Genomic DNA, 121,896 nt, shown 5'->3' on the forward strand with positions numbered 1-121,896 from the left:
TAGCCCTGGTCTATAAGGAGGATCTGGAATGCTGCTATAACATAAAAGCTGGAAGCTTAGACAACGGATCAGAAAGGCACCAATTCGAATTTCACCAATGCCAGAGAGTCAGTCAACAGTCTTAGGCAAGCCAAGTCCCTCATTCTCAGCTCTTCCCTCCCCACCTGCAATATGGAGCCGACATTAACAGATCTGTACTTTATGAAAAACATCAAATACATGTTGTTGCTTTGATGGGAACTGATGCTACTTCAATAACATAAAAGCCCTGCTGGATCAGACCAAAGGCCCATCTAGTCCACCATTCTGTTCTTACAGTGACCAACCAGATGCTCAGGTGGGAAGCCAGCAGCAGAAGCACTCTCTCTGCACCTGTCCTTCCCAGAAATGATATGCAGAGGCATGCTACCTCCAGCAGCAGAGACAGAACACAGCCATCATGCCCAGTAGCATTCTTCCACTCACCAGCAACTAATATTCAGAAGTACACTGCCTCCAACAATGGTCTTATCCTCCATGAATTTGCCTAACCCTCTTTTAAAGGCATCCAAGTCAGTGGTCATCATGACCTCTTCTGGGAGGAAATTCCCAAGTTTAACTAGGTACTTTCCTTTGGTCTGCCCTAAACCTTCCGCACAGGACAGATTTAAAGACAGATTTAAAGATGCCTTGCCTGTCCGCTCAACTTTGATATAAACATATCTTAGAAAACCACCACAATTTCCTGGTACCTCCTCCTTAAACAGAAGCATGACCCTGTAAAAAGTTACCCCTGAAGTGGCTGCTCAGGAAAATGGAAGGGTGTGGGGAAACATGCAGTTAACAGACTGGAGCAAGAAATATTCTTTAACCATTGCCTCAGATCTGTTCAATGTTTTGCCTGGTTTAGTAACTTCCCAATCCCACTCAATTACACCTTCATTTAAGAGGTTCAAGTCAACTTGACTTTCATTCTCCAGCAGCTACTAACAAGATCTGTTCAATTACAGTTTGACAGCACAGCATCCAACACAGACAGAGTTCTCCCATGAATTTGAACAGTACACAAACACCAAATGCAAGGCAGCAGAGAGGGATAAGAAGAGAAATGTCATGCCTGCTCCTTGCTGTTGTACACCAACGATGATGTGTTAAATACTAATTGTGTGCTGTCAGGCAGGCAAAAAGCAGCTGCATTCAGAGAAATAATCCTGCCAGCGGGATGAATCAAGCAAAAAAACACTCTCTGCCTTTCAAATTAGCAAGGGCTGTAAATCCTTCCCAAGGCATGTATCAGTCATTGATTTCTTATCTGGCAAGGAAGCAGATCTCAATTCAAGAAAGGCACCCAGGATTGGGGGCGGGTGGGCAGGAGAGAGATTGGGGAGATGAACCATGCTTTTCAAAAAGAGACACCACCACAAACTTCCCATCCTGCCAATGAGCTCACTTAGGAAACTCTGCTTTCCCCCATTTGGGGGAATAGCTAAGCTAAGACCTACACAGGTACAGAAAGTAACAGGCAGGAGCAAGCATCTCACCTGCCTGTGTTCCAAAGAAATTGTCAAGTGCTACCCATCTGTTTTCATTTTCTTTATTTAAAAAAAAACAAAACAGGCTTTTGAGCTACATTCCCAGCACCTGCCATCAAGCACAGACGCTGAACACATACCAACACAGTTTATGCTGTGAAACTCAGATGATGGTGAGACTTCAAAATAAATAAATAGAAAGACTGATTCTCCTACCTAATGTGGTTTTTCTTTTGGAAAAGTCACAACCCAACTGAACATTCCCCCCGTCCCTTAAAAACATGCCCCACTACCCACCAAACTCTTCTGCCAGATTTGAGGTGCTCTGACTGCCCTTTCCAAGTCTAGGAAGAAGTGAAGGGCCTAGACTGATGGAACACTACGAGAGCCCCCAGCCCAGTCAGGACTTTCCTTCCTTGTCCCACCAAGAGTGGAAGGAAGCAGACTGGGAAACTCATCTCTGGGAAGCGAGTGTCTCTCGCAAAACACTCACCAGGAGGTCAGTGTCACACCTTGCAAACTCACAGAGTGAAAAGGGTAAGGAAACAATGATGGTTCAACAGATACATTTGGCTGTTCTTGACGAGGCGGGACGGCATTATTAGTGCAAAACCTGATCAACTTCACAAAGGCAAGTCATCTGTGTGTCCCCAAAAGTCATCTTTTAAGCCTCACCCCCAAACACACACCACCAGTTCAGATGTCTTTACTCACAGTTTGGCCTTCTCCCTCTGTCTGGGTCCCAGACTCTTCTCTGCCCAAGGAAGCCATTCCATTCCTTGCCTCCTCCTCCTCCTCCTCTTCTTCTTCTCCACCTCCTCTTCCTTTCATTCCAATGCTTCCTCCATCGTTCCCCAGCTTCAATCTCTTCCCCTCGGGTTGTGGATCCTCCACTTCCTCTCGCCTCATCTTGCCATCTCTGACTCTCTGTTTCACTGCCTCCTCCAAGCTGCTAGCAGGATTGGACATTTTAGAAAAAGAACAAGGAAGGAAGGAAGGTTCTGCACTTTACTATTATTTTTTCAGTATTATTTTGGCCTAGCGAAGCTGCCTCTTTGGGGGAAGATTTGGGGCTTCTGAGAGCTGCCAGCCTCGCTCTCTCCGATATGCACAGGCTTCTTTTAAAAATTTAGCTGGTGTTTCAGTGCCTTTGCAAAGCTTGTCACTTCCATTTCTTTAGCTCCCTCTGCTGCTGGCTAGAGTGATTCCTTCGGCAGCGGTGTCTGCACAAGGCAGGGCACAAACTTTAATATCTCTCTCCCAAACACACATGCAATAACCTTTCAGATATTGATCATTTCCCCCAACAATGATTACTTTGACTAAATCCTCAGTTTCAGTGTTTATACATTTCTGGTTCTATCAAAATAGAGTTCTGTTTGTTTTTATAATTAAAAAAAAATCCTTGTCAAATCGGGCAGTTTAGATCCCATTACTGATCACCTAACTATGCCAGAACTCAAGCATTGGAATTTTTTGTACACCCAAGTGCTGTGGGATTTAGTGAATTGTCTGGCTGCTGGTGGAGCTAGGGAAATGTTCAGTTTAAGAAAATGCATGTTTCTAGTCCTAATTGTGAAGCAACTGTTTCCTTCCCTATTACCCACCAGAGACAGAAAGGCTCATTGGGGAGGTGGTTTCTCAGGGTGAGTCAGGCATCCTTGGTTCGTCTGAAAAACCCAAGACTGCACTGCTCTCTTTTTTTAAAGGAACTAATTCATGACCGAATGAGAGAGGTTTCTGAAGTCTCCCCCTTAAGAATCTGGAGATCCCGAATCTTCCAACATTCAGCTTTATTGGATGTCCATGAGTTCCAGTCTTGTGAGATACCTTGTCTATTATTCTCCTTTGGAAAGCCCATTCATGAGATCTTTCTCTTGGAAACAGCTTGCCAGCATCTACAGCTAGCAGTTATCGAGGGGTAGTAGTAGCAGTTGATGGTAATGGCACTGAGGAGAGAAGCCAGCCTCTCCCAACCTGGTGGCTTGGAGTTGTCTTGTATTACACCTCTATCACACCCTGACACACAACACAACTGTGATGATGGGAGTTGTACCTCAGGCTCTAAAATATGGAGCTCCCAAAATTCTTTTGGGGAAGCCATGACTGTTTAAAGTGGCATCATAGTGCTTTAATTGTCTGGTGTGAATGTGGCCTCGGAAGACTTCAGCATCTGAACAAGGAGACCTCCCCAGTCTAACTCTAACCACTATCCTGCACTGTCTCTTGGTAGATCATAATAGCACATTTCACCAGTGATGAGAATAGGACATAGCATAGCAGTGGTACACACTATGATGGCATTCGTGGAGAGAGAGAGGGAGAGGGGGAGGGGGAGAGAGAGAGCACTTGTCAGAACAGGCTTGTACAGGCTTACATTGGCCCTTTGTAAGCTGGAATTTCACTGGTCCTGTCTGGGCAGAACTTCAGGGCAAACGTCCAGGGACCCCCCTCAGAAGAATAAGCATGAGACCCCAGCATCTAAAGATATAGGAGAGAGACTATAAGATCTTTAAGTCAAAGTCAGCAATTGCCTAACTACACCACTGCAAGTGCTACAGTGCCCCCACCTCCTAAAAAAATGTATTGCTTTTGTAGTAAGAATTCTTTGATACACCAATACAGAGAAATACAGTAACTGTGATTCCCCGTGTTGCCTGTGAAGGGATGACTTTCAACCTACATTGATACCTGGGAGTAAGATCTATTGAACTCAATGGGACTTTATTTTCAATGGGCATGAGTAAGATTGCACTGGAAAACCAGGACATCTGCACTGTAGATATAGCCTGCAAAATACATGCTTTTACCGAGTCAGACTATTGGTCCATCCAGCTCAGTACTGTCTTCACTGACTGTCAGCAACTCTCCAGTGTTTCAAAGCAGAGGTCTCTCCCAGCCGTGCTTGGAGATGTTGGGGGTTGAACCTGGGACCTTCTGCCTGCAAAGCAGATGCTCTACCACTGAGCTATGGGCGAAGTTTCCTCATGTCAATGCCAATGTTATATATACAGCAGCAATGCACTGTCTGGGGTGCTGAGATGTCCTCAGCAAAGGTATAATGTTACTGGTTCTAAAATACAGCTTTAACAAAAGTCAACCTTTGCATCCTTGGACATCCATCCCAAGGTAAGGTGCCAAGTGACTAACCTGCCCTGCTGTTGCACCTTTCATGGCAGCTTTCTGCAGGTAAATCAGATGGAGATTCTTTTTCTGTGGCTGAATGGTGACCCTTGTCCTAAAGCACAGAAGCACATTCAGCAGCTTAGAAAGGCGCAGCCACCGGGGCCAGTTGGAAAGTTGGCAACCCTAAACCCCAAAGAACCAACAAAGTCACAAGAGATGAGTTCTGCTGATTAATCTAATCTGCTGCTTTTACACCTGATTGTCCAAAGGGGGAATCGATTATCCAGATGAGTTCACAGAAATGAAAAATTCGTTTCCAGGTTTTCATTTTACTTATATTACCTCCCGCACTTAAGCTCTGCAATGCATGGTCCTAATTACTTCTTAAAAGCCAGTAAATATTTCATTAGCTCTTATTGGATTACTTTATGTTCCATGGTCTACAAGGGCAGAGATGCCAGCCATAGTGAATGGAAACCCAGGCAAAAATGTGTAGGAAACCCCTCTATATTAACACTCATTTGTACTGCACTTATTAAGGTCTGCCTATGCTACAGACTTCAAAGTGGTTCAATGGTCATTCCTTCTCCCCTTGGCAGCCCTGGGAAATGCGTCTCTTCTCTGGAGGGATCTAAGGATGTTCAACACAGAATTGTAGCTCTGTCAGGAGAAGGGGGGGTTCTCCTAAACTTTAAAAAACTACAGTGGTATTTTAAAGTATCTTAAATGTATAGTGTGAATGTTTCTCGAGTCTTGTTAGAACTGTCAAGAAGTGTCAAGACCCCTGTATCCAGCAGGGATCTGGACAGAGTTGGAGGCTGCTGGGGCACCGAATGAGGAGCTGGATCTGGGTCAGGGCTCAGAGCTGACTGCAGAAGATAAGGAGACCACTCTGCCTGAGGCAGTTGGACAAGGGCTCCTGGAGGGGCCTCCCAGACCACCGGAGCCTATAGGACGGGGGTCAGCAAACTTTTTCAGCAGGGAGCCGGTCCACTGTCCCTCAGACCTTATTTTGAGGGGGGGGGGATATGAATGAATTCCTATGCCCCACAAATAACCCAGAGATGCATTTTAAATAGAAGGACACATTCTACTCATGTAAAAACATACCAATTCCCAGACCGTCCCCGGGCCGGATTTTAAAGGCGATTGGGCCGCATTCGGCCCCCAGGTCTTAGTTTGGGAACCCCTACTATAGGGCCAAAGCCTGAACCCTCACAGACACCTTCCACTGAGCCTGAGGAAGCAAATGCCTCCCACTACACATCACCAATCCATGAGAGCAGCAAGAGGGAGGCTCTGGAATTAAGGAGGTGTGGCCCGTCTTAAGGCTGAGGGTTGGCTCTTCAGAGAACTCTAAAGTTCTCTCAGAGGGGTGGAGCCTGGAGGAGGTGGTGGGGAGACACATAGGCATAAAAGATCTCAGTCTCCTCCCAACCATTGTTGGAGCAAATACCACTGTAGTTGGAGCAAATTGATCACTCGGCACTTTGAGTGGTCCAGTAACTTTCATCCAGTCTTGCTGTTTTCCCCGTGAGTTCTGCCATCAGGCCAAAACATGGTAAGAAGCAAGGCCCACTGACACGTTCTTTCTCTTCTGTGTTTGATTTTTGTTCTGTTACTAGTATGGAAAAGAAGTGAGCAGTTCTTGCTGTGGATGCGCAACAATTCATCATACTATGAGTTGGAGTGAGTTGGGTGAGTTAGAGAGTAGGAGGGAAGGGTGCAAAGCCACCTAGTGAGAGTCCCCCAACAAAGAGTGGGACCTTCCTCATGTGCAAGACCGAGAGGAGGAATAAATGGACTGCCCCAGGCAAAAGATAAGTTGGGAAATGTTGCCAAGACAATTTTGTTGTTCAGTCAGTCGAATGTCCTGTTTTCCTTATGCATGTTCTTGCTAATATTGAAAATTCTAATTGTTTTCCTCCTTGCAGCTTAGCTTTGTTTGCTTCGTAATGGATCTGTTGGGTGGTTTATTATTTACTGGACCTCTTTTATGGATTTTGTACCGTTCTGTATATTTTACTTTTTCCTGTGTCTTTTTATTATTACTGAAGAGGTAACAGGGTTTCGTGAGCAGGAAAAGGCTATGGCAGAGAGCAGTTCAGAATCAGAGGCAGAGGCGGAGAAAGGAGAGGAGAGGCAGAGATGAGGTAGGCTGTGACTGGCAGCTCCCCTCCCTCTTGGCCTCCCTGAACTCAAAGAGATATGCAGGGGGCAGAGCAAAAACAGGCAAGATGACTGAGACTCAAGTTACTTGGGAAGGAACCAGGTGAGGAGAACCAGGTAAGGTAACTGTGGGAAGGCGGGAATCTTTGGTCCTGGCAACTGCCTCACAGGAACAAGATATACCAGGAAGAACTGCTGTGCTCACTAGGCCTGCCCTCCTGAGATGTTTTTTCTTTCTTTCTTTCTTTGAATAAAAGCAGTAAACTTCACTGGCACCGTGGGAGTTATTGCTGACCTGCTCCTGATAACCCCCGTGAAACGAGTGCAAAGCAACTGGGCATCTCTTCCTCTTCCCCACAGTTATGTGCTGTAAAATGAAAAGTGTTATAAAGCATCGCTGCACCACACACAGTGCTTCAGTTGTGAACAGTGAGCAAAGAAGTTTGATGGAAATGGAGAAACTCAGAATGACATCACACCAAAAATGAAACACAAGAATATAAGGAGAGCCCTGCTCAGTTGCAGAGCATCAGCTTTGCATGCAAAGGGTACCAGCTTCAATCCCCAGCACCTCCAAGTAGGACTGAGCTGAAATCCTGCTTTTGGCTACAAGACTTGGCATTAGGACTGAAATCTACCACTAGAGATTGACAGATCTCAGTTTTGGTTTATCTCAGTTTTTCTAATTGCAAATATTACATTTAATTCATCCCATTTCTGCATCAGTTTTCATGTATGCATGTATGTATAAACACAGACATGTGTAGTTGTTTTTGCATACATTTCTCTAAACAAATAAACTTTTGCAAGTAATTTCACTAATATAATGTCCTTTTTTTGTATGTTGCGTTCACCACCATATGCATTTTTGTGTATATGCGGTTTTGTATGATTTTTTTTTTAAGAACTGCATTGCAAAATTCAGAGAAGTGAGAATTTTGAAGTACAGTTACATATCAGTTCACATTGGTTTGCGGAGTGCAAATTTGGGAAGTGGCCACTAAAAGGCAAAGTGAACAATTTTCTCCTCCAATCCCCTACCCACCATGATCTGCTAAGTCCCTCTTCTGGCTTGCAAACAATTTCTCTGCAGCCAGAACCCTACAAATCCAACCCAAACCAGTCAGTGGTTGCTTGTTTATTTTCTCCCCTTCGGTTTCACTTTCTTGGTCTGTTCTCCTAACCATATGCCTGCCGCATTCCTCTATCTTGCCATCTGCGTCTACCACCTCCAAATAATGTACTGGCTGTTCCAGATCTCCAGTTTCATTCATCATTAGATTTCATGCTAGGAACAAACTTCAAAGCTTGTGTCAGCAACAGCTGCCGTGCATTGAAATCAACTTATCTGTATTGCTAAGGAACTTGTCTGAAGGAAATCCTTGCCAAGCTCTTTCTTGGTCTACCTGCCACAGTTTCTGCAGCAAAGCAGAACAGAACAAAACAAAAAAGCCAAACCAAACAGGACCAGTTTCCAGTTTTAGAATCCTTTGAAGAGTCTTTACAATGCACCTCCCTCTAGTGATTTTACATGGCTGGAATGTGTCCTTAAACTATGGTGCTTCCTCTTGCTTGCCCAGACAGAGGATGGAGAGTGGGGTGTGTGGCCACACCCACTTTGGCCACACCCACATTGGTATGCATCCTGCAGAAAGTTGCTCGCAAGAGAATATGGTCTTGGAGCTGCAAAAGGTTCCCCATGCCTGCTTTACAAACAAGGCGAAGATAAAAGGCTCATTTAAATGCCCTGCTCTTTCTTTTCCATTTCCTGCTTTTGGTTTTGTAATGGGTAAGTATTTATCAGTTAATGTCCTCACTGGTCAGTCTGCTTTTGCCAGCAAGCAGAGTTTGATTTGAATAAAACAGCCTAATGCTCCTTATGAAATGGCAACTGAAAGCATGCCTGCTTATTTTGGGTAGCAGGTAGGAACAGCCACATGGAATTTCAGGATGGAGAGATGAAAGGGATGGGGAAGGAATTTCAAATCACCAGGGGTCAGGTTTTAGGAAAAAGAAGGTGTTTGTGCTCAAGTTATTAATCAGCACTAGTTTCTGCAGGTCACTTAAGGGTTGGGACGGGGTGGGGGAGGGTTTTGCACAGATATACTTTGGAAAGTGCTTTGACTACAAAGAAGACAGCCCTCCCACCCCACCCCCAGGAGAGACTGCATCTTCCGCAAGACTAACATTTCAATTTAGATTGAGAGGAATGGGTTTAGGTTACCAATGACAGTTTGCACCAGAAAGAGTATAGCTAGCACCTACATTTTGGAACTTTCTATCTCTTGATACTAGGCAGGTGCCTTCACCAAACTTCTCAGTGCCTGCTGAAAAACTATATTTCGGCAGGCCTGCCCACACATGTGCATTCAATGTGTATTTTAGTATGTGCATTATAATGCATTTTTTTATATAAAAAAAACTGGTTTAATTCCAAAAAAATAGGTGAACTTTTTTTAAAAAATCTGATTATATTAGTAATTTTAATGTGCAATCAATGTTATGTAAACCTCTTGGAGATTTTGAAGATTTTGTGGCATATGAATCCTAATAAATAAAAATAGGGTTTTTAAAAAAGCTAAAGAGGGAAAGTGAAGCTATGTATGCATGAATTCAAGGCAGCAATCTGAATATTCAGCACATTTGTTCAAGACAATGAATAATCAAGAACACTGAGCAAGCTTTAGCATTTCACAGAACTTTTCCTTAGGCTTTGATATCAGAAAACAAGCAGAAGGATGAGAGGGAAGAAGCTGCTCAATCTGTAGTCTGTTACAGTCTTCAGATACTAATCCGGGAAGTTCTGCAAACAAGCAAAGCAATCTTAACTTTGTCCATTCAGAAGTCAGTCCTACTGAGCTTTCTCCCAGATATGCAGTGTTAGGATTCCAGCCTAATTGGATACTGGCAAGTTGTCCCAAGGCATGCTGGGAGAAAAAAAAGCAATAGTTCAAGCCAGTGATGGACAGTGCAAGAACCAAAGATGAGTAGTACCTCTTCCTTCCTTCCGTCCTTCCTTCCGTCCTTCCTTCCTCACTCTCACACACACACCTTTCTTCTTGCACCCCTTTTCTCTGCTTCTCCTTTTCCCATTTAACTTCTCCTTGCCATTCACTTGAAATTGGGATGAGGTCCTGGGTGGCTGTCAGTTGCCCACCTATGCTGAAAGATTTTGCTATATCTGCAATTCATTGCTACATTGGTTGAATCAGAGTTGCTTCTTAAAATCAGTTTGTGAATGAAAAATGGCTGGCAGAGTTTTAACTGCAGTTTAGCCCCTCCATCCAAAGGATGTGAACTCCAGAGAGTTGTCATGTTGCCTTAGACAGGCCTGACAAGCCTGCATGATGGAATAAGAGCTAACAGAGCCAGATCTGAATGGGACTTGCCGGGTGGGGAATTTGCATCCATCTGATTTCCTAAAGCGCCATGCAGGGTTAAGGATGAGGGGGATTGAAGCAAAGCTCCTTCAGGAGAAAAAAAAAAGCATATGGCTTTCAAGTGGAAATGGGGGCCTTTTGGATTGCTATTTTGAGAAAGCCGTTCTCTGGAAGTGCTCCCAAAATGTCACACTTTCTCAGCGTCTAACAGAAGGAGCCGGCTGTACCCATAAACGCAGCATCCTCGAGGCAGCAGGGAGGACCAACGATGTCAGGCAGGGAGCCGGCCTGTGCACTGCCTACTTCACAGGGTTGTTGTGAGGATACAAGGAGGGAAGAGGAGGGGGAGAGAACCACGTATGAAAAAGGTGGTCATCCTGCAGCCCTGTGGCACAGCAGCCAAAACCTTCTGCAAGTGGATCATCCAAACTGCTGGGGAAAGGGAGCTGTCCGTCCCCTGGATGAGGAGGAAGATGGGGAGAGGGAGGGAATACGAGGTTCAGCATGGGAAAAGATGCCCACCTCTGGGCATGAGTGTCTTTGTAGTACAGAAAGCACTTGGGGAGAGTGAAAAGCAGCTCTAGTAAGGGCTGTGGCCCGGGCAAAGTCTTGAGAGCCAAGCAGGGAGGCCTGGAGGGTCACATTTGGCCCTGGGACTGAGGCTCCCCAGCCCTGTATTAATTAAAACATCTATTTATTATCAGCTGCCTTCTGAACTCATCCTCTGACTCACCACCCTCCTTAGCAGTGTTTTGGTCCATAAAAATAAGCACTCCCTTGCTTAGCTTGAAATCCCCCTGGCCTGCTGAAGTGTGTAACTTGAATGCTTGAGTGGTCCAATTGCTCCAGCCCCATGATGCACATGATCATCCAGCATCTACCCAAAAAACCCACATCTTTCCACTTCCTGATGGTGCGGTTTGTCGCTGACAGATGGCTCCTTCCCATGTGGGTGTTTGCATCCCTATTTTAAAACTCTCTGGCAGGGGCAGGGCAGAGAGAGCCTGTATCTCCTGACTTGCGCTTGGCTCTCTCTCTTTGGCGATCACTCGTAGCCGAGTAAGATTGTCTTCCATAAACACAGTTTTAACAATGGGTCCGTAAGTGACTGTGGAGGCCAATTCTGGATCCACACATCCTTCCACAGTGGGGACATTGGTTTCCAGGCGGGAGTTGATCATGGTGTGGATTTGCCAAGCGTGCCTTCCTCTTAGCACGTTTCTCCCTTGCGTCCTGAGATTGAGTTTCTTCAAAGCCCACGACACCTTTGGTAAAGGCTGTTCTCCAACTGGAGCGCTCGCAGGCCAGTGTTTCCCAGTTGTCAGTGTTTATACTACATTTTTTAAGATTTGCCTTAAGACAGTCTTTAAACCTCTTTTGTTGACCACCAGCATTACGCTTTCCATTTTAAAGTTCGGAATGGAGTAGTTGCTTTGGAAGACGATCATCAGGCATCCGCACAACATGACCAGTCCAACGAAGTTGATGTTGAAGAATCATTGCTTCAACCCTTGTGATCTTTGCTTCTTCCAGTACACTGATATTAGTTTGCCTGTCTTTCCAAGTGATGTGTAAACTTTTTCGGAGACACCGTTGATGGAATCTTGGCACTGCACCCAGGGCAGGAGGAGGGGGTAACAGTGTGGGGCAGTGGCTGGTGTGTTGGCCTTAGAACAGGGACATGTGCGCCTCAGTCCCTGCCTGCTATAAAACTCAATGGTTGACCTTGTGCCAAGGTTTGGGAAAGTTTTGTCCCCTGAAGGTCTCATTCCCTCTGCTGTGATCTGTCAGGGCTGCATGCTGGCAGTGAGCAGAGCTAAGGCCAAAATGTGGACAGCCTGCCACCATTTGTCTGTGTCGTCTGTCTGTCTGTCTGTCTGTCCCTGTCCCCCCCCTCTCTCTCTCTCACACACACACACACACACATTTTCTGACACTTCTCCATCCCGCTTTCTATTTCTGACACTGCTTATTCTCTCTGCTTGCAAAGGAGTTCCACCCTCCTTCCAATGTACTATCCATTTCAGCTTCCCACCTCCCAGAAAAGCCCTTTCTTTTATTTAAGCCTTCCACTTATCTGCATAAAATTAGGCTGGGGGGCAACCTAAAGACCAGAGGTTCTTCAGCCCATGAGGTTCTTCAGCCCAGAGATTCTTCAGCCCCTCAAGCGTCCTAAAGACCAGAGGTTCTTCAGCCCATGAGGTTCTTCAGCCCAGAGGTTCTTCAGCCCCTCAATCGACCTAAAGATCAGAGGTTCTTCAGCACATGAGGTTCTTCAGCCCAGAGGTTCTTCAGCCCCTCAATCGACCTAAAGACCAGAGGTTCTTCAGCACATGAGGTTCTTCAGCCCAGAGGTTCTTCAGTCCCTCAAGCGACCTAAAGACCAGAGATTCTTCAGCACATGAACACACACACAAGCAAAGGATTATGCACTGGTTCTGGCTGGATCCTGAACTGAGCCCATTGGGGTTGGCGAGCGATTTGACCAGAGCAGGTTGAAGCAGTTTCAGATTACCCCAGAGTGATGTGGGGCTGTCAGGGTAGGGGGTGGTTTGACAACAAGAGAGGGGAAAGGAGCATAGCTGTCAACTTTCGGATTTGAAAATAAGGGATCAGCAGCAGCCTCACCTGTCCCGGGGATAGTCTATGGTATATCTAACAATCCAAGATAGCAGCGGGAAACGGCACTGGAATAAGGGAATTCCCAGCAAACAAAGGGAAGGCTAACAGCTGTGGCTTGGAATAAGGGAATTTCCTGCAAAAAAAAAAAAGGGAGGTTTGACTGCTTTGGAAAGGAGGCACATGCATCTTCTTTCCCCTCCTAACTGCATGTTTATTCATCAGGGACAAATATCAGAGAATTAGAACTGTCCCTAGTAGATTCTGACTGTCGAAGTGTTTGATCAGCAGTCTTGCAGAGTTCCTGTTTAAAACCCAAGCCTGCTGTGAAAAACACTCATTTCAAAGTTCCCTCAATCCTGGAGGTGAAAGAATAAGAAAGTCTATGCATTTGGTTCCAGGACTTCCAAGTCCTACACCAATCCTGGAGGCAAAAAAAAAATGCTTGAGATAAACAATCTCTACAAAATTTGCATGCAATTTGAATATAATCCATGACTCCCAAGACTAATAAATGAATTGGGATTTAGGTCGCTACCAGTGTGCCTGCTTCCTGCATGTCCCAGCATGGTGCTTGGCTCAAAATAGTTATCTAGTTGTGCTTTTCCAATGCGAATTTTAAAATGCATACTTAGAAACATTTTTATTAGAAAATATGCCTTTAGGAATGGAAGAGATAAATAAGTTTTGAAATGCATATTTCCATACAGCCATCTTTGTAATAAATTGCGGGTGATTTTAGGATAGACATTTCGGTTTCTCATTCTCCTAATCATCAGCTTGCTGCACTTCCAGTCGTCAACTTTGAGATTTTTAATTTTGAAAACCCGCATAAAAATCACCAGCATTTGTGTGCATGTCACACACACACACACACACACACACACACACACACACACACAAAGAATATCATGCATTGTTATACACCATTTTCATTAATATGTGCCTTTTTATACACTCTTTCCCCTAACATGCACATTTTTTCACTGGAGAACTGCCTCACAATATTTGGTGACCTTCACATTTTGAAGGAAAGCTGTGTTTTGGTTCACACGTTGTTCAGGGACTGCAGATTGCCAGGCCAAATTCCTCCCCCTTCCCTAAATACGTGTGAAAGTGACACAGGCCAGAAATCGACTGATTCATCCACACCTCCTCTCTGCATGGGAATATGCAGAGCACAGTTAGCATTTGGCTTCATAGAATCTACGTGCCAAGATGAGCCCAGCTCAAGTGAAGAATCAGAGTCTGTCTTGGATGCTGTGTTGGAGGCTCCCAGCCCAGCAGCTACAAGATGGTGTGTGTTTTATGTTAAATTAGTTCCGTCGAGTTCCGCAGCCGTGATGTGCCCTCAAACCACAGGTGTTCCTAAATCAATGAGTCCATGACAATTATAAATTGCTTTTCATAAGCAGTAAGCAAACAGAACCACAAGAAAGCCTGGCCAAAAAAAAAAATGGCTTCAGTGAAGCGATACTTCGGCTCCGCAGTGTTCTGCTGCCCCAGCTCTTTCCAAAGTGCTTACTTTCTTATTTCAAGGAAAGCCTCTTTGTTTCCATTTTCTGGTTCTGTGTGACTTGCTGATTCGGAGAGTGCAGGAGGGAAGTTTCTTCTCTAGGAGCTGACTTTTCCCTCCCCATCCCCCTTGGAAAAGTTGGCAGTGTGCTACAAACTGCAGCATCTGAGAAATGTGTGAAGGAACCGATTCAGGAGCCATGGTTCAGCTGCTCCGGTATTCTCAGTATGTGTGCAGCAGATATCAGGCTGAGATCTTCCATGTGGGTTACCAACAAGGAGCAGTGGGCCAAATGGCAGGGGGGGGGGTGGATTAAGTTTCCAGTCCCAATGTGATGCTGTGCCACAAATGTCTTGCTTAGATCAGGAAGTGTGGTAAATCAAAAAGTCTTCTTTAAAGGATCAGGGGCTTGAATTGAGGAAGTTGCTGTTGCAACTTGTCAAATGTTTATTAGTTAGACCAGTAAACTTGGGCAGTCAGGAGGCCGTCAAGTGATGGAGAAATGTTTTATACAAAATAAAATCACACATCACCCTTCCAACGATGAGGTTAAGTTCAACTCCATACCCCAGTGGAAATTCTAAAGTGTTCTGTGAATGAGATAGTACCTCTTCCAAGCATGAGGGGCTGAGCAGCTAAACATTGCTCAGGCCATAATGGAGGCACACTTTCCCTTTGTGGAAGTGGCCAGTTGCCAGGCAACAGCTCCCATGGAAACCCTCTGGGGTGAGCGAGTTGGCCCAGCCCATGATGGAAGCAAGTCTTCCCAGTTGCCAAGATTGAAGGAAACGTCTTGGCTTCCTTCTTGTGATAAACCCACTTTTCCAATACTCAGTTGTAAAGAACTCTTTTTGTCTTTAATTTCCTTTCTACTCTGGAGATGGAAGAGTGGATGTTCATCAGAGTTAATGCCAATCTTTTGATTGTAGTTCCCTTGGCTGTTATAACCATGTGAGTCAAATGAAATGGTGAAGAGATTTATTCTCCGAAAGGGGAGCCAGAAACATTTGCTTAAGTTGACTTTGATAATGTGAAGCTGGTATTTAGGGTCATCATTCTTGGTGATCTCCTTTTAATATAGAAACATTTATCATATATATTTTAAAATCCATCTTACTTGGTATTTATATTACACGTTTGGGCAAGATGGGTGGTTTTGTATAAAAGAAACCATTTTATGCAATGGTGCAACAATTATTGTAATAGAGGGTCCCAGGGTTTGATCATAAGGCACACAAGACTACCATCTTGCTGAAGGTAAGCATAGCCCTTTCTGCACTATAAATTCAAAGCAGTATCATACCACTTTAAAACAGTCCTCCAAAGAATCCTGGGAACTACAGTTTAAGGGTGCTGAGAATTGTCAGGAGATCCCTACTCTTCTCACTGAGCTACAGTCCCCAGAGTGGTTTAACAATCAATCCCTCTTTCCCAGAGAACAAGTCAGACAAATTCCTTTCTAAAGAAGCCCCACCCCCAAGTAACTTCATTAACCCCTGAGTGGTTATTGGCTGCTGGACCTATCAAATATCCATATGATTGGCCTATCATGACACACCCTGAACTCTGAATACAGCCCAAAGGCTGAGCAGTGAAGCTAAGCAATACTGTAATGATCTTTTGGCACCCCCTCAGTAGAGATAGTCACTTGATTTACAGCCTGTTTAACTAGTAGTAACGGCATCAATTTGCAGATGCGTTTTGGTTAATAAACAAAAACACCCAGAGTATAATTGGGCTGAAGGGAGTTCTCTGAAAAAAGCAATTAAAAGGACAGAGCAACAGTAATAATGTGCCTGATTGATGCCTATGGGGAAGAACGCAGCATTCCATAAATCTATGGATGATGCAAACATCTAGGGGGAGGGAAAAGAGGCATTCTAGAGGGTTTTGAGCTTGGATATGATTAGGAGAATGAATGTGTGCCAATCAACAGGGAATTTAACTGAAAATTCTAGAGTTAAGCTGAAATTTCTCAGTTGTTTTTTGTTTTGTTTTGTTTTGTGTTTTTGGAGGGGGGAATATATTGAGGTTTTTCTTTTTCTCCCCACAAAGGAATGCTTGCAGAATTTTCTGCAAATATTCTCCATTTTTGACATGGCAGCCCCCGTTTTCACCACCCACCCACAATGCCCCAGAATGGCGCTAGGGCCAGGACCACTGTTGAAAGTGCAGAATGCTGGCCAGGCCACACAGTGACTGATATTGCTCTTACTGGAGACAGCAGCAGCAAAGAACTTCTCTTAGGTATAGTACAAACTGTGTTCCTGTTCCTGCAAGTCCCACTTTAAGGAGCTATGGGTGAATTTCTCCTCCCACTGGATAAATTTGGCAGAACACGTGCAAACACTGCCCACCAAATTTTGTTGTTGTTGTTGTTTAGTCGTTTAGTCGTGTCCGACTCTTTGTGACCCCATGGACCATAGCACGCCAAATTTATGTGCCTGCAAAGAGGGTGGAAAATTCTGAGGGGCCCATTTGCACACAGATCTAGAAACTTCACTAGCAGAGTGATGGGGTACAGCAAGCATGCCAGAAACCCAAGACACAGCTTGGCCAGAGGTGCAAAGAAATGAACCCCAGACAGTAGTGCATTTGCACTTACTGAAATCATGTCTATTATGCGATGTTTGGCTTCTGATCTGCAGTAATTAGGAATGTTTCCAAGGTGATATATTTGAAGCCAGAGAGAAGTGAGAAGCTGGGAGTCTCCCTATGAGGAGATGGCCAGGCAGAGTGAAAACACTTTGAATCTTCTCACACTGCCTGCTTGGAGCCTCCTACAGAAAGACACACTTCCCTGGGAGGAAACCCATTTCTGAGTAAGTATATTTCCGAGAGTGATGTAAAACACATTCAGTGCCACTGGTAAGGGAGCAAAGAACCAGAGATGGAATGCAAAGCATAAGGTTTCCGATGTCTAAAAGCAGCCAGATATACCATAATCTGGAGTTGGGGAAGCTCCCCATAGAGGACATGTTACACTGCCAGGCTCTGAACCCAGGATTGGTGGTCCAATAATAATAATAATAATAATAATTTATTATTTATACCCCGCCCATCTGGCCGGGTTCCCCCAGCCACTCTGGGCGGCTTCCAAAAAAAAACAGAAATTCTAAAATACAGAAATCCATCAAACATTAAAAGCTTCCCTAAACAGGGCTGCCTTGAGATGCCTTCTAAAGGTCTGGTAATTGTTCTCTTTGGCCTCTAGTGGGAGGGCATTCCACAGGGTGGGTGCCACTACCGAGAAGGCCCTCTGCCTGGTTCCCTGTAACTTGGCTTCTCGTAATGAGGGAACCGCCAGAAGGCCCTCGGAGCTGGACCTCAGTGTCCGGGCAGAACGATGGGGGTGGAGACGCTCCTTCAGGTATACCGGACCGAGGCCGTTTAGGGCTTTAAAGGTCAACACCAACACTTTGAATTGTGCTCGGAAACGTACTGGGAGCCAATGTAGGTCTTTTAGGACCGGTGTTATGTCCTCTTTCAATTAAATAGTCTGAAAAATCTGATCAGATCCCACCTGAGGGATTGTGTCCAGTTCTAGGCACCAATATTTATGAACAATATTGACAAGCTAGAACATGTGCAGATGAAGGTGACCAAGATGATCAAGGCAAGGGTCTGGAAACCAAGACTTATGAGGAACTTTTGAGAGAGAGTTGAAGACTGAGGGGGTGATATGGTAGCCATCTTCAAGTATCTAAAGGGCTGTCATTGAATCATAGAATTGCCAAGCTGGAAGGAACCAAAAGGACCATCCAGTACAACCTCTGCAATGCAGGAATAACAGCTAAAGAATCCCAGACAGTTGCCCATCCAATCTCTGTTTGAGAACCTCCAAAGGAGAGTCCACCGCCTTCCAATGTACTTCATTGTTTATATATTTACAATGGAACCTCGGTTTATGAACACCTCGGTTTATGAATTTTCGGTTTATGAACGCCATGGACCCATCTGGAACGGATTAATTCATTTTCCATTACTTTCAATGGGAAAGTTTGCTTCAGTTTATGAATGCTTCAGTTTATGAACAGACTTCCGGAACCAATTACACCCATGCTTCAGTTTATGAACGCTTCAGTTTAAGTACTCCACGGACCCGTCTGGAACGGATTAATCCACTTTCCATTACTTTCAATGGGAAAGTTCGCTTCAGTTTATGAACGCTTACTCCGCAGACCGTCTGGAACAGATTAATTCACTTTCCATTACTTTCAATGGGAAAGTTCGCTTCAGTTTATGAACCCTTCAGTTTATGAACAGACTTCCGGAACCAATTGTGTTCATAAACCGAGGTACCACTGTATTAAATTTCTATACCACCCTTTATCCAAGGATCACAGGGTGGTTTACAATATAAAAACACAAAAATGCATACCAGAGTAACAAACAAAAGCAATAACCCCTTCTCTCACCCCCCCACAGAGTTTAAAAGACCATAGTTTGTTTAATTAGCCAAAGGTAGTCAGTTCTAAAGGTAAAGGTACCCCTGTCCATTCAGTCCAGTCGCAGACAACTCTGGGGTTGCGGCGCTCATCTTGCTCTATAGACCGAGGGAGCCAGCATTTGTCCGCAGACAGCTTCTGGGTCATGTGGCCAGCATGACTAAGCCGCTTCTGGCGAACCAGAACAGCGCATGGAAATGCCATTTACCTTTCCACCTATTTATCTACTTGCACTTTGATGTGCTTTTGAACTGCTAGGTTGGCAGGAGCAGGGACCGAGCAATGGGAGCTCACATCGTCATGGAGATTCGAACCACCGACCTTCCAATCGGCAAACCCTAGGCTCTGTGGTTTAGACCACAGTGCCACCCGTGTTCAATTCTACTATTGAACAATTCTTACCATGAGAAAGTTCCCAGAGTAGTTTAACAGTCAATCCTGCTTCATGGGGAACTGCATGAATTGCAGCCTTGTGAGAAGAATAGGAATCTCCTAACAACTCTCAGCACCCTTAACATACTACAGTTCCCAGAATTCTTTGCAGAAACCATGACTGGTGTGTTGCAAAGTCCCTCATGTGTTTAGAGGTGGAGAGAAGTCAGGACCTGCAGCCACACACCGTTGTTGGAGATTCATTCCCCGTGTTTGCATTCATGGGATTGTTGTCTATCACATGACAGTGTATGTTTACATTCCACAGAGTGGGAAGTGACAAAGACAGGATGTTTGTGTTACTGTGTTTCCGGAAGTGGGACTATTGTCCTTTGTTCTTTTTTCTCTTTGCTGCCTGATGCTGGAGAGAGAGGGAGCCATGTTGCAGTGCTCCATGTGTGTTTATATGTAAATAAAAATAGATTAGCCAAATGCTGAGTTCCTGAGGTCTGTTACAGAACTGCGCAAACTCTGTGGATCCATAAGTGTGCTGATGTCAGTTGGCATCAGTTGTTGTAATGTTTGGGCTGGAGAAAGCTTTTGAAGCTCCCAAACGATCGACCAGGAGGGAGGGAACATGCCAGTTGGGCATGTGTCTCTACCAGGGTCCTACTTGTGTGTAATAGATCCTAACAACCCTCCCCTGACACCCACACATTTGGTGCATGCGAGAAGGGGTCCTACACAGCAGCAGTCAAAAGTTTGGAAACATTTGGACCTCTGCTTAGGGGAAAGACCACAGTGGAGACAATACTGAACAAGATGGATCAACGGGAGGCAAAGGGGTAGAGTGTCTGCTTTGCATTCGCAAGGTCCCAGGTTCAATCCTTGGCATCTCCAAGTAAGACTGGGAATGTCACCTCCCTGAACCCTGGAGAGTTGCTGCCAGTCAGTGTGGGCAATATTGAACTAGATGAACCAATGATCAGTTCAAGGCAGTGCCCTATGTTCCTATAGATGGAACAAATAAATAAGCTCACCAGTTGGTTTTGCCCTGTCCAGCCAATTGCTTCCAAAGCACAAATTGTTTGCACATTATCCCACCCTACCTCCAAAAGTGCAAATCTTAAAATAAGTACAAGGTCTCATTGCTTGAGCGCCCACAGCAGCAAACAGCTTTTGTCACTGGTGATTTGTCAAGTAAAGGTGAAGCGCACATAATGCTAATGGTTGTCAGAAGGATTCTAATTAACTCACCGGGTAACCTTGGGCAAAACACACACTTTCTCAGTCTACCCTAACTACCTGGCTTGGCCTTAGCTACCGGTCTGTTCCAGAACCGCAGACCTCTTGGTCCCCACTTTGCTTGTTCCATCACCTGCCCTGTGCAGCAGACATCATAATGGTTAAGGACAGTAAGAAAGTCTGAGGCATAGCGGACTGACCTAGGTCAGGAGTCGCCAGCTGGCCACCTCTGGGCAACCACCAGTCCCTCTTAAAGTGCCTGCAAAGAGTATCAGTAAATATCCTGATCCACAATGCGTGAGATAGGGGGAAATGCCCACACCGTTCTGTGTTCTGTCTTTTTTAGATATAGCGGTCATTGTGTGCTGTGCCACACACCCTGCAGCTTCCATTTTATGGCTGGCGCTCACATTTTCCCAAACTACCAAATGCGTACCCGATAGCTCAAAAAGTTGGCAGCTACCAAGTCAACTACTCGGGAGCAGTCTGAGACGTTTCGGCACCTGAGGCAAAGTGTTCCACAAACTCTGCAAGGGCTTCTCAATGAGCCTTCCCCCCCCCCCCCAGGCAGAGGGGGCAGGAGAGACCTTTTCCATACTGCCCCTTCTGCAGCCCCACTTAGAATATGTACAAATCACACATACACACTGATTATACAGCCAGTTAATGGGGTGGGGGAACTGGAGGCAGCCGTTTTCAGCTCCAGTCCTACAACAGTTTCTGCTCACGGTACATCCCAATTTTAGAGTCTACACTGTTGCCCCCCTCTCTGCCAGCTAGCTCGCACTTCCCGCATGGTGCTGTTATTGCATTCTTTTTATATTGCACGCATGATATGAAATACGGTTGCTCCCCACCCCCATCCCCATGAAGCATTATCCAGATCACCTTAGCAGAGCTGGGAAAGGGGGGGGGAGGGTTGCCGAGTTTTTGAACCGTACATTTCTTCGCACTGCAGGTGCCCATCAATGCCACCAAACAGACGATTTCCCTCCTCCTAGCCCTTACAAATCTTTAAACACATCAACAGGGGGAGAAAGCTCTCTGCTCTCCCCATGCAATGCCATAAACTCAGCGTGCAGTCATCAAAACTCATTAAAGAGTCACCTTTGGAGAAAGGTGGGTGGAGGAGGGGGGAGCGATACCTATTAACAGCAAGAGCAATGTTCTGCTTGTGGTTTTTGTTCACAGATAACCATCTGGCCCTCGGGTCCTTATTCGGGTCAATTTCATGGTCAGACCCAATGAAGGCCTTCTATTATCTTCACAGCATGGTGCCCTATCAAGTTGACAACATCTAGAAAGATTTCCCATGCTGAAGAAGGAGTCAAGCTGAATTAAAGGCGTCGGCAGAGAGAGGGAGGGGGGAGGGAGAGAGAGGGAGGGAGAGAGGGAAAGAGTTGCATGCCCAGGGCCTGTGGTGCAGTGGTTAGGACTTGGGAGACCAGGGTGAAAATTCCTATTCACTGTCACTTGCAAGGTTGTTGTGAGGATAAACTGGGGAGGAGAAAGAACCACGCACACCATGTTGGGCTCCTTGGAAGAAAGATGTAATATAAAATGTAATAAATACACTCCAGAGGCTGACATTTGCAAGGGCACCAAAGACTGGGAAAGGATCCGACGCTCCACAAAAGCCACTATGGCGATTTTGTTGTGCACCCAAGAAAAACAGAGGTAGCAGGATATGATTTGAGGGTTGTGTACCTTATCTCTTGATGCTTAAGGGAAACAACCGAAGGGAAACAGTCCTGCTTAAGGACCCCCAGCATTGTGGCACCAACACTACCCTTTTTTACCTTATTTCCCATCCAAAAACACGTTTCATCCATGATGGAACTCAAACAGCGTGTGGAGGAGTCCTATGTGATCTCCCATCCAAGAACTGACCAGACTCAGATCTGCTCAGCTTTGGCAGACTTGTCATGTCATGTGCCTTCAAACCATGGAGCCCAGAGCTTCCTGCTGAAACAAGGAGAGTGGGTGCTCTCAAATATTGGAATTCAAAATATTTTCAATTCAAATATTGAATTTCAAAATATGGAATTCAATATTTTGGCCAATTCTGCCTTTTATCTTGCTTTGTAATCTAGTTTCTTGTCCTTTTACTATAAAGCTAAACTGGAAAATGCTTATACTCACAAAATATAGTGGTAAAGCAGCTGGCACATTTGCACAGCTAAGCAGAGTCTGGAATGGTTTCAAATTGGATGGGGAACCACGTCTTGAGATTCCTGCATTGCAGAGGGTTGGACTAGATGATGCACAGGGTCCCTTCCAACTCTATGATTCTAAGATGGTCAGGTGAACTCATCTGGACCTTCACTAGTGAGAGAGTGGTGCTGTTCTCCCTCTTTTTGCAATACTTGAACTTTGGGGGGGGGGTGTGTGGCTGGTTATACACATGGATGAACAGCAAGGAAATGGCCCTATCAAAAATGGCAGTACTGTGTATTTAAGCCCTCTCTGTCCTGTGTTTCAGAGGGAGCCAATGAAATGGATCAGTGGTCCAGAAGGACATGATGTCAAATAAGGCTGACCTGCTAGATCAGGGTGGGAAATCTGTGGCAAAGTTAACTAGGGGCTGATGGGAGTTGGAGTCCAACAGCATCAGGAAGATTAGAGGCTGCCAACTCCTGTAATATACATTACAGTAGGCAGTGGAGGCTTGTCTATCAGGGCAAATAGGACACTGTCCCAGCAACTTCAGTCTGCCTCAGCCAACCTTCTTCCTTACAATGAGTCTAGGGGGTGGCTCTGCCCGTCATAGGTTTATATCACCACCTACTGTTGGTCTCCCTGCCTTTCGCACCTATAAGTCCTAAGCAGGACCAGCCACCACTGATAGAGTGGAGCTGGATTCATTTCATGCAACATCTAATTTTCCCCACAACTCAACCTATCTCAGGGTTATTGTTGGGATCAAATGGGATAATGTACCCGGTGTATGGTGTCATGAGTGCCTTGCACCAAGGGCAGGCTAAAAATAATACTATCAGGCCCAAACTGTCCCCCTTCCCACAGTCCCCACACCCTCCCAGTGCCCTCAACCTAAGAAAGTGCTTGCTTTCTTGGAGGAGAGCAGTATTGCAAGAGGAATGCCTATGCCTCGAATCTTTGCATGCAAGAAAATATAATACCAGAAATAAATCTGCCAGATGTTCTCTCCCATTTATTTTTATTCTTGCCACATGGGGAGACATTAAAGTTGTCATAAATAAAAGTTACAAGCAATTGTGGAGGAGATGGGAAGAGGTTTGTCAAATTCATTAGCACTTTTAGAGGGGTCTCCCCCTCCTCCCTTCCCAGATTCAAACAATAGGATGTTGACACAATATTTTTTAACTACCCTGGGTATGAAATGCAAACTTTAGTATGAAATCTTCAGCAGTTCGTGAGCACATACGAAAGTCCTCTTGGATCAAAGGAGAAGTCTACCTAGGCAGCATTTACATGGGTTTATTCTAGTTCCCTAACTCTTTGTGGTTCTTGTTGTTTAGTCGTTTCGTCGTGTCCGACTCTTCGTGACCCCATGGACTAGAGCACGCCAGGCACTCCTGTCTTGCACTGCCTCCCGCAGTTTGGTCAAACTCATGTTCATGTTCCCTAACTCTTATATTCCATATTATTCCACTAATGGAATACAGTGCATGTTTAGTGCTCATTTCTGTGTTATTTCATTACAAGAAAAAAGCAGTTTGCATCCCCCTTAACCCAGGAAATTGTGGGAGTAAAGTGATTAAATCTGAGGAGGTATAACAGCATACAGTTCTTTACATGGGGAAACAGAAGCAGGCACGTGAGGAAAGGGTGGAGGGAGTAGGTAAGTTGTCCAGTGATGTTGTTTGTTGTTGTTGTGCCACACCACACCCACCCGTGTGAATGAAATTTAGCACAACATACCAGTATATTGCTCAAAAAGCCACCGTTACATATACAACAGGTACTGCAGTGTGAAAGGAACATTATAAAGCTAGCACTTCTGTTCCATTTTATAATCAGGAAAACTGAGGCAATCTTCCCCACATGTGAATTCGCCATAAAATGAAGCTGCGGGGCTCAGGTTCCCTACCTGTGCTCTTGAGCACAAATTGTTCTCTCGCCCTCTGCTGATTGATTACCCCACCTACAGGATACAGTTATGTAACGCCAATTAATGCTGATCGGATTTAAAAAGCAATAGCCTCTTACACACCTTGGAAAGCTGACTACTTAACATTTATCTGGCCATAAATTGGGGGGGGGGGTATTGTCAACTGTTTCAGTCAGCGACATTTCAGATAACACAAGGTTGACTCGTGTGCCAGATAATGATATTGCTGTTCAGCAATGTTAAGGAAGAGCTATAAACTACTCCGCAGCCAATATCTGCTGGGCAAAGTCAGGGGACTGGTCTTTGGCAGAAGCTGAAGACAGTCTGGGAGAAGAGCTTGCAGGGTGGAGCCAGCGGGGTGTGGGTGTTTGCTTGCTTGCTGGCTTGCTTGCTGGCTTGCTTGCTTGCTTGCTTGTAAGGAGCTGTCCTATTCAGACCTATCATATGCCTGGTAGCAGCTGGCAGCATTTCCTTGGCCCCAGTTGGGGCCCTTACCAATGCCTGCCCTGGACAGACTAAGGGCCACATTATCTCATGGGCAACCTTGCAAGGGCCACATGCTAGAGGAAGGTGTAGCCAGAGAAAAAAATGGATGGAGTACAGTGGTACCTCGGTTTATGAACACAATTGGTTCCAGAAGTCTGTTCATAAACTGAAGCGTTCGTAAACTGAAGCGAACTTTCCCATTGAAAGTAATGGAAAGTGGATGAATCCGTTCCAGACGGGTCCGCGGAGGACTCAACCTGAAGCGTACTTAACCCGAAGCATGGGTGTAATTGGTTCCGGAAGACTGTTCATAAACTGAAGCATTCATAAACTGAAGCGAACTTTCCCATTGAAAGTAATGGAAAGTGAATTAATCCGTTCCAGATGGGTCCGCAGCGTTCGTAAACCGAAAATTCGTAAACCGAGGTGTTCATAAACCGAGGTTCCACTGTAATTGATGAGACCTTTAGACAAGGAGTGGGAGAACCTCATGCCCCCTCTCTCTGGCCCACATACCTCTCCCTAGCCATATAACTCTCCCCAGCCATACCCCTCACTGGTCCTCCTCATTCCCCTCAAGAGTTTCCAATTGGCCAGAACATGTGTCCTTGGACTCTGATATTGCCTCTTACTTGCCTGCATCAGCTTTTTCCAATCTTTGGCCCCCAGCTGTTGTTAGACTCAGGCGCATAGGAAGAGGGGGGCGATGGGAGCGCGCCGCCCTGGGCAGTGCGTTCCCGATAGGGTGCCATTGTGGCTGTCCCCGCCCCCCAGAACACGCACCATGCCCCTGTGGGCGGCGTGCCACACCCCTGCGGGCAGCGTGCTCCGCCTCGGGACATGCACCAGCCCCGCCCCGGGACCGGAGCATGAAGCTCTGCCACTGGTTAGACTACAACTCCCATCATCCCTGACCACTGGGCCTGCTGGCTAGTGATGATGGAAGTTGTAGTCCAACAACAGCTGGGGACCCAAGACTAGGAAAGGCTGGACGAGATGGAGGATAGAGAAGGGTGTGCGAGTGTGCATGTAGACAGAAGCAAAGCTTCACGCTCCGCCACCAGGGGAGGAGAGCAGGCGCGCTGCTCCCAGTGACGTGGCGCACATTTTGGGGGCAGGGCGCGCCGTGCGCAGTGACATGGCACGTGTTTTGGGATGGGGCGTGCCGTGCACAGTGACATGGTGTGCGTTGTAGGGCGGGGCGCGCGTTTGGGGGGCAGGGCGGGCAGCAGCAATGGCGCCCCTGGGATCGCATCGCTCGGGGCACACCGCCCCTATCTTCCTACACCCCTGCATGTAGAAACTCGTCAACTGTAATATTTGCTCTGCCCACTTTTGCCTCTGACCCTGCCCACCACTGGCATGTGGCCCTCAAAAGATCGCCAGAAGAGAATGCAGCACTCTGACCAAAAAAGGTTCCCCACACCTGCTGGATACAATAGGCTACATTCCAGTCACACAAAAGTCAGATTTCTACATCCACACATACCCATCTTGGAAGCCTTTATTCAGGCAAGCAAGAGGTCATGGTTAACAATACAAAGAAGGAGCAGAGGAGCAGGAGCAGTGAGGAGTGTGGCCTGGAGAAAGCCCCAAGGGCCAGATAGAGAGGCCCAGAAGGTTGCATTTCACTCCCGAGCCTGAGGTAAGAATCCACCCCACTTTGAACAAGCAACAGGCCCTTGAGCTGCCGTCTTGTGGTGCCTAAGAATAAGGCTTCATCAGAGGCAATGTGGAAAATTGCAACTGTGGTTGTCTGCTGCTGCTGCTGCTGCTGCTGCTGCTGCTGCTGCTGCTGCTGCTGCCGCTACTGCTGCCGCCGCCACCAGATAAACCTGCTTAGGGGACCACTCCTGTTAGGCCAGTTTGATGCAGGCAGCATCAAGCTTGGAGCTGGTCATGTGGCACGTATAGGGCCTGTGCATGTTGCTTACGATCTTCTTGGATGTTCCATGCAAAATGAGAGCAGTGGCAGTCTTGAGGTGCTGGCTCCTTTGCCAGTCTTGGGAGGGGGCAGCATGTCCCCACCAGCCATACAACTGTGGAGTTAGAAGGAACCACAAGGGTCATTTAGCCCCCTGCAATGCAGGAATCTTGACCACATCCATCCCTGCATGCGCTCAAACCACCCACCTTCTGGTTAAGAGCAAAACGCACCAACGCATTGTGCCGCAGAGCCTTATGGTATAAGGGAGGTGGCCCTCAGTGTAGCCAGTGAGTTGTACAGGAGCCAGACAGGTGGGTGGATACCTACAACCACCTTTGTTAGAAGCCAGTGGCATTGCTGTCTGACATAAGCTGCAGAATCTGACCCCTGTAACAAATCAGGCACATTCCTAAGGCTACAAAGGCAAGACTCAAGACTGGAATCTTAGAGACCAGCTGGTTGGGCGTCCACCATACAAAATCCACGGTGACAACCAGGTCAGCCTGTAATAAGGCATTCAGTAAAAGGCAGCAGTGGTGTCGCAACAGGGGGGGGCGGTGCACTCCCGGTGCCATGTCTCCGGGGGTGACAAGGCGGTGCCCCACCGCGGCGGCGCAAGCAGCCACCACGCTGCCACAGCCGCATGTGGAGGATCTTCCGTTCACGGCTGCAGCTGCGAGCAGAGGATCCCGGCACCGCGCCGCCAGCAAACCGCTACGTAGCGCGCTTGTGCGGTGTTGCTATGTATGATACATGCATTGTATGTAGCGGCATCGCACATGCACGCTACATAGCGGCGCCCCGGTCCTAGGTGCTTGTCATGTTTGCCGCTCCGGGTTCCCGAGCAGCTTCCTCCACCACTGAAAGGCAGTTAATAGAAATGTTTGGAAGAAAGACATTGTTGACCTGGGGCTGAAGTGGGTAACAGGACCTGCTGACCGAACCAGCAGGAAGAGGGGCAAGGCTGCAGGGAGAACAGCATTAGGGGGTGGGGTATTGGATTGGGTCTATTGGTGTCTTTGCATACCCTCCAACATTTCTCCCATGAAAATAGGGACATCCCATCCCATAATGATAAATTTACTATTTATACTCCACACATCTTATTGGGTTGCCCCAGCAACATATATAAAAACATAATTGTCAGGGGATTCTTGCGACTACTCTAGAGTAACGACGCTCCGCATGCTTGTCTTTAAACAGTCTTTATTGGTGCAATCTATTTACAGTGAAACTGGTGTGTAAAAGCATGTCTGCTCAGTCCGATGCAGAATCCGGCACTGGACTGCCGCTGGACCTCCTCCAACATAAGAGTCTCGGGACAGCAAATCTCTTTCCCCTCCTTCTCCTGCGTAATTCTGGAACCGGAGGGGAAAAGGGTCTACGCTCCATGTTTTCCTTCTCCCCCCTTTCCCCCCTCTCTCTCTTCCTCCTTCCTGTGTAGCAGGGGCTCTCCCTTGCTGCCAGAGCCCTGGCCCTTTCTCTCCCCTTCTTGACTGGACTCCTGAGCGTCCTCGCTGCTATTGCTGCTTGTGGAGGAGCTGCTTCTGATGAGGGGAAGGGGGTCCCTATATTCTCTTCCCCTAACAATAATAAAACATGAAACATTTTTTTAAAAAAATAACCTTTCCTATACAGAACTGCCTTCAGACAGCTCGGGGGTTGGATAACTCCATAAACTGCAACATTTCTCCAGTGAAAATAGGGACATCCTAAGGAAAAGCGGGACATTCCAGGATCATATCAGAAACATGGACTGCTTCTCTAAATCAGGGACATCCCCAGAAAATAGGGAAACTTGGAAGGCCTCTGTTTACACCACGCTGGTCTCTTCCCCACCACTGCCATAAGCCAGCGTTTCTCAACCGCTGTTCCGCGGCACACTAGTGTGCCGCGACGTGCGGGTTAGTGTGGGATATTGGCGGCCGCCAGGCACGTGACAATGCAAATCGCCCTTCTCATCGCCGCACGTCGCGGCAAAATTTAGACAAACTAAACTAAAATTTAGACAAACTTAAAGAAGCTGGCTGGATGAGCTCAACCTGAAACTTGCTGAGCAAAGGATTGTGCTGGCAGAGAAATCAGCGGCTTGTGAAGCCTTATTACAGGAGATTGCAACCAACACAGCAATTGGCAAGTGTTTCTTACAGTCATAATTATATAGTCAATATAGGGCGGCACAGAGTTAAATTTTTTAACTTTTTTAATGGTGGTGTGCCTCGTGATTTTTTTCATGGAACAAGTGTGCCTTGGCCCAAAAAAGGTTGAGAAACACTGCCATAAGCTGCAGAAATTCACCTGCCAGGAGGTCAGGAAAGTACCCACACCCCACACCCTACACCCACCGGTGGGTAACTTGAACTCCCCTTCCCTGGCAGAATATTTACTTCTGGCACAGAAGAGGTTTCATTTTGCCTGGGGCTGTTTGCATCCCTGGGAGTGAGGAGTGCTCTTTGAATATCCTGGTACCATTCTCACCACTATAATCCCGACCAGAAACATCAAGCACGGAGCAGACATCGAACAGGCATTATTAGCCTGGAGATGAAGGCACATGCTAGCAACTTCAATTTTTAAGCAATATCATTAAAGACAGAGCAGTGAATAAAACATGACGCAGTAATGATGATCATTGTGCATGTCAACTCTGCGGAGGAGGTAATAATTACTGGGGGGTGGGAAGCTAAACCCGCTTTCCCCCCGCTCCCTGATTTCTTAGGCTCATTAAGAAATGAGCTAATGCTACAAAGGGAATTTCCTCCAGTGGGTGTGCTTTGTTTTCAGTTAAGGGTCCTCCCTTTACAGGAATTTCACAGCACAGACTAGTTAACAGGGCCAATTCAATGCCGTGCCAATGCCTTTATCTATTGCTTTCAATGGAGTTTGGTAAAGATTATTACCATCATTATTATTAAATTTGTATTCTGCCCTTCATCTATAGATTTCAGAGCGGTTGCAACCATGTGCAGAATGAAATAATCTGATAAGACTGCTGGCTGGAAGGATAAAATAAACTTAAAGTTCATTACTTGTGTAGAGACTCAATCTCAGGGTTGTGGGTTCGAGTCTCACATTGGGCAAAAGATTCCTGCATTGCAGGGGGTTGGACTAGGTGATCCTCGTGGTGCCTTCCAACTCTGCAATTCAATGATTTTATGAAGTCATTTTGTGCATAGGTAAAGGTAAAGGGGCCCCTGACCATCAGGTCCAGTCGTGTCCGACTCTGGAGTTGCGGCGCTCATCTCGCTCTATAGGCCGAGGGAGCCGGCGTTTGTCCGCAGACAGCTTCCGGGTCATGTGGCCAGCATGACAAAGCTGGTTCTGGTGAACCAGAGCAGCGCATGGAAACGCCATTTACCTTCCCGCCAGAGCGGTCCCTACTTATCTACTTGCACTTTGATGTGCTTTCGAACTGCTAAATGGGCAGGAGCTGGGACCGAGCAACAGGAGCTCACCCCGTTGCAGGGATTCGAACCGCCGACCTTCTGATCAGCAAGCCCTAGACTCTGTGGTTTAACCCACAGCGCCACCTGGGTCCCTCTCATTTTGTGCATAGGTTTTAACAAATGGCCCAGAGGAAAGTTAACACTAGCATATGACAGCTCATACCAATACCATACCAAACTTGGAGAAGGTGCAGGAAGGAAGTAAAATATGAAAGTAAGTGCCAACCAGCAGCTGCTAAAAGAGGAGTCAGTGAAGAGAGGTTGCCTTCCTATCACTTCCCCCCCCCCCAACACACACACACTGGTTCAAGTAACTTTTTGCAAGCACCATTGCTTTACTCCTGACAGCTTTTTAAGCACCCAAGGGAAGTCCCAGAACAATTTACAGGGACAGTAGGGTACAAAAAAACCACATTAAAATAAAATGTGTTTCAAACGTGTTCATCCACAAAAATTTCTCGGCAACATAAAGTAACCACACACACCCCACCCAAGAATGATCACCATCAATCAGGGATGTGGAACTTCAGACCCAGGGGGAAGTTGTATTCCCGGGGGGGGGGGGAGTTATATACCAACAACTTATAGAGGGCACTGCATTGGCTACTTCTAGCCTGGAGGTTTATCATCCAAGGTGCCTGGTAAACATATAATTAAAGGCCAAGGTCTACCCTGCCCCAAAATTTCACGACTCACAAAACAAATCCCCCAAATTAAGGTGTAGGTGAGAAAAGACATTATTGCAACTTCCAGTAATATTCATCATGGGGCACATGAGCCCCCAATAGCTAAAACAGAAGAGGCAATTGAACATTTCTCTATTTCTTCCACTTATTCAGTTCTCCCATCTGTTTACAATACATTCCCTCCAGCCTACACACTCCAGAAATGCAGGTTCTTATGAGCAGTCAAAGTGGAGGGGGGCATCTTTGAAACAATGCAATCTGGGGGTGATCGGGTCACATCCTGAGCATGTAACCTTGGGAAAGAAAAAGATTCCTCCAATTTGCCAGGCTCACATAAACGGTAATTTAAACCTAGTATTTATCGCCAACTTCACCTAAAATCTCCAAAGGCGTGATTTATTGAACATTAGCACGAGCTCGGATTCAATAAATTTCACTTTTTACATCATTAGCATTAAAAGAAAAAGAGGCCATTTGTGCAAGCCAGTCAGAAATCTTCACCGAAGAGGGACTTTATAGTCCAAAATCAGCTAAAGTGTACTCAGAATTACATTATCTGCATCTTAATGATTAGAAGTTTCATCCTGGTAGTAAATTAATGAAGATAATAATAAAAGGCTCTGACAATAGTTATATAAAAGTGAACATGAGGGAGAGGGTCAAGAGCAGGGAAGAATGGAATAGCAAACACTCATCCGTACCAGGTTGGGACAATTCAAGCTTCTGTGCTCCAGCACAACACCCAACAACTGGGAACATTGGCAACAATCTTATACCAGGCATGCATAGCATGAAGAAAGTTGACAGAGAAAAGTTTTTCACCCTCTCCCATAACACTAGAACTCAGGGATAGCCAGAGAAGCTCAATGTTGGAAGATTCAGGACAGATAAAAGTAAGGACTTCTTCATACACTGAAACTCGTTCCCATAGGAAGCAGTGAGGACCACCAATTCGGATGGCTTTAAAAGAGCATTCATGGAGGATATGGCTGTCAATGGCTACTAACCTTTATGGTTATTCCGTTTCCAAGGTTGGAGGGAGTAAGGCTTTCGAATACCAGTTGGTGGAAAGTGCAGGAGGAGGAGGAATGCATTGTGCTTGGGTTCTGCTTGCGGGCTTCTCCCAGGCATCTGGCTGGCTGCTGTGAGAACAGGATACTGGACTGCATGGGCCATTGGCCTGATCCAGCAAGCTCTTCTTATGCTCAAGTGAGTGCATCCAGCTGTCATAACTCCAGAGGCTCCGGTTACCCACTGCAGAAACTATAAACCTGAATGAAGTGCCCACCAATAAGAGGAGTGCTGTAGATGCAACACAGTGCAAACAAACCAAGGTCAAATGCAGAGAGAGAGAGAACCAGTCTAGGTCCAAACATGATCCAGAGACAAAGGCAGGCAACAGTCCATGGTCAAAGTGCTAAGCACCAAGAAGCCAGGGATTTGTTTTGGTTCCAACAAGCAGAAGGTTCTAGAGGGAGACCTCTGGCCTCCTAAACAACACCCTGATCACAGCTGTTGGCAGTAAAGGAGTATCAGGGATTTCTCTTTCACCTGGATCTGAAGTTTTTGGTGGCACACCTGAAAAGCACACCTGAAAAGTGTCTTCCTCCAGGGCTTCTTCGTTAAGTATCAACCCAAAGATCAAGGGTATCTCAGCATTCTATTTGGGGGGCCATGCCTACTCCTTAAGATTTTGGACTTGTGTGGTGTCCAGGTCATCCTCTGAAGACTCTGTCTGGTACCAGGTTGGGGCTAGGTCTGACGCTAGCAAAAGTATTGCCTGCACTGACTGGCAGCAGCCACCCAAGATTTAAGGCTAATGTCACTCCAAGCTTTTCCTGGAGATGTTGCAGATTGAACCTAGGCCCATTTGGCGAGGACACCAGTGGGCTATGGCCCTTCTTCAAAAGCTTAGAGCCCAGCACAAAATCTGTGCCTTCACCTAAAAGCAAGGGTTGGGGAGCTTTATTGCCTGAAGCAAAAGTGAGCAGAACAATTAAAGTTGATTTGCCTTTGTACATACAGTGGACTAGTTCCTATGCACAATCATGCACGACCCTCTCTATCCTACATCCAGGGAAGAAAGAAAGAGACTTGTTCAAGAATGCATCCCAGCCAAGCAAAAACACCTGGGGTAAAAAAACAAGGGCAGGGAAGGGGTGTGGCGGGGAAAGGAGGCCTTGAGGGCCACATTCATCCTTCAGGCCTGAGGTTTCCCTCCCCCAACCTAAAGTATAAAACTTTAGCTTATGGGGGGGATTAACCTTGCCCTTTCCTTCTCTAGCAACCAACCAACCAACACACACACACACACACACACACATATATGCAGAGGACTGGTGAAGAGGTTGTCTATTGGCTATCACATACCCCTCAACCATCCAAATTTAAGCAGGACATTCTGGAATTACAGAAGCCATCCAAGCTTCTGATTGGATGTCCCCCCCCTTTTTTTTTTGTTCCATCGCTCTGGCATGAGTCACCTGGCCAAAATAAGTGCAAGTCACCTGGCTCCCACAAGAGCATGGGACCAAAATAACAGCATCCCAGTTTTGATCAGCAGGATGTTAGAGAGTGTGCTATTATTTTGCTAGTCAGACAGGCTCATACCCACTTACTTTCGCAGATCCAGCAGGGCTCTCCTTATGTTCTTTTGAGGTTGAGTGTTGGGGAGAGTTGATGTCATGACCCCTGTGGAAATGTCGTGAAGGGGATGGATTCTGAGAAGGAGGGTAAGATAGACATAGATGTAGAATCATAAAGTCAGAAGGAACTCTAAGGCTCATCTAGTCCAACCTCCCGCAATGCAGCTATCCCTTACAGGGATCAAACCTGCAACCTTGGTGTTATCAGCACCACACTCTAAGAAACTTGGAACTAGATTGCCTGGGGAGGGCCCAAGAAGGATGAGGCAGGTAAATGGAGACCTCAAGAAATGTCAGAGCTGTAAAGTGCGAGTACAGTGGTACCTAGGTACCAACACAACTGGTTCCGGAAGTCTGTTCATAAACTAAAGTGTTCATAAACTGAAGCAAACTTTCCCATTGAAAGTAATGGAAAGTGAAATAATCCGTTCCAGATGGGTCCGCGGCGTTCGCCAACCGAAAATTCATATTCCGAGGTGTTCATAAACCGAGGTTCCACTGTATAATTATCTGAAAATAAAACACCAGTTGAAGGGTGGAGGGAAGTCATGAACCTGGCAGAGCAAAGAGTATACTGTTTGTTAATGTAATGTTTGAAATATTCTGTTAAGAAAGAAAATAATAAAAATTATATATATATATATATATTTAAAAAGAAAGAAAGATCAGAGCTGGTGGAGGGGGCCAGTGATTGAGAGTGTCAAAAGCTGGGTCCTGGGGAAAGTTCAAGCAGGGCGTCCCACTTCTGTGATATCAGACATTTCTAGGGCACCTCCTAAATGGCTCCTCCTGTCACAGAAGGCAGCTGAGATTAAACAGGCTACAAAACTGGCACTTCCACTGCCAGGCACGCAATGATCTTACTGCCCTTTGTTGCTGTAGAGCAGGGGTGGCAATGAGTAATGTCCCTCCTCCCCCCCCCGGTGTTGCTGGACTACAACCCCCATCATCCTTTCCCATTGGCTCTGCTGGCAGGGACTGCCGAGAGTTGTTATCCAGCAGCACTTGGGGGGCCACAGGTATTCTCCACCCCCTGCAGTAGAGAGTGCTGTCTCATCCCCAATGTTGGAGACTCAACTGGCAGCCTTCTTGGGTTTGGAATAGGAGAGGGCAGCCCTGGCAGAAGAGCCCTCTTCCAACAATGCTGAGTGAGAATGTGCTTGGAATAATAGCAATCTTTTGGATTGGATTTGAAGGCTAAGCAGATATCCTTTATCTCCGTGATAATGAGAAGATCAAAGTCTGGCTCTTTATCAAACCGAGAGCTGAGGATCAACAACCAACACAAATTTGCTGGGTCAAACTTCACATCTCCAATGAACTGAGATAAGAACATGCAAAGATCCTGCAGGATCAAGCCGATAGCCCATCTAGTTCAGCACTCCCACAGTGGACAACCAGGCGCCTACAGGAACCTGCAAGCAAGACCAGAGCATTCCCTTAGATGGGGAACCTCAGGCTAGGGTACCTCCGAGCCTCTCTATCTGGGCCCCTGGGACTCTTCTCATGCCACACCCCTCACCGGCCTTGCCTCGCACCCTGAGCATCCGGTGGAGGATTCAGAGAAGTGCATAAACACACATAAAAACTAGCCTACTCTATAACTGCTTTGAGGTTTTATTATAGTCAAGTGATATATATATAAATGTTGCGAAGTAAAAAAAAAAAAGAATGAACACAGATGTCAAGGAAATAAACAACTATCTGACTTTTAGAAGACATCCTGTAAAGGGAAGTTTTTAATGTTTGATGTTTTACTGTGTTTGAAGTTTTAATCTGCTGGAAGCCACCCAGAATGGCTGGGGCAAGCCAGTCAGATGGGCAGTATTTGAATAAGCAAGAAACTACTACTAATTATTATTATTATTATTATTATTATTATTATTATTATTAGGTTTGCATCCATTGCTCTGCCCACTTTTCCCTCTGATCCTGCCCACGACTGGCATGTGGCCCCTGGAAAGTTGCCCAGAAGGGAATGTGGCCCTTAAGCTGGGAAATATTCTTCTCCCCTCTTGATGCACAAGACCATCAAGTCCGAAAACTAATTGAAGCAGTCTTGTTCAGAAGCTTCTTCCAATGTCTCGGGCTGAGTTACATCTTTCTTTCCTCCCTCACCCACCCACCCACCGTCAAATTAGACCCAGAACCCTGTTTTAAGATTTACAAGTCTAATATTTAAAGAGAGAAGGGAATTGTGGCAGGTGGGGTGGGGGAGCTGGCTCGTCCGCAGAAGGAATCAATCACATTTATGAAATCTGGGAATGAGCGGCAATTTGGCAAAACAGCATTAAAATCAACAAGAGTGTGTGTGACAAGGGAGCTTTTGGAATCAGAAGGACCTGGTGGCAGCAGTTAATATTCTATTGCAAGATGCAAACCTTGGCAGGGGAGGGAGGGTTTTTAAAGACTGATTATACATACTTTTATTATTATTATTATTATTGGTGCCATGTCTGTAATATTTGTTTGTCCCCTGGTGCCACAGTAGGTGATATAAAAAGAGGGATGAATAATTTATAAAAAGAGCTCCATAGCCATCAAAGGATATCGCTTTGATGATGTAGTGTGCACATGAAGGCCTTGGATAATGGATTAGAGTCAAAAAACATTAAAGGGATGCTTTTGGTGAAGAAGGTGGAGGGCTGCACATGTGCTTTAAAGGTCCTTTTCCACATCCAGAAATTTCAGTCGGCTTTAAGCAGAGGCAAAGGGTGGTTCCCCTCCCCGTGACAACTGGAGAAAGCATCTCCAAGAAATCTTCAAAAGCTTGTTTCAGTTCTTTGCAAAGAAAGGGGGTTTGGGGTGGTGGGGGGACAGATAAAAGGCAGCGTGTTATTTCTGCTGTCCGGATGTGTGGCTGTTGGCACCAGTCATGTTAAGCAGGAGGTGCAAAACATTTTGCAAAGTTAATAGCTGATGTGATCTTCCAGGAGCCAGCTCAAAGGGATTTGGGGATTATTTATTTATTTATTTATTTATTTATTTATACCCCACCCATCTGGCTGGGTTTCCCCAGCCACTCTAGGTGGCTTCCAACAGAAAAATGAAATAAAATAATCTATTAAAAGCCTCCCTAAACAGGGCTGGCTTCAGATGTCTTCTAAAAATCTGGTAGCTGTTTTTCTCTTTGACATCTGATGGGAGGGCGTTCCACAGGGCAGGCGCCACTACTGAAAAGGCCCTCTGCCTGGTTCCCTGCAACTTGGCTTCTCGCAACGAGGGAACCGCCAGTAGGCCCTCGGCGCTTGACCTCAGTGTCCAGGCTGAACAATGGGGGTGGAGACGCTCCTTCAGGTATATAGGACCGAGGCCGTTTAGGGCTTTAAAGGTCAGCACCAACACTTTGAACTGTGCTCGGAAACGTACTGGGAGCCAATGTAGATCTTTCAAGACCGGTGTTATGTGGTCTCGGCGGCCGCTCCCAGTCACCAGTCTAGCTGCCACATTCTGGATTAGTTGTAGTTTCTGGGTCACCTTCAGAGGTAGCCCCACGTAGAGGATAGTGTTGGAATGGGGAACCACAGCCCTAGGTGGGGTCAAATGCAGCCACCCCCCAGGCCTCTTCATCTGGCCCTAGGAGCTTTCCCCAGACCACGCCCTCCACTACCCTCCCAAACCCTGGAGTGTTTTTACCTGGCTGGCCTGTGTCCTCAAACACAGATGATGCTTCTTGCATCCCTGGATGGGGGATAGAGAGGAGTGTGGGAGCATATGTAGAAACAAGCCTAGAAGTGGCTGCTCTACTAGCTCCCTAGCAGGTTGTTTGCTGGAAAAGAGAAGAGGAGGTTGCAGGTAAGTTCAGTGTGGTGCAAATACACTAGCAGGAGCACCGACTTGGCTCTGCTGGTGCTTTGGTGCTGTGCTGGCCTCTCTGCCACTTTGACCCTCCGCTTTCCAGTAAGCCACAGTGACCCGCCTGACGTGAAACTGATGTAGTGGCTATGGCCCACCCAGCAACCTGCTTCTGAACAAACCTACGGTACCAAGGTAAAATTTGCAGTTATTGCTCTGCCCACTATGACTTTTGACCCTACTCTTCATAGAAGATGGCACACAGAAGCTTGCCTAGGAGCTTGTTGTTGTTGTTACTATTGTTACTATTACGGTATACTCGTCCCATCTGGCTGGGTTGTGTAGTTCTTTCTCTCCTTGACATCTGATGGGAGGGCGTTCCACGGGGAAGGTGCCACTGCTGAGAAGGCCCTCTGCCTGGCTCCCTGTAACTTCATTTCTTGCAGTGAGGGAACCACCAGAAGTTTCTCGGAGCTGGACCTCAGTGTCCAAGCTGAACGATGGGGGTGGAGACTCTCCTTCAGGTATGCAGCACTCAGGCTGAAACAGTTCCCACAACTGGGATAGCAAGAAGAGGAGTCTCTGCCTTGTCTGGGTGTCCTGGTCTCGGCTCTCCAGGATTTCAGAGTCTTTCCCAGCCCTACCTGGAGATGCCAGGGAGTGAACCTCTCACGCTCCCCCCAGATGCTCCACCACTGAGCTATGACTCTTCATTCATCCCCAGAGGCATACTTGCACATTCAACAACAAAACTTTGAGCTGGCCTCAGACTCCCGGATCCTGCTTGGAAGTTCTCTTTGGTCCACATTCACCTCCCCACTCCCTCTGAATTCAGCTGGGCACGCACTGAATACAGAGGTAGCTCTCCTCCTCCCCTGGAACAGGGGTGGCATAACAAAGAGTGACAGGTTAAATGCCTTGATCTATGCAAAATGCAATTGGGATGGACAGGCCCGTCTGTATTGATGTCAGGCTTATTGTCATGGATAGAGATGGGGCAGGGAGAAGTCTCTGTCTGCCTACTATATCTTTCCGGAGGGGACAAAAGTGTGACCCTTTCATTAATGATTAACCGTGAGGAAGGCTATTTCGAAACAGATCGATAATCTCTGAAAAGTGACACTTTTGCCTCTGGAAAATCCAAGCACTATCAAAGTAAAGTTAAAGCTGCATTTGTTTCCCTTCGCTAAGTAAATTAGCAGGCTCCTTGAAGAGAACCTTGAGAGAGAGAACGGGTTGTATTTTAAGTTTAATTAAGGTCAGTTTCAACATCCCAGTGATGACCATTTGGGCATGGTTGGTGCAACCCTGAGTTCAGAGGGGCTGGTTACATCCCAGCACCCAAGGAGAAAAGGAGGAATCCTTGGTGAACCACATAGGACAGTTTGCAAAACACTTTACTGTAGACGCTGCTTTCATATGATGTATATGACCATCAAAAGAGCCTGCCTCATCCAGCATTCTGTTAAACTAATATTGTGTGTGTGTGTGTGTGTGTGTGTGTTTTATTGGTTTTCAACAGTAACACCTTAAACATAACATAAAAACAAAAACAACACATGGAGTACATGTTATTGGATTGTCAGTTACAAAACCTAACAGTAACGAACATATAATAATAATAATAATAATAATAATAATAATAATTTATTTATACCCCCCCACCCATCTGGCTGGGTTTCCCCAGCCACTCTGGGCGGCTTCCAACAGAAAAATGAAATAAAATAATCTATTAAACATTAAAAGCCTCCCTAAACAGGGCTGCCTTCAGATGTCTTCTAAAAATCTGATAGCTGTTTTTCTCTTTGACCTCTGGTGGGAGGGCGTTCCAAAGGGTGGGTGCCACTACCGAGAAGGCCCTCTGCCTGGTTCCCTGCAACTTGGCTTCTCACAACGAGGGAACCGCTAGAAGGCCCTCGGTACTGGACCTCAGTGTCCGGGCAGAATGATGGGGGTGGAGATGCTCCTTCAGGTATATATATAGGTATATATATATAGGTTCACTGATTAATTAGTCCTCTCCATAGAGATACATGTGTTATGTGGGCCGCAATAACTGTGCTGACTTATTGATGTGATCAATTGATAAAGACCACAAAAATTTATTATTTGTAACATATATATCCCACCTTTCCTCCAAATACTTCAAGGCAGTGCACGTGGTTCTTCCTCGCCCTGCTTCCATTTTATTCTCACAACAACCCAGGAAGGTAGGTTAGACTGAGAGACAGAAGCTGGTCGCTGAGAGAGCTTCATGACTGTGTGATGATTTGAAGCCTGCTGGTCAAAGCCCTAATTCAACACCCCTAGCCACTCTGCTACACTGACTCATGAGGTGCTTCTGGGAAGTTCACAAGCAGGACATGAGTGCAACACCCCTCTCTCCCTTTTTGCACCCCAGAAACTGATATTCAAAGACATTCCGCCTCTGATCCTGGAGTTTATATATAGTCTTCATGACCAGTAGACCTTCATGGCTCAGTGGGAAGTTAGAACTTACTGTAGTCTCCCTGGTCCTAGTCCAACCACAATCCCAAACTGAACCTCTTTTTGCTAGCCAAAAGCTAGACTACAGTAAGATGTTGTCTTTGGGGTTGCCCTTGATGCCTGACTTTGATTCCACATTGAGTGCAGGTTTTAGTAATGAACCATTGGGATTTGCTTCTCCTGTTTTGATGGGTAGGCTTCTCAACAGCTGATATTTACATAGCACAATGTTAATTGTATTCATGAATCTTATTGGGCATTTAGTCAACCCTTCTTTATGGGTTGGAAAGGCAGGGCTATATGATAAGTCATTTGATTAGCACCTAATATTTTCACTGTGATCAGCAGACAGCAAGCTAATACAAAATGCTCGTGCCTTCTTGGTAGAAATAGCCAAGCAAAACATTACACAGATTACAAAGGGTGGTACGTATTCACTTTTGGCAACCCATACCAAATGCATCAGGGAAAAGCAATCCATAATCTACCGGTACATGGATGTTTCATCTTGGTCTTCCCTCCTGTTCCCACTGGCAAAGCGATAATGTGTTTTCAGTTTGGTCTGACAGTGATGGATACATAGCACAACTCTGCTGGCTAAGCTGGCCGGGGATGATGGGAATCGTAGTCCAACAACATCTGGGAAATTCAAGGTTGATGTATTTGAAGGGCTGCCAGAGGACAATCCTCTATTTGAAGGAGTAATCTCTTTCAAGGACTGCCTAGTACAAGACCAGTTTAAAAATAAAGGAAGCTAAGAACGGAGAACCAAGAGGGCTTTGAAGTTGCCTATCAACAGTGAGCAGCCAGCCAGCAGAACAAAGAAGCTCTCAGGTCACCCGGCTGCAGTCTTCCCCACTAGGGTGAAATGGATGGTATTTCTTTTGAAAGTATGGTCAGTCATGGGTGGAAGATAGAGAGCCAAAACAGTAGGTGGAGCCAGAGCCAATGACAGGCAGGGCCAACTAATTCTAATATTGTCTTCCTCCTCACTGATGACTTCTACAAGGGCAACACTGAGACTTAAGAGGAGGATTCTGACAGGCACTGCCACCAACCAGTTTACCAGAGGCATCTTGGTGGCCAGTATTAGAGCAGGATGCTGGGAAAGATGGGTCACAACAAACCTCATTTGCCCCTTCTTCTTCTTCTTCTTCTTCTTCTTCTTCTTCTTCTTCTTCTTCTTCTTCTTCTTCTTCTTCTTCTTCTTCTTCCTCGTCCATGCTAAAGTGGCTAACCTATCAATTCAACTGTCCATATTGTCTTCTCCAAAAAATGTCTCCTACCCAACCCACGGTTCTTCATCTTCAGAGCTGGATTCTTGGCACACTTGTTCCTCTCTCTCTCTCTCTCTCTCTCTCTCTCTCTCTCTCTCTCTCTCTCTCTCTCTCCTCTTATTCTTTCTCTGTTAAAACTTTAGGCTTCAGAGGAAATAAGGAAGCATTAAGCCCCTGTTCAGCATCACTAATTCCATCAAAGATTTCTCATTATTCATTGTTGGCAGTTTAATTTTCTTCACTCTCCTTCCCTAGAACAAGTGATTGCCTGAATTACTGACCTTCCCATCTTCCAAACGTGGGAGACTCTCCCCTGCTCCCCTGGAAGGCCCATTTGGCATGCAACTGGTGTAGCCAGTCAATGATGGGCTGTGGTGGCTGGCTAAGGCATCAGGAATCAGAGATGAAATCCTGGGGGGGGGGTCAGAGTTCCAGAATCTAGAGAGATCTGGAGAGCTAAGAGAGGTCATGGCAATAAGAGTGTGCATTCTCAAAAGGCCAGGCTTAATTTTGGATAACTGAAAATCAGTTGCAAATCTAATTTCTCCCAAATGGTTTATGCCAGTCTTCAATAGCCTGCTGCCTTCTAGATGCTGTGCACACCATACATTTGAAGCCAATGAGTTCCCCTAAAAATCCTGGAAGCTTTAGTCTGTATAAGGTACTAAACTATACTTCCCGGGATTCTTTGGAGGAAGGCATGGGCTTTAAATGTACTTAATATACATGTAGGTAGCCGTGTTGGTCTGACGCAGTCGAAATAAATTTAAAAATTGTCCAGTAGCATCTTAGAGACCAACTAAGTTTGTTCTGGGTATAAGCTTTCGTGTGCATGCACACTTCTTCTGATACACTGAAACAAAAGTCACCAGACCCTTATATATAGTGGGAGGGTGGGGTTTTTCTCAGGAGGGTAGTAGAAGATGGGTGATTGACTCAATGGGTATGGTAAACCTGTTGATGACTAGTTACAGGTAGGTAGCCGTGTTGGTCTGACGTTGTTTGTTGTTTAGTCGTTTAGTCATATCCAACTCTTCGTGACCCCATGGACCAGAGCACACCAGGCACTCCTGTCTTCCACTGCCTCCCGCAGTTTGGTCAGACTCATGTTGGTGGCTTCGAGAACACTGTCCAACCATCTTGTCCACTGTCGGCCCTTTCTCCTCTGTTCTCCCTTTCTCCTCAATCTTTCCCAACATCAGGGTCTTTTCCAGGGAGTCTTCTCTCCTCATGAGGTGAAGTATTGGAGCCCCAGCTTCAGGATCTGTCCTTCCAGCGAGCACTCAGGGCTGATTTCCTTAAGAATGGATAGGTTTGATCTTCTTGCAGTCTCCTCCAGCACCATAATTCAAAAGCATCAATTCTTCGGCGATCAGCCTTCTTTATGGTCCAGCTCTCACTTCCATACATCACTACTAGGAAAACCATAGCTTTAACTATACAGACCTTTGTTGGCAAGGTGATGTCTCTGCTTTTTAAGATGCTGTCTAGGTTTGTCATTGCTTTTCTCCCAAGAAGCAGGCGTCTTTTAATTTCAGGACTGCTGTCACCATCTGCAGTGATCATGGAACCCAAGAAAGTAAAGACGTAATCGAAACAAAATAAGAAAAAAATTCCTTCCAGTAGCACCTTAGAGACCAACTTAAGTTTGTCATTGGTGTGAGCTTTCGTAAGTGTGCGTGCACACGAAAGCTCATACCAATGACAAACTTAGTTGGTCTCTAAGGTGCTACTGCCTTGGCTCACCCCGCCCCCATGGGCAGCTCACCCCGCCCCCGGCTGCAGGACTCGCACACTGCACTGGGCACCCAAGCGGCTAGCTACACCACTGTACATGCATGTATTGCAACAGCAAGCCTTCTCTTTCAAGAGGCCTTTCTTTTCTTGTGAGAGGAAAGGTGTTGTCTACCACGCTGCACATTTCTAGTGCCCTTATACTACTTTTAACAGTCATGGCTTCCCCTAAAGAATCCTGGGGATTATAGCTTATTAAAGATAGTGACCTCACACACCTACATTTCCTAGCACCCTTAACAAACCACACTTCCCAGGGGTCTCCAGGTTTGTTAAGTTGGCATAAGAGTGCTTTAAATGTAGGGTGTGGATGTGACCTACTAAGATGGTACTTTTTCATTTACAGGTTTCTCTCTCTCTCTCTCATAGGGACGTGGGTGGTGCTGTGGGTTAAACCACAGAGCCTAGCGCTTGCCGATCAGAAGGTCGGCGGTTCGAATCCCCATGACAGGGTGAGCTCCCGTTGCTTGGTCCCAGCTCCTGCCAACCTAGCAGTTCAAAAGCACGTCAAAGTGCAAGTAGATAATTAGGTACCGCTCTGGCGGGAAGGTAAACGGCGTTTCTGTGTGCTGCTCTGGTTTGCCAGAAGCGGCTTTGTCATGCTGGCCACATGACCCGGAAGCTGCTGGCTCCCTCGGCCAATAACGCGAGATGAGCGCAGCGACCCCAGAGTCGGTCACGACTGGACCTAATGGCCAGGGGTCCCTTTAACTTTACCCCTCTCTCATATATATATATATAGATATAGATATATATATATATACACACACACACACACACACACACACACACACATATACTTTGTTTGTTTGCTTGCTTGCTTTATTAAATTTATATACAGCCCTTCATCTGAAGATCACAAGGCAGTTTACAGCATGAAAATATGAAATGGAACACAAAATACATAACATAACAAAACAGTAAACCCTCTCCCACAAACACATTTAAAAAGCCATAGGCCTGGTTATGGAGGAACATTTTTGCCTGGTGCCTAAAGATATGTAATGAAGGCACCAGGCAAGCCTCCCTGGGAAGAGCATTGCACGAAAGAATGCTTTTTTAAAAATGCTGCCCAATTAATCAGGTCACCCAGCCTTCACCAACCTGGTGGCCTCCAGAAGCTGTTGCAACACTTAACATAAGAAGAGCCTGATGGATCAGACCAGTGGCCCATCTTGTGCAACAGTGCTCCACCCCCATATGCCTGTGGGACACTGGCAAGCAGGACCCGGGTACAAGAGTACTCTCCCCAGGGCCGGCTCTAGGTAGAGTCCTGGTGGCGCAGGGTGCCAGGGCGCCGGGCCAGTAGGCCGGGCGCTGCGTGGCAAAGCCGTGCAGAAGCCATGCTGCGCCCTGCGAGGGTGGGGGCACCGGAGCGATCTCCGCCCCTCAGCGCCAGGGCACGCGACCTGCTCGAGACTGCCCTGACTCTCCCCCACTGTGATTTCTAGCAACTGGTATTCAGAAGCATTACTGCCTCTGACTATGCAGGCAGAGCACAACCTCCAAACCTCCATCATGGCTGGTATCAATACTGTAGTGTATAGCCTTGTCCTCTGTGAATTTGCCCAATCCTCTTCTAAAGCCATCCGAGCAGGTGGCCCTCACTATCTCCTGCATCAGCAGCCACATGCTAGTATCTTTTCAGATTTCAAAAGATACTTTTTTATCTCGTTCGTGGTTTTCATTTCATAAAAACTGGTGATAGTAAGAAGAAGCATGCAGCTATGAATAGTCTTATCTGTGCTGAACTTTACTCTGATCAGCTCTAGATATATGTATCTTTAAACCATGCTAGAAAAGCGGGCGGTAAGATAGAGAACTTTCTTTTGACTGCTGGGCATCTCAAGATGAAGATCACAAACTTCCTTGCTCCGGTGTTTGCCCTCCTGGCAGCCACTGCTTGTTACCCTGTTACACAGAAAGGAAATGCCCGTAAACTACTCTTGATCTCCTTCGATGGATTCCGGTGGAATTATGACCAGGATGTTGACACTCCAAACATGGACCACTTGGTCAAAGAAGGGGTGAAAGCAGAATATGTAACTCCTCCCTTTGCGACCATGACTTCACCATCCCATTTCACAACTATCTCAGGTAAGCCCATCCCATATTCCCCAGCTATCTGGTGTTCATCCTTGGTAAAACGTCTATTCCATTTATGTATTATTTTATTCATCTAGCGATGGCGACTGTAGCAAATTTGAAAACTGTTATGTTATGTTTTTGTTTCACAACCAACCTATTGAAGGGTTAACCCAGACTCCTGGTTAACTGGCAGCAACATTCCATGGGAGGCGTGGCCTGCATGGGCTTTAAATGGAAAGGGGAACTGTTATGTCAGTTGGCGGTTGGGGGTTTTTTGTGTGGGAGCTTGGGTGGTTGTGGAGAAGGTAGATTTGAGAGTAGATGAAGTAGTGGATAGGTATTTTGTTATTTGATTACCAAGAACGTTACCTGTGAAGTTAAGTTTGTACCAATGTTACCAGAAAGCAACCATTAAGATTCAAGCCAATAAATATCCATCTTTAAAGTGTCACATTAGTAATCGTCTATTTCATTTTCCAGCTAAGGTACCCAGGAACCCAGGTGGTGGGGAACTCTTTTAAACTGTCAAAACTGCCTTTTAGAGGAGAAAGGTTAGTTTGTGGCTGAGAGTGCACCAAGAAAGGGGGGGGGGGCTAAAGGAGGAGACAGGTTCTGAGTGATAATAAAGTTACCTCAGGAAGGAGGCTAGCTTTACAGTAAGGGAGTTTCTAGTGAAGGGAAACCCTTATCTGAGCGCACATAGGAACAGTCTTATTTATAGCCCCAAGTCTATATAGGTACCTGGTCACGTTTAGGCTGGAAGAGGACTCTCTTTTATTTTTGAAAACCCACAAGTGCAGAGGGTTTAAAGAAAGGCTAGAGGGATAAGTGGGAGGTTTGATTTACCTCAGAAATCCCTATTAGTGCTTTTAATAATTGAGAGGTCAGAGTTATAAGACTGAAAGTGAGAGGGACTTTCGTCGCAGCGACCAACTTGGATGGCTTTCAAAGAGGGTCTGGCAAAAGGCTATCAGTTGCCACTAACCACAATGGCTATGTTCTTTCTCTGCTGTCGGAAGCTGTTGCACTCATGTCTTGCTTGCCTGCTTCCCATAGAAGCATCTGGGTGACCACTGTGAGAACAGGATGCTGGACTAGAAAAGCCACTAGGCTCTTCTTGTGTGTTTTAGCTGAGTATGTGTCAGAGACTGGGCAGAGGAGGAATGGTGGAGACTGACCCTTCCAGAGAAGAAGAAGACAGTTCAGAATTACAACAGGGGTTTGAGGGAGGTCACAGCTCAGAGGCAGATGAGGGGGGGGGGAAGCTGGGAAATAATGGGAAAGGAAAAGAAACCACCAGGAGGGCAACAGCTGATGGACACAGTGTCTTTAGAAAACATTCCGGAGACCCCCCTCTCCTAGAAACTGGCAAGCCTTGAAAGTAGTAGAGCAAAGGGCTCAGAAGCAAAGGGTCCTTAACCTCACCCCTAGAAGAGATGATGAATGAGGAAATGGGAGGAAAAAGGGGTGGAGAGTTACTCAGGACAATGCCTTTATTCTGAGAGGCTGCATTCCCAAGCCTCTCTCTGTGAATATTGAATAAAAGCAGATGGCAAGGATTTTTCCTTGTCTCGTCCATTCCTGACAACCTGCCGCGGGGGTTGGTTCCTCCGCCACCTGACAGTATGCCTCTGAATGCCAATTGCTGGGAATTGCAAGTTGATGAATTCCATTTGCTGGGACCAGGCAAGCAAGAGGCATTATCAGAGTTCAAGGGCACATTCCAGCCAGGCAAAAACACTCAAGGAGGGGGCAAAGCAGGGCTGCTGAGGGGTGTGACCTGGGGGGAAAGGTGTGGTTGAGAAGGGGTGTGACCTAGGTGTGAGTTCAAAGGGATAGAGAGGTCTGGAGAGTTACACTTGGCCCCCAGGCTCAAGTTCCCTAACCCTGACATAGATGCTAAAATAGCATTTTTCTTGCATTTATAGCTCACCTTTCCTCAAAGGAGCTCAAGGTGGTGTAAATTGTTCCCTCCCACATTCATTTCATCCTCACAACAACCCTGTGAGGTAGGCTAGGCTGAGAGGCAGTGACTGGCTCAAGGTCATTCAGTGAACTCGTGGCTGACTAAGCTGCTGCTGGCGAACCAGAGCAGCACACGGAAACGCTGTTTACCTTCCCACCGGAGCGGTACCTATTTATCTTGCACTTTGCTGTGCTTTCAAACTGCTAGGTTGGCAGGAGCTAAGACCGAGCAACGGGAGTTCACCCCATCATGGGGATTCGAACCGCCGACCTTCTGATTGGCAAGCGCTAGGCTCTGTGGTTTAGACCAGTGGTCCTCAACCCCCGGGCCACGGACCGCTACCGGTCTGTGGATCAATTGATACCGGGCCGCCCAAGGAACATTTAAATACAATTAAATTAAAATTATTAAATCAAAACAATCTAAATAAAATATAACAGTCAACGTCCTCCCCTTAGTGGGCCGCGGTAAAATTATCAAATGTTGACTGGTCCGCGGTGATAAAAAGGTTGGGGAGCACTGGTTTAGACCACAGCGCCACTCACGTCCCTCCAGTAGCACCTTACAGACCAACTAAGTTTGTTCTGGGTATTAGCTTTCATGTGCATGCACACGAAAGCTTATACCCAGAACAAACGTAGTTGGTCTCTAAGGTGCTACTGGACAATTTTTTATTTACTAGGAGATCTGTTCACAAAGCTTCACCATTCCAATGAACCAATAATGAACTGATTTCACCAATAAAACAATGCTTCTGGTATATGACTCCTGTGACTGCCTCCGAGGAAAGAATAATCTTTAAAGGGTGTGTGTATGTGTGCATGTTAACAAAAGCCCTTATCAGATACCAAGAGATAAACCTTACATAACTCAAGATAAAATCTTATCTTCAAGTTCAGGGACCAATTAAGCAACTACCTTGTAATGATCTTTCTGCTCTTCGCAAAAAGGGGGGGATGTTAAGAAAAGGGGCATCTCTTACAAAAGGGGATGGTGCCGTCGTTGCAGAGGCCCCCAATTCAACTTTGTTTTGGCTTCAGCTTTGACTGACCTTGCTGCAGTCAAACACCTTACAGAATTATCAATGGGGAAATTGTATAGTCTTTCGGAAAACTCCTTTGGGAAAGAAGTTTAAGTAGTCATCTTGTTTAATTAGTGATGTTATTACGTTATTGTTAGATGTTCCATCACAGTTGTCAGCCACCTTATAGGGCCCGTTTCCAGGACAGGAAGGTGGGTGCTTTGATTAATTAATCAGTCATTGCCAACAAATAGCTTTGAAAGCTGAGGAAAATTGATAATTCTTATTGCAAATAGATATGCTGGAAGTCAATCCTAATTAATTGAAAGCATTCAAGGCTAAAAACTTTATGTGTGGGGAGCAGTCAGTGGAGTGTGCCTACAAAGCCCAGAACCCTACCCAGATGCATGACTGTGTCTGGATTTTAACCCTGGTCCCCTGGGACCGTGTACAGCACCCTAACCACTACACAACACTGCCACTGTTCTGGCTCTTGATTCAAACCTGGCAAACATTCGCCTCTATTGCCTGTGCTGTTTGGCTGGCCGATGGCCCAATATCATGGGATGTCTATTTCCAGCTTCGATATTTGTTGCTTAGAACTTTATTCTCCGACCCAAGCTGTTGTTTTCTCTCTTCCCTGCCAGATCCTGTGACTCATTCTCTGGGTAGATCATTATTTATAGTGCAGCTGAATACTATAAGCTTTGGCCTTTCGCTAAGAAGTCTATCGCTCAGCAGTTAATTTAGCAGAGGCAGTGCCCTGTGCCCACAATGAATCTGAACTCTCACTTCCCTCTGCTGATTTCTGCCAAGACTGGTCCCAGGCTTCTCTCCCCACCACCACCACCACCACCACCACCACTTTCTTCATGCTCCTCTCTCTCAGTTTTTAGCCTTTTCTGTTATTTCAGACAGAGCCTCTCTGTTCAAAGCCCAAATCAAGGGTGCCTGCTTACTCATCTCCAAAAAATAAAGAGTGCATCGCTAGGGATAGAGAGTGGCATATAGAGTTGAGCATGCTAATCTGTGAGAGAAGGGGAGCCCTGTTGGATCAGACCAAAGGCCCACCTAGTCCAGCATCCTCTTCTCACAGTGGCCAATCAGATTCCTCCAGGAAGCCCACAGGCAAGAGCTGTAACAGAAGAAGAGTCCTACTAGATCTGACCAATGGCCCATCAAGGCCACCATCCTGTTCTCACAGTGGCCACTCAGATGTCCCCATGAGAAACCCAGAAGCAGGACCCAAGCACAAGAGCAATTCTCACCTCCTGTGACTTCCAGCAGCTGGTATTCAGAAGCATTACTGCTTCCAACCATGAAAGCAGAACATAGCCTTAGTGGCTGGTAGCCATTGATAGCTTCTCCTCCATGAATTTGTCTGATTCTCTTTTAAAGCCATCCAAATTGGTGGCCATCGTGACACAGAAATCACACACACACACACACATACACACACACACCCCTCCTGCTCTCTATTCTTATAGTTCTTTATTATTAAATAAGGCATGGTCCTGAAAGTCCTACCAGTAGGGGGACTGTCCTCTGAGGTACCTTCCAATACCGTCTATAAAGTAGATCGCATGACCACCCAGGTCTGAACTCAAGGCAGGCAGCCGTGGTTCCAGGGAGAGTATCCTTGGAAGTTGCCTTTCTCCATGAAGAGGAGAGCCCAGGAAGTCATGGCTGAAAGCACCCATCCTATGGTCTTAAAAGAAGTAACCAAGTGATGGCCAATCTGCCTTATACATGTATATTGATATTTCCAGGAAACTTCCATGATTATGATATGAAAGACTGATTACACAGGGATAACAGAAGAGCACAGGAAGCTGCCTTGGTAGTCAGACCATTGGTCCCTCTAGCTCAGTATTGACTACTCACTGACTGGCAGCAGCTCTCCAGGGCTTCAGGCAGGAGTCTTCCCTTATCATATCTGGAGATGCTGGAAACTGAACCTGGGACTTTCTGCCTGCAGGGCAGACATTCCACCCTTGAGGTTTAAAACTCAGAAACAGAAATGTTTCTTATATATATATATATTGCTATGTTCAACACAGCTCTAAAAATCTGTAATGCAATTACATGTTTATATGGTCTCATTATTTACTGGGAATTAATTAAAACAGACAAGCAGATATGCTTATATGCTTACAAGCCACCCAACAGGTTTTAATTAATATTCCTCATTAAGAAGAACTTCCCGTAAAGTAAATACATTACTCAGATAATGATTTAATTAGTATCTGAATGTGATTGGTTAAAAAAGATTATCTTCGCCAGAAATTCATTCTAGGATGCAATATAGTGTGGACTAATAAAGTGTAGAAGTGGTGAAATGTTCAGAGCTTGAAGTCTCTCTCACTGGCTCAGTATCAGAAATTGTATTCAAGATGGCAGCAGAGCAGATAGGTCTAGAACAGAGCAGAAGATAGAAGTGGGGGAAATGCTATCAGGAGCCCAAGTGACCTAAGTGGGGCAGTGAGTCCACAGTCACAACAGAAGACCCATCTTTCTTACCACGTTTCATCCTTTTTCTTTTCCAAACCTAGGCCGCTGGATCGAAGACCATGGCGTCATCCACAATATGATGTTCAACACGGAGACTCTGAGAAAGTATGGCCACAAAGAAACACAGAACAAGACCGAATGGTGGGACAATGGAGTTCTGCCGCTGTGGATCACAGCTCAAAACCAGGTACTGGATCCAGAGCAAGGATTATATTTCTATAATGAATTGTCTGAGGGTATCCTTGAGTTTCTCCGGATCAAGGGTTGCATTTTCACGGGGAAGGCTGTTAGTGGCAGCTAGTCATGGGAGCTATGCTCTGCCTCCATCATCAGAGGCATTAATGCTTCTCAATATGAGCTGCTAGAAACCACAGGAGGGGAGAGGACTCTTGTGCTCAGGTCCTGAGGGTATCCCACAGGCATCTGACTGTGTGAACAAGAATTTGGACCAGACAGGCTTTTGACCTGATCCAGCAGGCTTGTCATAATTTCATGTGATGAACAAGTGGATGCAGATGCAGACTGAAGGAAGATCAAGGTTAAATCAGCAAAGCCGTTTATTATGATGGATGGCCAGGGGCAATCAAAGGGTAACCGGCACCCAGTGCGGGTATTTGGAGCGGGGCAAACCGCCCAGTGTCACATGCGCCTTACCGGTACATACAGCACAGGAGTGGCGGCATGACGTGACGTGAAGTACATGTGCATGCGCTGTACGTAGCAGCATCGCACATGCTCCACCAGGCAGTTTGCCAACAGCGCCGCGGTGGGATCCTCTGCTCACAACAGCAGCATAGGGGTTTTCTGCTTGCGGCTGCAGCTGTGGCAAAGGGATCCTCCACACATGGCTGCAGTGGCACAATGGCGGCGGCTCACGCCGCCGCTCCCGGGGCAGCGAGGCGAGTCTCCCATGGGGTGCCTTCTTGTCACCCCCTCAGAGATGGCACCTGGGGCGGACCACCTCCCTTCCTCCGCCACTGTGGATGGTGTTCACACCTTTCTACACAGATAAACCCCGGGATCTGCAAACAGCACGACTGAATCAGCATCGTTGTGGTGTGTCTTTGTTTTTTAATGAAAAACTCTTGTGTTGCTTATCCTATAAGAAGAACCTGTACATACAGATAGCCTCTTTATGTGGCTTTATGGTCAGAATACCAGTTGCTTCTGAATATTAGTTGCTGGAAATCACAGGAGGGAAGAGTGATCTTGTGCTCAGGCATTAGGGTAGCAACTGTGAGAACAGGATCCTGGGCTAGGTAGGCCACTGGCCTGATCCACCATGTTATGTTCCTATGAACTGAATTTGTCTCCCATCTCTACTCCCAGTTTTTTGGGCAATTTCTTACGTCTGGCACAGCTGAGCTCCGTATTTCCTTTTTTGCTTACCACCTGAATCCCTCCTTTTCTTCGCTGCTGAGCTTGTCAACACTTGTACAGAAAGTACACTTAATTCTGGCCAAATCCAGCTTTCCAGAACCATCCCTCATCATTCAGTTGTCCAAAGGATTGTCATTACTTCTTAATCACATGAACGACGACTAGGCAATGCCCCTTTTAAGAATCCCAAGAGGTTACAGCCTGCTGATACCACTGAAGATCAGCAAAGCGATTCATCTTATGAGGCATCACCTACATCATTTTCAGAGAAATGTTGACTCCGCATGTGATTTGGACAAAACTGGGTTGGTTGGGTTTTTCTCTATCTCTCTTTATAGCATGGTTAATCATCAAGATACCAGTCCATCCCACTCTGCTCCAATTTGGGCGTGTTTCTGTGGAGATAAATGTGTTAACCTCTAGCCAAGTCTAATGGTTTTTCTTTGACAGAATCCATGTTGCCAGGATTCCATGGGAAACACCGGAGAAGAAATAGGCTGGTGTAGACTCATGTAACGAAGGGCTAAGTTAACCCAAAGAGGGTGGTCCGTTAGGGTAAATGTGCCACATCCTTCAGCCTTCAGCCAGTCCCCCAACTGCCTGTCTTCTTTCTTAACTTACAACTAGTCATGTAGTGGCCAAATCAGAAGTGCAGAGTTCTTTCATGATAGTCACAGTCGCAACAGAGGCAGCCTCTTCCACTGTCAAATAGCACTTGCCATTAGGATGCTGTTTTGTGGTTTGCCAGGTGCCAAAATGTATCTAGCCCTGATGACTGTGGAAATCTGATTCACCACTCTGAGAACACGATGCAGAACTAGATGGGTTTCTGGCCTGATCCAGGCAGGTAATTCTTATGTTCCTAAACCTACACACAGAGAGTAAAGAGCCCAGGTTTAGTTGCCAGAATTTCCTGACCAGGTATTATTTACCTCTTGATCGACTGGTTGGTTGGTTGATAAGTTCAGAGGGAGACAATGAAATGGCTGGACATCCCTTAGTCCGTTGAAAGCCCATGTACTGAATGCTTTGGAAAAGACAAAATGTGTCTTGAATTTGGGATTTGGTCTCAGCAAACGTCACTCTAGAAACTCAGAGATTAAACATAATACATCTAATTTCTTTCTTTCTTTCTTTTGAAAATGCATTGATATATGAGAGCCTTGAAGTATTTCTCCAAAGATATGTTACGCTGTTTAGCAGAAGACTAAATAGAATGTCAAGAGAAACAGTGACCTTGTAAATCCCCAGCCAAACAATATAACTCCCTTTCTTTTCTTTTTCTGTATTTCCACTACTTCCACTCTTTCTCTTAGCGAAGGAAAATGTAGCTACAGTTTCTTTGCCCTCGCATGGGGGGGGGGAGAGAAGAGTGATGCTAATTCAAATGACACATGGAACAGGAATTTTAAAGAGCTTGTGCAGCTAAAGGTTAAATCTAGCTTATGTCAAATTGAAAGCAGCCTTCAAAGTGAAAAGCAGGAGCAACCAAAATTACAAAGCACTTTAGTTTAAGCAAAGGGTACGATCAGGAAAGGGGGTGGGTGGAAACAGCCCCGCAAACCTGCCAGCTGCCTCAATTCACAACTTTGAGGAATAATAAGAATGTCTGTGACGCTTTGCAATAAAAGAAAGGAGCAATATTAACAGAAAATCACACTCCCAGTAAAACTGGTAATAATCGCAATTTTATAGCTGCTAGTAAAGTTGATTATGTTAATAAAATGGGGAGGCAAGAACAGTAAATACCCTCTTGTTTCTACATAATTATATTTTTATTGAGCTTTATTAAATTGTTTTGTTGGAAATAAGAACAGGAGGAATTCCCCTGCTGGGTTTTGACTCAATGTGAATTCAGCTACTTGGGTTAAAAAGATCTGCAGCCAGACGTCAAAGCTCTCCAAGGTACAATTCTGGGGATAAAGAGAGGGGGAGACAGCATAGTCACTGCCCTCCATTGGGCCTGTTTATGCATATACGTTGGAGGGAGATGAGCCTCAGACTCCAGGCTTCTCTAGTTCGCACTCAGAACTCTCCCCTAGGAGATGGTCCCTCACCAGCCACACCCTTTTCCCCATGTCAAACCCCTCACCAACCCTGATTCGCACCCTCTTGATAGTTTTTGGCCGGCTGGGAAACATCATTGAACTCTGGTAATGCATGGAGGACAGAGATATATGAGGAAATTAACATTTGTTGCTCCACCCACTTTTGCAATTTGGCCCCCAGAAGCTTCCCTAGATGGGAATGTGGCCCTCTAGCAGAAAAGGGTGCCCCGTCCTAATTTAGATGTATGTACACCCCAGTGCCTGAAACTCCTAAGCCATTTTATGCAGTGATAGTTGGGATCAAGGGATAAACTCTGCCAGTCCTGGTAATGCATGGGTAGCAAGTTTGCAGATAAAGCTCCTTGTGCATGGAAATTTAGCACATCAGCCTAGACTTCACTTTGCCATGGTGTTTTAATTTATACAGGGAAAGTATAGATTGTAAGCTCTTTGGGGACAGGGATCTGTCTGTCCCCCCCCCCCCCAGGTCCTGTAACTCTGTAATGCTCAATGTAATCCCACAACACCCGGAGGGACAACCTTCAATGCTATGGCACTTACTTCTGAGTAGAAATGTGTAGGGTTGCATTTTGAGATGACAATCGTGTTCTCATTTAGCTGGAATTAGCCTTCATTGTGCAGAGTGGGACTTACTTCTGACTAAACATACTCAGGATTGCACTGTGAAACTACGAAAGTGTGAAACTGGTATCCCAAAGTGTGCCAAATATCACAATGGAGATTCCGACGTTACAAGCCGGACTCTAGCCTTAGTACCTTGACGTTATTCGAACTCAGATTGATCTTTTCATTCCTTGGCAGGATTTGCCTGTTTTCGTGAAGTTGGGTTTTAAATCAGCTTTGACCTTTTCTCAGCCCCAAAACGGCATATTAAATGTCAGTAAGAACATTATGATAAGCATAATAATGATAATAATAATAATCTGGCTGGTACTACTCTGAAATTAATTGAATTCATAAAATTACTCTGTATAATTTATGGCAGAGGTTACCTCTGATTTGACAGGCATTTCATATGTGGAGGAGATTTCTACCTTATGGTGTAATCCTAGACGTGTGTTTTTCTTAATATATATATAATTTTTATTATTTTCATTAATAAAACAGAAACATAAAAAATAACAACATTATGATAGCCATTCAAAAGCATTTGCTCTGCCGAGCTCGTGACTTCCCTCCCTCCCTTCAACCGGTTTCCAATTTCCTAAAAAATTGTATATGCATTTCTGCTGTCAGTTTCTGTCCTTCAATACATATCAAATCCTTCTATTATCCATGTTCAGATACTATTTTTATATTGTGTTGCAGGATTTATGTCAATCCTGCTAGTGTCTTCACATTTTTGCAATGGTCTCTCAAGTACTCAATAAATTTACTCCAATCTCGCTGGAATTTCTGGTCGCCTTGGTTCCGGATCCTCACAGTCTGTTTGGCTAGCTCCACACAGTCCATCATCTTCATCTGCCACTCCTCAATTATTGGTAATTTTTGTGATTTCCACCTTTGGGCTAACAAAATTCTTGCTGCAGTGGTGGCATACATATAGTCTTTGGTCTACTTTTGCAATCTTTTCTCCCATCAACACAAGCAAAAACGCTTCCGGTTTCGGGGGGAAGGTATATTCTAACATCTTTTTTAGTTCATTATAGACCATTTCCCGAAAAGTTTTCAGCTTATCACAAGTCCACCACATATGGTAAAAGTCTCCATCCTTTTCATTGCATTTCCAACATAATTTATTTTTCATCCGATACATTTTGGCTAGTTTTACTGGGGTCAAATATCACCTATACATCACTTTCATTACATTTTCTTTCAAGGCCATAGATGCTGTAAATTTTAAATTCTGATTCCATAATTTTGACCAAGATTCATGCTGGATATTATGCCCAAAGTCTATAGCCCATTTTGTCATTACTTCTTTCACCTCTTCGTCTTTAGTATGCCATTCTAACAAAAAGTTATACATCTTTGACAACAGTTTAGCTTTACCCTCCAGCAGTTCAGTTTGAAATTTAGATTTCTTACTTTCAAATCCGCAATTCCTTTTGTCAGCACTAAATATATCATTTACTTGGTAATATTGCAACCAACCAGTAAACATTTCCCCTATCTGTTCATATGGTTTGAATTTCCACCCTTTCTCTGTTTCTATCAACATTTCACCATAGGTGGCCCATTTCTCTTCCATATTTAATTTTTTAACAGTCAGTGCTTCTATTGGAGATAGCCACCAAGGTGTTTTCCGTTCTAACAGATTTTTATATCTATCCCATACTTCATAAATTGATTTTCTTATTATGAGGTTTAGAAATCCTTTGTGGACTTTTACTTTATTGTACCACAAATACAAATGCCACCCAAATCTGTTATCATAACCTTCTAAATCCAATAAATCTATATTCTCTAATGTTATCCACTCTTTCAACCAACACAAGCAGGACGCCTCATAGTAGAGCTTCAAATTTGGCAAGGAGAATCCACCTCTTTCTTTTTTGTCTATTAATAATTTAACCGTTATCCTTTGTTTTTTCCCTTGCCAGATGAATCTCGATAGAATCTTTTGCCAATCCTTAAATTAACTTGTTCCTTTAATTATCGGTATCATTTGAAAAAGAAATAACATCTTGAGTAGAGCATTCATCTTTATAGTGGATGTTCTGTCCCACAATGACATATTTAATCTGTTCCATATTTCTAAATCTCTTTTAATTTCTCTCCATGTTGAAATATAATTGTCATTAAACAAATTAATATTTGGGGGGGGGTTAACCAAATTCCTAAATATTTAGCTTTTTTCACCACCATAATTCCAAATTCCTGTTGCAACTCATCTATTTTTCCTTTATTCATATTTTTCACCAACATTTTTGTCTTTCCTTTATGCAACTTAAAACCTGCCAACCACCCAAATTCTTCCATTTCCCCCAGTGCTTCCCTTACACTGGTTTGTGGCTCTTCTAATGTTAGGACCAAATCAACGCTTACTGTATACTCTTTTATACCGATTCTTATACCTTTCACGGTTGTAGATTCCCTCAGGTTTTTTGTCAAGACCTCCAGGACAGTAATGAATAATAGTGGAGGCAATGGACATCCCTGTCTTGTTCCTTTAAATCCTATACGTGTTTAAGCAGAAATCCCGTTGAGCTCAATGAGGCCTACGTGAATGTCCATCACTGTCCTTACCACAAGAGTCCAATTTTAAAAAACAAAAAGTGGAATTGTTACACCAGAGCACTTTAATTCACTATAATTGTGTGAATCTAAATTTACAGTATTGCAGCTGAATCCCTTCCACAAAACACTGATAGTCTAGAGGTGGCATTTGCGCTAACAAACCGGGGGAAATGTTCAATAAACAGTGTCTGGAAGCAGCTTCAGAGTGTGTTGAAGTATGTTTGCATTCAGGTTGCAACAATGAAGAGAGATGCTAGGCTTGATTTTTCTTGTCCTTCACACAGTTAAGAATATTCCCTGAACTCCCTGTTTTTTTTATTTTAAAAACCCTCATTTTTTTCTCCACTAGGGAAAAAAAACAGCTTCATTTCACTATCCTGGTGGAGGTGCCAATTACAGTGGCCAGGGGGTCCAAAGGAGTTTGGTTGAGTCCTTTACTCACCCTGACAGCAACGAGACGGAGTGGAGGGAAAACATTGATATTGTCATGAAATGGTTCACCGAGGAAGATTTTGATTTTGTCACACTTTATTATGGGGAACCTGACAAGGTGGGGCACTTGGTTGGCCCAGAGACTGAAGACAGGAAATCGATCATCCGACAGATTGACCGGACCATCGGTTACCTCCTTGAAGCAATTGAAGAACACGGCTTGAATGAGAACCTCAATGTCATCATCACGTCCGATCATGGCATGACCACGGTCAAAAAGAAACCGGAAGTTAGTGAGATCATGCTGGCCAACTACATTAAATTCAGAGACCTGGTGAAATTTGACATTGTAGACTATGGTGGCTTTGGCATGATACTCCCCAAACCGGGTAAAGAAGAGGAAATCTATCAGGCATTGAAAAATGCCCACCCTCATCTCAAAGTGTATAAAAAGGGAGAGTTTCCTGAGCATTTCCATTATGCTCAACATGAACGAGTTTTGCCAATCCTGCTTTATGGAGATTCTGGTTACAGTGTCAATGGGGTAAGTTCATTATGAAATCATGGCTTCTGCATACCAATTGCTGGGGGTCCTAAGAGAAGAGAGGTGCTATTGCACTCAGATCCTTGGCTATGCCTTCCCACTGGGGTATCCAGATGTCCACTCTGAGAACAGGATGCTGGACTAGATGGGCCCCTGGCCTGATCCAACAGGGGTCTCCTTATGTGGTTTCCACTCAATGCAATAATACTTTTCAAAGTAAAATGCCATATTAACATTTAACAATAACAATAACAACAATAATAAATTATTTTTTTATTATTATTATTATTATTATTATTATTATTATTATTATTATTATCCTGCCCATCCGGCTGAGTTTGCCCAGCAACGCTGGGCGGCTCACAACAGAATATTAAAAATATGATAAAACATCAAACATTAAAAACCTCTCTAAACAGGGCTGCCTTCAGATGTCTTCTAAAAGTCAGATACTTGTTTATTTCCTTGGCATCTGATGACAGGGCATTCCACAGGGCAGGCGCCACTACCAAGAAGGCCCTCTGCCTGTTTCCCTGTAACCTCACATCTCACAGTGAGGGAACCGCCAGAAGGCTCTCGGCGCTGGACCTCAGTGTCCGGGCAGAGCGATGGGGGTGGAGATGCTCCTTCAGGTATACTAGGCCGAGGCCGTTTGGGGCTTTAAAGGTCAGCACAAACACTTTGAATTGTGCTCGGAAATGTACTGGGAGCCAATGTAGGTCTTTCAGGACCAGTGTTATATGATATCGGCGGCCACTCCCTGTCACCAGTCTCGCTGCCACATTCTCGATTAGTTGTAGTTTCCAGGTCACCTTCAAAGCTAGCCCCACATAGAGTGCATTGCAGTAGTCCAAGTGGGAGATAACTAGAGCATGCACCACTCTGGCTAGACAGTCTGCGGGCAGGTAGGGTCTCAGCCTGCGTACCAGATGGAGCTGGTAGACAGCCGCCCTGGACACAGAATTAACCTGCGCCTCCATGGACAGCTGTGAGTCCAAAATGACTCCCAAGCTGCGCACCTGCTCCTTCGGGGCACAGTTGCCCCATTCGGGACCAGGGAGTCCCCCGCCCCCACCCACCCCCTGTCCCCAAAAAACTGTACTTCTGTCATGTCAGGATTCAACCTCAATCTGATAGCCGTTATCCATCCTCCAACCGCCATAATTCAGGGGTCCTCCAAGTGTTGTGTAACTAAGTGTTTTTATATATGAACTTGGTTTGTTGTATGTTTTTGTTCCTGGTGTTTTATTGTTCTATCCCTCTAAGATGGTTCATAGGAAATGATTCATAAATGGAAGGGAATGAGGAAATAAACGGCAGCACCCATCATACCTGGCCCATGCAGGCAGCCCAAAGTAATCCTGGACAGAAGCTTTAAATGTCAAGAGGCAGAGATTTCCATCCCATCTTGTGTTCATTCCACTTAGCACTGTTGACCTTCTGCTGCACTTCGGCTTCAACTAAAACCTACATCCCACTATTCGCTGTGGCCGAAACTATTTCAATTTCAGTGGAAGGGAAACATCAGATGCAGCGTAAAGAAATAATATATTATTTAACATAAAGACTATGGGCTAAAAGAAAAGAAGAAACAATAGTGAATACTGCTCATATTTGAATGTGCAATTTCCATTCCTGAATATGCAAATCGTAGCAATTTATGCTCCCATTTCAGTTTCTGATGGAATTCTCCCTATGCAAAATACACACGCCACTGGCTGTGATCTTAAATGTTTGCTATTCAGAATAATGGTTAAAAATTCAAAACATCGTAAAGACTAGTACAGCTTTTGTGGGGAATTGACAGTAAGTGCACAACATGACTTTTTACTCTCACTTTCGCCTTGGGATCTTTTTCTTCTGGTTGCGCCCCCACGTGGCAAACTCTCAGGCATGCTGGAGAGCCAAGAAATTCCAAAGATCTGCAAAGCTGACTGCTTGGCAAAGCTCACATGGGTGTGCATCCTATGGAAATGTTTCCATTGCAAAATGGTGTGCTCCACTGAGCTTGTCATATCCAAAATGAGCATAGAACCTAGAAAAAATATTCAGAAAAAGTACATAGTATGGCCCTCCGTGTATGGAAGGGGTGAGGAGGGGGAAGAGATGCATCTCTATTTTAAAAACTCCCTGCTAGCATGTCAAGGAGGTGGCCAGCCTATAGAAGAGGAGATGGGACTCCAGGGTCTCTCCTTTCTCAGCTGTCACTTGGCAGGAGACCCTGAGCCTGCAGCAGAGGGAGGAAGGGAAGGGAAGCAGGTCCATTCCCCACTCAGCTGAGAGTTCATCAATGTTTGCTTTCTCCTCTCCTTGCATGCCCCCATCCACCCACATTCTGATTAGTCCTTGCAAGAACTCTGTAATTAAGAATTAGTGCCCGACTTTGCTTTTTCCTCCTCTCTCCCCATCCCTTTGCCATTTATGTTGTACCTTTTAGATTGCGAGTCATTATTTATATTTGTAAGCTGCTTGGAGGCAGAAATGCTTCTGAATCCCAGTCGCTGGAATCCATAAGAGGAGAGACTGCTCTTGAGCTCTGGCCCTGCCTGCCCTCAGTGGGGCATCTGGGTGGTCACTGCGAGAATAAGATTCTGGACTAGACGAAGCATTGGCCTGATCCAGCAGGCTCTAATTGTGCTCTGCAGGCCTCTTTTTTTCAGCTGAAGAGCAGGGTGAAAATCGTATCAATAAAGAGCCATTTCCCCAAACAAGCTAGTTTTCGGTTTTCATACAGTTGCCCAGCTGCGGTCTCAAGCAGTGCAATCTGAGCAGGACACTTCCACAAGCTATTTCTAAACATGTACTGATCTTTAGACCAAGTTAACACATTCCATGCCTCCTGAAGCATGAAAGACCTCTTCACACATCATACTTCTTCTTTTTTTAGGTGTACGTCTGATGTTTTCGTAGCATAAGGCTAGAATTGTAAACCACGGATGTGATCTTGGTGCCCAGTTTCGAGTGGAGCAATAGTGACATATAGTGGCTGATGCACCAAGTCCTAAGGCTTCTAACATTTGGCAGGCAGTGATGAGAACTGAGAGGTTATGAGAGGTCATGCATCTATCTATCTATCTATTCCTTGCACACAGCATTCCCTCTTGAGTGACATGTTTGCAGAGGGTTACCCATGGCATGCTCATGGCGCATTGTTAGATCTAGAGTTAATATTAATACATTTTTCCTGTTACAGTATTCAAAGGGCTTACAATGAAAACCAATAAAAATACAGTATAAAACACTCAAAGTGCATATTTTCAATACTGTATTACAATCATAGGCTCCAGCTGCTGCTGCTATTGCTATTATACAGTTTCTGGGGCTGTTTTGCAGATCCCCTAAAGAATCCATCCAAAGGATAAGCTTCCTTTTGGCAGCTGCCTTGGGTAGTGCTGTGCTTAAAAAACCCACCCTGTGTGCCCCCCACACACAAACTGTTCATCCAGTCAGCAGAGCACGAGGCTCTTAATCTTAGGGTTGTGGGTTCAAGCCCCACATTGGGCATAAGATTCCTGCACTGCAGCGGGTTGGGCTAGATTGACCCTGATGATCCCTTCCAACTCTGTGATTCTATGGTTCTGTTAATGAGAACAGGGGGCAAATTATACTAGTCCTGGAGCTGATCTAGCTTATTTCTCTCCCTTTGAAATCAATGGGAAGAAAAAGCCCCCCCCCCCAAAAAAAAACAAAATTAGAGAAAGGGTGTGGGAGAATTGGAAGAAAAATGTCTATTCCACCACCAGCACCTTCTGCTCAAACACAGCAGGGCTTAGGAAAAGGCAGATTGTCCACTTTCACTTCTCCCTCCACTTCCCAAACCGACTTTATGATTGCTGTGTAGTATATGCTGCTATCCATCGTTACAGCTTGTGGTTACAAATTCCATAATTTAATTCTGTGTTGCTTAGCTATGCACCCAGATGGAATCGTTAAGGAAGCACTTTCCTCCAGAAATCTAAGAGCACTTCACACACGCAATAAATGTAAGTGCACAAACCATTGGAAATGTGCTTACGTTCTCTTTTCAGAGGTTCATCCTCTACGTCAACAAAGGCGACCATGGATTTGACAACGAAGACATGGATATGAAGACCATCTTCAGAGCTTTTGGTCCAGATTTCAAGAAGGGCTATTTAGCAGAACCCTTTGACACCATCCACATTTACCCGTTGATGTGTGAGCTCCTGGGAGTCCATCCCGAACCCAACAATGGCTCTTTGGCATTCACTCGCAACATGCTCCATTCAGCACCATCCAGGAACATCCTTATTCCCATCCTTGTAGGAGGCATCCTGGGAGTCCTGCTTCTTCTGATACCCATCTTCATAGTGTCCTGCAGGGCTATTCAACGTCAGAAGGGGTAAGCCGTCTTTCCTTCTTTGTTCCCTAGTTCTGGAATGGCATGTTGTGGAAGGAGGAAGCACGGGTAAAGAAGGACAGTGTTGGCACCTGGCACCCTCAGGCAGTTGAGAGGATCCATCCGCACAGGAAAATAACTTATTTAGAGTCAGACCATGGGGTCCACTATTGTCCACAATGACTGACAGCAACTCTTTGGGAGTTCAGGCAACGGACATTCTCAGCTCTGTCTGGAGGTGCCAGGGATTGAACCTGGGACCTTCTGCATGCAAAACAGATGATCTACCACTGAGCCATGGCCATCTGCCCTTTGAGGAAGGGTCACAGCTCAGTGGTATAGCTTGTGTTTTGCATGACGAAAGTCCCAGATTCAATCCCCAGCATCTCCCAATTGGGGTGGCAACTTGAAATCCCCTACTTGAAATCCAGGAGAACCTCTGCCAGTCAAAGGTGCAAAGGTAAGAATCACATAAATTGCCCTGCCCACTTTTGGCTCTGGCCCCACCCACCACTGAGGCAATGTGTCCCTCAGGCCGAAAAAGGGCATTTCCGCTCATAATATACTACATAAGACAAAGGACAGGAGTGTTCTTATTCCTGAGAGGCAGATCAGCAAATGCCAGCTAGCAAGCCGTTCACTGCAAATCCTGTTTTATTCACTCCTGTAAGAAATAAATATTTAAAAAATCTGCATCTTCACAAATCACATCTGCACTCTGAAACCACAATAAAACACCAGCATGCTCTTTTCCCGGTCATAATTTTGTCATGTTTCACTCACACATTGATTATTCTGCAATGAAATATCAATGCAAGCCTTATTACACTCTATGAAAACATCCTAGTAAACAACATGTATCTGTATAAAACTTTCACGTGGATTCAATCAGCCGGCAATTATGAGGGCCATTTATTTCATTTATTTATTTATTTTTGCTTGTGGCACTATAAAACATCTCTCGTGCAATTTTCATTTCGCCTTCTAAATGACTGGGCCCGTAAAGAGACATCTGCACTGCAAACTATGGCACAGTAAAAACTCGGGTCCTCAATTGTCACGTCGCAAAATGCAACCCGCATTCAGAGAATGCAGTGAAAAACACAGCAAGTTCCTCCTTTGCCTGCTTCGTTACCCCACCCCACCCCCGCTTGCACAGATGCAGCGCTGAAACAATACTGTACAAAAGATCAGAGACGCCTAACTGCAGGGCTAGGGATCCTTCTTCAGGCTGAGGGCCACATTACCTTTTAGGCAACCTTCTGGGGGCCAGACACCAGTGTTGGGCAGGGCCAGAGGCAAAAGTGAGTGGAACGATGAAGGCTAATCTTGCCTTTGTACAGAAGCTGAGCCAAGGATAAGGAAGGTTCTTAGAGGATAAGGCTATCCATGGCTACTAGCAAGGATGGCTATGCTCTGCCTCCATGATCAGAAGCAACACGTCCAAGTACCACTTACTGAAAACCGCAGGAGGGGAGAGGGCTCTTGTGCTTGGATCCTGCTTCAAGATTCCCCACCAGTATCTGCCCGGCCACTGTAAGAACAGAATGCTGGATTAGATGCGCCACTGGCCTGATTCAAAGGCTCTTCTTATGTTCCTAGGCTATTTTCTACACACATCCATCCAGAAAAGCACTGCGACAAACATTGAGCTAGATCAGTGATGGCAAACCTATGACACGCATGTCAGACATGACACGCTGAGCCCTCCCTGCTGGCACGCGCCCCATCGGCCCATTCGCACTGTTGTTGTTGCCCCCCCCCATTTGTTTTCCCGCTCCTCCTCACGCTACAGCTTGTCTCCGCTGTTAAAACCCAGATCCTTTTGTTGTTGTTGTTGTTGCTGGTAGCCAGAGATGGGGTTTTTAACCCTTTCTGTGCTGTTTTTTTCCTGCCGCTTTGGCAGACGATTGGGTTTAACAGCATTCGTTTTTTAACCTGTTCTGTGCTAGGGTTTTTTGTGCTTTGGCAGACTATTTCGATGCTGCGTGTTAGTTCCAGCGAAGGTATTATTCATCCTAATTTCTGTTCTCTTTCCCCAAAAAAAGGTGCAGCACCTTTGGGGCATCCCCCCCAAAAAAGCAAAGCAATTTTTTGCACACACACACCAAAAAAAAACCTCCAAAACTTTGGTCAGCAGCTCTCCCCAAAAAGCTCAACAACTCTGGGAACTTTGTGATAAATAAGGGGTTTTTGGTTTAGTTTTTGGTTTATTAAATACAGTTTTATATTACAATTATACATTTTTGTTATTTAAACTATAAATATCGCGAAATTATGTTTTTTTTTTCTCGAAGTGACACACCACCTGAGTTATGCTCGGTTTTTTGGTGAATTTTGACACACCAAGCTCAAAAGTTTGCCCATCACTGAGCTAGATAGACCAGTGGTCTGTTTTAGCATAAGGCAGCTCCCTATGTTCCAGGCACCAATCAAACCAAGACCCACTGGGCTGCAGCAAGGGGGTAGCCTCATGTGCCTTCAGACCAGGCATCCCCAAACTGCAGCCCTCCAGATGTTTTGGCCTACAACTCCCATGATCCCTAGCTAAGAGGACCAGTGGTCAAGGATGATGGGAGTTGTAGTCCCAAAACACCTGGAGGGCCGAAGTTTGGGGATGCCTGCTTCAGACCACACTGAGAGCTTTGCCTGCCAGATAGCTATGTCCATACATTGATCCAAGATGTGCAGGTGAGTGGGAGCCAGTGGGGCACAACAGAGCCACCCTGCCAACTCGGCATCACTGCAGCTTATTTGGATGCAATAAGGTGGCAGCAGGGACAGAACTCTATGGATGCACCCTCAGTGCCTCCATGCAGCCCACTGGCCCCCCAAAGTTGATGGGCACTGCCATTCAAATGATGTGCATGTGCCGTGTCATGTGATCGATTATGAGGGGCAGGGCTTACCTGGGCCCCCCCTAATATTTTATTCAAGTTGGCACCCCTGCTCTTTGCCACCCAGGTATTATTAATTATATACCACCTCCACCTCCCCACTGGCCAGGAGTTCAAGGTGGTGTACATGGTTCTCCCCATCCCCATTTTATCCTCACAACAACCCTGTGAGGTATGCTAGGCAGAGAGACAATGACTGGCCCAAGGTCACCCAGTAAGCTTCATAGCTGAGAAGGGATTCGAACTCAAGTCTCCCAGGTCATGGTTCAACAAGAAACAACAAGCCTTTGCATCTTGAGAAAGAAACGCTTGTGGTCAGCCCTGAACAGTCCACATTAAAAGGCATGTGCTTTTAGCTGGAATACTTCCTGCCTTCCTGAGTGTGCCAGGATCCGACCAAGACTACAGCTAGTTGCCATCTCATTAAATAATGATATTCCACTACTCCCTAACTTGAAATATATCTCCAGTTGCGGGTTCTTTTCTTTTTCTTTCTCTCCCTTTGCATAGAAACCATTTCCAATCCCTAATTAACAATAGCATAGCAGATGTTTTATTAAGCATATCATCTATCTCTGGATAAAAAGCATCTAGAAAACGACTCCGGCAATCTGTTAGAAGCCAGAACGCTCTACGTAAACAGCGGCAAAACGCGTCCATTCAAAACGCATTTTCAAAGATTGCACATATGTTTTCTTGCTGGTTTTGTGGGCTGTGAAATGGGAAAGCAATCAGCTTTTTGTGAACAGCTTTGCCAGAGCAGAGGAATAGAAAGTCACTTAAAAAAAACCAAACCAATTTTGTCAATTGTTATGCTTCTAGCTCAGGTATAAAAATCTATTACCTAGTACTAGTTACAGGTAGGTAGCCGTGTTGGTCTGAGTCGAAACAAAATAAAAAAATTCCTTCAGTAGCACCTTAAAGACCAACTAAGACCAAAATAAAAACTTAGTTGGTCTTTAAGGTGCTACTGAAGGAATTTTTTTATTTTATTACCTAGTACTGTTGCTCATTACCCCAATATCCAAGCAGCGAGAGATTCTGGGGGTCCCAGCAGGTACCCAGGGTTCAATTTCCTTACAATGGCGGTCAATAGAGACTGCAATGTCTTTGGGATATATGCCTTTATGTACACCTATAAACAACCTGAACATAGGATGAAGGGGCTCACAGCATTAACACTGCAACATCTTGCTTCCCCATGAGGTTTCCAGAGAAAGTGTGCTCTGCAGCATGCCACTGATGCCATAATAGCACATGAATTGATACAAAGCCACCCAAACTGCATTCTGCTTTATTAATTGCACTGTGCTGCTTCCCCACTGTCACCTCATTATCATCATTGTCCAACAAAAGCTGGACAAAACAAACAAACAAACCACCAGAACATTTGGTGTATAAAAGGTTGTGGGATTTCACCAGGAGGCATGCATTGATTGGAATCCAAGCAGTATGTCTGCCCCAAAACTTTTGCAGGTGCAAATAGTATTAAAAGCAGGATGCATAGAACTACCCCAATACCATGAGCACAAATAATCAAGAATGCATAATAAAAATAGATGTCTGGATGGGGCTGCCAACCCGCAGCAAGCAGTAAAAAGTTTCAGGTCCCACTCGCAGTTCTGTCTTTGTTGTGCCCCTAGAGGAATCTTACCTGCTCTGAGCTGTTAAGAGGTTCTGCGTCACCTTAAAACGACAGTTCTCAAATTTAGATGTGCAAAGAAACGCTCCCCTCCAAAGGCAAGTTTATTTCAAATTCTATTTGAATACCAAAAACTCTCTCCAAATCATATCTGATTTTTATCTCTCTCCAAACGCTCCCATCCATTACAGGAAGAAAGATGAGCACCCCGAACAAATGATAAAGACAGCGCTGCCGTCAACTGGCTTATGATGACTCACTTTCATGTTCAAAGAAGGCACTCTTGGAATGACGTTGTCCAAGGCTTAGGTTGCACACCCTGCAGAATGAGATGCTCATGAGGTGTTAAGAGAGTCTTCTGAGAGGTTGAATGGACTGTACCATGTCAAACCACAGCAGGGCAGCAGAGGCTGGTCCATGCACTGCCCCACCCTCACTTTCCATCAGCCCCCACCTGCCCTGCTTTCTTACTTACAGCCAGTTCAGGGGTGGTGGCCCTGGCTGTCATCTCCATCATCCTTAGCCTCAGTGGTGCCCTTGTAGACTTAGTTGGGGGGGATGGGCACAAAACAAGCATTAGTTGACTCTGCCTATCATTGGCTTTGGCACAAGGTGATCTGGCAAGGTGGACAGGGTGGCAGGAGACCCCCATTTGCCTTTGGGGGGGGCACAAGGAATTGCAACATCAGTTCTCTCAGAGAAGCAGCCTGATTCCACATGCTTGACCAAAAACAGGAGCAGCGGAACCACCATCTCAGTGACTCAATGTTCCAAAGTGATATTCTTTTGCTACAGATTTGACCTCATACCCACCAACATTTTGCTGCTGAAAACGTAGGGGTGCACTTACAAACGCCCCCCAAGTTATCTGCACAGGCTCCAGGGGTGTCGTTAGGGGCTGGCCCAGAAATCTTTGGCACTGGTCCCCAGAACCGCTTGCCTCCCCCCCTTTTTTTTTAGTAGCCATACATTTTTTGCTTACTGAGCAGCTGGGTGAAGTGAGATCTCAGCCAGTGGGGAAGGGCTTTGGCTCAGTGGGAGAGCACCTGCTTTGCCTGCCGAAGGCCCCATGTTCAATCCAAGACCAAAACGTGTGTTTCTATATAAAGGGCTGATTTAACAAGGGAACATAGGGAGGTGTCATCTGCACCCACATTGTTGTATTAACATTTAAGTGCACCCCACAATAAGGGATGTCTTGGTGCCTCTTGGAATAAAACAGATATGCAAATCAGTATGCAGTGCTTTTTTTCCTTAAAAAAATGTTTAGGGGTACTCTCATTTCCCTACTCATATTGAAATACTGCCCCTCAATGAGGCCAAACTTAAGATTCACAATATGTTTAGGGGTAGTGATGTATGGAAGTGAGAGCTGGACAATGAAGAAGGCTGATCGCCGAAGAATTGATGCTTTTGAATTATGGTGCTGGAGGAGACTCTTGAGAGTCCCATGGACTGCAAGAAGATCAAACCTATCCATTCTTCAGGAAATCAGCCCTGAGTGCTCACTGGAAGGACAGATCCTGAAGCTCCAATACTTTGGCCACCTCATGAGAAGAGAAGACTCCCTGGAAAAGACCCTGATGTTGGGAAAGATGGAGGGCACAAGGAGAAGGGGACGACAGAGGACGAGATGGTTGGACAGTGTTCTCGAAGCTACCGTACTAACATGAGTTTGACCAAACTGCGGGAGGCAATGGAAGACAGGAGTGCCTGGCGTGCTATGGTCCATGGGGTCACGAAGAGTCGGACACAACTGAACGACTAAACAACAACATGTTTAGGGGAATGCGTACCCCTGATGCATACCCACTGGAAAAAAGCGCTGTCAGTATGTTTGTTTGTATGCATGTACTGTATCTATTGCATTTAGTTCATTTGCACCCTGCTCTTCAGCCAAAAATGCCCCCAGAGTGGCTTACATACAACCCATTAAAACAAAGTAGTCCCTGCCTGCAGGCTTACAATCTAAAACACACAACACACAAGGGGAAATGGGACACGAAGCGAAGAAGAAGAAAGCAAACTCATAAACAGTCTGTTGTTTCAACACACCAATTGAGCGCTATCAACTGGTTGCTCACTTTGACAGCAGTGGTGAAAGCAAATATTTGCATCAAGTCAGCAATGGAAGAGAAATTCTCATTAGTTCACATTTCACATCAAACCTGCCTAATCTGCACTAACCAATGCAATAAGCGAACCAAAACATGGCAAGCTTATGAAACTTACACTTCTTTGATTTTTGTGATGCAGTTGTCCAACGAACCATATGCACATTCTGGGTGGGTGGGTGTGCATAAAATGCACATACCTGTCAAAATAATGCACATCATTCTAGAGGGTCCGTGTCTCCCTCCCCCAGGGTTACCCAATAGAAGGGCTGGGGCACACCTTTGGGGGTAGGTGTCTGACACCCGAGACTACATTTAACACTTTGGAGATGGGTAGTCAGCGCCGCTCAAGTATAACTACTGTGTTATTATTATAGCCGCTCGCAAAAGGGAAAAAAACCCTGGAACTAAAGCAAAAAACTGGGGAGTTTTACACGCCGCTTTAGACACCCAGCCAGCCCACAACCGGGGTTGCCCGGCGATCCTCCCCCTGTTCCGGAAGGCCGGGCTCCGGAGCCCAGGAGGCGCGGCTACGAAGCCCGCCCGCCCGCCGGCGCGCACGGAGGAGGAGCGGGAGGAGGAGCAGCGGCCGTCGCCGATGGAGGAGCAACAGCCACGGCAGGAACGCGCCGCGTGCGAGCCAAGAGAAGCCCCCGAAGAGAGCGTGGCGCTCCGCTTCCAGCATGGCTTCCTCGCTGGGAAGCGGCTGCGCGATTTGCCCTGGGAGGTGAGGAGGCGGAGCGAAGGACGCGCTTTTTGGGGCTGGCCTGGGCGTGCCTTGCGCAGAAGCAGGGAACGGGGCGAGCTAGCTCGGTCGGCTAAGGATGGGAACAGAGGGGACTGGTTGTGTTCGGGGGGCGCCAGAGAGGCTTTGTTGGGGGACAGAGGAGCAGTCCTTTGCATTAGGAGAAAAGCCTTAGAGGCTTAGAACGGAGCCTTTGGTCTGCTACTGGCTGAAATAAGAATTCGGCCGCGTGGGCAGAAGTGATTTTTTTAAAAAGCAAAAGAGCAACAGCTGAGAGCATGTACAGAGTAGTTTTCCCCGGCCACAGATTAATCCCAGCCAGCATCTGTTGCTAAGAGCCTGACTGCTGGATCAAGCCAAATGTCTCTTTAGTCCAGCATCCTATTCTCACAATGGCCAACCAGAATCCCAGCAACTGCTATTCAGATACATACTGTCCCTGATACGGAAAGTTGCAACCATCATGGCTAGTAGCCACCGAATTTAAATGCATCAGAGAGTAGATACTTCTGTGGCCTGCCTGGTCCAGCACTCTATTCTCACATTGGCCGAACAGATCCCCTGGTTGGGATGCTTGCAAGCAAATCTCTCTCTACCTGCAGTTGTCAACAAGACTGCTATGTGGCTACTGGTGGTGGTGACCTTTGCATAGCTGTAGCTTTACACCTTTGCAGATAGTTTCATTTTGCATTTTATTATAAATTGTCCACCCTCCACCCGGAACCTTAGTTGAAGGTCAGGCTGGAATTTTTTTGACAAATAGATAATGTGCCCGTTCGATCCTAGTTTAACCTGAGCGTGACCTGCCTTGGCGCCTCTCCCGTTTTGTGAGATACACTACCTAATCCGCTCCTGGAAGAAAGGCTTAAAATGGAAAAGCTATTCTTAATCCATAATTGGACCGTCTACCCAGGGGTTTAATTAACCTGGACATGAACTCAACGGTGGTTGAGTTGCAGCCAAATTCAATGCAAACACTTTTGAACTTCCAAGGGAAGGGCTAGAAAAATCCCAGGTCACGCTCCAGTAGCATCTCCAGTTAGTGGTGTGAAAGATTCCTGATTTGAACAGGTCCTGGAGAGCCACTGCCAGTTAGGGTAGACAGTACTGAGTTTGGTGGACTAATGTTCTGACTTTTTATAAGGCAGCTAAGACCATTAAGTCCATCAAGCTCAGTATTTGCCTACCCTGTGTGGCAGTGGCTCTCCAGGAACTCCGGGGTGAGAGTAGCTCAGTCAGTAGAGCACGAGACTCTTAATCTCAGGGTCGTGGGTTTGAGCTCCACGTTGGAGAAAAGATTCCTGCGTTGCAGGGAGTTGGACTAGGTGACCCTCGTGGTCCTTTCCAACTTTACAATTCTATTATTCTTCAGACCAGGAACCATCCCCAGCCCTAACTAGAGATGCTGTGGCTTTGACTTCTGCATGAAAAGCAGGTGCTCAACCACTTATAGCTTGCTCAACTCATTCTCTGTGGTGCTACATGATACTCTCAGACCTTCCTTTAGGCTGGAATACTAAACATAAGAATCTCAGAAGTGGGAGGCAGAGGGTGCTAGAGCTGCTCCTGAGTTTGACCAGTGTGGGGGAGGACGGCTGGTGTCTCAGGATAACCAGGCAACAAACCAAAAAAGACTCGTATTTAAGGCTGATGAATGTTCTATAAGCATCCTTGTCGCTTTTGATCAATGACCAGGTCTAAAAATTCTTGCTTCGTTCAAGCGTTCCTATGATTTGCAATAAGCTCACCTCAGCAATATTGAATGTGACAGCTTACCACTGTATTATTTTATCACTAAATAAGCGGATATGAAAATAGGTGCCAAAAGTAGCTCCTGACCACCTTGAACACAACCGCTACTTCTTTCAAACCCTCCGGGGGTCCCTGCACTGAGAATCCTGGTGTTGGAGGGGGTATTGAATGCAATCCACCCACTTGCTCCAGGCTGGAAATGTACAGCTAGCACATCCCCAATAGTTAGCAGATTGACACTCCTTGAAGGCTTCCAGTGAGGGAGGACCTACAACCCCAATGAACACAGTGGGCCTTCCTTCTAAGTAAAAATGCATGAGGTTGTGCTGTTCAGGGCCATTACTAGCTACTTAAAAAGGCTTGAGCCACAGGCCCATGACACAGATTTGCATCCTAGAAAATGATGTAGCTGCCATCTAGCTCAATATTGTCTGCACTGACTGGCAGAGGCTCTCCAGGAGTTCAGGCAAGGAGTCTCTACCAGCCTAACCTAGAGATGCTGCAGATTGAACCTGGGATCTGCAATCTCACTCTTTAAAAAAACACCCCAAAAAAACCCCTTAACCAACAAAATGCAGTCTTGCATCGGCTGAGAAATTCCACTAGCCCCTTATGCCTGCACAGAGCTCTGCATTTCTTGTGTGGTATGCTAGTAGCAGAGAGTGTTGCTTTAATTTAGTTTTTTAATAAAGTTGTTTCTCCCCTCAAAGTAAAATTAAATAGGGGCGATTTCTTCTTTCCCAGAAAGTTCTTTTCCTGATGCTTTCATTCATCTGTTAACAGCATTTGGTAATTTAAAGCAGCAACAACAACAAAAGAGTTTAATTTCAGCAACTGAAACCACCAGAGAATATTTCCAGCGTAGGTCAGAAAAGCAGGATTGCAGCAACTGCTGTTACAAATGCACACAATAAATAGAATTAAATATCACTCTGCTAATTGCTACATTTGCCTTTCCTGTTGCGTTCCATTATTTCCTAGCTGCTTTGGGTAGCAAGAGGCCATAACTCAGGGGCAGAGCATCTGCTTTGCATACAGAAGGTCCCAGGTTCAATCCCAGGTAGGGCTGAGAACAATTCCCTGCCTGAAACCCTGGAGGGCTGCTGCCAGTCAGTGTAGACAATAAAGGGCTAAGATGGACCAATGGTCTGACTCATTAGAAGGCAACGTCCTATATTCCATGAAGCGAGCCACTTCCAAACATTCCAAGCAGTGTGACCAAGGAGATGGAAGTGGAGCAGATTGTAGTGGCTAGATTCACCATATGCAAAAGGCAGCATTAGCCCAGGGCTATTTTTGAGGGGGTCTCTCTCTCACACACACACAAACACACACACACACACACACACAAACACACACTTGCAGAGAGACAGTTCTCAAAAGCCGTCCAACTGTGTCCATACCTTATACAAAGTCTTAACCCACTTTCTAGTCTGCAAAAGCTTATGCCATAATAAAATTCATAGTTAGGGTGCCACAATACTTTTTTGCTGCTCCCCCCCCCCAACCTTACCCGATCATTTACATTTCTTGTGATCTAGGATCTTGAACAGATTCTAAAGAATTCAGAAGACTCCTCACCTCTGCTGACTATTTTACAGAAGGTAAACATCTATGGATAACTGAATATACGTCATGCTCCATATGCAATTAGATACAGTGAGGAAACTGAAGCGGTGGGGCAGCTGTGGGTGAATCTGGCCCCTCACAGACACTCTACCGCTTTTTCCAGTGATGAGTTTTTCTCTTTGGGTTTTGTTTCGGGGGCTTTGGGAGGAGGGCTGTCCAGTTTCACATTGCAAGCAACAGTGCGTCTTCACACTGATCTACATCTTCAGAAAAAGGCATGTGGCAGAGCCTTTCAAAGACTGTGCCACCAGAAAACAGGTGGGGGATTTAATGTTTGAGGTTTTTCTCTGTAAAACAACATGGGAAATAAGCATGTTGGGTGGGAAAGGGGTCCAAAATCATCATTTTTTTCTGAAATGCTTGCTGTCAGTGGGCAGTGAATCCATATTGTGAGGCAGCAGTCAGTCACCCAAACTCCCACCTGTTATAATAGTGTACGTTGGGGGGGCTGCCTGGATTATATCCATGGGTCTGTTCCAGGCCTGTTATCCTGCATCTATGAACATAGCTGCCAAGTTTTCCCTTTTCTCGCGAGGAAGCCTATTCAGCATAATGGAAAATCCCTTAAAAAAGGGATAACTTGGCAGCTATGTCTATGAGGTTTCGAATCTAATAGAAGAAAAAGCTGAACTGGTTGGATAATATAATAGCGTTAGCTGGCCAGTTAAATACTGCCAATTATATGTCCAAAGATGTTTCCCTGTTGCTTTAAATTACAACGATTACATCATCACTTTTCCAACATGTTTTGTAACATATAGTTGTGTGTGTTACTTTGGCCCAAGGGTAGCCAACTCCTCTACAACTACAACTCCCATCACCCCTGATCGTTAGCTATCTGCGGCTGATAGGAGTTGGAGCCAACAACATCAGGAGAGGAAGCGGGTTGGCTACCCCTATTTTGGCCTGGGAGTTTTCTAGCTGACACACACAGTTATTTCAGTGTGTGGCATTTATCGGCTGTTGCGTTTATTTGTTTCAGACTGTTTTTCACCCGCTGTGCTTGAAGTACCCTCTCTCAGTGAAGTACAGAAGATGCTTCTTATCAGAGCTTATTAAGAAGGTAAAAATATGATAGTAATATGGCTTATACCATTGAAGTTCTGATAGTTCAGTCATTCATGGTGTAATTACCTGGAGATTAGACTACTCTAAGGCACTCTTCGTGGGACTGCCCCTTGAAGACAGTACAGAAACTTCAGCAGGTTTTAAATGCAGCTGCCGGGCTACTGATTGGAACTAGTTGATCCTATGTTTTTTTTTATTTTATTTGCAGAATTTTGTACCCACTCTTCAGCCAAAAATGCTTCCTGCCTGTCAGCTTACCATATGCACCTGGTTGGACTAGATGGGTTATGTGACCTGTAGGAAAGAACCCTCACTCTGGGGGTGGGAGGCTTGGGACCTCCCCAAAACAGCTCAGTGAGGACTGAGCATGCTCAGTATGCATGGAATGCTGGTGCCCAGATGTGGGAGGGAGGATGGAACGGAACAGCTGGAAACCAGAACGGTTTCCCTCTGCAATTTCAACATGATCCCATGACTGTGTTTGCTGCCTGTGTGATATTCAAAGATCACTGGACTTCTGGTTCGTTCTTTTTTTCCATGCAGCATGAGTCTACAGGTGCCGAACCTCTGGAACAGCTGTACGAAGCGATCGGCGACGTCTTAAACACTGAAGAAACCACACAGTGTTATAAAAGCTATTTATTGGTAAATAAGAATGTCTTTATTCTGTGTGTACTGTGGGTGACCTTTCCTTATTGATTTGCATTGATATCCCTCTTTTCCTCCAAAGTGCTCTGGGTGAAATATGTGGTTCCTCCCCCATTTTGTCCTCACAACAACCCTGCAAGGTCAGTTAGGGTGAGAGACAGTGTTTAGCCCAAGATCAAGCAGTGAGCTGCATGACTGAGTGGGGATAGGGTTGCCAGACTCAATAGAGGACAGGGCTTCTGTGCCTTTAATTGCCCAGCTCTCTTTCGAGTCTGGAAACCTTAAAGAGAAACCAGCAGACCCTTTGCTTGGAAATTAAACAAAAGGTCTGCTGGTTTCTCTTTAAGGTTTCCAGACTCAAAAGAGAACAGGGCAATTAAAGGCACAGAGGTCCTGTCCTCTGTTGAGTCTGGCAACCCTAAGTGGGGATTTGAAACCAGGACTGCAAGGTCTTAGCCAGTGGAGTAGTGGCAAATTCAGAGCTGCGGGGTTCCTTCATGATAGTAACAGCCAACCCCGCTTCTGAAATTATGCAACCGTATAAGATTATTGCATAATTATACAATAAGAATAATGGGGGATGAGTTGCAACCATCAGGGCAGAACTCTATATGTGTTGCCTTTCTGCTAGGATCTACTGTTTTCTGTGCATAATACATGGGGAAATTATTTGGAGTGCTCAGGTATTTAAGGGTCTTCTTAAAATATTATGGTGTATTGCTCTCTTTTCTTTTTTTGTAGCCCTCTGGAGATGCCATTACGCTTTGTGAGAGTGTAGCAATTATTTCACGGGGGACCACAGGCCTTGTCACGTGGGATGCTGGTCTTTACCTGGCTGAATGGGCGCTGGAGAATTCTGCAGTTTTTTGCAACAGGTAGTGTCACAGATGGGTGTTGGCTACTCCCGAGTAAGCACTCCACACATCCTCTGGATTTTTCAGAGTTTTATTGTCCATGCTATATACAGTGGTGAGATGTCTCAAATCATGTCTGCTCTGCATGGGGCAGAAGCCCACAATGGCGTCTCGTGGGCTCTGACCCCCCTTTTAAGACTGGGCATCCAAACGCCCCTCCTCCTTGCTCTATGGGTCCTCCGTGGTCCCAAACCAGGCTCCTGAGGTGCCGTTCTACCCTCTCCCTCCTTTCCAGCCCCTGCTGAAGCTAGCTCCTCCCCTGCTTCCCTGCTACCAACCTGGAGCTGACCCTCCAGGACTCTGCAGAGCCCTGGACCCATCTTAGCCACTTCCTGTTCCTGGTTTTCCCTCCCAGACTTGCTGCTGCTCTCCCATCTGATGGAAGTAAGCAGAGTGGGCTGCTCTCTGCAAGCCCTCTCTCTTACAGGTAGCTTATTTCTTGTTGTGTTTGGTCATAGGCAGACCCCAGTGACGGTCAGGGCTTAGCCTTGAGTTCCCTGCAAAGGTTTGTGTGGAGCTGTTGGAAGACAAACCAGACAGCAGTTTAGTTTTGCATATTTTTTCCCCCATAGCTGCCAAGTTATCCCTTTTTTACAGGGATTTTCCCTTATGCTGAATAGGCTTCCTCGCGAGAAAAGGGAAAACTTGGCAGTTTTTCCCACGGTGGTATTGACGTTCTTTCTGAGTTATTGTTGTTTCTAATGCCGTTTTACTATATCTTGTCAACCACCTTGGAACTGATAAGGAAAAGTGGTGTGTGCATGTCTAGATATACAGTGATGCCTCGCAAGATGAATTTAATTTGTTCTGCGAGTCAATTCGTTTTGCGAAAAATTCATGTTGCGAATCACGGTTTCCCACAGGAATGCATTGAAATTTCTTTTTTTGCCCATAGGAACACACTAATTAAATTTCAATGCATTCCTATGGGAAACCGCGATTCGTAAGACGAATTTGTCACAAAACAAATGCATCTTGCGAGTCACCATCAGATCGCAAGACGCATTCATCTTGCGAAAAATTCATCTTGCAGGGCATTCGTCTTGCGAGGTACCACTGTATTGATAAATCCATAGATTTATGGTTAGACTAAATAAATAGTATTGGGCGGTATATTTATTTATTTTTATTTAACAGGATTTATATACCAATTAAAATGTCAAAGCCTTTAAGGAGTTTTCTTAGGCCAGTCAGTTTCTCAGCCTAACCTACCTCACAGGGTCGCTGTGAGGATAGAATGGGGAGAAATAGCTCTTTAGGGAAAAGGTACCATAGGATATAGATGTAATAAATACATAAAATATAAAATATCCATTAAAATGGCTGGTGAAATTGGACTTTAAAAACAAGGTAGCCTCACTTTTTTATTTTTCAAAATCAAAGCATTTTTATAAATATATGTTATTAGATAAAATTACATTTTAAATACACGTTAAAATGTACATGTCTGGATAGGCGTGGTCAAACAAAATAAGTGTAATATTCAATGCATTTGTTCTGTCATTGCAAGGACTTTTGGCTGTGCAACAGGGCTTTTTCTCCCTCCCTCGTCACCCGCTTCCCAAATCCCCCAACCCCCCCAAAGCAAATTCAGGGAGGGTGAAGGGGAAAACAGGGAGAGAAAAAGAGTGGAGTTCTGTTGTGCACACAAAAGTTGTTGCAGAAGTGCATTGGATGCGTCCCAAGGTTTATAAATATAAGAAATTTGTATATGTGTGTGTGTATGTTGTATATTTTGGTCCAAAGATGTGGAGCTTGAAACCCAAAAATGATTTGAAAATGTGGGATTTGAATATATGGAAAACCTGCTTTCAGCTTAGCTACCTCCCTGAAACCTTTAGCTTCCTACATTTTTGCTCATATCCTCTTCTTCATTAACATGATTTGCTGCTGTTCTCTTTTCTTAGGAGTGTTTTGGAACTAGGAAGTGGGACTGGACTGACAGGCATTGCCATTTCCAAAGCTTGCCACCCCAGGACATACACGTTCAGCGATCACCACGAGTGTGTTCTTCAACAGTTGTCAGAGAATATCCGCTTGAACGGCCTGCTTCTGCCGTCTGAACCTCGCGGCCATGGCGTGGCAAAGCAAGAAACCTGTGAGGCTCAGCTTCCTGGATCCCAGGGCGCTGAAATAACTGTAGCAGAGCTTGACTGGAACCTAGTTACAAAAGAACAGCTGGCAGAACTTCAGGGCCCTGACATCATCATTGCTGCAGGTACAGTATGCTGAATGCAAATGTTATGTTTAGACTACTGTAATGTGCTGTGCGTGGGGCTTCCCTTATGACTAGTCTGGAGGCTGTAGCTGGTGCAAAATGCCACTGCCCAGTGGTGACTGGTTCTTCTTATCGGGCACAAATCTTGCCAGTCCTAAGGGATCTGCATTGGCTACCCATTAACCCCTGAATCCTGTTTTTTTACATTCAAAGTCCTGAAGATCTCTGGAGCATATTACCTGAAAGACTGTATTTACTGTCCATTAAGGGCATTATAGGTGGAACTCTGCTATTTTTGCCACAGCTTAATGGTTATTGCCTTGCGGTAAAACAGAGGTGGCTTTTTTACGAGTGACTCCAGTATGGTGCCTCCAGCAAGACCAGGCAGTTACATTTTTTTATCCCCATACTATTTATATAATCAGGGACGCGGGTGCCGCTGTGGTCTAAACCACTGAGCCCAGGGCTTGCCGATCAGAAAGTCGGCAGTTCAAATCCCTGCAATGGGGCGAGCTCCCATTGCTCGGTCCCTGCTCCTGCCAACCTAGCAGTTCGAAAGCACGTCAAAGTGCAAGTAGATAAATAGGTACCGCTCTGGCGGGAAGGTAAACAGTGTTTCCATGCGCTGCTATGGTTCGCCAGAAGCGGCTAAGTCATGCTGGCCACATGACCCAGAAGCTGTACGCTGGCTCCCTCGGCCAGTAAAGCGAGATGAGCGTCACAACCCTGGAGTCGTCCGCGACTAGACCTAATGGTCAGGGGTCCCTTTACGTTTATTTATATAATCAACAACATTCCACTTCAGATCAGCCTTTCCAACTTTGGGTCTCCTGTCTTTTAATTTAAATATGTTCAGGTCCTACCCTCTGGAGCAACAGAAAATAAGCTTGCTTCATCATTCATGCAGCAGGCCTTTAGATATTTGAAGATGGCTATCATATCCCTTCTCAGTGTTCTCTTGTCCAGGCTAAACATACTCAGCAACCTCGTCTGTTCCTCACAGGGCTTAGTTTCCAAACGCTTGGATCATCTCAGTTGCCCTCCTCCACACACATTGTCAATATCTTTCTTAAAAGCGGTGGTGCCCAGAACTGGACTCTAGGGTGGGGGGTCTGACCATTTGGGGCTTCAGATAGCAGCATCCTCTGGTGTCATTATGACACCAGGAAACTGACAGGTGGGTGACCCTGCCCACCTGTCAAAGTTGGGGGGCCCAGGGGTAGAGGAGATAAAAATGTAGCCTGCCAGCCAGTAGAGACTCTATCCAATAGCTTTCTCCTAGATTTCCCCCCACGTATGGTACTTCCTGCTTTCTACATTTTCTTTGTGTGTCTGTTTTTCGAATGCACCCTTTCCAAGCAGATGTGGTATATGATCCAGAGCTAACACAGTCCCTTATTGGCATTCTGCAAAAGTTTTCCAGCTGCAATGGAGATGGGAAGGCCCCAGAAGTCTACATCGCCTGCACAATTCGAAACCCAGATACTTACTGCCAGTTCCAAACAGAGCTTGGTAGGTGTCCTTACTCTCAGAATCATGAACCAGCTATAGCTCCCATAATTTTTTGACTGTTTAAGTTGGCATTGTAGCATTTTAAATGTATGGGGTGCATGTGGGCCAAGTAATTTGAATCTCTAAGTTCTGCACATAAATTGGGACGAGGAACATTTTGGCAGCTTTGCTGAGTGTAACCACTTTTCTTCCTGTCTCTCATTCCAGAAGAAGTTGGGATCAGATGGCAAGTTGTCCCCAGCCCTCAAAGGAATCTTTTCTCTTACGATCAGCACGCTAATATAACAATTCTAAGATTGCTTGTTTAAGTTTCTGTTTTCTCTAAAACACTCATTTCATCGTTAATCCATCAAATTTTATTATGCTGCCACAGACATGTTAAATATTTGCATACAATTTCTGCCAGAACTGTTTGATATCTCATACTAACCTTTGTATTTTCTTTCAAACTTGAATAAAATCTGTTGGGGAGGAAAAAGCAAATTCTGCCAGAATGTGAGTCAAAACAACATGGTGCATTTTATAAAAGATGAAAAAGAGAAGAAGAACCCAAACAACACCTTTGAACTCACAAAATTGGTTTACTAAGCTGTGCAACAGGGCGAAAAATCCAGCAACTGTGACTGTACGTAACGGAGGTGCTGTTTGTAAGGTGAAAAAAGCAGCCAGCTGGAAGAATTATTTAACGGCAAGTGAAGGATGTCAACTGGACTCTAAATAAGAAATGTTTGGAACAGGAACGGGAAACCTGATTTTAAGAAATTGTATTAAATTAATTTGGTTTGGTTTGTAATAATGGGGGGTTAAATCCAGCAACTGTTTCCGTGCAAAGGTCAAAGTTATATTTATTGCTCTGCCCACCACCAATGTGTGGCCCCCAGGAGGTCCCCCAGAAAGCAATGTGGCCCTCACCTGAATAAAGGTTCCTTGCTCCTAATGTAGGCCTTCTCCCAGTTGCTACCACCTTACCCTCAGCATCCAGATCACCCAGAGGAGTTACTCCCAGCAGGTGAGTGTCTGATATTATTGCAGCCTCTGTGTCCTGCCACATTGACCACCATCGAGGTTCCTCAATGAGAAAAGAAAGCCAAGTAGAAGTTGTAAAAGTGCCAGGAAGGAAGGAAAGAGGGCCAAAATCATGCTACCACTTATTCAAGTTATGTTTCAGGGATGCTAGCTAATGGTAATTACTAAAATAATTAAGACAATAAAACAACATGACAAAATAGGCATCACACAAGAGTTCCATATCCTCCAAAGGCACATGGGATGCTGTGTTGCACCGAATCATAGAATTGGAAGGGATACTGAGGGTCATCTAGTCCAACCCCCTGCAATGCAGGAATCTCAACTAAAGCATCCTAGACAGATGGCCATCCAACCTCTGCTTAAAAACCTCCAAGGAAGGAGTCCACAATCTCCTGAGGGAGTTCGCTCCACTGTTGAACAGCTCTTACTGTCAGAAAGTTCTTCCTGATGTTTAGTCGGAATCTCCTTCCTTGTAACTTGAAGCCATTGGTTTGAATCCTAGCCTCTGGAGCAGGCTAGTTTCTATACACATGCCTCTCTCTATCCTCCATCCAGGCAAGCAAGAGGCACCATCAGAGTTCAAGGTTGCATTCCAGCCAGGCTAAAACACTCAAGGAGGGTGTGAAGTAGGGGTATGATCTGGAAACAGGGAGAGGGGATGGCTTGGGGAGAGTCTGAAGGGCCAGCCAGATAGACCTGGAGGGCCACATTTGACCCCTGGGTTCTGAGATGCTCCACCCCTGTCTTCTTGCTCAAGGTGCTTTGGTTCTCCTCAGCAGTTTCAGGAGGGCCTCCTTGACATCGTTGTTCCTCAGACTGTAGATGATGGGATTCAGCATAGGGTTGATGACCGAGTAGAAGAGAGAGATCAGCTTGTCCTTCTCAGCTGAATAGCTGGCCTTGGGCCTCATGTACATGAACATCCCACTCCCGTAGTAGATGGTCACCACGGTGATGTGAGCCGAGCACGTGGAGAAGGCCTTCCGCTTCCCATCCGTGGAGGAGATTCGGAGGATGGCGAAGATGATGCGGACGTAGGACAGCAGGATTAAGACAAACGGCATGAGCAAGGTGAAAGTGCTCCCTGCCACCATCATGGTCTCGTTGAGGGATGTGTCATCGCTGGGACAAGCCAGCTGGAGGAGGACAGGAACTTCGCAGAACAGGTGATCAATGACGGAATTGCACAGAGACTGCTTCATGGTCAAGGAAGGGACCACGGACATAAGGAAGCTGCCGAGCCAGGCCCCGGTGGCCAGAGCGAGGCAGGTGCTCTTATTCATCGCTGTCGTGTAATGCAGAGGGTTGCAGATGGCAATGTAGCGGTCGAACGCCATCACCAGGAGGAGGAGGCACTCGGCCGCCCCCAGGAAGAGCGTGATGTACACTTGCGCAGCACACAGCTGGTACGAGATGGTCTTCCTGGCCACTAAGAAGTTGGCCAGCATCTTGGGCACCACTGCAGATGTGTAGCAGATGTTCAAGAAGGCCAGGTTGCTGAGGAAGAAGTACATTGGGGTGTGGAGGCGAGAATCCAAACAAGTCAGAGTCAATATGAAGATGTTTCCAAAGAGGGTCACCGTGTACATCGTGGACACGAGCACAAAAAGGAAGATCTCCAGTTGGGGGTGGCCCAGAAATCCAAGGAGGATGAACTCGGTGAAAATAGTGAGGTTCCTACTTTCCATTCTGGTCACAAGTACCTACCTTAAAAAGCAAGAAGGGAGAAGTCATGTTTTTCCATAGGACCAATCTTAGATATTGCAGAAGAACATAAGAAGCTGCTTTGTTGGACCTAGCATTGCTCCATCTAGCTCATCATCATCTACACTGGCTGGCAAAAGATCTCCTGGTTCAATCCTTGGGAAATGATATATAATGAATTGAAAAGGATGTTTAAAATAACCTTTGGTTTTTTTTATAAAAAAAACAGAAGCTTTTCTCTTGGGAATTATAGGGACAGAGCAACCTAAATTGTATAGAAATTTATTTATGTATGCGACTACAGCAGCTAGAATGTTACTCACCCCAAAATGAAAAGAAGCAGAAGTCCCAGCAAAGTAAGAATGGATACAAAAACTTATGGAATATGCAGAAATGGCAAAACATATCGGAAGAATAAGGAATCAAGATAAGAAACTTATTATAAAAGAATGGAAATGGTTTATTGAATATTTACAGCTAAATTGCAAACGGATAAAAACATTGGCAGGATTATTGTAATAACCTGCAGTTTCATAACAGCATATATTTGAAGTAGATAATTAAATGAGCAAATTAAATGAATTTGGAAATGCAGAGGATATTAAAAGATAAATTTAAGGAACCGTGGAAAGAGGGGGAAGGAAGTCAAACTTCGAAATGTTAAAATGATAGTAAAATTAATGAAAGGTCTAAATTTGAAATAAAAACTTAGAATAAATAAATCCTTGGCACCTCCAAGTAGGTCTGGGAGAGATCCCCCTGCCTGAAACCCTGAAGAAACGCTGCCAGTCAGGGAAGACAATATTAGGTGGACCAATAGCCTGACTCAGTATAAGGCAGCTTCCTATGTTCAGTGTTTTACTCAGTCCACTACCTGGAAAAATTCTTGCGGACCCCGGACATCTTCATCATTACCACTCCTGTCAAACTAGCGACCTCTTGGGGGTGCTTTTTATTTTTTTAAAATGTGCACACTTTTCTGTAACGTTCAAACATCAGGAACTCCTACCCCTGAAGTATGCCAGCTGGTTATTTATAAGGGCAACTGTTTTAAGAATTGGTGCTGAGTTTGATTTCCCCACCTGCTCGTCCCTCCATGTCCTTTTCTCTTCTGTAAGCCTGCAAGCAGGGACTGTCTTGTCTGAATTGACTGTCTGGAAGCCTTTTTGGCTGAGGAATGGGATGCAAATGCTCTAAACAAATAATAATTTTTAGCTTGACCTTTGAGAGGGTAAGTGAGTGTGCATCTGTACTTGGGGTTTACGCTAGAGGAATCTCATAACGGTGCTGATGGGTGTGATATGGTCAATTAAGGCTGCAACCCCAACACCCTAAGCCGGGGAGATAAAAACAAAGTCCGTGGCTGAAGAAGACTGCAAAGATATTTTGCCACCATAAGCAAAAGAAAAGCTACACTCAGACAGGAGCTAAGCACTGTTGTGTGTTTTTCAGCAAATGGCAATTGTGAAACAGACACAATTCCATGTGAGGGACAGTTTTACCAGGCTGTTGGAAAGATCTGGATCACCCACCTTTTTGCTGGCATTTTTGCCAACAGACACACACGCAGAGAGAGAGAGAGGGAGAGAGAGCGCTATATGCAACTAAGATAACATTTCATTTGATCATAAGTTATTAGGTTCACAGCACGCAGTACCCCTGAACTGAAATATAAACCCTTTGGGCATGAAAGTTTTCAGATGATGTTGTTACGACGACATTGGCACACATTTGTGATGAAAGAATATAATCATTGGAAAGATTTGCAGGCAGGAATAAATATATTTACTTGGTGCGGAATCTTAATGATCTCTGTATCACTAGTATTGGGAATAGATGGGCTCCTGGCAAGGTGGGATCAGTTGTAAATTGTTGGTACATAATATGATATCTGGCATATTGAGAACAAAATTAAACTGTCTTCTCTTGTTTCCTGATCTACTTAGACAATGGAACAGTAGTGTTATAGAGCATCTGTAATTCCCTCCTGAAACACATTTTCTTATAGGCAGTGGTTTTCAAACAGCAAATTTTGGGGTACACTGGAAGCTAATTAATGGTTCTTCACCACCTGAAGATTAGCAGTGGTGAAATAGCACCCCTGAAGATGGCTTGCTCACCCCTAGCTGTCTTCGTTTCTAATCCACATTTGCAAATCCACAGCCAACCCTCTTCCAAAACCACATCTGTGAAGGAATGTCTTCCCAGTTCATGTGGAGAACAGCATCAGTGGTACCCCAGGTCATAGAATCATAGAGTTGGAAGAGACCACAAGGGCCATTCAGTCCAACCCCCTGCCAAGCAGGAAACACCATCATCAGGTCAGATGAGCGTATGCCCTAAAACAGCTGAGCAGATAGAAGGTACAGATTGCTGCTGTTGGGTCAGTAAAGACTATGTTTGTATTATTTTTGTTTAGATAAAAAATGTGTTTGTTACTTCCTTGAAATTGTTTTTAAATTTCACACACAAAAAATATTATATACCGTCTGTATTTATGTTAGTGAGTAACAAGTTTTTGATTCCAGTTTTGTTATCATGACTTCAAGCAGTTCAACAAGGATTTCCGGATCTCAGTTGTTTAACAACGGCAGTAACGTAGCGACTCCTCACTCCCTCCAAATCATACTGCTGAAATGTATAAAATATAATCAGGAGTGGGTTTCTGTGTGGAAGGGCTGTGAGCGCAGTCTTGTTCTGATGTCCCAAACAAATCCCTGTGCTCAAAATTTAATTCAAAGTGTATGTTGTCCAGCTGGTGAATTTCTAGCAAAAAGGGGAAAAAATAGGAAGCTCCTGCAAGCATAACATTTGCCCTCCCCAGCCCTTAAAAATATTCTCCAGGGTCCTCTAAATTGGGCAGAGGTTCCTTAGCAGGATTTTGGGGGTTCATTGGCAACATCAACAGGACAAAAGGCTCCCTGAAGGAAGACATTTTTCTTAAACCATTGCTCCCAGATAAATACACCCAAACAATCATTATTTCACAAATAAAACTTGGAGCTAGGAATACATTCTGACCAACCAACAACGATAATCAATACTTACATACATGGCCGATGCCTTTAATTCTCTTTTTGTTTCCTTCTCCATCATCTCTTGATAACAGAACAATGTGACTGAACTCAAGATGTCCCTTCCAAATATTCAGCAGTGCCTTCCTGATGCAGAGCGCTTTTCATGGAAGCCTCATTTACTTCTGCATGACAATTTGGTATATTTTCAGATTTGGGGTGGGGGAGTTAAAGTTACAGCTCATGGAAGGGAGCTATAGAAATCCGAAATCCCTCAACATTGCATCACTCACTTCCTTCAGCATCCAAGGCCATTTAAGTAGGGTTTAGTTTGGGCTCACTGTCATTAAAGCTTTAAAAAAAAGTGGCAAGAAGAGATTGTTCCCAGAATGAGGAGGAGAGAGTTCCAATGGATTTTTTATTTTTACCAAAGATGAGTTTTTCTAACCGACTAGCGATCCTGGCAAGGATCCTGGCAAGGCAGGGAGAGTGCCTTCTCTTCTCTGGAATTAGTTCTCTCATCAATGCCTTTTTGTTACTTACCCAAGAGGGCTAGGCTATGGCAAAGGGAACTGATCTGGTTCTGGCCTTCCAGGGAAGCCTTTTACCCCTGGAGTATTTGAACTCAAAGGGCCTCGGAGGCCATATATATCAGCCATACTCCTTCTGGTCCTTTTCCAACTCTATGATTCAATACCTCATGCCGTGCCTTCACTCCCTGGCACCCGGACCTCTCATTATTGGGGCATCACCTCTGTGGAGAGAAAAGCTGTTTTGGGCTCTCCCCCAATTGTCACTGTCGGCAGCCACTGATCATTATAGGAATTGTAACTTTAAGAACTGGCCCCTTTTTTCCCTTGTGTCTTTCAGATGGTCAGCCTGAGGCATTGTAAGCCTTGCTACATACTTACTGTTACCCTGCTCTTTAGCTAAAAAGACTCTCGGAGTGGCTTACAGGAGAAAAGCAGAAAGGTTTAAAATGCCTGAGGCAAAGAGTGGTACCTCTGGTTAAGAACTTAATTCATTCCAGAGGTCCGTTCTTAACCTGAAACTGTTCTTAACCTGAGGTACCACTTTAGCTAATGGGGCCTCCCACCACCGCCACGCCATCGTCGCATGATTTCTGTTCTCATCCTGAAGTAAAGTTCTTAACCTGAGGTACTACTTCCGGGTTAGCGGAGTCTATAACCTGAAGCGTTTGCAACCTGAAGTGCAAGGTACCACTGTAATAATAAAAGACACACCATGAAAAGGGGATGGGGAGAGAGGAGTAAAAAAAGAAAGAAAGCTCAGTGCCAGTTCTTGGAAGTTGCAGATCTTTTACCTAAAGCATGGATGGGCAGTGTGGTTCCCTCCAGATTTGGTGGGACTACAGTTCAAATCAAGCCCAATCGTTATGTCATCAGGGGCTGATGGAAGTTAGGTTCCAGCAACAGCTGGAGGGAACCACATTGGCTGTTTCTGGGCTAAAAAGCAGGGTGCTTTAAACCAGGGGTTCCCAAACTAAGGCCCAGGGGCCGGATGCGGCCCAATCGCCTTCTAAATCCGGCCCGTGGATACTCCAGGAATCAGCATGTTTTTACATTAGTAGAATGTGTCCCTTTATTTAAAATGCATCTCTGGGTTATTTGTGGGGCATAGGAATTCATTCATATTTGTTTCCAAAATATAGTCCGGCCCCCCACAAGGTCTGAGGGACAGTGGACCGGTCCCCTGCTGAAAAAGTTTGCTGACCCCTGCTTTAAACAGATCAGTAAATAAACATACTGCACTTTCAGAGAATTCTAGAGGGGGTGGGACAGATCTCAAAGTTTTTCCCCTGAGCTTTCAGAGTCCGCAAAGTCAGCTGTCTCTGCCTCCATTGAAAACTGCTCTGTGTCCTCCACACACATACCTCTGTGGTATGGATTTAAAGTGCTGGTGTCATTCTTCAAAGTTTGGGGCCAAGTTACTTGAACCACCATCTTTGCCTATATAAACCTGCCTGGAATAGGGGTAACTCTAAAGTTTGGCTCACAAACTGATTGACTGCCTTTCCTCCAGAGAGCTCAAGTTGGTGTACATTGTTCTCCCTATTTTATCCTCATAAAAACCATGCGAGGTAGGTTAGGCTGAGAGTGAGTGACTGGCTCATTGCCACCCAGTGAGTTTCATGGGTGAGTGGGGTCATGGCCAAATGGGGATTTGAACCCTGGTCTCCCAGGTTCAAGTCCGACACACTGAACGCTGCACCATATGTAATTCAGAATGTATGGAAGGCATCTTGTTTCACTCCTGATCTAACCATTAGCGTCCAATGAGAGGAGGCGCATCACCCAGACATCCCAAGCTTTTAACGCTCCCTTGTCAAGTCCAAGACTCTGGGGGGGGGAAATTGCCTGCCTCCAGGTCAGGGATAAAGAATCTCTGGCCCTCCATGTCATTAGACTCCCATCAGCCTTGGCCAGCATGGCAGACTTGATTCTGGAATGTCTCACTTTTCCTTAGGGCATCCCTATTTTCAATGGAAAAATGTTGGAGGGTATGGAGTTATGTGACCCCCCGAGCCAAGGAGATAAGTAACTGTTCAACCTTTAGAAGACATCTGAAGGCAGCCCTGTATAGGAAAGTTTTTTAATGTTTAATGTTTCGTTATGGTTTTTTTTTAATATGTTGGAAGCCAGCCAGAGTGCCTGGGGCAACCCAGTCAGATGGGTGGGGTATAAAGAAATAAAAAACATTATGGAACTGGAGAAATGTTGGAGGGTATGGAATGGCCAATGGCCAGGTGATGATGTGAGCTGTAGCCCAACAATATCTGGAGGGCCTTGGGCTGCCCACTCCCTGCGGCAGTGCACGGCTCTGCCCCTAGACTCATTGTCCCACAAGATCCAGCATCTTCTAGCAGTGCAATGAGATGCACAGAGACGCTGAGCTCATTAGCAATGGACACTCCGGTAGCAATGGGTGCAATTAAAGCGGAATGTTTTCAAAAGCAGCAATCACTCTAAAGTTTGCAATAAGAATGGTAATAAGTCCAAATGGGCCCTATTAAAAAGTTTGGCAACACTTTGCTATTGTTGACATAGACTGCAGACAACAGCTGGAAGTAGATTTTACTGGGAAACCCTACTTCAGGTTGCCCTATATACTAAGGTTGGGGGTACAGAATGGGGGGGGCAGTTTACAAAAGCCTGGGGAGGATGGTATGGAATGCAAGGTCTAGAATGCTGAACAGGAACACTCCCCATGGCAACATTTTGTGGCAGATCCTGCTTGTACCTCCTAACAGCAAACTCAGGGCAGATCCGCACAATGGGTTTAAAGCACATTTGCTGCTCATTTATAGCATATGGGTTCCACCAAAGAATTCTGGGAATTGTAGTTTTGGGATGCTGTGAATGGCAGCTCAGTGAGGGGGAAACTACAGGACTCTCTGGGGGAAGTCATGTGTTTTGAATGTATGGCATGGAAATAACCCTCTACATGCACACAAGGGAGATTGCAGCAGCCTAAGGGGGAATGGGGCTAAGATTTGCAGAAGTATACATTTTATGCAGGGGGCAGGAGTATGCCAAAACAGCTCAATAAGGGTTGGGTATGCTCACTGAGCATAGAAAATTGAAAGGGGAAAACCAGAAAATCAAAGAGAGGGGAAATGGAATGGAATAGGCAGCTAGGAGGGTATGGCTGGCTGTAACCCCTGTGCAGGAACATCGGCACTGGTTCAGTTAAGGCATTTTTAACATAATGCCTCTCCCACTTTAGCCTCTGTGCCTGTGTAAATATCTGCTCTTTTGATGTACAAGCACTAGAAATGAGTGAGAACTTATTTGACTTGAACTGAGCTGAATAAATGAGTTGCCAAAAATTTGCAAAGATAAAGAGCCAGCTTCATCCTGCATCCCATGCGGTGCCTTAAAAACAGGGGTAATGGGTGCTAAGGGACCAATCAGCTTTATGGGGTGACACTTTCTCCTTAAGGAGAGAGGCTGCCCCAGGAGAAATTGCCGGAAAGTTCATTTATGGAAATTCTCCCTGTTTGGCTCACCAAGCCAAAATCCTACTCAGACAATAAACTTTGCAGTATGTGTTTGACTAGTGCCTGGGGAATCATATAATTTAGGTAGGGAGAGGAGGGAAACGGGGGGTCATCTTCTTGAACTTTCAGTTCAATGCAAGATCTAAAAGTACAGGGTTGTCCTTCAACGAGGCTTGCCAATTTGATGGACTCCAAATCCCATAAGTCCCCAGCCAGCATGGCCAACAGTTATATAATATAATAATAATAATAATAATAATAATAATAATAATAATAATAATAATTTATTATTTATACCCCGCCCATCTGGCTGGGTTTCCCCAGCCACTCTGGGCGGCTTCCAACAGAAACATTAAAATACACTAATTTCTTAAACATTAAAAGCCTCCCTAATCAGGGCTGCCTTCAGATGTCTTCTAAAAATCTGGTAGCTGTTTTCCTTTTTGACATCTGATGGGAGGACGTTCCACAGGTCGGGCACCACTACCGAGAAGGCCCTCTGCCTGGTTCCCTGCAACTTGGCTTCTCGCAATGAGGGAACCGCAAGAAGGCCCTCGGAGCTGGACCTCAGTGTCCGGGCAGAACGATGGGGGTGGAGACGCTCCTTTAGGTACCGTGTTTCTCACATTATAAGACACGTCTTATATTTATTTTTTCCTCAAAAAAACACACTATGGCTTATTTTCAAGGGATGTCTTATTTTTTTCCTCCTCCTCCTGCCGCGGCCGGCATTGCTGCTGTGCCTATCACTATGTCTTATTTTTGGGGTGTGGCTTATATTCCTTGAATGCTTAAAAATCCTGCTATGGCTTATTTTATGGGTATGTCTTAAAATATGAGAAACAGGGTATAAGAACATTATTTTTATATCACACACCTAATCCTGGTTGTAGTCATTAACAGACTTACATTCCACAAACTTTTATAACTCTCTTTTAAAGTCAACCAAGTTGGTGCCCATCACTGCTTCTTGTATGAAAAGTACCTAAAAAATGCCTTCTCTAATACCAGCTACCTTGGACCCTACAACTGGAAGGTGAGGCCTTCACAGGGCCTTTTCGGTGGTAGCTCCCTGGTTGTGGGATGCCCTCGCTAGTGAGGTGTGCCTGCCTTAACCACGATTAACAGTTAGGAGGAATCTAAGCATTCCTGTTGACACTGGCTTTTGGTGGATGAAGAAGACTGTTTCTGGAAACCTCAAGATTGTTGGAGGGAAGAACCTTTGAAATTGTAATTGCTTTTGGAATGTTTTAATCTAGAGATAGGGTTTTTGTAAAGTTGTGCATCTCTTTGCCACCCTGGGCTTCTTGGGTAGGAAGGATGGGATAATAATAATAATAATAATAATAATAATAATAATAATAATAATAATAATTTATTTATACCCCACCTATCTGGCTGGGTTTCCCTCTGGGAGGCTCCCAACAGAATATTAAAAACATGATAAAAGAGCAAACATTAAAAACTTCACTAAACAGGGTTACTTTCAAAGTGTCTTCTAAAAGTCAGATAGTTGTTTATTTCCTTGACATATGATGGGAGGGCGTTCTACAGGGTTGACACCACTACCGAGAAGGCCCTCTGCCTGGTTCCCTGTAGCTTCACTTCTCGCAGTGAAGGAACCACCAGAAGGCCCTTGGAGCTGGACCTCAGTGTAAGGGCTGAGCGATGGGGGTATTCAGGTATTGCTGGTGGTGATAACATAAGAGGGGCTTGCCAGTTCAGGTCAATGGCCCATCTAGTCCAGCCAACCAGATCCCTATGGGAAGCCTGCTAGCAAGAGTGCAGTAGCATTCTCCCCATTTGCTATTCCCAGCAACTGGAATTCACAGGCATAACATTTCCAACAGTGGAGATAGCCATCATGGCTAGTAGCCACCAATAACCCTTCCCTCCATGAATTTGTCCAAAATTTTCTTTTAAAGCAGTCTAGGTTAGTGGCCATCACTGCCTCCTGTGAGAGTGAATTCCATGATTTCATAGATCATAGAATCATAGAGTTGGAAGGGACCCCTGGGGTCATCTAGTCCAACCCCTTTTAATGTAATGCTTTAAATACATAAACACACACACACACACACACACAGAGAGAGAGAGAGAGAGAGAGAGAGAGAGAGAGAGAGAGAGAGAGAGAGAGAGAGACTGGTAGCTTCTCTCCAGGATCACAGGCAGATTCCACCACCACAGCCCCACAACTTCACCCGGACATGCCGGGAATTGAACCTCTGCCTCCTGCAGCCTACGCTGGACTACTGAGCCCTGACCCTTCCCTGACCCTAGTGAACCCCACAGGCACATCAAGGCAACACATTTAAAGCACACAGCTTCCCCCAAAGAAGTGGGAACTTAAGGGTGCTGGGAACTGCAACTCTGCGAGGGGTAAACTACAGCTCTCAGGATCCTTTGGGGGAAATCATATGCTTTGAATGTGTGGTGTGGATTCACACTGAAACATTAAACCAAGCCCGCAGCAAAACAACTCCACACCACCAGAAGTGCTTAAACGACAGGCTCTCATCCATCCTGTTGTTTAATGTTGATAGAAAGCTTTCTGTACCTCCACTAATTCTCCATAGCCCTTATGATGTTCAAATCACCGCATTCCCATACTTTTCCCTCCCTTAATCCAGATTTTCTCACACCCTCTTCTTTTTGGACTATCTCTGAGGGAGGGGAGAGTGTGGGAAGATCTATGATTCTATTATTTGGTGGAGAGCATCACATGGGCAACAGAGAATTAATGGAGGTGCAGGAAACTTACTATCCATGTTAAACAACTGGATGGATGAGCACTACATTTCAATATGGACAGCCTGGATAGCTCAGTTGGTTAGAGCACAGTGCTGATAACGCCAAGGTGGCAGGTTTGATCCCCATATGGTACAGTCCTGCATTGCAGGGGGTTGAACTAGATGATCCTCAGGGTCCCTTCCAAATCTGCAACTCTCCGCCTCTCCTGGTATGCCCCGCGGAGGACCTTAAGGTCCACAAACAATAATATTCTGGAGATCCCGAGTCATAAGATGGCTAGATTGGCCTCTACTAGAGCCAGGGCCTTTTCAGTACTGGCCCCAACCTGGTGGAACGCTCTTTCCCAGGAGACCAGGGCCCTGCGGGATTTGTCATCTTTCCGCAGGGCCTGCAAGACAGAGCTGTTCCGCCTGGCCTTTGGGTTGGACTCAGCCTGACCCCTGTGTTTTTCTCCCTCATGGCTTGGATTTATGGCCTACTTGAAATGAGGCTGCACTTTAAATTTTAATACTGTATTTTAATCTGTATTTTAACTAATTGTTTTTATGTTTTATTGTGGTTCTGTTGGTGTCAGCCACTTATGGCCTACTTGAAATGAGGCTGCACTTTAAATTTTAATACTGTATTTTAATCTGTATTTTAATTAATTGTTTTTATGTTTTATTGTGGTTCTGTTGGTGTCAGCCGCCCTGAGCCCGGTTTTTGACTGGGGAGGGCGGGGTATAAATAAAAATTTATTATTATTATTATTATTATTATTATTATTATTATTATTATTCTATGCAATTAGATACAACGTTTAGTTTTCTATTTAACTGTGATACAGTAGATGCATCTGGATCTAACTATGTGCTAATCTAGTTTAATTGCACAGTTGAGTTTGTGAGCCCTGTATCCCCAAAGAGTTAGCCTATTCAAAGGTCCTTTAGAAAATACGTTTCCTCTAGAGTCTCTCTCTGTCTCTTGGTGAAAAACACCAAGAAGTTCTCCCCGTGACTGGTATTAGATTTGGGGAGAGGAAATGCTTTGAATCCATTGTTTCTTTCATAACACCATGAGAGTCCAAGAGGGAAGTTTCTCTGCATCAGTCTTATATGGCTGAACCTTTCCTGTGACTCTGAAGTTCAGAATTAGGGAGGTCTACAAGAAGAAAAAGAGAAACTACTTCTGCATACGGACTCCGTGCTGAGAATGTGATGATGACATAAAAAGCCACCCCTTCAGGTAAATGGGAGGGACGGGACAGAAGGGGAGACAAAAAAAAAATTAAAACCTGATTCCTATTAACTTATGTTGACTGCAATTGCCAGTGTAAAGTCCATTTCCATTGCTATATGAATACCACAAGATCTCAGCTGGAATTGTGTGCACAGTTGTAGTCACTGCACCAAAAGAAAAGAAAAGAGAAAAGAAAAGAAAGGCTCAAAAGGTGCTGAAAGGGGCAACCAAAATGATCAGGGGACTGGAAGAATTATTCTACAATAAATTATTCTACAATACAATGTTGCACATCGGAAAAAGTTGAGTTAAGGGAGAGGTATGATCAAGGTGTATAAAATGATGCATGGTTGTGGAGAAAGCAGGTAACAATACATTTTTTCTCTCTCTTTCAAAATACTAGAACCCGGGGTTATCCAGTTTGGTAGAATGACCTACAGCTATGCTACCCTGAAGATGTCTCATGTTAACTAATCTCAGTAGCTAAAGAGGGTCAGGCCTGGGGTGGAAATAGCTTGAGGATAGGCCACTGATTGTCATAAACTACTTGCCCTTTCACTTTCAGTTCCTTTTTTACAAAGTTGCTTAACAAGCATAACCGATCAAAGACTTTACAAAAGAGAAAGCGACATTCCAAAATCTAAACCATGACCAACTGTACAAAAACAAGAAACAACAAAACCAAGAGGCTTCTGTGCAGACCCCACAGAAAGTTTTCAAGTACTGTAAATACTGCAGAGATGCAGTATTTAAAGTAATAAAAAGAGAAAATGTTTAACAAATTTATATATCAGCCAGTCTTTTGACATACGGTAGTGTATATTGATTTCAGAAAGGTTTTTGACAAAGTCCCCCATGATATTCTTGCAGAGAAGCTAGTAAAATGTGGGCTGGATGAGGTAACTGTTAGATGGGTTTGTAGCTGGCTGGCTGACCCAACCCACAAAGTGCTTACTAATGGTTTCTCATCATCCTGGGAAACAGTGATAAAGTAGGATTCTGCCGCAGGATTCTGTCCTGGGCCCATTGTTGTTCAACATCTTTATCAATGACTTTGATGAAGGTGTTAAGAGGATGCTCATCAGATTTGCTGGTGACACCAAACTGGGAAGGTAGCCAATGCCACTGAAGACAGAATTAGGATTCAAAATGACTCTAACAGATTGGAAAACTGGGCGCAAGCTACCAAAATGAATTTCAAAAGGGACAAATGTAAAGTTCTGCACTTAGGCAGGAAGTACCAGTGTCAGGGACGCAGGTGGCTCTGTGGGTTAAACCACAGAGCCTAGGGTTTGCTGATCAGAAGGTCGGCGGTTCGAATCCCCGCGATGGGGTGAGCTCCCTTTGCTCAGTCCCTGCTCCTGCCAACCTAGCAGTTCAAAAGCACGTCAAAGTGCAAGTAGATAAATAGGTACCGCTCAGGCGGGAGGTAAACGGCGTTTCCGTGTGCTGCTCTGGTTCGCCAGGCCACATGACCTGGAAGCTGTACGCTGGCTCCCTCGGCCAATAACGCAAGATGAGCGTCGCACCCCCAGAGTCGGTCACGACTGGACCTAATGGTCAGGGGTCCATTTACCCTTTACCAGTTGCAGAAATATAAGATGAGGGGTGCCTGGCTTGCTAGTAGTACATGTGAAAATGATCTAGGGGTCTTAGTAGACCACAATCTTAACATGAGCAAACTGTGTGATGCAGCAGCAGAAAAAGCTAATGCTATTCCAAGCTGCATCATCAGAGGTAGTGTCCAGATCAAGTGAAGTAATAGTGCCACTTTATTCTGCCTTGGGCAAACTACACCTGAAGTACTGTGTCTAGCTCTGGATGCCACTATATAAGAGGGATGTTGACAAGCTGAAACGTGTGCAGAGGAGGACAACCAATATGATCAAGGGTATTGAAACCAAGCCTTATGACGAACGATTGAGGGAGTTGGGTATGTTTAGCCTGGAAAAGACGAGATTGACATGAAATATGATAGCCATCTTCAAATATCTCAAGGCTGTCGCATAGAGGATGGAGCAAGCTTGTTGTTCAGGAGGGTAGAACTCAAACCAATGGATTCAAGTTACAAAAAAGAAGATTCCAACTAAACATCAGGAAGAATTTTCTGACAGTGAGAGCTATTTGACCGTGGAACAGTCTCCCATAAGAGGTGGTAGACATGTATGATCCAGTTGAGATTCCCGCATTTCAGGGACAGTCTCCCATAAGAGGTGGTAAGAGGTTCTCTAACAGTCTCCCATAAGATGTGGTAGACATGTATGATCTAGTTGAGATTCCCACATTTCAGGGATTGGACTAGAATAAACCTCAGAGTCTCTCCCAGCTCTATGATGCTATGACTTTCCTTTTATTGTTGGAATTTTTTGTATAAGCAGTCAAGCCTCCACCGACTCTCCCAAGCATGTAGCTGAATTTATTTCCTCTAGCTATTCTTAGCTTACATGCTAGTTTCTCTGCAAGGGCCATCTGCCAAACCCTTTTATAAAGGTAAAGGGACCCCTGACCATTAGGTCCAGTCGTGACCGACTCTGGGGTTGCGGTGCTCATCTCGTATTATTGGCCGAGGGAGCTAGCATACAGCTTCCAGGTCATGTGGTCAGCATGACAAAGCCGCTTCTGGTGAAGCAGAGCAGCACACAGAAACGCCGTTTACCTTCCCGCTGTAGCGGTACCTATTTATCTACTTGCACTTTGACATGCTTTCAAACTGCTAGGTTGGCAGGAGCTGGGACCGAGCAACGGGAGCTCACCCCGTCGTGGGGATTCGAACCACAGACCTTCTGATCGGCAAGCCCTAGGCTCTGTGGTTTAACCCACAGCGCCAACCGCGTCCCTATAACCCTTTTATACCATGCTGTTAAATTAGCTCCTTTAAGATCCTTCCAAAAAGTGGCAATAGTCATGCGTGCAGCTACTAATAAGGCAGAGCTGGGAAAGCCTCCGTCTCAAAACCTGGATAACTGCTGCCATTCAGTGCAGACAATCCTGAGCCAAATAGACCAATGATCTGACTAGGTATAAAGTAGCTTCCTTGGATACAACAAACTAAAACACTGGCAGGACCAAACATGGGAGCATGTGTCCATTCCCTACGAAGCAAGGATTGGATGCAATCTGAAGTAGTGGGTGGGAGCAAAGAGCTAATAGTGCTTTTCCACCTGGAACCACCTTTCTTTGGTTGTTTCTTTCCAATGGAGCCTGTTAAAAGACTGGAGATGGAAGACATCTGGAGAACTGCATGTTAGCTACCCATAGCAGCAATATGTAAATAAAAATCAGGCAAATTAAAACCAGGAACACAATACTCCACTCAGCATAAAAGAAGACAAAAGGCTACTATTTAAGACAGGGGTAGTCAACATAGTGCCCTGCATGTGTTATTGGACTACAACTCCCATCATTCTTGACCTCATTGGGGCTGTTAGGAGTTAATTAGCCGTGATCTAAAGCAGTGAACTGCAGGAGGAAGAACTCCATTGCTTTTTTCCTTCCTTTTAAAAATTATCTGTTTCGCAAGTTCATTAGCAACACTGAATAGATGCCAATTGTAAATACAGTTGTAGGCAAGGTTGGCAGTTTAAATTTTTTTAGCTTTGTTTACTGGATGCAATATAAAAATGCTGTAGGACATTACTCTCTAGGGCATCAAAACATTTTCTTATGCAGGGAGCTGGGAGAGAGAAAAGGAAGGGGCCTGTGTGAGAGGCAGGGTGTCTTATGAGGATCATTAATGTATTTTATTTTCCCCCTTAATTTATTTCTGTTTGATATATTTGTTATTATTATTTTTAGTTTAGTTGGAATTTTATGGTATATTAGGTTGAAAACCTTTAATAAAATTGATTTATTTTTTAAAGAACATTTTCTGATGCAAGTGGAAGATTTTTCAGTGCAAATTACCCTATGCGAAATAATTTTTTGGAAAGTGTTCTAATTTAAAATTTTATAGAAAACTTGCATTATTGGATCTAGTAAGTCAAAATATCATGACAGACGGAGGCAAATGAAAGGTCTTCAGCTGGTACCATTGCCATAGCTTGACATTTATTGGCCTGTAGCAACACAGTAGCAGGCTTTTTTCACTAATATCTCCAGTGTTAGGAAAAGCACTCCCTGCCGTCAATACAAAAGACCTCCATCTCTATTGGCATTCCACCGGCTTTTGACAACTCGCCTGTTTACACAGCCATTATGTTTATTTGCCTTGTTGTTAACTGATATGTTTTTTATGGTGCTGTCTTACTGTACATTTTAATTGTGTAACTTGGTTTTTCTACTTCATGAACCACTTAAAATCCCATTTTGGCATTAAGCCAGATATATTAGTAATGGTGGTGGAAGCAGCACTGGGAGGGCTGCAGCTCTGTGATAGAGCACATGTTCTGCATGCAAATTCAATCCCTAGTGCTTCCAGAAAGGGTTGAGGAAGAGCCCAGTGTGAAATCGTGGAGAGGTGCTACACATCAGTGGGCCAAGGCTCATGCTTGGCATTAAGGCAGCTACTTGTGCTGAAGCGCCTCCAAGGCTCCTCCTACTTAGAGCCTCCTCTAAGGCTCCTCTAGAACCTCCAACTTAGGTAGGTTTGTGCACATGGCAGTCCCCACATCCCAATCAGCTACCTTACACCAACTTCAGTTTCCCAAAGCAGCACAGAGACGGAGGTTTAAAAAAAAAAACACATTTATTTTAAAACAAATTTAAAAGGTGAGTGATTGGGGGACAAAACACTTCTGTAATCTACTGCCGGTGCAAGTTAAATGATGCATCCCATCTTGACATAACAGGGGGCTACAGAGCTCTGAGACAGAAGGACACAGGTACAATCTCCACCATCTCCTGTTAAAAAGGATCTCAAACAGCAGGGGGAGCAGACCCAGTTGAAAGAAACAGCAGTGGGTTGTCCGGTCTGACACAGCATGTAGGGCAGATGTTGGCAACTTGTGTTGTTGGACTCCGACTCCCATCATTCCCAGCCAGCCTGGCCAATGGTCAGGGATGATGGAAACAGTAGTTCAGCAACATCGGAAGAGAGGTAGTCAGAGAATGAGGAAAATAAAAGTGGTAGGGTTCTCCTTTTCTTTTTCCCATTGACAGCAGTTTAAATGCACACACTTATTTGCAACAATAGTGTTTCCATTTCTAATTGAAAGCTGAAGGTGGCATTTCAGCAGGGTTAAGATCGCAACACGTTTTGAGAAGTCAGAAAGGAGATTGACGGAAATGACTAGGTATCTTTTCATTGGATTGCAGACATGCCGCTCCTAATCAACTGGGTATTACGCTATCTATTGCTGCTTTGGGATGCGAGTGTGTATAGACTCTCTTCATGGGCAAAGCTATATGGGCTGTCAAGATGAGTTCTTGTACTTTTGACCACTAAACCACTATGGTTCTTCCTACAGAAAAGTATGTAAATGGAAAACCTGACCATCATCACAGAATTTGTTCTCTTGGGGTTCCCTCTCTCCCCACTGGCCGAAGTCTTCCTCTTCATTATATTCCTCGTGATCTACACCGTAACTCTGATTGGAAACATTGCTGTAATCACTTTGACCAGCCTGGATCCCCACCTTCAAATGCCCATGTACTTCTTCCTCTGCAACCTGGCAGTCTTGAATATCATTTGCACTTCGGCCGTTGTCCCCAAAATGCTCATGAACTTCCTGGTGACAAGGAAGTCCATCTCAGCCGAGTTGTGCGAGGCTCAGATGTATATCACGCTGTTCCTAGGGGCGGCAGAATGTATCTTCCTTGCTGTGATGGCGATCGACCGATACGTCGCCATCTGCCACCCGTTGCGCTACTCTGTTCTAATGAACAAATCGGTTTGTATCGGCATGGCTGCTGGGTCTTGGCTCAGCACCTTCCTGGGGTCGGTGGTTCCACTCTTTGTCCTGAAGCTCCCTCTCTGTGGCTCCAACGTCATTGACCACTATTTCTGTGAAGTCCCAGCCATGCTTCAGCTGGTGTGCGCTGACACCTCTGTGAGCGAGAGTGCAATGTACCTGGGGGGCATAGCGACGGAGATCATCCCCTTTCTCTTGATCGTGCTCTCTTATGTACGCATCATTATTGCCATACTGCGACTCGCCTCTGCCGACAGCAGGCAGAAAGCTTTCTCCACCTGCTCAGCGCACCTGACAGTGGTGACTATCTTCTACACGACTGCCATGCTCATGTACATGCGGTCGAAGGGGCAGCGCACGCCAGAAGAGGACAAGGCCATCTCGGTCTTCTATACTATCATCAACCCCATGATAAACCCGATCATATACAGCCTGCGCAATAAAGATGTCAAAGAAGCCTTGATGAGAGTCCTAGGACGAAGCAAAATGGCCAAGGTTTAAAAGATCTCTCCTTGAACAGAGGCAAAGCTTCTTTCCACCTTGGGCCAAGATCTCCAAGTCCTACTATCTCATCAGCCAAGCCTGTTTGGTCCTTTTCCTTGCAATACAAATGTCTACCCTGAACAAAGAGATCCAAAAATGAAATATGATTGAACACTCAAGGCATTGTTTTAAACATGAAATACAAATACCAGCATGACCCCTTTTCAAAGGGAGGGGGGAAATGCTAAATGTACTGTAACACGACATAGACCTTGGAGTTTAAGGTTTCAGACCCTGCATGTTCTTGGCAAAATTATCCATTTCATGTTCAAATACCAGTTATAAAGTAAGGTAGGAAACACATAACACACATCGCAATATGGTATCTCCTTTGAACGTGAAGATGTTATAAAGGTACTTTCCATGATTCACAGTACAGTGGAACCTCGGTTTATGAACACCTCGGTTTATGAATTTTCGGTTTATGAACGCCGCGGACCCATCTGGAACGGATTAATTCATTTTCCATTACTTTCAATGGGAAAGTTTGCTTCAGTTTATGAACGCTTCAGTTTATGAACAGACTTCCGGAACCAATTACACCCATGCTTCAGTTTATGAACGCTTCAGTTTAAGTACTCCGTGGACCCGTCTGGAACGGATTAATCCACTTTCCATTACTTTCAATGGGAAAGTTTGCTTCAGTTTATGAACGCTTACTCCGCGGACCATCTGGAACGGATTAATTCACTTTCCATTACTTTCAATGGGAAAGTTCGCTTCAGTTTATGAACGCTTCAGTTTATGAACAGACTTCCGGAACCAATTGTGTTCATAAACCGAGGTACCACTGTAACATGTTTCCACTTCAAATAGGGAATTACCAGCTTGCAACTTAGGCAACAATAACCGAAGGCACCACAACCTACTTCATTACCGCATTTAAAAACAACAATGAAGCAGTTAGTAGATACAAAACAACATTAGCTCTGCCCACAGCATAGAAATTAAGAGGAAAAAAGGTGGAAAAATTGCATATGCCTAAAACGAAGCTCCAGATAAAACTTTTTATTCACCATATAAAACCGCTTTTTCTTTTGTAAAATAATTTTTGATATGCAAACACGCTTGTGGTGTTACAGATTTTGAGAATGTGCAAGTTATAAATTAACTTTGAAGTCGTATCAGCTTAACTGCTGCTAAAAAGAGGAAGCACTGCCTGCTCCCAACTTTCATCCCACCGCAGCTGCTTGGTTGTGCGAAGATTCCTTCGGAATAAATTGAGCTTGCCTTCTACAGAAGAATAATCCAAGAAAAGCATCTGCAAGGTTAGAAAGAGCGAGTGAAACAGATTAATGCAGTATACAGGAAAATGGAAAAATATTCTACTTTCTATACTTGCAATTATGGAAAGATGCAGGTATTTTCCCCAGATATAGCTACATTGAATCAATTGCTTCCTCAACAAACAAACTGATGTCTCACTAGAAAAGTACCGCCTTCAAAATTGGCACATGGAACAGTAATAATGTGACAAGTCCCTGGGATTATCAAAGAACTGTTTACGCTAGTAAATTATAGTCAGAACTATGTATTCCAAGATTCAATAACCTAACCCATGCCATTATGAAATCTTGCTGACCTACTGAGAAAATAATGAAGGGCTGGGGGGGGGGGGTTGCAATTCCGTACTCTATGCATCCTTAACTAAATTGGTTGTGTTTGATTCTTTTTTCTTTAAGAAAATTGATTATATGTTTAGCCTGCATTCCATATACTGGAAAATCCTTAATAAAAAAAATAAAGCTATATATTTTTAAAAGGGCAGCATATGCACGAGAGAATAATGACACTTTCCACTTATTTAAAAGCAACTCCCTGCACACAGAAAGCTAGTGCATCAGGCAGAATGTTAGCTTATACATTTCTCCTAATTTTCTATGTGCAGGGAGGTTTTGTTTTTCCTTGATGTTTCCAGAGCAATGAATGCTCAATGAGCCCCATCAGCAAGTCAAAGTTCTCTTTTTCTAAGTTACCTTCAGTTGCTCTGCAAGTTCACTTGAGTCCCGGAACACCAAACCATTTACTTCATGCTTCACAAGTTCATGTATACTGCAAAAATAAGCAAAACAACACTAGAAAGAACCTCAAAGTTGTTGTTGTTTTTTCAGTGGGGGAGTGGGTTAACAATTAACATAACACATTAATGCACCAGCCTGGTGCCTTCCAGGTATTTTGGACCACATCAGCCCCAAACACAGCACAGAAAAGCACAGCAAGATTTCTGAATTAAAATAAAAACAATAGCTTCCCAACTATTTCTAACTAAAGGGAGTTGACAAGGACCTGTGAGCTTCCAGGGAGTATTAAAAAAACCCAGAGGAAACTGCAAGGAGCTCCTATGAGGACTGAACAAGTCTATAAGGCTCCAGACTGGCTGCAACCTGAACAGGAGCACTCTGCAACTTTTTGTTGCAGGGCCCACTTGTAGTAACAACCACTACCAATAATAATAAACAAATGGAGATCTCAGAGGATAGAGAGATGGGTTAACCAACAGGGGATATACTAGATGGAGGAAGAGCCATAACTCATTGGTAGAGCATCTGCTTTGTATGCAGAAGGTCTCAGCTTCAAATCCCATTATCCCCAAGCAGGGCTGGGAAAGACTCCCTGCCTGAAACCCCTGAGAGGTGCTGCCTGCCAGTGTAAACATTACTGCACTAGATGGACCAATGGTCTAATGCCAGGTTCTTTTGAGACACTGAAACACACAGGTGTGCTCTTACCACTGGAAGTGCACTGCACACACAGGCAAGCAGCAGCCAAACATGTCCACGACCTTCATAGGTAGATCCAAGCCACTGGAGGACATATGAAGACAGACACCCAAATCAGCTGAGCCTGTAAGAGAAATCAACCCCCTGTTGAGTATATTCTGCAAATGAGGGTTTTTTGGTAGTACACTAGCTGCTCAAGTAATGGATAGCTTGCTGCCACTGCGGGAAAAAAAGGAGGCGTACAAATCAGGTGGCAATGAGGCCTGCCAAGGAGGAGTTTGTACTGGGGGTGTGGGGTAGTTAAAATAAGGCACGCAGGAATTGTACACCAGCTCTTGCATAGCACCCACTTGAAACTGTTTCACTGTCGCTCAAACATTCCCAAGCCCAGATCACTTAGGAACTCAAGCCAGAATACAAGACCCTCTCTACTGACCTCTTCTCCCCCCACCCCCACCCCGATCCTCTTGGGTGCCAAAATCAGCAGAGAGGGGCCTTATTTGTAGTTCCACTGCCCTTGGAGCTTCTAGAAGTGGTGGCCTGGGAGAAGCCATTCTCACTGGCAGCCTCCATGCTGTGGGATACCCCCCCCCCCCACCGCAGAGGTAATTATGGTGCCTTCCATTATGTAGCTTCTACCATATGCTGAAGAGACAGTTCTTTACCTTAGCCAATTTGTATATCACTGCCATCTTGTTTTCCCTCTGCCCTGCCAGTCAACACCCTTGTGGAGAGGAGAAGGGAGGTACGGGTGCAAGTTCCTCTCCTGCTTCCAAGGACCCATTTCAAGTGGGTCGGGGCATCTGGCTGTTAACCAGAAGGTTGGTGGTTCAAGCCCACCCAGGGATGGCTGTGAGCAGGATTCCTGCAATGCAAGGATTCCCCCCTTGGGGTCCCTTCCAGCTCTACAATTCTATGATTCTATTATTCAATAGCAGGTTCTGCTATCACAGTCTTGCAATGGACCACTATCCTATACCCCAAAGACCTCATGAGTCTGCTCCTGTAAATTTTCAAAATGGCACATTGAAGCACACTGAGAATTCGAAGATCTTCCTTACCAAGCAGAAGGGGGTAATCCTCTGCTTCCAGCCAGGGAGTACAGATCTGGATATGCTTGAAATGCAGCTCTGCAATCAGCTTGTTGTAATACTCCTTCAGAGGCCCTTTGCCTTTTTAAATGAAAGAAAATGAACAAAATGGTTTGCTGTTAATCCAAAAGGGCACACTGTGAGAGTTATCATCCTCTGGGCAAGATTTCATTTGAATGCCCAGAACCAGCATGGTGCCGTGGTTATAGAATGTCAGGCTGGGAGAACGGAGTTAAAATCGCTACTCAGCATTGGAGTTCAGTGGGTGACTTTGAGCCAGTTGGAGTCTCTCAGTCTAGCCTACTGCACAGGATTGCAGCCAAGATAAAGCACAGAGGGAGGAGAAACATGCCACCTGGAGTTCCTTGGAGGAAAGGTAGGATGTAAATGTAACAACTGTATAGTCCTCCAGGGCAGGGGTGGGGGGCTCACACCACGCCAGCAACCTAGGGCAAGCGGTTTATGGCACAAACAGAATACAAAAATTAAAGCAGGGTCCTCACTAATGCACTCAACACACAGAGAGTTCTGGAGCAAACAGAAGCGTCCTTGCTTCTTCAGTGGTGGTGGTGGTGGGGAACGGGTACATAAGATGAAAAGAAGACAAATGATTTAAAAGCTGCTACCTGTTATCACACACACAAGAGGAGGAAGCTTTGCTCCATCGTTGATATAGCGTTCATATTCTGTGCGACAAAAAAAGAATAGGAGTTGTGACTTTCCCAAAACCATCATTGGAGAAAAGTGACAGGCTACAAAAGGCAACTTTTTTAAAAAAACAAGTTTTGGATTTCTACAGCAAGCAGGAAGACTGAGGTGGGAAGTGCTACAGCCTTACATCCAAGATGGTTTGTAGACAGATCCCCAAGTGAATCTGCAACAACAGGAGAATTTTTTTGGGGGGGGAGGGAGTGGGCACCCTTGTAGTTGCTACCTGCTATTTTTTAGTTTAGGCATCTAGATGCCACCCTATAACCAAGTTTTCAGCATGCCTTGATAAAAGAGTACTTTTAGTCAAGAATGACGCAAAAGGAGACTTTGTAGCCATCACCTGAATAATCCCAGATATGCACAGAACACACTGTGGCAATGCAAATAGAAATGTTCCCCATCAGAGAACAAGCCTGTTCCCTGATGGGGGGCCTTTTCCTTGGTGCTCTCACACTCTTACTTTTTTCTGATAGGCATGTTGGAACTGCTGGTACCAGTCCTCTGCTAAGAAAGATGCTCTGCCAGGGGTAGAAAAGAGCCTACTGCTGCTGCTGCTTTTCTCTACACCCCCCCTTTCTTTTTGAAGCTGTGGGCAGGAGAAGTGGAAGATTGAGGTTTATAGGACTGAGGTAACAATAGCTTTGGTTGCAGTAGGGGGTAACCACAGTCGAGGTCTGCTTATGAGCATTCAAGGAGGTGTGTTCACCTATGCATTATGCAAACGTCTCTCCCCCACTGCTCAAAATACCCTTTTCAGTCTTAGCCACCTAATAGTACACTGTTCCCAACAAGTGAAGAAAGGAAAGGGGATAGACCACAGTTCCTGCTCTCTGATCCAGTTGCCAATTCCGCCAGTGCAGGGATGGGGAATCACTTTTGGCAGGAGGACCAGATCAAATCAAACGATGGGCAGGCCACACTGTTGAGGCAACCTGTGCCTCCAGTGACAGTAGTGGATCCAGGCTTGCTTGTTAAGAAAGACAGAACGCTTCCTCAATAACCCACCTTCTAAAGCTCTTAATAGGATGGAAAAATCTTCATCTTCTAGAAAAGGGAGAAAAAGTCTGCAGTTAATATACAAGAATCACAGCAATGACTCTGGTTTCACCTAAAGCAATTCTGCTTTTGAGTGCTGTCTCTGTAGCAACTGTATAACGTAGAGCAAATGAGGCAATCAACACAGTGCTTCTCTCTTGTACAGCCAAAGGGGCTCACAGCAGCTAGAAGACATGCAGCTAAAGTAATCTCTTCCGTATTTGTCACATCCATTCAAATAGCAATGTATTCTGTGTTGGCATTAGACATGCTTAAGCCCACTGAGATCAACTTTGAAATCAACTCTGAATGCCTTGTGCATTTGCTGGGTTCCTTAAGGCATTTTGACTATTCCACTGGCTCTGCTGAGAGCCTTTAGCTCTTCCACAACTGTCTCCCAACAGAGGCTAACTGAACTGTTTTGCCATTATAAGAACTTTGTAACCTTTAAGAAACTGCTGCCTGAGGTTGCTCATTTTCATCTTCCCTCCCCATCCCTTTTAGCTTTGGGTCTTGTCTTCTTGAGTGGATTCATTTGCTTTTTCTTGATCTATAAGCAGCTCTGGGAGCCGTTTTGACTGAAAGCAGAGTAAAAATGCTTTAAATACATGAAATGACTGTCTACAAACTTTATACATCACAGATGATCCCAATGTATTTTGGTGAAGGGAGAAGATTCAAAGAGTCTTCCAATCATATAATGTAATCCTAAATAAATTGTACTCCCCCAAAATATTCCATCTTACCCTGCCTAGTCCTAGGGTCAGCTCTGTTACTTTTACTAGGGAAAAGAATGGAGCTCTGACATAAATTTAAAAAATAAACCCAGTTTATATTAGGCTGCTGTGTACTCCAGGGTCACTTATTTCATCCTGTCAATTTCAAAATTGCTTCATAACCTTCAAACATTAATTAAAACTCAATAATTGCTAATGAAACAAATGCTTTCCAAACATTTGCAAGTAGACTGTGAAAACCAAGCAATATCAATTGGGGGATGAAGGGGGAGAGAAAGGCTGTCGAAAAGTTAGTGGCTGACACAGTTTTTGGAGAAATTCTAATACAGAACAAGATAATGTTTATGTTACACTCTTTATGTTACACTCTTCATGTGCAGCCTTATGTTCACAGTTCCTGCCCCCATGATGAGATTATATTTTTCAACACAGCCATACATGATCAGAAATCCAAGGAAAGAGGGACATGAAAATTATCCTCTCCTTGGAAATGGGAGGCAATCAGCTTCTGTTAGCAACCATGATTATGTTGCCAATTTGATAATTGGTCCCTGTACTTCCACTAACTATAAAAAAAAGAAAAAAAAGAATTCCAAGCAATCTTGAAGTATTCTCTGCTCAAGTACTTGCCACTTCTATTGGTACAGTTAGTGCAAAGTCTTACAGCAGGAGTGGGGCACCTTTCCAGCCCAAAGGCAGCATTCCCTTTTAGAGGAAACATTGCAGTGGTGGGCAGGGCCAGAGGCAAAAGCGATGGGAGCTGCAAATGTGAATTTTAACTTTCTATGCTAGGCTAGTTTCTACTCACAAACCCCTCTCCATCCAGACAAGCAAGAAGCATTATCAGAGGTTCAAGGGCACATTCCAGCCAGGCAAAAACACCCAAGAATATGAAGCAGGGCTCATGAGAAGTGTGGCTTAGGAGGGGGTGTGGCCTATGGAAAGTCCCAAGGGCCAGGCAAAGAGACCTGAGGTTCTGCATCCCTATTTTACAGCTTCATGTGTAAGCATCTCAAACATACTGTACGGAAAGATACACAGACAATGGTATAGAGCCAAGACCTGTCCAGCTGGTGCTGCTGATGAGGAGAGCTGGCCGACCCATGCAGTGCAACACGTTTCCGCTCCTGGTGTCTAGTTGTGTAAAGGCAGTTTTCTCAACATCACCTGGGAGGCTGGACTCTGCTCTGAGGAAAAACAGGATTCTAAAGACTAACCTTCAAGGAACATGTGTGATCAGCAAAAGCACACATGCCAAACCAAACATTATAGCTCCCAAAATCAGATTAATGGAAGCCATAAAGGTCAGCTCCATATTTAGGCAGGAGATGTTGTCAGTATTTATCCCTTCTCAAAGTTCCCTACTAAGCTCCTCAACCCATTAGTATTTAACCAAGCTGCCTTGGTACCAAATGAATACAAAGCATTGTTACTTACTCATGCAGAGCATAATTAAATTATGGAACTCATTCTCACGGCAGGCAGCGATGGCCAAAGGTAAAGGGACCCCTGACCATTAGGTCCAGTTGTGACCGACTGTGGGGTTGCGGCGCTCATCTCGCGTTATTGGTCGAGGGAGCCGGCGTACAGCTTCCAGGTCATGTGGCCAGCATGACAATGCCGCTTCTGGCGAACCAGAGCAGCGCACAGAAACGCCGTTTACCTTCCCGCTTGGACCGGTACCTATTTATCTACTTGCACTTTGACGTGCTTTGGAACTGCTAGGTTGGCAGGAGCTGGGACTGAGCAACGGGGGCTCACCCCGTCGCAGGGATTCGAACCGCCGACCTTCTGATCAGTAAGCCCTAGGCTCTGTGGTTTAACCCACAGCGCCACCTGCATCCCGATGGCCAATTTAGATGGAATTAAAAGAGGAGTTCAGCAGATTAATGGAGGAGAAGGCTATCCATGGCTACTAGCCACAATGGCTATGCTCTGCCTCTATAGTTTGGTGGCAGTAATGCTTCTGAATACCAGTTGCTGGAAACCACAGGAAGGCAGAGGGATCTTGTGCTCAGGTTCTGTTTGAGGTTTGCCCACAAGCATCTAGTTGGCCACTCTGAGAACAGGATGCTGGACTAGATGAGCCGCTAGCCTGATCCAGAAAACCACTTCCGTGTCTCGCGGAGGTGGCGTTGTGGGCAGGGACCGACCCAACCTTCGCGAGAGGCTGTGTGCTCAGCCCTCTCGCGAGATAGGGTTCCCGCCTCCGTCACACCCGGATGGCCAATAGGGCCGGCCGGGAGGCGGAGCCTTGCCCGCGTTTAAATCAGGGCGGAGGCGGGAACCCTGCCTCTCTTTTCCCCGGCAGCCAGAGCAATCGGATCAGCCTTTTGAGCTCCCGATCGCTTTACCTTCGCAGCATTTTTTTTTTCCCTTCCAGCATTTTTCTTTCCAGCATTTTTCCTTGCAGGTTCTTCACGATCCAGCAGGAGTGGTTCGGCTTTTACGGAAGGTCTGCAGAAGCGCTGCTAGCGCTTGCCGGCGCCGCTCCTACTCCCGCTGAACAGCTGATCGGCGGTGCGTGGGCAGACAGCTTTAAGAGGGCTGCGCGGTTTGGCGCTTGCCTTTCCGATTCCTGCCCTGTCCTCTAGCTTTTTGGGAGCGTGCTCGCCCTCTTCCTTCTGCAGCCATCGGCCAGGAGGCCCAGTGGGGGAAGGGGTCTACAGCCGGCATCCAGCGCTGCGGAGCCATCCGAGGCTTGCCTTCCCATCGGGCGCGTAGCCCGCTTTATCCAGCCAGGGGCCCGTTCGGAGCATCGCCAGTGTTGCCGGTCGAGGCGGCTGCCTCTCGGCAACCTATCCAGCCAGCGGCCGTATTTCGGAGGGAGCGAACGTCCCGGCGGAGGTGGTGAGCTCTATGGGCGCGAGGCTTTGATCGTGCAGGGCTTTGGGTCTCCATTTACTTCGTTCCCCTGCGACTCGCGCTCTTTGTTGTTTGTTTACAGTAATCTCGTGCGTTAGTTGCATTTACTGTGCGGTCTAGGGCACGTGGGGTCCCAGCAGACTTATTTCATTTTATATTCTTCCCCTGTGACTGGTGCTCTCTTCTGTTCCTCCCCAGTACTCTCACGCTTAATTGTAGTTCCCGTTCAGTAGGGCAAGTGGGTCGCGGCAGCCATTTTAGTTGAGGGCAGACTCACCACGTGTGTTGGCCTCGGCGGCCATCTTGAGGAGGTCATAGCGTGCAGGCCTCAGCGGCCATTGTGGGTGCCCCCCTCCTGAGGCTTGCTCTGCTTAGTCGCAGCTGCTTTTGGGTGGCTCTAGTTAGCTTTCTCACTGCCGCCATAACTTTAATATAAGGCCCATATATTTATGTATTCGCCTACGGGCATATTCTGTGATTGGGCGTGTGTGGGAATTATCAACCTCGACTCGGAATTGTATGAGGCATCTCTGCCCATTCGCTCAGTTGTCTGCTCCCTCTGTTTATTTGCATTTTTGCGTCCCAATTGCCTTAGTCGCTTATTTCCTCTGTTAATTACCATTAGTTTTGTCTAATTGCCTGTTTCTTCCTTGTGTTGTTTCTTCCTCACACGGTTAGGATTATTTGTTTCATTTTCCCCAAGTTAGTAAGCGGTTACCTTCCCTTCCTGTGTTGATCTGCCCGGGGAAATTTGATTAGTTTTTCCTTGGTTGTTTCCTCAGGTATTAAATAGCCCTTTTTTATTCATTTTGCCTCTTTTAAGTTCTTGTCACCTGCTGGGAATTTATTTTAACCGAGGATAGTTGCCTTTGCTGATTTATTCGGTTAATTATAGTGGTACCTTAGTAATAAATCCCTTGACGTTTAATTAGGCAGGTCTTTCAGCGGGCTGAAATTAGCTTTGCAACTTCTATTATTAAATTACAAGCGTTTCGCTTCCGGCGGTCTCCTTGAGTGCTTGTAGTTTATCTCCAAGAGGATGTCTTCTGGACGCAGTATGCGCAGCAAATCCTCTAAGGGTGCTGCTTCAGCAGGGGGTGCTGTCGATGCCTCATCAGGCCCGGCTCCCACTTTTAACCCTGAGGCTTTGGCCCAAGTGGCTTCCAATTTACAGAATATTTGCAATCAGCTAGGACCGTTGTGCTCCACTCTTGCCCCTTTATGTGTATCTCTCGCCTCCGCGAGCAGAGGGGCCCAGAATGGTATTAGCAATACCCAAGCCTGTGTTTCTGAAACTCAGTTATCTAGCTCTTCCCTCTCTTTCCTTAGCTCACAGTCCAGTGGGGGAGGGGTCCTTGGCTCTCAGCAGGACATGGATTCTCAGCCAGGTACATCGGCTACTTCCCTGCAGATCCTGCAGCAGAACCGTCAGCAGAGTCAGGCCATAGCGCAAGCGTCGCAGAACACCAGTGCCCCCCTCCAGGCCGTCCCCCTTCACCCTAACCCCCCCCAGGCTGCCTTGCTTCAAACCTCCCAACAGGATGCGTTGGTCCTACAGGGCACGTCCGCTTCTATCTTGCAGCCCGCCCAACAGGCCCAGACCATGGCTCAGGGCCTACAGACCCCCTCGGCTAGCGTGCCCCAGGCCACTCATGATCAGGTTCGCACACCAGTTTCGCCCCTCATGTCTGCTCAGTCCATTTCAGACCTCTTTAGATCCCAATCCTCGCAGGCCCATTCCGGGCCCCCTTTGATGGTCACGGGATCGGTGGCATCGCGGGAGGATGCTGGCACCCGGTCGGTGGCCGAGCCCCTCGGAGAGCCGGCGGGGGGTGAGGCACCTCGGGCCGGAGGTAAAGCAAAGAAGAAGACGGAGAAGCGGAAGCGCACCAGGAAGGATGACTCAGATGAGGACTCAGGTACGTCTTCCGACTCGGACGCGGAGGTTCCCATGGAGGATTACTGGGGGGAGGCAGAAGAACAGATGGGTCTTCCTGTCTGGGTGCATAGGAGGAGGGCGAGCTCCCATCGCAAGGGCTTCAACGGCACGCTTGAATGGCGGGATGGTGGGTTGGTGCCTGAGGTTAAATCCTCCACCAATTCAGACATTGACATAATTGTGGGTTCCCACCTGTCTAATCGGAAACGCGAAAAGATCTTGAATGGCGATTATATCGATGTTTTTACGCTGTTGCCCCTATCACAAATGTTAGGAAAAGGAGAAAAAAGGAAGCAATTCGGTAAGCGTAGATATAGAACCCCGCGTGCAGACCGTACTTTTGTGAATTGGCAGACTGGTATTCACATTTGGGCTGCAGTGATCGCAGCAGCATACCCCAAGAGGGCAATGCATTTGTGGGCCTACATAATAGATGTCAGGCTGGCCTATTCAATGGCGGGGGAAGCGGCGGCTCTTAACTACGATGAGGATTTCCGTAGAAACGCCTCTCAGAACTCAAGGACGCGCTGGGACCAGAGGAATCAGCACTACTGGAGTAACCACGTGGTGCCCTTTGTCGAAAAGAAGCAGGTGGAGCCTCAAAAAACAGCCAGGTTTGAGCCCAGGAGGGATCCGCGTCGCAGGGTCTGCTGGGAGTATAACAAGGGCCTCTGTCAGAGGCCCAACTGTAAGTACGCGCATGAGTGCGAGAAATGCCTCGGCCAGCACCCTGGTACGTCCTGTTACAAGGGGAGGCAGCCCTTTCGGGGCGGAAGGGGTGGCGGCTCAAACACAGGTACCAGGAACCCCCAGGCTCAGGGATCGGCCGCCAGCCAGAACAGATACTAACTTGTCCCTATCACTGGCTTCTTCACCCATAAAACTCCCCCCGCTGCGTGCCTTGTTAAACATCTATCCTAATTCCAGCGCCTCCTCGTATATCTGGGAAGGTTTTTCTCAAGGTTTTAGAATCCCGGTGCTTACCCCGCCTCTAACAGGCACCCCGAATAACCAAAAATCTATACGCGAGAGGCCAGATATAGCAATCAAGAAAATTAATAAAGAAATCGCGGCGGGAAGGGTAGCCGGTCCTTTTCTAACCCCCCCCATCCCAGGGCTCCACATTTCCCCTCTTGGCATGGTGCCCAAGAAGACCTCGGGCGAATTCAGACTTATTCACAATCTCTCCTTCCCAGTTGGTAAATCAGTAAATGACGGTATCCCAGATGAGCTTTGCACAGTGAAATACGCATCTTTTGACCAGGCTGTTAAGCTTGTCAGGCAATATGGTAAAGGAGCATTGCTGGCCAAATGCGATATCGAGTCGGCGTTTCGACTCTTGCCGGTCCATCCTCAGGACTTCAAGTGGTTGGGGTTTCGGTTTGAGGGTGCGTATTTCATTGACAAAGCCATGCCGATGGGTTGCTCTGTGGCATGCTCGGCTTTTGAGGCCTTCAGCACATTTTTGGACTGGGCCCTCCGCTTTAAGACAGGATTAGCAGGTGTTACACACTATCTTGATGACTTTCTCTTCGTGGGCGGGGCTAATACAGGGGAGTGCGCCGGCCTCATGAAGGCCTTTGCCTCCCTTACGCAGGAGCTGGGGGTACCACTGGCACATGAAAAAACTGAAGGCCCAATAGCAAAACTAACTTACTTAGGCATCGAATTGGACACGGAGGCCCAATCATCCCGCCTACCCATTGAGAAATTGACGGCTCTTAAGGAATTAATTTCGCAGCTAATTCCCCTGAAAAAGGTTACGCTTAAGCAAATTCAATCCCTACTTGGGCACCTCAATTTTGCATGTAGGGTTGTACTTCCGGGGCGCCCGTTCTGCCGCCGCCTAGCTAGACTCACCATAGGCCTGAAACAGCCATATCACAGGGTCCGTTTACCGCGAGGAGTGAAAGCCGATTTAGAGGCTTGGCTTACCTTCTTGGATCACTACAATGGAGCGTCACTTTGGCAGGACAACCTGAACCTTGGTTCGGATTTCCAGATTCAATCGGATGCAGCCGGGTCCGTAGGTTTCGGTGTTTACTTCAGGGGCAGATGGTGCGCGCAGACTTGGCCAGCCAGTTGGCAGAATTCGGCAGTCACGCGGGACCTGACCTTTTTGGAATTCTTCCCAATAGTGGTGGCGGTACACTTATGGGCCGAGGAATTCAGGAACCGCAGGGTCTGCTTTCGTACCGATAACCAGGCGGTGGTCAGCGTGATTTCTAGGCAATCATCCCGTTCTGACAGAGTGTCGGCCCTTTTGCGGGCTTTCGTACTGCACAGTCTGGAGCTAAACATGCACTTTACTGCCAAGTTCGTTCCGGGTGTTGATAATGATATTGCCGATGCATTGTCTCGTTCACAGATGGACCGCTTCCGCTTGCTGGCACCGGAGGCGCAGCAGTATCCAGAACCGTTCCCGGAATCCTTATGGAGCCTTGGGAACGAGAAATTTTAAAGGGAGTACTTGCATCGGTTGCCCCCTCAACGCTGACCTCTTACGAACGCGCGTGGGCGGATTTCCTAAAATTCAGAGATAAGGGCCCCCCACCGACACCTGTAGGCCCCCCCACGGAGCATGAGGTCATGCAATATGTGGTTCACCTAAGGGAGTTGGGCCGCGCGGCCAGAACACTTAACACACACACAGCGGCGATCTCCTTCTTCTGCAAGTTGCTGTACTCCAAGGACCCTTGCAATAACTTTCACCTACGCAGGGCCATGGAAGGCTGGCGCAGGCTACAGCCGCCGGCCGCCGACAACAGGAGGCCCATTACTTTTGACCTGATGTGCAGCATCCACAGCCAATTGGCATCCATTTGCTGGTCCCCTTACGAGGCGAGCCTGTTCTCCGCAGCCTTCTCCCTGGCATTCTTTGGGGCCCTCAGAGTCGGAGAAGTGGTATTCGAGGACCACCCTAATGGATCCTCCCGGGGGATCAGGATGCAGGATGTATCCTTATCTAGTTCATTGGCAGTAGTTCACATCCGTCGTTCAAAAACGGATCAGCGGGGATTAGGTGCCACTATTCGCCTCCCAGCATCAGGCGTTCAAGGCCCTTGTCCGGTGAGGGACCTCAGGCACTTTCTATATCTGAGACCAGCTGGCACAGAGCCACTGTTGATCCACCAGGACAGTTCTAAGCTCACGCGCGCTCAGTTCACACGGGTTCTTCGCAAGGCCCTCTCATTGTGTGGCGTTGACCCAGGCCAGTTCTCAGCCCATTCGTTCCGTATCGGCGCAGCAACCTCCGCGATGCACTTGGGCCTTTCAGTTGAAAGGATTCAGGAATTAGGAAGGTGGAAGTCCAATGCCTATAAAGGATACTTGCGCCCCACCTCTTAGCCGCAAGCCATGGGTAGGGAAAGTCCAACGCTTACAAACTAATTAGCGCCCCCCCCCCTTAGCCTCAAGCCTTATTTACCCACGGTAGTCTGATCCCCCGTCTTTCGCTGTTTTCCTTTCCAGGTGGGTGCCGCATCAATGTTTGGATTGCGGGTCACAGCATTGTGCATTGGGCCAGAGAAAGGGCTATTGAAACCGGTCTCGGGAGCAACCTCGGCCTCCCAGGAAATGTCAAAGTATCGTGGATTGCCAGGCGTGGAATGCGGTGGAAAGAGCTTCTCCCCGCGGTCCTGGCGAGGGCTGCTTCAGTTGGGCCCCCCCATGCGCTGGTCATACAGTTGGGGGAGAATGATTTGGCGTGTCGAAACGCAGTAGAATTGAAATGGAATATTTGGGAGGACTTTGACAAACTGCTGGCCTCCTTCCCTGGGATGACGTTGCTGTGGTCCGCCCTGTTGCAGAGGCGTGTTTGGCGTGACGGGCTTTGCCCAAAGGCTTTGAACAGAACCAGGAGGTTATTGAATGCATTTGTGTTGCGCAGGGTCCTTGAGTTGAATGGGCAGATAATTTCCCACCCAGAGTTGGTACGCACTGAAGCAGCCCTTTATCGTAACGACGGAATACACCTTTCGCCCCGGGGGAATGACATCTGGTTAGGCGACATAATTAGGGGGTTGGAGCATTGGTTGCGGGTGTGAGCGTATTGGCGGCGAGCCTTTGGGGCTCGAGTGGCGGTTAGGCATTGGAAATTTCGCATAAATAATGTATGGTGGGGCAGATCACGTCATCCTCTGCCCGATATTGGAGATTTAATCCCGTTAAAGGGGTTCCGGGGGCGGTAGCTTTGTCCTGGGCCTACGGAGGTCAGGGCCTTAGAGCACCCCCCAACGGTGGCCACAGGAGGTGTCTCGGTAGATATATATCACCGGGCTCCTTTCTGGTGGTTAATTTCTCCCGGACTGTAACACACGGGTTGCAGTCGGATATAGTCGGTTAGGGTCCAATGCCTAAGCCAATACCGCTCAACATCCTTAACCAATAAAGTTGTGGCCTTTTCACCCACTTTAAACTTAACTTCCTGTGTCTTGTCTCTTATTTCGGGTTGGGGAGGGACATTGCCACACAAAACCACTTCCGTGTCTCGCGGAGGTGGCGTTGTGGGCAGGGACCGACCCAACCTTCGCGAGAGGCTGTGTGCTCAGCCCTCTCGCGAGATAGGGTTCCCGCCTCCGTCACACCCGGATGGCCAATAGGGCCGGCCGGGAGGCGGAGCCTTGCCCGCGTTTAAATCAGGGCGGAGGCGGGAACCCTGCCTCTCTTTTCCCCGGCAGCCAGAGCAATCGGATCACCCACCCACCCGCCCCTTTAGGTTAGGCAGTCAGGCAGGCTAGGCCGACGCTGCTATGGACTTTGTTGGTCGCCTTGGTTGGCTGGGGGGCCGGGTAGGACTTTTTCCACTTGGATTAGCCAAACTGGTTTTTTCGCCTACCTCATAGCATGTCGTCACAACTTGGTTTGGCGGTTAGGCATTGGAAATTTCGCATAAATAATGTATGGTGGGGCAGATCACGTCATCCTCTGCCCGATATTGGAGATTTAATCCCGTTAAAGGGGTTCCGGGGGCGGTAGCTTTGTCCTGGGCCTACGGAGGTCAGGGCCTTAGAGCACCCCCCAACGGTGGCCACAGGAGGTGTCTCGGTAGATATATATCACCGGGCTCCTTTCTGGTGGTTAATTTCTCCCGGACTGTAACACACGGGTTGCAGTCGGATATAGTCGGTTAGGGTCCAATGCCTAAGCCAATACCGCTCAACATCCTTAACCAATAAAGTTGTGGCCTTTTCACCCACTTTAAACTTAACTTCCTGTGTCTTGTCTCTTATTTCGGGTTGGGGAGGGACATTGCCACACAAGGCTCTTACTGTGTTCTTAAGCACGCCAGTTCCAAACTAGTTAGGAGTGTATACAACAGCACATTTTAACTTACACAAGCTGGCCTTTAAATGGAGCATATTCTTTGGCTAGTTTCATGAACAACTTATGCTGATCAATCAATGGCGTTTCCTTGAAGAAAGAAGCTGGCTTGTCATAGAGGGTTGTCGCTCTGCAACGCAAAGGATCCAGGAGTCAAAACAAGAAAGATAAAAATCAGATACTATACTTGATCTTAGCCAAAAGGACAATAATATTACTTATAAATCTATATAATAATGTATAGAAATGTAACTACACTATATTTAGTGTATTTTATCTTTTTTTCTTATTGTATTTTTTAATGTTTTGCTTTCTTTCTTTGTTTTTCTCTTCACTTTATTTCTTCCAACTGAAATTATCTTAATAAAATATTAATATATATTTTAAAAAATCTGTGAAGGTAAAAAGGTACTATAGAAGTGCCCTAGAAATAATTTTTACACAAAATTAAGGCAGGAAATCTATGGGCAGATGTTATGTTAGAGAAGGGAAAGGGTACATGTGGTGAGAGCACTTGAGGCTTCATCCATGCTTGATATTCACACAATGGGCATCACATCTGAGCAGGCAATGCAGCTAGGACCAATCTGCACTCTGTGATTTTGTGGTGCAAAAACCCAGGGGTTGAGGCAAAGCACTTTGGGCTAAACCTCTGCAGGCCCCTCAGTAAACCTAACATTCAAAATGCTGGTGGACGTGACCCTGCTCTTCCATTTGTTCTTATGATATGCATACTTTCATATGCTGTTTTCCAATACAATAAGGTTCAAAGCAATTTGCAGGGACAAAAAATACCAATATTAACAATATATTACCAATATTATATATAAGTTCTGTTTTAGTTTATCGTTAATATTAACAATATTGTTAATAGTCCACTGGCTCTGCTAGATATTTCTATATGGTCTAGGAAAGGTCCTTGAAATACATACAACTCATTTGGTAGAGCCAATTGTGAGCCACTCATTTACCTGATGTTACAGTTCACCAGAAGATCTTCTTTCATTGAGTTAGTCACACAAATGTTATAGTCAGACAGACGCCCAAAGAATTCTTCATACCTGAAATAAATTGAATGTCCATCAGTTACTAAATATTGGTTCAACCCATCTCAGATGCTTTCATGGGAATATAAGTTTCTTCCCTGGTTGAAATGCCTTTTAAAAAAATTAAAAAATAAAGCAAAATCATATGTTTTCCTTCATTTCTCAGATCCATTTTTACCACAAAAATGGCAATATATGTTCATATATTTCCTATACACAATTCCCTTAACCTGGGAATTCAGTGGTCTCACACACTAAACAAACTGAGAATAACTTCAAACCAAAAAAGTTGCCCACCACATAATGCCATGGCCCAACTCAATCTCAAAACAGGGATAACCATTTTCGGTAGCATTTATGCTATTACCCTATGAATAACTACTCAGAAGTATACTCCACTGAAAGAGCTAGATCCAGACTAAATTAACTACATGAAATGCCCAAAGAAATAATTGAGATTTAAGTCTTGCTGCGGCCTGAAGTTTTCACATTGATTTCAATGGGACCCATGTTCAATTAACTTAGTCCAGATGCAGCCCAGTGCATATAAGATGGCAGCCATAGGCTTGACTAGCTTTACCTGGAGCAGGGCCCACATTTGTTAACACAAGAGATACACACCAACAATTTCATCCACATGATATGTAGGCCAGTGACTATTTTAGTATGTGACTAATAAAATCAAAATCAGTATGATAACATGTTCAAATATAGCAAACCTTAAATACAGGACAACTGCATCTTAAGCAGGGGTTCGGTTCAAAGGGTTCTACGTATACACAAAAATAGTGTATATCCAAACCCTTGGAGTCACCTGTAGCTAGCAGGGGCGAGAGAGAATCCCCAATACTCCCAGAGTCCGCATGCTGAGCAAGCCTTGCCCAGCAAGCAAGGTAGAGAGCTTACAAAGCTCTTTTCATGCCAGGTAACCCAAGTGGATCTGGCACATAAAGAGCTTTTAAACTCTCTGCCTTGCTTGGATTTAAATTGCGCATTTTCAGCCAGTCTGCTTTCAACCACGTATGTAACTTAACTGCGTTTAAGATGTGATCATACTGTATTCGGCAATACACTGTATGAGGCCAGTTGCTACGGTAACGGATGTACAAATATTTCCTCAAGTTTCTGACCTATAAGGAAGGAGACTGTGTGTAATAAACTATAAACAGCTGTTGTACAAACCACTTAGCAATTCGGACAATAGGGTGCCTCTTTCCATGGGTGAGGCTCATTATGGTATAGCCATAGTTGTGCCAATCGATGATGAGCTTACTGCTTCTTAGAAGACAAGCCACCCAGGTAACAGCTATGCTGGGCAGACCTGGAGGATTCTGGTCATAAAAATGAAGAGAAAGAGAGCCTTTTTCAGAGAGCGAGAGACAGTGCAATACTAGAGAAGAAGAGCTCTTGCTTTCTTCCTCTGACTGGGCCTTTAACTCAGGGGGTCCCCAAACTAAGGCCCGGGGGGCCGGATGCGGCCAAATCACCTTCTAAATCCGGCCCGTGGACGGTCCGGAAATCAGCATGTTTTTACATGAGTAGAATGTGTCCTTTTATTTAAAATGCATCTCTGGGTTATTTGTGGGGCCTGCCTGGTGTTTTTACATGAGTAGAATGTGGTCCTTTTATTTAAAATGCATCTCTGGGTTATTCATGGGGCATAGGAATTTGTTCATATTTTTTTTCAAAATATAGTCCGCCGCCCCCCCCACAAGGTCTGAGGGACAGTGGACCGGCCCCCTGCTGAAAAAGTTTGCTGACCCCTGCTTTAACTCCTACCCAGAATGCCACATCTCTCTTCCACCACCCTTCAAATATTTCCTCTTAAGTTTCATTCTCCCCAAAGCCTTTATCTCAGTGCCATAGGTCATATCAACACCACACATTTAAAGCACATGGCTCCCCCCTAAGAATCTTGAGAACTGTAATTTAACCCTCAGAGATTTATTTCCCAGCCCCTTTAACAAATGACAATTCCTAAGATTCTTTAGAATGTTTGGGTGCTAAGCATCTCAGGTGAGCATCTTCTCTTAGTCCCATGAACATCAAAAGCATATTGTGGACTTGCCTCCCAAGAAAGGTTAGGCTGGCTGCTTCATTGTTATCCTTCTGCGGGCAGGCTAAGACCAAAAGACCCATCTAGTCCAGCAACCTGTCCTTATTCACCATCATCTAATGATGTTTGCTTGTGATTATATAACAGATCGCTACCTAAATTAAAAAGTTACAGCAAAAACATAAGAATCTGCTCTAAAAACGAACCCTGGACTACTACAGACAAAGCATACGTGTATCAATATTCCAAATGTAGTATTCAAATTAAAACACACTTTAAATAAAACATTTCCCAACTGCCACTGCTTTAAAAGTGGTATGTTTTAAACAGACCTAGGAGACACAAATACTGTATATAGTTCTCATGACACATATTTACCTGGAGAAGTACATAGTTTGGTTTAGCTATTCTCAGCATTGTATACAATAGTTGGATGCTCTGTAAAATGACTTTTGCGATATACTGGAACATCTTTGGCCCAACTACAAGAGGAAATAAACAGTCATCAGAGTTGCAACACGTATAATATAACACAGAAAGCTGTTTACAGTAAGTTCATTAAAAATACCAATAACAAACATTAAACACAAGTTACACATGTCTAAAATATAAAATAGCAAAAAGAAAAACAGTTTTTTTCTGTCAAAGGAGCCTTGTTTTAAAAACTGGTGCATCCTTTTCTTATATAAAACAAAAAACACCTCCAAATACTGCAATGTTCACCATACCTTGCCAGATTTTGAGCTCAGAGATATGAACAATCTGTATGTTTCCATTACGTATAATCTCACTGTGTGGCTTTGTGCCTGGGAGAAAAGCAAACAATTAAGAAAATCCATCCAGCACACACATAAACAGAACAGAATGTGAAAGCAAATTAAGTGGGAACAGCAAATATGAATTCAGTGTATAAGCCAGCAATGTGGGTGTTCTGGGGACAAAAACCTATACACATATTAGGGTAATTCAATGTATACCTATGGTAGTTTAAAAGGACACCCACTGCTGAAGGAGTGGGGAAGCTGTAGGCCTCCAGATATCATTGGACTCCAACTCCCATCATCCTGCATTGTTAGCTATGCAGGGTGAAGCTGATGGGACTTGGAGTCTACGGCCATCTGGAGGGCTACACGTTCCCAATCCCTGTTGCAACACCATTCAAACCATACTTCTAAATTTCCAGAGTGGAAAAGCATGAGGGTGTGTGGTTGTCCAGGAGGATTTAAATGTGGGGGCAGCGGCTGTTCTTAAAGCCAGAGCTTTCAGCCCCTGGAAGCATGCTGTGAATTATGACTCTTGAGCATATACAGAAAGCCTTTCTCCGGAACACTTTAAAGGAAGCCCTCGCTAAATGGTTGTCTCTGAGCATATGAAGAGTGCCCCTTCTTCCCCAAGCATTTAAACTCTCACACATACCTGGAACATGAGTATGAAAAAGAAGAAGAAGAAGAAGAAGAAGAAGAAGAAGAAGAAGAAGAAGAAGAAGAAGAAGAAGAAGAAGAAGAAGAAGAAGAAGAAGAAGAAGAAGAAGAAGAAGAAGAAGCAGCAGCAGCAGCAGCAGCAGCAGCAGCAGCATGACTGGCTGCATTAACAGCATTCTGTTAACAACATCAACACTGCTGTGCAAGAGTGCATCTGAACATATGCACTTTCACAACTCTTAAGCCCCCTCACATCTCTGCAATGAGGGTTTGCAAGGAAGCAAGATCCCTGGCTGCAGACCTTAGCGACATTCTGTTAAAAATAGCAATGCAGCGCAAGAGTGCCTCTGAGCATATGCAGAGTGCCTTTCATCGAACCAAAGGAATGCGCAAAAGCGCTCGGACATCTTTTGGAACGAGGGCTTGCAAGGCAATAGGAGGCGTGGCTTCCAACCTCGAAAAAGCCCCGGCACCTCGGACTCACCCGGGTACCCGATAAAGTCGACGCGGCGGCCGCGCTGGGCCAGCGACAGGGCGTGGTACTGCATGCGGGGGCTGCGGCCCAGGTCGCCCAGCACCACCACCGCCACGCGGTCCTCGGAACCAGCAGGCCGCTGCCGTTGCCATAGTAACAGGAGAAGCAGCAGCAGCGTTAACGTCGCTGACCCGCAAAGCATCAGCCAAAGGAGGGCCGCCATCTTGTGAGAGATAGAGCGAGAGGGCTAGAGCGCCTTCCGCTGAATCTGACCAAGGAAGTATCGCCTGCATTATGTAGGGGTGGGGGAAATCATTGCCGAGATAGGCCGCTTTCAGATCGGTCGCCATCTTGGATCCAAATCGAGGCTCGATGGGCGGGATTCTTCTCTTCTTCCCTGTGCGGAGGAATCATAGCATTGTAGAATTCGAAGGGATCCCAAGGGTCATTTAGCCCAACCCATGCAAGGAAATTAAAATATGCCAAGAGAACTAATATGTAATGCATGCAGGTTATGACAAGGGGAGCACAAAGTTCAGTTCCAGCTATTGAAGTTGTCTACAGTATTTGCAACTCGTGACTTGGGTGACCCTCTCTCGCGGAAAGTGGGGGTCATGTGGGTGGTGGAGCCCAGTGAGCT

The 121,896-nt window shown here is 45.6% G+C and overlaps 5 protein-coding genes across 8 annotated transcripts; 3 read left to right on the plus strand and 2 right to left on the minus strand.

The window, feature by feature from the left end:
* The first annotated feature begins 44,713 nt into the window (after positions 1 to 44,713).
* LOC118093271 (ectonucleotide pyrophosphatase/phosphodiesterase family member 7-like) lies at positions 44,714 to 68,345 on the plus strand. The gene is made up of 5 exons (XM_035132257.3): positions 44,714 to 45,119; positions 50,650 to 50,795; positions 57,587 to 58,213; positions 62,242 to 62,573; positions 67,301 to 68,345. The coding sequence occupies exons 1-5, from the start codon at positions 44,873 to 44,875 to the stop codon at positions 67,359 to 67,361; spliced, it is 1,413 nt and encodes a 470-aa protein (XP_034988148.3). The 5' UTR covers positions 44,714 to 44,872; the 3' UTR covers positions 67,362 to 68,345.
* A 1,358-nt stretch (positions 68,346 to 69,703) lies between these two features.
* Positions 69,704 to 80,646, plus strand: EEF2KMT (eukaryotic elongation factor 2 lysine methyltransferase). Of its 4 annotated transcripts, none has more exons than XM_035131347.3 (8): positions 69,704 to 69,950; positions 73,262 to 73,324; positions 74,332 to 74,412; positions 74,961 to 75,062; positions 75,807 to 75,940; positions 77,887 to 78,197; positions 79,560 to 79,709; positions 79,917 to 80,646. In XM_035131347.3, exons 1-8 carry the CDS (start codon positions 69,822 to 69,824, stop codon positions 80,015 to 80,017), a joined length of 1,071 nt encoding a protein of 356 aa, XP_034987238.3. In that variant the 5' UTR covers positions 69,704 to 69,821; the 3' UTR covers positions 80,018 to 80,646. The 4 variants fall into 4 exon arrangements, with proteins under 4 accessions (XP_034987238.3, XP_034987242.3, XP_034987240.3 ...); XM_035131351.3 differs by having other exon boundaries at positions 69,718 to 69,950; positions 79,613 to 79,709; positions 79,920 to 80,187; XM_035131349.3 differs by having other exon boundaries at positions 69,720 to 69,950; positions 79,613 to 79,709.
* Positions 80,647 to 81,490: 844 nt separating this feature from the next.
* On the minus strand, positions 81,491 to 84,906 carry LOC118092970 (olfactory receptor 2K2-like). Its single transcript, XM_035131650.2, has one exon. The coding sequence runs from the start codon at positions 82,424 to 82,426 to the stop codon at positions 81,491 to 81,493; it is 936 nt and encodes a 311-aa protein (XP_034987541.2). The 5' UTR covers positions 82,427 to 84,906.
* Positions 84,907 to 98,863: 13,957 nt separating this feature from the next.
* Positions 98,864 to 100,925, plus strand: LOC118092969 (olfactory receptor 10A7-like). Its single transcript, XM_088656496.1, has one exon. The coding sequence runs from the start codon at positions 98,864 to 98,866 to the stop codon at positions 99,794 to 99,796; it is 933 nt and encodes a 310-aa protein (XP_088512622.1). The 3' UTR covers positions 99,797 to 100,925.
* Positions 100,832 to 121,544, minus strand: ALG1 (ALG1 chitobiosyldiphosphodolichol beta-mannosyltransferase). The gene is made up of 13 exons (XM_035131841.3): positions 121,266 to 121,544; positions 120,089 to 120,166; positions 119,739 to 119,842; positions 118,487 to 118,635; positions 117,230 to 117,319; positions 116,272 to 116,388; positions 107,195 to 107,319; positions 105,366 to 105,404; positions 104,276 to 104,335; positions 103,620 to 103,730; positions 102,568 to 102,682; positions 101,815 to 101,890; positions 100,832 to 101,099 (listed from the first exon to the last, which is right to left on the minus strand). Exons 1-13 carry the CDS (start codon positions 121,477 to 121,479, stop codon positions 100,968 to 100,970), a joined length of 1,410 nt encoding a protein of 469 aa, XP_034987732.2. The 5' UTR covers positions 121,480 to 121,544; the 3' UTR covers positions 100,832 to 100,967.
* Between the last annotated feature and the right edge of the window lie 352 nt (positions 121,545 to 121,896).

The sequence above is a fragment of the Zootoca vivipara genome, chromosome 13 (assembly GCF_965207765.1).
Source record: "Zootoca vivipara chromosome 13, rZooViv2.hap1.1, whole genome shotgun sequence".
Lineage (NCBI taxonomy): Eukaryota > Metazoa > Chordata > Lepidosauria > Squamata > Lacertidae > Zootoca > Zootoca vivipara.

Excerpts from the sequence above, each read along its gene's own strand:
- LOC118093271 (XM_035132257.3), top strand. The coding sequence starts at position 44,873 with ATGAAGATCACAAACTTCCTTGCTCCGGTGTTTGCCCTCCTGGCAGCC. Across the intron at positions 58,214-62,241 it reads CTGGTTACAGTGTCAATGGG|AGGTTCATCCTCTACGTCAA; the intron begins GTAAGTTCATTA and ends TTCTCTTTTCAG. Across the intron at positions 62,574-67,300 it reads GCTATTCAACGTCAGAAGGG|GAAGAAAGATGAGCACCCCG; the intron begins GTAAGCCGTCTT and ends CATCCATTACAG.
- EEF2KMT (XM_035131347.3), top strand. The coding sequence starts at position 69,822 with ATGGAGGAGCAACAGCCACGGCAGGAACGCGCCGCGTGCGAGCCAAGA. Across the intron at positions 74,413-74,960 it reads TATCAGAGCTTATTAAGAAG|CATGAGTCTACAGGTGCCGA; the intron begins GTAAAAATATGA and ends TTTTCCATGCAG. Across the intron at positions 78,198-79,559 it reads TGACATCATCATTGCTGCAG|ATGTGGTATATGATCCAGAG; the intron begins GTACAGTATGCT and ends CTTTCCAAGCAG.
- LOC118092970 (XM_035131650.2), bottom strand. The coding sequence starts at position 82,426 with ATGGAAAGTAGGAACCTCACTATTTTCACCGAGTTCATCCTCCTTGGA.
- LOC118092969 (XM_088656496.1), top strand. The coding sequence starts at position 98,864 with ATGGAAAACCTGACCATCATCACAGAATTTGTTCTCTTGGGGTTCCCT.
- ALG1 (XM_035131841.3), bottom strand. The coding sequence starts at position 121,479 with ATGGCGGCCCTCCTTTGGCTGATGCTTTGCGGGTCAGCGACGTTAACG. Across the intron at positions 107,320-116,271 it reads CCATTTAAAGGCCAGCTTGT|AGCAGAGTCCAGCCTCCCAG; the intron begins GTAAGTTAAAAT and ends GTTTTTCCTCAG. Across the intron at positions 105,405-107,194 it reads CAGCAGCACCAGCTGGACAG|AAGATGAAGATTTTTCCATC; the intron begins GTCTTGGCTCTA and ends TCCCTTTTCTAG.